Source organism: Sabethes cyaneus, chromosome 1 (assembly GCF_943734655.1).
Source record: "Sabethes cyaneus chromosome 1, idSabCyanKW18_F2, whole genome shotgun sequence".
NCBI classification, from domain to species: domain Eukaryota; kingdom Metazoa; phylum Arthropoda; class Insecta; order Diptera; family Culicidae; genus Sabethes; species Sabethes cyaneus.
In genome coordinates this window covers 130757368-130898171 of record NC_071353.1, presented here as the reverse complement: position 1 = coordinate 130898171, position 140804 = coordinate 130757368, and the positions used below count along the sequence as shown (strand labels likewise).

Here is a 140804-nt window from a genome sequence, read left to right as displayed (position 1 = left end):
ACTGTCGTTCTAAATAAAGTGCAATAACTTTTAGTATTCTTGGATAAAACAATTGCTATTAATTTTTTAACATTTCAATATTAAGAAATGCATTTCGATCAACGTATATAGTTCAAAGTAATTGGTAGATATGATCGATAAAGGTTCTGTCAGATTAACTAAACTTAGAATTAGAAAAAAAAATATGATTTTTAAATATTTTTAAGGGCCTTGATAATGGTGAGTGCTTCTTTCACCTAATAGACCAACCAAGAAATAGCTACCATGCGTTCTCTTTTATTCTGAATTTGATGGAGGTGCCTTGTTGTTAGTAGTAATAGAAGTTGAAACATGAGCAAACGTGTAAATTTGCAAGCTTATCCGCAACCACAAAGTTGCTGATGTTTGTTTGGTTTTTGTGCGAGAAAAAAAAGAGAATGAAGTATTTTAGCTTTTGTTTTCACGCAAGTTTTGACAGTTCAGCGTGGAGTTTCGTGCGAACTGCGAACAGGTAATCTCTTTTAGTTTCGTAGTCGCAAATAGTTCAACAATTGGCGACTCTCATCACTAGTTGAAGTTCAATTTCAGAACCAATGTCATGTCCGATTTCAAGTCCAATTGCAAGTTTAGTTTAATTTCAATTCAAATAAAATTTTCAAGTCAGTTTCAAGTCCAATTCGTAGTTAAAACTGAAGTAAAGCTTCAAGCTTATATCAATCGAAACCCAAATCCAATTTCAGATCCGATTTCAAGTCTAATTTACAGTTCAATTTCAAGATCAATTGAAGTCTAAATTCAATTTACTTCCAATTTACCATTTTGATCTAGATTTGAGCTTTGATTTGTAAGAAGGACACCGCCTGGTTTCTGATAATAAAAAACATAAGTTGGCGCTAGTGTTTTATGATGCGCTATGCGTGAGAGTATACTTGAAACCATCAATGTTTCCGTGTTGAAAACAACAGATTGTAACGATTCCAAGAGACGGGAATCGACTGAACTATCACTAATCTAGTAACCATCCCGACCGGTGTATCTTAAAATCCGGATCACTGAAAGCGGAGGCAAGGCAAGTGATAGGCAAAATCAAATTGAAATGTCCAAAATAGAGTACGCGTAACGCTAGTACAAAATGCATAAATCACCCTATAGGGTGAGACAAATTACATACGAATGACCGAAATATAAATGGCCGAGACTCAGCTGGACGAAATAACAAATGGTGTAGTAGATCTATTGGCCGAATCAAAATGGTCGAAGCACGAATGGTCGAATCAAAATGACCGAATCACATATGGCCGAAATACACATGGCCGAATGGCATAAAAAATGCGTGTTCCGGCAGTCGGAGGCCTGCTTCCGGTGCTTTGAGCGAGGGCACAAGTCCTGGAGCTGTAAGGGGCTAGACCGAAGCCACCTGTGTAGGAGATGTGGCGGTACGGGCCATATAGCGAGGGACTGTACTGTGCCGCCCAAGTGCCTGATATGTACAGGCCAACAGGACGCTAAGCACACAACCGGTTGGCCCAAAGTGCCCGGTAGGTGCGCCGTCGACTAAAACACGGGCGTAGTGCAGGTAACGCAACTAAACTTGAATCACTGCTACGCGGCCCAGCAGCTGTTGTACCAAGCAGTTACTGAGTCCTGCCGGAAACGGTAATTGGGTCTCGGATAGGTCCGAGACGGCGGCTATATGGACGACAAGCAGGTTCCCGGTTCAAGAGGTTGTGTCAACTGCTGACGGGGGATTTGCGGCTTTCAAAGTGGATGGAGTGTTCTACTGCAGCTATTATGCTCCGCCGAGTTGGCCTATCGAGCAGTTTACGCGGATGGTAGACCGAGTATCAGTTGTGCTGACTGGTCTAAGGCCGGTGGTTGTGGCGAGCGACTTCAACGCTTGGGCGGATGAGTGGGGAAGTCGTCGCACGAACCATAGGGGTCGGATTCTACTCGAGACTCTGGCCAAGCTCAGATACAATACAAACTTTTGTTTTAAAAAAAAAATCTTCAAAAAGTTGCAGAACATATCTCCTACCGGTTGCGAAATATAATGATGCGTTAAAAAGGAGCGCTTTAAAATCAATTATACTCAATAACTTTGCACACGATTTTTTTTACTGCTTTCAAGTGTTCTATAAAGTTATTTAGTACGCTAAAATACACTTTTTCACTGAAGACTGTTTGTCGCTAGGACGCTTCTTGAATGAGTTAAAAAATAAATGAAAAAAAATTGCAATATTCAATATTCAGTACCAATGCCATGGCGTCAAAGTTTTGTTTTTTTTTTGTAGTGTTTAAGTGTAGTTTGTAAGCGTAGTTCGTAAGATTAAATCCGTAATTCAATTTTGATTATTTATGTGGCTCTTCTAATTGTTGTCAGTTTTCTTTTGTTTTGCATATTTATCTTTGTATTTTTGTTTAACTTAGAGTAAGCGTACTAATCCCTTAAATCATTCAACCGGTAATTAGTCATCGAAAAATTGCGTAAAAATATTATTGTGAACGTTACCATTTAGTGAAGTGAGGAGACACTGTCTGAATGCGGACTTAGGAACCTAAAAGAGATCTTCGGCGTCCACCCCGGAACATCCAGACCAGGTGTTGGGGCTTTGCACGGAGGCTCTAAAGGCTCCGTAAGACATCCTAAGTCAGGGACAGCCTTACTCACTAAGTGGTAACATCCTCAAAAAACCCCTTTGTAACGGAAAGACCGCAACGATAAAAGACGGCAAAAAGTCCGCACTAATTACACAACCCCTAATAGTTCCCGATCATGCAGCAAAAAGTATACCAGTTGGTTGCGTTGACTGCACGAAAGTTCGATATCCGGAGGTGTCGACAGAGGGAGAAGGATTGGGAGAGAGGATACCGGAGGAAAAGAGGAGAATTGGTTGGGGATGATCGCAGGATGGAGAGATAAGCAGGAGACAGTTGATCGATAGTCGTTGTCGAGTACGGAGGGAAAAGTTAAGATTTTCCCACCGTACAGTTCGAAAAACCGCGTGTTTTGCGTCGCCAAGTAATTCCGGACAAAAAGTATAGTCCGAAGAGCCGAAAAATATATCTGGCTGAGTGGTTAGTGAAGCCGATACGTAGTTCCGGCTTCCGAAGAACCCTGTGATATCCCCTACGATCTGCAACTCCGCGGCTGTTAAGCGTTACGGTAACGAGCGAAGATGGGTGTATAGCTGCCGGGATTTTACCGATCAACGAAGAAGCGCGACGAGCCTATCACGTGGACGGCGCATATCGCTATAACGGCAGGATTTATCGCTGCACTACTACACGGTCATCATGGTCAAGTCTATCCCGGTAACCCAGCGTCTACGAAATCTATACCTATAAAGAAGGATTTCTGTCTGTCTGTCTGTCCGTATGTTCCTTATAGAATCGAAAACTACTGAACCAATCGGCATGAAAATATGCATGTAGAGGTTTTTTGAGGCCAGGAAAGGTTTTAGTGATGGTTAGAAACCCCTCCCCCCACTAAGAGGGGGGGCTCCCATACAAATGGAACACAAATTTCTGCATAACTCGACAACTAATCAAGCAAATAGAACAAAATTTGGCATGTGGGTGTTTTCGGTGACAAGAATTTATTCTATGGTAAATTGAGACCCTTCCCCTCTTTATAAGGGGAATTATAAATCCTCTCCTCTTTAAAAGGGGGGGCTTCCATACAAATTTCCTCATAACTCGAGAACTAATCAATCAAATGGAACCAAATTTGACACGTGGGTGTTTTTGGAGACAAAAATTTTTTCTATGATGAACTGGGACCCCTCCTCACTTTAGGAGGGGGGGCTCCTATATAAATGAAATACAAATTTCCTCATAACTCGAGAGCTAATCAAGCAAATGAAACCAAATTTGGCATGTGAAAGTTTTCTAAGGGCAAGAATTTTTTATATGGTGAATTAGGACCCCTCCCAACTTTAAGAGGGGGGCTCCTATACAAACGAAATACAAATTTCCTCATAACTCGAGAACTAATCAAGCAAATGGAACCAAATTTGGCACGTGGGTGTTTTTGGAGACAAAAATTTTTTCTATGATGAATTGGAACCCCTACCCACTTTAGGAGGGGGGGCTCCTATACAAATGAAATTCAAATTTCCTCATAACTCGAGAAATAATCAAGCAAATAGAACCAAATTTGGCATATAAAGGTTTCTGGAGGCAAAAATATTTTCTATGGTGAATTAGGACCCCTCCCAACTTTAAGAGGGGGTGCTTCTACACAAATGAAATACAAATTTCCTCATAATTCGAGAACTAATCAAGCAAATGGAACCATATTTGGCATGTGGGTGTTTTTGGAGGCAACCATTTTTTCTATGATGAATTAGGACCCCTTACCTTTTTAAGAGGGGGGCTCTCATACAAACGAAATACAAATTTCCTCATAACTTTAGAACTAATCAAGCAAATGGAACCAAATTTATCATGTGGGTGTTTTTGTAGGCAAGAATATTTTCTATGGTATATTTTCTATGGATTTCCCCACTTTAAGAGGGGGGGGGGCTCCTATACAAATGAAAAACTAATTTCCTCATAACTCGAGAACTAATCAAGCAAATGGAACCAAATCTGACATGTAAGTGGTTTTGGACGCAAGATTTTTTTCTATGGTGAATTGAGACCCCTCTCTTCTTTAGAAAGCGAGTTATGGCCCATCTTCCCTTTAAGAGAGTGGGCTTCCATAGAAATGAAATGCAAATTTCCTCTTATCTCGAGAACTAATCAATCAAATGGAACCAAATTTGGCATGTGGGAGTTTTAGATGGCAGAAATTTTTTCTATGGTGAATTACGACCCCTTCCCCTTTTAAGAGGGGAGCTCCCATACAAATGAAATTCAAATTTCCTTATAACTTGAGAACTAATCAAGCAAATGGAACCAAATTTGGCATGTGGAAGATTTTGGAGTCTTGAATTTATTTTACGATAGTTAGAGACCTCTCACCCCTGTGGTAGGGGGATATGGACTCTCATACAAATAAAACAGAAATTTTTGCGAAACTCAAAAACGAATCGAACTCGAGAAATTCGAGACTCTTCCATAAAACATTAGTCAATACAAGACCACAAAAACTATCTATACTAACACTAGATCATTCAGGACGAGACGGTCGCGAGTGTTGCCGGTGACCCGCCGTCGGAAGCGCCGCCCACTGGGGGGCTTGCAAAACTCGAGATTGTGACAAAGATCATCCGAGATTCATGATTTATGTACAACACAGGTTAATTTGTGGCAATACGAAGTTTGTCGGGTCAGCTAGTTCCCAATAAATTAGAACCAGTCAATTAGCACAGTCATCGAAGCCTGTTCTTCTCCTCACTCTCTTCGTTCTTCATCATCATCAATGGGCCCCAACTTGTGACATCGAGCGCTGCACCAATAGAACGGTAATAAAGTTTTCATGCATGGAATTTTCTATTCTTTTATATAAGTAAGAGCCACTAGTCCTTTTCATTTCTTTCTTTGACGCTTCTGGTGGTTCCGCTTCGTTTCGGGTAAGTTGTCGGGTTGTACGAGTCCTCCGAAGGTCGGTTGCCGACCCTGAGATAAAAATGAATTGAGCTAGCTGGGTTGAGTGTTCAAACCGGCACTTATAACAATTATTTCATTGCTTTCAAATGTTCTACAAAGTTATTCAGTATGCTAAAATACATATTTTCTCTGAAGACTGTTTTTCACGAAGATGCATATTTAATGAGTTATAAAATTTTTTATCGAAAAATAACACATGTTTCAATTGATTTTTCTGAAATTCCTTTGGAGTGCTCCTGATGTAAATATTTTTTTATAGATAAAATATAGTACTTTCAACTAATGGTTCCGTGTGGTCTGGTTTGTACGAAGCTGCCCGAAATTGGATTTTTTTTTGAATATTGCAATTTTTTTTCATTTGTTTTGTAACTTATTAAATATGCGTCCAGTATTCAGCGTTCCTTATTAACACATCATTATATTTCGCAACCGGTAAGAGATAGATAGTTAATGTATTCAGCAAGGTTGCTTATTTTAGTATGTTCTGCAACTTTTTGAAGAAAAAAAATTTTTTTTTAGGTATATTTAAAAAAAAAGTTTGTATCACCCGAATTAACGGTCACCCTAATAGTGCAGAAAGATGCGCTATATTTTATTATTAAACTTCTCTGAAGACATCACCCCTGAAAAATTACGCATTTTTTACCCAATTGTTAATGTCCGCGTTTTTTCAAAATTTGACCACTGTGCGACGGTTTAGAGGTCGGGGAGGAAGCGACGGTTACGAACGAGGAACTCATTGAGATCGTTATATCCCTAAAGGTGAGCATGGCACCGGGGCCAGACGGAATCCCGAATATGGCTATTAAATCGGCTATTCTAGAGGCTCCCGAATTATTCGGGGCAATAATGAGTAGATGCCTGGAAGCTAGCCACTTCCCGGACAGATGGAAGCGACAGAATCCGGTCCTATTGCCGAAGCCGAGAAAACCTCCGCCTCGTCATATGAGCCGATCTGTCTGCAGACGGTCTGTCAAAGAACCAATTCGGCTTCCGAAAAGGCAAATCTACGGTGGATGCCATCTTGTCTCTCACTAAGACAGTCGAGGTGGCAATCCAGCCTAAGAGGACAGGTATCCGCTATTGCGCAGTTGTCACGCTCGACGTGAGAAATGCGCTTAATAGCGCTAGCTGGGACTCCATAGCCAACTCGCTTCGGAACGTCCAAGTGCCGGTGTCGCTGTACAGGATTCTGGAAAATTATTTCCAGAATCGTGTGCTATGCAACAACACGGAGGAGAGTCAAAAGTGCGTTCCAATCACCTCAGAGGTTCGGCAAGGTTCCATATTGAGCCCGGTGTTGTGGAACGTCATGTATGACGACGTGTTGAAGCTAAAGCTCCCGGTAGCGGTCCCGGTGTCGGCTTTGCGGACGACATCACCTTGGAAGTATACGGTGAATCTATCAGAGAGGTTGAGTTGACGACCACCCACTCTATAAGTATTGTTGAAGATTAGATGCGCTCCAGGAGACTAGAGCTCGCGCATCATAAAACGGAGGTTATCGTGGTGAACAACCGCAAGTCGGTGCAGAAAGCAAATATCAGCGTCAACTCCTGGGAGTCATGGTCGACGACAAGCTCAAGTTCGAGAGCCACGTCGACTATGCTTGCAAGAACGTGGTTCAGTCCATACTCAGGTATGGCGGGACGGTGTGGTCATCGGCGTGCTTCAACCAACGTGAATCTAGAGGCAAACGGAGTACCACAAGATCGGCTTCGATGACCACATGGCAGCGGGATTGGTCTAATTCCACAAAAGGCCGGTGGACACATCGACTTATCCCGGAACTATCCGGGTGGGTCAACAGGCGCCACGGCGAAATCATCTTCCACCTGATACAGATTCTGTCAGGGCATGGTTGTTTTAGACAGTACCTGCACAAGTTTGGGCATGCGGAGTCCCCCGCGTGTCCCGAATGCGTGAATGTTAAGTAAACTGCAGAACATGCTTTCTTCATATGCCCTCGTTTCGCGGACGCGAGAAGCATCATGATGGCAGTAAGTGGACAGGACACTACTCCAGATAACTTAGTCCAAAGAATGTATTCCAGCTCGGACGTCTGAGAAGCTGTTAATGCGGCTGCTACCCAGATTGTACTTGAGCTACAAAACCGCTGGAGAGCCGATCAACGGCGAATAAACAGTCTAACTACCATAGTCCAGTAGTTATCTAAGAGAGTGCGTTAAGCACAATAGCCCCTCCCTGAAGTAATACCGATAAGATGGTGCCAGGGGAGATTGAGGCTAGAGACTCGAGTAAGGTTTTAGTGGGTCCGGATCCTCACGCCCCGTTAGGGGGGTCGCTATACCAAACGCCACTCCCTGAGTTGTCTTCTCAGGTGTCTGATAGTACCGTATCTTCTAAGGTGCTCAGCAGATTTCCCTACTCGGAGAAAACCCCTCACAGCCTGCGCTTGTCTTACTCGGAATTGTCTATTGAAAGTCATAAAACATTATTCTCGGAATTATGCCTAATGGTCCATTATGCCTAACGTCCGTATGCCTATCGTTCGTATGCTTAACGTCCGTATGGCTATCGTAAGCAAACGGTTAAATTTTAGTTTACTTAATTCTCAAAATACATTTGAATAAACCTATAGTGAAGCCAGCCACTCTACGCACGAGAAGTACCGAAATACAAGCATCGAATGTTGTAATTGTTTTCTGGCAGTACACCAAAACCCGTCGAGACAGTGTCCGGTCGTCCAGCCACAGTCGACAGGAGGACAGTAAAATGAGCCAATTATAGAATGTTAGAATTCTATTACCCAATCCGCGTCCGCTCTGCCGATCACAGTGAAACGGGTTTTCGCCACGGTTGTTGATTGTCAACAACGGAAGCGCCTGAATGGAAATATTTGCTTTGGCATTAAATAGAAGTACAGTGCTTGGTGGTCTGCCCTTTACAGATTTTTACACTTCCACAGAGATTTGATGGAATTAGTGGAAAGAAAATGTCTAAAATAAACGACAAACTAAAACTCGACAGTGATTGAAAACTGTAAAATGAAATGGTTTGACTGAGAATACTGAATTCAAGTCGATGGTGATCCCACTTTTCTGATCAATTTTTTAAACCTGCATATTTTTAATTCATAATGTGCTGTAATATTAAGGTTTCAACAACATCGAAAGATGAATTCTTGGAAACGGCCAACAAAATGGGTTAAATCTCACCATCACCTAATATTTAATAATTCATCCATCTACATACTCAACCAGATGCCAGAGAATATGTTTATCGTTCGATGAAAATTTGGCACACACATCCAAAACAAATATTGCTAACATGCTCACTGAAATTTTCTGGGTAAACTTAGAAAACCAAATAAACCAAATGACAATAAAAATAATTTACAGTCTTCGCAGGTCGCAGCTCGTACAACTTCTGGGCTTATACCTGAAATATGAAACTTTTTTAGATCAAACATTAAAAATTACTATAAATCATAATCATAACAGCAATAATTTCAAACAGCTCCTCCTTTTGGAAACGCAAATGACCAATTAATTCGAATGGTCATTTGCGGTGACATCCCGTGTAATTAACGACCGATGTGACTGACACACTGACTTAGTTGCACGGGGAATCTCTTTCGTTCGACATGCCCTTTCCAGTCATTCGAAAGGCAAAAGCGCTATTGAGTTTATAAATATACTTCTCCGTACCCAGCACAACCGACATGCTGTGAGTTTCGTGAGAACTGAGTTGAAATTTACTACCAACCAGCGGGTAATATACTCGCAACCTGTCTTATACATCGCAGATGGTTACTAATGACGAATCCCCCTAAAATGACGGGGGCGGTGGCGGCGGCTGTGGCAGCGTTGAAGCTTGTTTTCCGCAACAAAATGATCAAACCCATCAATCAACGCGGGACCGGGGCGAAGGCAGGGTTCGATAATTGCAGCACGAAGCTTTTCCCGCACGATTTTCACGCGACTTTCACTGTAGTGCGCCATCTGTGAGTAAATAGTTTTTCGGTGCGTTGCGAATGCCATCTCTCTAGGAAATGGCTGAACTTCACTGTTGAATATTTTTATTTATTAATTTGATATAACTAAACAATTTCTTGAAGTGTACAAACTCAGATTCTAAATGGTTTTAAACCAGAAAATCGATGCAAATTTCCACTGGAAATCTGAATTTGTAGAATTTAAGTGGATGCTGAGTAGTTTCAACCAAATTTAAGGTAAATCCAACCTATTTTCAGGTCAAAACATTTAGGTGTGTACAATGTGTTGTTGGCGGCAGTGTTGGCAAAATTAATCGCTGTTTACCTGCGTATGTTAACAACCGTGTGCGTGGGGTTGCAGAAGGTTCGGCGGTACTTACCTTCACATTTCAGTCCCTGCCGGAAGAAACCGTACAGCAGTGATCCACAGTGGTCACAAAAGGTAGGCGACATGAACGTATACACTCTAAAACGATGTGGTAAGTCTATTTTAAACCTTTCCCTTAAATACTGAAAATAGAAGAGCAGAGAAACTTTTGTGTTAGGTCGTTTATTACCAGAATGCGCTTAGGTATAGAGCATTTATAAATAATTTATATGTAACCAAGAATGCATTGTTCTAGCTTTCACCTGTAAATTACACGAGTACAAACGAGAATGAAAATAGTATACGAAATTCCGCACGATGACCTGAACCTACGTCTTAAGTTTGTGTGCAAGCAAATGATGTTTGCATTCACTTAGTCGTGGAATAAACTTTGAACATCTGTCAACTTGTGTAATTCTCTCCGGATGGAATTTTTCAACGTAAACGCAGAAAAGACAGCGAAATGTTTTGGACTATGTTAAAAGCCTACAGCCGAAGTTCATCTTCAAGCGCTATTAGATCACATCGATGAAGCATCGCTGACAGTTTCAGACGCAGGATCTTGCACTTATTTCAAAATGGGGTTTCGATGGATCATCCGGCCAATCAAGCTATAAGCAAGATTATGCAGATAGGCGAATGGACAATAGTGCGATTTTCATAGCTGCCTTTTGGCGGATTAAAAGTAAATCTCTTCTTGAATAGCTCGACAAAACATACGATCATCATCGTCAAGGTTCTCCCGATCAATAAAAAGAGAAAGTTTGGTTTGTTCTAGAGATAGTCGGGTAGCGGAAAATTTGTCCGAAACCCGCACCCGTACCCGTACCCGCCGGGTTGTATTGAAAAAAAAAAAATTTGCGGGTTCAGGTCGGGTACGGGTTCTTAATTTTTGTTTTTGAAATCGGGTACAGGTCGGGTCGGGTATCCCTATTGACCACATTTAACACTAAAGATGGTCGGGTACCCGGGCCCGTCCCGTACCCGTCGGGTTCGGGTATCAAAAATAATAAACTTGCGGGTTCGGGTCGGGTACGGGTTTTCAATTTTTTTCTTGATCGGGTACGGGTCGGGTTCGGGTATTCAAATTTTCATACCCGACCATCTCTAGTTTGTTCCCAGTCCTGTGACAATTTTTGGTTTGATTTGGCTTTTATTATATAGCCTTTAACCTGAAGGCATTCGGCTCTTCCTGTGACAATTGTGTTCACCTGCGATTTGAATCTAATCCAGGTTGATGTCCTGATGGTAAAATGTGTTAGTAAAAGTGTGCAGAAACTTTTTAAGAAATATAAAATTTCGAGCTTGAAATTTGGGAGACGCTTTGAATTGGCGGTCAACTAACTGCTATTGTACTGTTCTTCAAATTATTCTGTCGGAATGGTGTTTTCATATTTGCCTTCTTTTAGTCATTGGCGGAAATAGGGCTCATTTCTAGGCGGGGCTATAGCCCCCGGCATTTTTTCACCATTTGTTTGGTCGGCCAAGTCCATTTTTCTAGGGGGGGGAGCTAGGGGGAGATTTAGCCCCCACTAGAAAAATGGACCTGGCCGTAGTTCCGCCAATGCTTTTAATGCTGATTGATGAAAGTGAAGCAATGGTGAAAATTACTAACCATATTTTGTACGTAGAGTTACGCGTTACCGAAGGGTGTCACTGTATAATTTGGATTTTAATTAGCGTCACGGAAATATGAAAGAATTTGAATTACTTCGCCAGTTACGAATAGATTTTAATGATTTGGATACCGAACGATTCATAATAGATATAGCAATTATATGGTTTTGATTATAATTTTCTATTTCAATCACTAAATAGTGATGAATAAGGAAAAGTGTCAATTATTCGCTCAGATTATTCGACCGCAAATGTTTGTGGAGTCCGTAGTAGGCCCCACTTCCGCTGATAATACGCCTTTTAATCTCACGGTTGGTAATGTTGTCCTCTGCTGCCAGTGAGCCAAGGTATACGAACTCGTCGACTACCTCAAACTCATACCCGTAAATTACCACGATACTGCCCAAGCGAGCCCTGTCGCGTTCGGTCACGCCCGCCAGCATATACTTCGTTTTAGACGTATTTATCTGCAATCCAATCTTCTCTGCTTCGCATTTTAGTCTGGTGTACTGATCTTCCAACGCGTCAAATGTTCTGCCGACATCATCCACGTCGTCAGCAAAGCAGATAAATTGACTGGATTTATTGAAAATCGTGCCCCGCATTTCGATCGCCGCTCATCTTATAACACCTTCAAGCGCAATGTAAAATAGCAGGCAGGAAATACCATATTCTTGTCGAAGTCCCCTGCGAGATTCGAATGGGTCCGACAATCCACCCGAGATTTTAACACGGCACTGAATCTCATCCATCATAGCCGTGATTAGTCTAGTAAGCTTACCCGGAAAGCCGTTTTCGTCCAAAATTTTCCATAACTCTTGTTGGTTTACGCTATCATATGCGGCTTTGAAATCGATGAACAGGTGATGCGTGGGGACTCCGAATTCGTGGCACTTCTGGAGGATCTGCCGCTGGGTGAAGATTTGGTCCATTGTAGACCGACCCTCCATGAAACCTGTCTGGTAATTTCCCACAAATCTATTGGCTATTGGCGATAGTCGGTGGAAGATGACTCGAGCGCTTGTAGTTCAGGAAATAGTCTTAAATTCGTCCGGTCGAAACGGGTCAACATAGTTGGATGGACAGTTGAAGTATTATCGCTACAACTGCAGACGAACTTGCGCGCGATGAATCTTCCTCTGGGGACCAAGCCGATGTCGATAGCCAACACAAGTGTGACATCTCTACGAGTGAATTGCATTGGTCTATTGATTTGGGTAACGGAAATTCCGTTGGATCTGATCTGTTGGGATACCCCATGCTACCGACGTTCAACCGTATATGGGAGGCTGCATCTCCAAGAAATGGAAGGAAGGAATTGTGATCCCGCTGCCTAAACCAGGAAAAGGTTGGTAACCAACGGCCTATCACCATGCTGAGCTGTGCCGGAAAGACTATGGAAAAGATATTTAACAAAAGATTGATCAAAACTATCGGAACCTGCCGACTTTTGGACCCCTGTCAGTATGGCTTTCGGTGTGGCAGAGGTCTGGATGTTTACCTGGTCGACCTCGAAGGCAGTAGCTATGATGCCTGAACTAAGAAGAAACATTGTTAACTGGTTGCTCTGTACATAAGCCAAGTGTACAACAGAATGTCAAACAAGGCGATTATATGACAGCTTGAACGATGGGGCATCTCCGGCCTCCGAACGCATGTTACACTATGTGCATAGTTTTCTTAAGCAGAGATACTTCCGAGTACTAGTCGGAGCCGCGTTATCGTACCGAATGGAACAAACCAATAATGCCGTTCCACAAGGTTCTATATTGGCTGTAATGCTTTTGGTTATCGGTATGAACTCTTGCTTCAACAGGATTCCATATGGAGCGGAAACCTTTGTCTACGCCGACGACATGATTCTAAGCTGTTAGGGTGGTGCTCCAAAAGGCTGTGGAATGTGCCGAGTTAGGTTTTCTGATGCCTCGGAAATATCTAATTACCTGTACATTTGTCAACAAAAGAAGCACTAGAAACTCCGGAAAACTAGTCTGGACGGGAAGAGTATCCCAGAGGTGAAGAGCAAGAAAGTCTTAGGCGCAACTTTAGCTAGAAATTTCCGATTCGAAACCCACGCCAAGATCGTCAAGAAGAGGTGCAAAAACCGATTACAATTACTGCGAACTCTAGGACAGAGCATTTCAGGAGGAACGATGAAGACGTTGATGTACATTGCCAAGGCTACTATCGTACAGGGGTAATTTTCCATGGATGGGGCAGTGTCAGTAGAAGCGAGAATGGTGTCCGCAAAATAATAAAACCAGTCTACAATGACATTCTGCGAATAACTTTCGGAGCCTTCCGGTGCAGTCCGGTGTTAACACTATGTGCTGAATTTGGAGAGCTTTCTTTCCAGCTATTGGCGTGCCCGAAACTTGTCTCTAAAGCATTCAAGCTGGAGGAGAAGAAAGGACTGTCCAATTTCGATGGAACATGGCTCATAACCAAACGGACTGAGATCACTTTTTCAAATTTTGCTGACATGGAGTTACCACCGGTGGAACCCTTCCCAGTACTAATCGAGAGGAACTGGAACTCTGCAGTACCGACAGCAAATTGGTCGATTAAAGGTGAATTCAAAGCCGGCGAAGCACCAAGTAAAGGTATGGTGCTCTCCACGGCCTTAGAATGACGAAAATACAAGGAGTTTATCACGTGTTTACTGGATAAATATGGTCGAGCTAGCTTTGCCATAGTCGATGGAATGAATCAATGAATCAATGTCGACGATCTCCTAATGGTTGCTCTTGCTCTAAAGTCATTTGTGAGCCGAGGCAGAACTGTCATCTTCACGAATTCAGCAAGCTGCGTCTCAGCAGTTCAAGGCTTGAAGTTCAAGTTGAAGTTGAACTTCAAGCAAATAGGGTAAACGCACCATTAGTGGTGGTAGTACCAGTAGTGGTGGAAAATCGAATTATTCCATTATTTTTGCAGATTTTGGTACAAGTTAGATACTTATCAAATAATACTGTTACTGGTAGTTCGATACTTACTAAACTTGTACCAAAATATGCAAAAATAATGGAATAATTCAAGTTTCCACCACTACTGGTACTACCACCACTAATGGTGCGTCTACCCTATTACCAACCATCCTTGGATCAGAGCGGCTCAAATAGAAATGGAACGAAAGGATGTTGTATTAGGTTGGATACCAGGTCATGCCGAAATCCCAGAAAATACCTAGGAAAAACTTTACTTAAAACTAGACATGAAATTGGACTTCACACTACATTTATATTAAACTTTCGTTACTCGCGCCAACTTCGATTTATAAACATGCTAAAACCTAACAGAATTCACTCGAATACTAATACCAGTTGACCAAACTCGTGACTTTAGTCATGACCTTGAAATGCGGTCAGGCATATATTAATATTTTTTTGAAACGATGATTCTACAATTGATGAAGGGACGGTAAGGGAAAGTAATGAAGAAGGATTTTTTTTTTTCGGGAATGAAGGGGAAGGGTGGAAAGGAAGGGGGGGGGGGTAATAGGTAGCTATGGTTAACAAGTTGTCGTTGTGACTCCTGTCTTTTGTCCAATGCTGGAAGGTGCATGGGTCGAACCAAGCTGTAATCAGAGATTATAACCGGATTTGAACCCACAACACCTGCCAGGGCGTGTCGCTCACTGGTACCCGTGTACCTTTGAACCACAGAGGCGCTGGACACAAGAAGTCTGCACAACCCCCCTTATTAACCATAGCGCGACATGGGTTGATCTATTTTTAGACACACAAATTGTGCCTCTTCCTCCACCTACTGTAGAAACCACCGACCGAGAAGTTTTAATCTAACGTCATTTTACTTTCAGGACGACGAGTAGGTGGAGTAGGTGGAGGAAGAGGCACAATTTGTGTGTCTAAAAATAGATCAACCCATGTCGCGCTATGGTTAATAAGGGGGGTTGTGCAGACTTCTTTTGTCCAGCGCCTCTGTGGTTCAAAGGTACACGGGTACCAGTGAGCGACACGCCCTGGCAGGTGTTGTGGGTTCAAATCCGGTTATAACCTCTGATTACAGCTTGGTTCGACCCATGCACCTTCCAGCATTGGACAAAAGACAGGAGTCACAACGACAACTTGTTAACCATAGCTACCTATTACCCCCTCCCCCTTCCTTTCCACCCTTCCCCTTCATTCCCGAAAAAAAAATCCTTCATTACTTTCCCTTACCGTCCCTTCATCAATTGTAGAATCATCGTTTCAAAAAAATATTAATACCAGTTGGTTAAAAACTTATGAAACTTTTTCCACCGTTTGAAAGATCTTGGTCCGCGGATCAACTTTACTGAAAACAGTAATTTTCTTTATTGCTGGAGCCCCGAGATATACCGAGATAAAGTTAACGGTTCACAGGCATTGTACAAAATACAACAGTGCGAGTAATGGAGGGTTAAGACTAAAATTGGACTTTAAATCGCAATTCAAATTGAAGTTTAGTAAAACTTTAAATTGGCTTTTAAATGGGACATTAATTGGACTTAATATTGCATTTGCATGTAGGTAAAATAAGAATTTAGTTAGACTTGAATTTGTCCTTAAAATGGGACACTAAATTGGACATGGAATTGAACTTGAAATTGGCCTACACATCAGAGTTGAAATAGGAATTAAGTTAGACTTCAATTTGTTCTTAAAACGGGACATTAAATTGAACTTGAAATTGGACCTCAATTAGACTTGCCATTACACTTGAAGTTGGTCTTGAGATCGCAGGTGAAATTGGAATTTAATTATGTTTAAATTAAATTGGACTAAAATGGGACATTAAATAAGATATTAAATTGGGTGACCAGTGGCCCAAGATTGAGTTGAATGGAGATGACTGCTTGAAACAGCATGGCTGCTGACAACGACGTCGAAATTGGACCTGAAATTGAACTTCGAATCGGAGTTTAATTTGGAATTTTTTCATAAAATGGGACTTTAAATTGGAATTGAAATCGGAGTTCAAGGTGCAATTAGAATAAGACTTGAAAGTGGATTTTATAACAAATTTGTTGTTGGAAACGAAATTAGACTTGAAGTTTTACATCAAATTGGACTTTACATCAATTGGACACGCCAGTGTTAAGCACTAAGAATGTATCCAATAATTATTTGTCCTTGTGCCTAAATAAAAAAAAAATCACGATCGGGTCGCAAGAATAGGGCTAGTTTGAACGAGCTAATTTTACTCGAGATCTTTGAAGGAATGGTTCGCCGAAGGGGAAGTCAAAGCAGTCTGCACACAGAATAAAGAATTCAACTGGTTATGAAATCGAGCGTTTGGCTAAAATAACAACAATTTCGTTGTCTGCATTCATAAAATTTTACAGACAAGCTGGCATTCATTAGCCGTACTTACAATTGTACTTTCGGAATTAAAGCTAGATTCGGAACAGCTTCCCAGCAGCTTCTCGTGGCACTTTTTGTGTACCGCAGTTTGGCAGGCTAAAACAAATAAAAACAATGGATTAATAAAAGGAAAGACAGTTTAATCCTATAGCATAGATAGAATGTATACAAAAATATCCACCATATTAATAATGCAGTACAATGACAACGACTAAAAGTGATGATTTAAGATAAAACCGGCAATATTTATGTCTAGAGAGAGCTACGAAGCGATGTCACCGGCAGTCAGCAAAACAGTCAAACAAATGAATTGTCCGCATTTAAATCATCATTTAGTTGATTGTTGATTTTCGTTTCATTCGGTTTCAACATACATTTTCCACTTTTCTTTCCGCTCACTGTCGAGTTCGTATTTATACATTGCATACAGCACTGGCAGGCAATATGGCATTCGATGTCGTGGGTCAACACGAATATTTTTCTTACGAAAGATTTATCATATCGCGTTTCGTGCTGCTACGAATTTAGCGCAGCATGCACAGTGGACTGTTTGTGGTCTAATTGTTTCGATATGTGAAATTTCGATTAAACAGAAATTCGAATTATTTTCGCTTAATTCCAATTACTAATAGATAGACAGCATTATGAAGTACTCAATTGCTATTGTCCACAACCTACTATTATCGAATGTGTGCAGTTCATATTATGACCACTTACCCGACAGTATTTGTCTCACTGTGATTTGCTCCGGTGACAAAAACAATAAACACCTTAGCTAGGAATTATGAAACAATCATCCACGCTGATAGCTTCCTGTGCTATTAACGATGCCATAAACTGTCAAGCTCAAAAGAAAATGAAAGTTACCTAAGCAAATTTGATCGCAACATCACAAACAACGGAAACCGTTCAGTTGGTATCGTTTATCAAAAACCGATCCATGTCGGAATCCTATTGGACAACACTGTATGACACAAAAATAGATTCCCTCTTTTAGATTAATAATCCCGCTCATTGTTTACTGTCCTCCCAGTTTTTCTTTGTGTGCACTGCACTGACACGTCTTTCTCGATGGGATACAATACTCGTACCTACTCGTACACATGACATGACGCACCTATCAACAAGCGACAAGGCAAAATGTGAAAAACTATGACAAGTTATTTGACAATCGTGAACCGCACAGTGAGTCACACTCTCTCTCATCGTGATAGCCAGCCAGAGTTTGTCATAATTTCGAACAGCAGATAATGAAAACAATCCCATTCAAAGGATTGTGCCGGGAATAGCACGCGGACATCAATCAGATCAAACCGGCGACACAATGCGTGGCAATGTTTATCCACTTCTCGACTACCCATCTCACCTCCTCCCGGTAATGTTGATGGTTAATTTTTAAACGGTAAAAGGTGGTGGGTGCAAACACTGGTCAGCCGAGTGGGAGTGATTTGTTTTATTGTTTTGCTTCTTCGCTTCGGTTTCTTGCCGGCCGACTCGGCAGGCCGAAGGTAAACGTAAACGACTTTCCGTTAATTACTGCCGGGATGATTTGGGACCGTCGCCGAGTTATGTGGCATTGATTGGTGCTCAAGTATTGGGGATATTTTTGTTTCGAACGATGTAACGACTTAACGGTATGTGTTTTACAACCGCTAGATACTCACTTTTGCATTGATAACCCTGCTTGCCGAAGCCCCACAGGAACTCCTTGCAGAAGGCGCAAAACGTTGGCTGACGGAAAAATTTGGCCACGAATTTGTGACCGTTGATTTCGTGCGTCCTGCAAGAAAAGTAACGTATTCTACAGCGGGACTTGTATTAACTTTGTCAACAACATATAGCTTACCTTTGATGTTTAATCGCACCACGTCGTTTCGTAATATCCCGAGCTTTGGTTTTTTGTACTAGAGGTGGAGGTTGACAGCTTCCGTAGCGGATTCCGTCGGGGCTGTTTTGTTGTTTCTGCTGTTGTTGCTGCTGCAGCAAGTCTTGCTGGTGAAGCGACGAGGATGACGATGAACTTAGTAGCGGATGATGGGATGAGATGCTATTCGAGACCATGTGGGCAGATTGACCGGAAACGGGCGGCCCAATGGTCCCGGACGATACTATCGACGAGGAAGAGGAGGTTCGCACCAGACCCGACTCATGGTGATCGTTGTACACCGAGTAGTAGCTGGATCCCGTCGACGATGACGACGTGGACAGCGCCGACTGGAAGGAAAGCTGCTGCTGATCGCGCTGGAGGTATGGGCGTTGCGATTGGTTGCGGTTTCGAGTCTGAAATGGTTCGAAAATATGTCATCAAATGATATTTTACAGACAGCTGACGAAAATTAGCACACATATGATATTTTTTCTAATTTATGCAAGTGACCAATAGGTTTTAATAAATACTTATGTGATCTGATTGATATACAATGAAAACAGTAAAGGATCCAAAATACAGTCTTGGAAAACCTGGAATTGTAACCAGCTAAATTGTGACGTACTCATTTTTACAGCCGTTTTTTTATTGCAAAAATTTGAGTCTAGGGATCCGGTCCAGAATACGCAAACAAAAAGGTGTTTATTCTAATAAATGTGTAGTTAAAGGGTGCCCTCGATAAAATTGCAACACACTTAAATTGTAAGCTTTTAACTTTACTTTTTGCACTAACGTAAGAACTGACGACACTATTAACACACTTAAATTGCTCTAACTTTTGAACCGTTGGGTAAAAATAATTGAAACTTTGCATGGAGAAAACTCACTTTCCAGAAAACGTCATCTCAGAAATAGATGAAAAATTTTCTGGAGATAGATAATCATGGGGCCTACAAGTCTTCCATACGTTGCAAAGTGGTCATATTTCAGAGAAAAAAGTTTTCTTAACAAAAACGTATAGCTATTTATATCTTTTTTTCAGTGCGTATATGAAAAAGTTTTTGTTAGAAAAACTAATTCCGAATGACGGTTTCTCGTGTCATAAAATTCGTTCGAAGCACATCTGACTTTAAATTGAATAAAAAAGAAAACTTTCCAATTAACTTCTACTATTTATATTTATTTATTCGTGACAAATACGTATTTCGCCTACGACTTGCAGGCTTCATCAGTGTCTGTTTTCAAATATGGATGTGGAAACCAACAACCCTCTAAAGTTGGTGCAGAACATCGAAGGTGGTTCGGAGGTTAATCGAAAGTGTTTACAAGGAAACATCACAATCGGCCACAGGCTTAGAACTTAACCATATACACCATAGTGTAGTCCAGTCGATCCAGAACTTCACCCAAGTAGCACACTTTTGTCACTTCTAGTTGCTGCAACCTATTTACGACTGAAATCAGTCATTAACCGGTTACCACAACTAGTTTATAACACCTGTGCTAGTGGGGCCCTGCACTGCTCGTATAGGTGTAGCCTATGGAACCTCTTTGAGAAAACTTAACTTGAAATTTATATGGGAATGTGACTCAATAGAGGCGCATGGTACATTGAGTAACAGAACAAAAAGAAAAGATATTGTTTGAAAAAGTATGATTTTATTATACAACAGGTAACCAATAAGCATTAACATAAGCAGTAAATCAACTGGTTATTAGCCTATTTGGCGTTTCCACTGCACCTTGCTGTATATCAGCTTTTTGACTGCACAGCTGTTCTAAATTGGCACCCTACATTCTATTTAAATTTCTCTTTTCAGTAATCAGCTGCAAATAAGCACTGTCTGCACTATGAGAAGGTTAGCAGTAAAGTAGACGTATATTTAGCCAAAATAGTTTTTAAGTAGCCTGTAAACCTTAACTTTTTCGTGGAAAGTACCATTTCGCAGGGGTGATGCTCTCCTTACTCGCTGCCGCTCGTTCGGACCCAACTGAAGGAAAGTAATAGAGGTCAGTAGACCTAGGAAAACAAATAAACCTAGAGAATGGTGATCTCTGCGGGTGGGTAAATTTAAGACTCCAAAATCCCCCGTATGCCAAATTTGGTTTCATTTGCATAATTAGTTCTCAAGTTATGAGGAAATTTGTATTTCATTTGTATGAAAGCCCCCTCCCCCTTCTAAACAGGGAAGGGATCTTAATTCATCATAGAAATTGTCTCCGAGAATCCCCACATGCCGAATTTGGTCCCATTTGCTTGATTAGTTCTCGAGTTATGAGGAAATTTGTATTTCATTTGTATGGGACCCCCCCCCCCTTCTTAAAAGGGGGAGGGGTCATAATTCACCATAGAAAATATTTCTGCCCCCTAAAAGCCTCACATGCCAAATCTAATTTAATTTAATTTATTGTTGCACGCCTTCGATTAACATCGTACAGACTGAATATCTTAAATTAAGTTTAGTTTGATCTTATTCTATTCGATCTATTCTATTCTATCTTATTCTATTCTGTTCTCGTCGGTTCAAAGTCGAAGTAATCTCCAATTTCGTTGAATACGCGGAGACAACAATCCCACGGGTTATAGTGGCCATAACACGTGCGATGGTGAGGAATGACCAGCATTGACATACCCCGGAGATATCGCTGAGGTGCGTTAAAAGAAATCTGCTCCAGTAATGCAAAACAATCGGTGGTTCGTTTATGTCGAAGACAAACATTCTCTGCTGATAACTACGCCTAACTGACAGAGGTTTCAACTTGATCAACTGGCACCGGTCTAAATGGTTGGGAAGATTATCTGGATCGTTCCACAAAAGATTGCGCAATGCGAATCGCAAAAACTTTTTCTGCACTCGCTCTATCGAGAGAAGATATGTCAGCTGATACGGGCACAAAACGCCTTCGCGGTGATGCTTAATATATGTTCACTGAATCTCACTTTAGAGTCGATAGTCACACCCAGATCGCAGATCGACTCCACCCTATCGAGGATGTCAGGTCCTCCTAGCGAATGTCGGTGGTGCACTGGATTGTTACCGCGAGTGAAAGATATTGTTTTACTTTTTTTTTACTGTTGACTCGCATTCCGTTGTTACTGCACCAGATTAGCACAGCTTCCAAATCCATCTGCAGAACCTCGTAATCGTTGTTGGATGATACGACGCGAAAGATCTTCAGATCGTCAGCAAAGGATAATTTAGAAGAGGAAATCAGCAGGTACAAATCATTCACCAAGCAAACTACCTTGCGGCACACCGGAAGGAATTTGGAAGGTATCTGATTGTGTAGAATTCACCAACACATATGCTGAGTGTTCCGTCAGGTAAGAGGACAGCCATTCCACGAGCCACACCGGGAATCCAATATGCGCTAACTTTGCTATGATTATATTGGGCGGAACAGTATCAAATGCTTTCGCAAAGTCTAGGTACACTGCGTCGACCTGCTTTCTTGCCTCAACTTCGCGAGTCAACGTGGTCACGTAACACATTAAATTAGTAGTCGTTGAACGATGTTTCATGAATCCATGCTGGATGTCGTAAATGATTGGTGAAATTGCAGTAAACAACACACTGTGTATCATCTTATCTAACACTTTACTGAGGCAACTGAGTATAGAAACTCCCGGTAGTTGGTGACGCACTTTCGATTTTCAGATTTATGGATCGGGACGATGAAAGCTGACTTCTAGGCGGACAGAAATAATCTCTCTCGCCGTGAGCGATTGCGAATTAGTGAAATCGGTAACGCAAGACTATCAGCACGGTTTCTTATAAGCGTCAGAGGGATACAAGCTGGATACAAGGAGGGATGTCAGTGCCTGATCCTTAGCTTACGTCGACGGACTCGAAAGCAGTACGAACCTCTTGCGTGGAGAACTGTATGACGGGGAGATTGAAATCGTGCGATGGTATGTGTTTGAAGCAGTTGTTATTCTGCACCAGTGCGACTCTGCTATATATACTTTCAAAGAAATCCGCAAAGAGATTAGCTGCTTCACTGTTGGTGCGAGCTTCAGTTCCATAGAGATTCATATTGTTCGGAGTGCAGTTATTCGCTTTGAGTGTCCTAACGAAGTCCCAAAATCGTGCTGAATTCTGTTTAACGCTAGACTGGATTCTCGAGATATAGCTGTCGTAGGTTGATTTTACCTGTTCGCGTTAGGTAGCTTTAGCTCTTCGGAGCGATTCGCGATCGTCATTAGATTTTGTAAGGAAAAAGCGCTTGCGAGTTTTTCTCAGAGTATTGCGGAGATTGCGTAGCTCTGAAGTCCACCATGGCTTGTTGAAGGTGGATCGTGCTGCTCTTAATCTTCTTGGAACTAGGTCGCAGAATTTGGTTCCATTTGCTTAATTAGTTCTCAAGTTATGAGGAAATCCGTATTTCATTTGTGTGGGAGCCCCCCCTTCTAAACAGGAAAGGGGTCGTAATTCATAAAAAAGAAATCTTGCGTCCTAAAACACCCACATGTCAAATTTGGTTCCATTTGCTTGATTAGTTCTCGAAATAAGAGGAAATTTGTATTTCATTTGTTTGGAAGCCTCCACTCTTAAAGGGGAGAGGGGTCACAATTCCTTTTCTAAAGAGGGGAGGGGTCTCAATTCACCATAGAAAAAATTCTTGCCTCCAAAAACACCCACATGCCAAATTTGGTTCCAATTGCCTGATTAGTTCTCTAGTTATGCAGAAATTTGTGCTTCATTTGTATGGAAGCCATCCCCCTTAGGGAGGAGGGCTCTCTAATTATCATAAGAACCTTCCTCGGTCCCAAAAACCCCTACATGCAAATTTTCACTCCGATCGGTTAAGTAGTTTTCGATTCTATAAGGAACATACCGACAGACAGACAGACAAACAGAAATTCATTTTTATAGGTATAGATGAGTCTGGTTTGTAATGCAGCTTGTTTTTAAATTTTACCTGTTTGTTTCTGTTTCTGAAAGACTCGATTCGCATGGCCAATAGAGTTGATAAAGGAAAATCAATACGACCAAACATAAACGAAGTGATTAGGTAAGACCACAATTCAATAAAAAGATATAGTTTAGTACGACAATTGATAAATGATGTGATCTGGTAAGATCATTGTTGGACGAGTTATATTAGATGATAAATAAGATGCTTCTGTATGGTCATAAATTGTATGAGTCGATGTGACCATAGATAAATTAAATGATTCGGTACAATCATTGTTGCATGAAGTATACGGTTCGTTACGACCATAGCTGAATGAAATGGTTCGGTACGACCATTAGTAAATAAAGTAGTTTTGTACGATTATTGTCCTAAAGACGGCTTTATTCAGTATAATGGTTCTTGATTATATACATAAGTAGTTATACTGGTTTAAACAATAAACCAATTGAACTTTTAGTATATAAAACGATCCATTTTGAAATAAATTTTTAGAGTATAATGTGGTAAATGGAAATAAAAAAGAATTAGACGAATCTCGCAAGGGAAATTCAATAGCATCTCAGCAAAATTCCCAGGCAGTGGATCCTGTGGATCCTGAAAGACATAATAAAGCGTGTAAAGTAAAATATGCTTGACAGGCTACCCGATCAGGAGGCCATAACAAGATTATATCTGTTTTATAACACATTTTGGTATTTTTAACATGTCATGTTACAAATTGAAAATAAACTAATTAGAAAGCAAATTCTAGTTTGTAACAGATTCAGATACAAGTAGCACATTGAGTTATGAATGACGTATATAGATTCCACCACTAAGAATGACACATTTCGGTTTAATAACAAAATATGTTACTTGCAAATTACTTTTATAACCAAATATGTTACTTGCAAAACTTCTTTTAATTACCATCATCATTTTAAAAGTATATTAAATACGTCAGTTCACAGTTACTAATACTTGTTAATATATCTTTATTAGCTGTATTATTTTTGGAATATCTTGAAATGTTGACAATTAACCTTTAACACAATGTGTTACAATTAAGACAAAATCATTACATGGTTTGTTATGAATCAGGTATTAATTAGAGGCAGTTTAGTTATAATTTTTGATATTTTAACCACTTACGGAGGCTAATTTATACCAACGGTTGTTATAATATGATCAAATATATCAAATTAATAACAACTGTTGTTAGAAAATTTGATAACAAAATAACAAGATCTGTTACAATTTTGTTAGGTCCTCCTGATCGGATAGGTCTGATAGAAATGGCGGTTTTTCCGCATTACTGGAAAGACAAAAACAGCAGTTGCGTGAAATCAAAATTCTTCTCAGGTTAACCCCACAAGTTAAATCAGACCCGGAAACTTATGTTTCCTCTCAAAGGCAACGATATGGAGAGAATGCGCTAGGACATCCGACCGTTTTCGTTAGGTATACCTATCAGTAAGTTGTATTCTGAATGGTGTCGATTTAAAACGAATATCGAGATTGTCAAGGATTTGAACAACGAAAGTGCTGGCAATTGCGCCAAACTGTTGCACTCTGTTTTCGATGATCTAGCTCTTCAAACTTCCAGGAAGAGGATTGCCCAAAACCGTCTTCGTGGATTTCGTGGGCTTGGCGGATACCCGTCGCATATATGACCAGGTTTTCTTTCTAAATAAATATAATATAAATGGCAAATTTGTCAATAAAATTGATTTGAAATATCTTAGTTAGACATTTTTAATGTTTTCATATTAAGTTATTTTTTACCATATTTTACCCTGTGAGAAGAGGAGAGATGTGGGGGTTGAATACCCTTAACATAGAATATCGCTTATCCCAGCATCAGGATATGCATCATGAATCTCGGCAGTGATACGCTGTGCTACCGTCGTAACAATCAGTATGAACGGGTCGGTTCGTTATCGTGTCGGTAATCATCGGTATCGTCTAACTAGATTCCGATCGCGTTCAAAGTGCTGACTGCCGAATTTAAAACGGTTGAATAACCATGTCCTTTGGGTCAGGCAAATTAGAGTTTACAATTTAGACGTGTAAATATTGTTAAAAATAGATTAAAATAGGACACTTTCGGATGACAAACAGGTAAGGGGTGGGCACCACGCGATTCGTCGGAAAATTTTACACAGGATCACTTATATTTAATCAGCTAGCCGGCCGTTTCTAAATTGCTCCCGTTTTTATGGCTCATTCCTGCCCACAGTGCAAAGTGTTTGGGAAGACCATCGAAATGGTGATGCCGCAAAATCAAGAACGTTTCGAACGGAATTTCCTTGGAAGTGCTCCACTATTACTTAGACTAGTAAAGCAATTATGCGGCGGACGGAAGGAACGTGGAAATGCAAATTAAAAGATGAAAATACTAAAAGAGACGAATGACTTAGCATGTTTTAAGATCAGTTTTGAATGTACTTTCACTTTAATTATATCTCGGTCGCCAGTTTTTCCAACTTTTTATTGTATAGCAGTACGAAATATGGCTAATTTTTACCTAAATCATTCATTAACTCGCTCTGCATAGAAGATACGTGTTCACATTCTTCTGCAAAAGTATGTGTTCCGTGATCGTCGTAAGGGGGGCCGGTTACCAACGGGACTGTGATATTATTATGCAATATACGACGTACAAGTGTTGCGACATGCACACCACCGCCAGCGGCGGTGGCTGCGAACGGACTGAACTTAAGACTCACGTTTATTAACCTATTTATAGCTCCGTCGTTTCATAATAGCTTATTGTTACTACATCTAGCCAGAACAACAATGAGACAAAGCGCTATTGTTGTTCTGCTAGATGTGAAGGTCAACGCGGTCATATTGCGGCTTTGTGCCGCAACAGTATGTGATTTTAATAGATGCAAATGTTTGTAGAACATTATTTTTCTCTAAATCACATAGTTTTGAAGCTACAGTGAAAACTCCGATTTTTGGGGTCCGTCATGAAAGACGCCTAATATCTCAAAAACTGTGATAGTTAGAGGAATAATGTTTTCAGCAAAAAGCTTCATAATAAAATTATCTAAAACTTTCTAGAACATACTATAGCTCTATATCATCAAATTAGAAAGTTAAATTTTGCAGCGCCACCTGTGTTTGAGTTCCGAACTAATACTAATCACCAACCGTTGCGTCTATTAATATACAGAAATTCTTCCGAAGACACCATATTGAAAAAAATACTTTTTTCAACAGCATGCAACTTACCTCTGGAGTAGCTCGGGTACTTCGAGCGGTGCGTTGACTGTTGCTTTGTCCATTTCCAGCTCTACGACGACCATGAGCTCCAGTAAATATCATCTTCCAATGGCAGCTCCAAACAAAAGATTTTTCGCTACACTGGAAATCAACGCGAAGCGGATTTCCACCACAAACAAATGGCCGATGCAAATTTCCAAAATTTCACAAAATGCTGACGGGTTTCTTTGCAAACTGATAGACGTCTATCAGCTACCAAATACAACAATTACAAATACAAATTCGATTACAGCTACCAAAAATATCAAAATATCAAACAACAACTGTAGCTTCCACAGCTTCTTAATCTCTTATCACTTAGAAGTAACGCGGAAAAAATCACTTGTTAGACAGACAACACCGAAAGAAATTACACCACAAATTATTAACTATTAATACTTGTTCGTTCAATATCGTTGCAATGAGTCACTAGCTTAAACTGCACACGTTGCGTTTGCTCCATTCTGCGGCTCGGGTGTTCACCGCAGCAGCATCAGCAGCAGCGGTAATTTTCCGGATGAACCCAGCCACAGCCACAGTGTGTTTCGGCGTTGACGAGTCTGATTTGCTTGCCACGAGGACGTCACCGGAACTCATCGCAGCTGAGCTCACCTATCGTAAAGGAAGAAAAGATGGCCAATTTAGTATACGATCCACAATCAAATCAAAATGGTTCTATCGGTAGTAAGTGCTTTTCTCCTCTAATTGAATATAAGCAAAGTAAGTAGACCTATAGTCCTAAAATAATCACTGTTGAGAGGTTGGCATACTATTTGCGCATCTTTTTTTCTTATTGTTTTTCTCATATTTCCTGCTACGGGAAATCGAAGCGCAAGACAAAGAAAGACTGCGTAGTTTTCTAATTGATTAATCATGGCAACTTCGACAGCCGGGTGGTCACCACCGCATCCAAAATGCTCATCAGTATCTGTCAACGCATGCCGCCCGGAGCGAGCGGTCCGACAGGCGGAGAACGGTATCGGTTTGAGTTGATTGCCACCGTATTGTTTTCCCACAGGCAACTGTGGCAAGTTCCTGTAGAAGAACGGCGCGCGTGCAGACGGTGGAAAATAACGTACTAATGACCGCGCACTCAATCTATTCGCGATAATTGCGGTTGACTGTCGGATTAGTCAAAAGCACATCCCGGTTGACCTTATTCCGCGGAGACTGACACGGAAACAAAGGTCAGTCTTGTTAAAAACGTTTCATTACGGATATTTTTAGCGGTAAAATACTCCCTCAAGCGTCATTTTAGTTCCATTACTCAGCGACTATAGGGAAATAATCATGCGTTTACATCACTTCATAGTCTGATGTGAACGCATGGTATTCGACAGTAACGAGCAATTTTGTTTTCAAAACATACTATCACAGGCACATGTGATTCATTGACGGCCCTCGTGACAGTTGCAAATGATACTTAATTTATTCACCATATGGACAATTCCCGTCACTTATAATCCTAACTAATGATTTTCTAAATGCATTCGGCGATACGTCATCTCTCATTGAGAAAAAAATGCCAACAATTAAACCGCCAACGTATGGCCACCCGAGCTGAAATGAATAAATAAATATTGAAATAATAATAATAAAAAGCACACAAACCAGGCGAGCAACCGACGGGCCAGCCTGGCAGCCAGCGCGGGACGGGCACTAACCATTATGAAACATTCCCTGCGGTCTTCGCCATGCACTAGTAGTAATCTCCAACGGCTACGGTTTCATGGCGAAATAGTACTGCCACTGGCGGATTCTAGCCGCCGCGCCGTTGTTGCCGTAGGTAGGTGGGTAGGCTAACATAATTGGCAGAAACCGTGACACGTATTTGGCCCGGTGCCCGCCAGTTTCGACCGCTCATCGCTGGTGGTTGGTTTAATGAAGAATTTCATAGAATGGATAAGTTTGATGACTTAAGTGTGGCACAAGTCGCAGCTCCGATGGGCCGTTATTAGTCGCTTTTATCTGACTGTTTTGTTTTTCTTGGAGATGTCTCAATAGTCGCTCGGTGGAGTGTCCTTTATTTTGATGAGGTTGTGCAAAATATTTCATGGCGATTTTGTGACGAATAAATGCAGAGTATGTATTGAGAGCTCATAAATTGTGTTTTGCGTACAAAGCTAAAAAGTTTTCAATATTTTCTCAAATTGCTTACTTAATTTACTTCAGTGGCGACGGTCTGTTATCGATCCTACGCCGAACAAATTATGGTGCTTCTTCTGACGCGTGTTTCCCCCATCCAGCATCGCACGAATCAGCGTAACTAGTTTCGTCGGAAAACCCTGCATTATCTGCTTCAGCACATTTCGCTTGGCTGAATCGAACGCCGCCTTAGCGTCTACAAAGAGGTGATGAGTCTATAAGTTGTACTCTCGGAACTTGTCTAGTAACTGACGTAAGAAAAACATCTGCTCCATCGTGGAGCGACCCTCATGATAACCAGCTTGGTACTCGCCGAAGAAGGGCTCCGCTAACAATCTCAGTCTTCAGAACAAGATACAGGAGCAAGATTAGGAGCATCAATTTTCCGGTTAAAAGCTTTCCTATGAAAATGGCTCTGGCCTTGTCACGCCTTTAGGCAAGCTTTTCCATATTAAGCAAACGCAATCCTTTCCAGTTCTTGTATTAAAGCCTTAATTTCTGTTCGCTTGTGCCATAATTAGTGAGTAATAATCTCTGAAGTACATGCGAGAGTCCAGCAGTATCCCAAAATCCTTAAAAGTTGGTATTCTTGAGAGCATCTGCCCAGAGTCCCATACAATCGACTTCGTGGGAAAGAAATGACATAGCATTTAGGTATAGTCAGTGTCAGCTGAATATTGGAGTACCATTCAAACAGATTATCCAGATACCGGTGCAGTTCAATACAGTCTGCTATGAATCGTATTACAAGAAACAGTTTAAGATCGTCCGCATAAACCAGTCTGCATGTAAAACAGACGTATACTACAAAAGTTCAAATCAATGGACAAAGTAGTCAAATCCCCCAACAAAACAGACGTCATTGAAAAACAAAGAAAAAAACAGAGGCCCGAGATGGCTTCCTTGTGGACAATTGCTCTAGGTCGCAGACGACGCCCGTTTTTTGGTCAGACGATAAACGGCGGAGGTGGGCACCGCTAATCAGCTAACCGCTAACATTTTAGCTAGCGAGTAGCATGTTCGCTAAGTTTTAAATGTGCTAGCGCTTCTATTAGCTGCCGATAAATATAAGTACTACTAAATAAACTACCAGCCAGTAATTTGTGGAAATAATATTTGGAAATAGTACAACTAGCCATGAATGAACTATATTTGCTCGCGTCACAAACAGCAGCGAGCAATTTTATCAATTTGCAAGAAATCACACTCTTATTTTTGTTGTTATTTTTAAAAATTAGCGGCTAGTAGTTTATTTAGGGGCACTTTAACTTTTCGGAAGCTAATGAAAGCGCTAACACATTCAAAAGCTAACGAATGCACTGTTCCCTGGCTAAAAGGTTAGCGGTTTGCTGATTAGCGGTTAGCTGATTAGCGGTGCCCACCTCTGATAAACGGATAGATACGGCAATGAGAATTCCTCCGCCTCGCATTTTCGTGCAATTTGCACGTTGACGATCATTGCGGTAAACACTGTAACTTGGTCCAAATATTAATTGAAGCGAAAATATTTGGTCAATTGGCCACGTTTCAGTTAGAGCAAATACATCAAGCTCTGAATCCGAGACAACAACAATTTTCGTACGTAATCCCCTCACATTCTGGTAGTACATTCTGTGTTGATGTTCGACGTCCGATGTATCATACGAAGTGCGGTTATCAACGGTGGTAGAGTCAAGCATGTTACATCTCCCGCAGGATCGTAAGTGTAGATCATTATGAGGGCGCGCAGTATCTTGCATAGTTCCGGGATGACATGTACCCTCCTTGACTTTACCGGAAGGGAAAAACACGGCACTATCAATATGTACTATTTAGTGCTAACTGCTGAGAAACAATGGCACACGAAAGAACTTCGTTGATAGCGTCAAAGCTGTGTGGAACGGACGGCTTCAAATAAAATGCATTTTGAAGGTGCGCAGTACCTCGTCTAAGTTCGGGAGGACATATACCCTCCTTGGCTTTACCTGAGAGAAATGAAACGATGCCACTGTTTCTTGATTGACACTGGGTCGTGGTGACAGGCGGATGTGTCTCGCTGTCAAAGCCGGAAAAGTTGTGGAAATCATCTGACCAACGCCTGACGCCTTCATTGCTAGTGTTTAAGACTAGACTGCTGCGGTTGATAACTATAGTGATTAGTCAATCCTAAGTTTCGACTGCAAATGCCGAATCTCTGTAGAGGCATGTTCGAACGAACCTGAAGCTACCGAGAACCAGAGCAGAGGGTCTAAAGCCACTAAAAGGAGGATGGTTTTACCAGCTGTTATCCATGGCTATTACGTAAAGACCTGAGTGGATAAACCCCTAATCCAAGGTATGATGCAACCCGTGCCAACAAGGGATGAAAGGTGGAGGGGGTTCTATAAATACTCAGCCGCAACGGAGCCTGTGGAGTACCAGGGTGCCCTCCACAGTAATTTGCCCTTACTGCATTAAGCCGGTCACTGATGTAGTAGACCATTTCTTATCGAGCAGCCTCTCTCTGCCGGAAAACAAAGAAACGAAGGGGGCACCTGTCTCGCTACAGCTACCAGCCTATCACTTTCTCAATTAGTGATAGGTAAGCTTGAAGCGTATAGTAAAAGAAATAAACGGGACATTCCACAATAGTTCAAAATAATAGACGCAATGGTAAGAGTACCCAATAGAAGAGGAGGATGAGGAAACTATGTTGACTTTGGACATGAAATTAGAATTGAAATCGGACTTAAGAATGAGCTTAAATTATCTTATCTTATTCTTATTCTTATTCTTATTAATACCATCACAGCCTCAATTAAGGGTTCCTGGAAATAATTTTAATTATTTCTAATCATAGAAATATTTCAAATTATTTTCTTGTCTGTATTTACATTTGCATTATATCAGAAATATATTGCAAACGTTTAATCGGCCAGGCCAACTGTGAAGCATTGCCGCGAAGACGATTTTTCCAAATGAATCTTGTGTGAATAAGTAATTCATACATAGATGCATTTCAAAATCAACAGGGAAAGAAGAAACGGGGACGTCTCGTACCAGCCGTTTCTGATTAACTGTAACTTTGTTTCGTTGGGAGTATCTTTGCTAATAAAGGTTAATGATACTCCGGACCCTCGGGGATGAACTTATGGCATTTAGACCAAAAGCCCGGCTGCTATTGGCCAAGGTTATAGCGCCTTTTTTCGCTCTCTGAAAATAGGTTAGTCTTCCAAACTACAGAGCAACTACCACACAACTATAATTTAAGTTAATTCTATAGACTATATGGAACATTTACATAGTAACTTTTATAAAAAAAATTAATAATTAAAAAGAACGATCATACCATCATTTCTGTTGTCTTCTATATAATACTTATCTCTAAGACATGAACACTATATAACTGCTTCAACTTTGGTACCGGACGTTACCATTGCTTGAAGTGCAGCGGATTTTAGTTTTGAATACGCCCGAAAACGATGGTATACCAACTGTCCCAGATAAATTCTCAAATTGCTTCATTCAGGGGTGGCAGTGCTTATGGGTGATGACCGAAATTAGTTCTGACGTCGTTGATCACGGTCGTAATGCTCATAGCATTGGGTATTGGGTCTTAATCTTCGGGTTCAATCGTCGCTTTACGATTGTCACAGAAGTCATGGTATTAGATCAGGAATGGCACCTATCCTTATGACACACTTTCACAACGGGTCTGGCCGGGAAACATTTATTTATAACACGGACCGATAAAAATACATAAAAATATACGGAAGCGAACGTTTATCTGCGAAGGTACATTGATAAAGTTAAAGGTATTGTCCAGTTTTTCGGAATTCACTCAGCTGGTCCAGATAGATAATCCATAGAATAAAACTTTCTTATAACAACATATTTCTCTAGAAAAAAATATGAAAAAACGTGACAGCGAATTTTTTCTCGTCTTCCTTAAGAATGAGCTTAAATTAAGCTTAAAACTAAACTTGAAATTCAACCATTGACGTGACTAGCGATCATTTCTAGAAGGGTTTATAGCCCCCGTCATTTTTTCGACTGTTTTATTCCATCGGCATTTTGAAATGAGTGCTTCGTATAAAACTCTGATCCAGTCTTTCATCTGTAGACTAATCTCAAGTTTTTAGTCTTGACCTTGAAATGCGGTCATACATATATATTAATATTTTTTTTTTGAAACGATGGTTCTACAATTGATGAAGGGACGGTAGGGGAAAGAAATGAAAATTTTTTGGTGAAGGAGGGGAAGAGCGGAAAGGAAGGGGGGGGTATTGGTAGCTCAAGACTAAAAACTTGAGATTAGTCTATTACATAGGAACGGGGCCTTCCCTCGAAAACCCGCGCCGAGAAACGCGGCTATCACACGCTGACAGACGAACAACGTCACGTGCAGTACCGTCAAACGGGGTAACTTGCAACAGTTCTCAACTATGAGTGCAAGTAAAAACTTATCTATAGTACATTTGAGGACATTTAATTAATACAAAGCTATTAGGTTTAGGATAGAACAATTTCACATATTGAGAAAAAATATGCAATCAATATTGGCTGTTGTAGAATTTTTTAACTAATTTGTTACTAGTAACTCCTTAAACGGGGTAACTTGCAACAAGCAATATTTGTTGGAAATTTAATGAATTCAATGATTTATATGAGTTTCTTTTGACTTGAATATGCAAATGATAGTCCGACATGCAATTTTTCATGCTTTTGCTATGAATATTTGCATAAATGTCCTATGTCACGTTGGTGAAAATAATTTATAAGCCCCGTAACGGAAATTACGAATTAAACTTTTTATATTATTCATGCAGTTGATATTCCGTGTCTGGATCCAATAGAGGTGTCTTCTTTAAGGACCATTCACATATTACGTAACACACTTAGGGGAACGGGAGTTGTGTAACAACGCATTACACGTCGTAAATCCACTATGCAAAATCGCGGCACGAAATAGAGCGGGGGAGTTAAAAATCATCGATATCTTGGTTACGTAATATATGAATGTTCATTACGTTACGAGTGATCGTAATTAGACACTATCATATTGCTGGTCGATTTCTCTCAGTGAGCATAGTTTCTTTTTGGCCTCTTCTATGGCCACTGTCAGTTTTTCTAGAGAAAAACTGGCATATTTCCGACTTACCGAGAGCATTCTACACTCGTCAGGTGTGCTTTAGTATTGCTTGATGCAAAATTAAATGATAACTTGCCTCGTGAAGTTAACGGAACACAGCTTTTTATATCTACCAGCTGTTGCAAGTTACCCTGTTTAAGTACTTGTTTTACGAATAATGTGGTAACAAGCAGGATAAACAAAAGTAGTCATCATAAACCAATTATATTGTTTTCTTATCATTCATTGTACTATAAAAAACATATGTTGGGCTTCTTTTATTTGAAGTGCTTGTGGGCACCACAAACGTTTTACAGACGAAAAATTGAATTTGAACTTGACAACATCTTGTGATTTTTTAAAAATCATTAAAACAGCAGAAAATAAACATTACAGTATCTAAGGCATGTTTGAACTGTTAACAATAAGATTCAGTGACTGATAAAGATCAAAAATTGAAGTAACAGGTCAAAAAGTACAACAATTTGGATCGATGTAGCGTTGTTGCATATTACCCCGCTGTTGCAAGTTACCCCGTTTGACGGTACCTTGCAAGTCGTAAGGACCGGCATAGTGTCGTCGTCCTGAAAGTAAACAGTAGTTAGATTAAAACTGCTCGCTCGGTGGTAATCTGCAATTGATGTAGAAGCGGCACAATATGTGTCGATAACCCAACCAAACGCGTCGCTATTCTTGAGAAGTGGATTTTGCGGTCTCCTTTTGTCCAGCGCCTCTATGGTTCAAAGGTACAAGTACCATCGAACCACATGCCCTGGCGGGTGTTGTGGGTTCGAATCCGGTTATAATCTCAGATTACAGCTTGGTTCGACTCATGCACCTTCCAGCATTGGACAAAAGGTAGGAGTCAAAATGACTACTTGTCAAGCATAGCTACCAATACCCCCCTTCCTTTCCGCTCTTCCCCTCCTTCACCAAAAAAATTTCATTTCTTTCCCCTACCGTCCCTTCATCAATTGTAGAACCATCTTTCATCTGTGTTTACTAATTAATTTGGAGTTCCTCAGGGCAGTAATTTAGGACCATTGCTTTTCTTGCTGTTCTTCAACGATATTGCACTACTTTTGGGTACTGACTGTAGGTTAGTAAGTACGCCGATGACCTGAAGCTATTTGCCTCGATAGGAAATATAGGCGACTGCCGCCGCCTGCAGGGTTTGCTTGATTTGCTTACGAACTGGTGCAAACAAAATTGGTTGATTGTAAGCGTTGCCAAATGTTATTAGTTTTCACCGCATTAAAAATCCAATCCTCTTTGGTTACATCGTTAATGATATTGAGTTACGCAAAGTGGACCGAATTAACGACCTTGAAGTCTTGCGGGATACAAAAATGACGTTCAATGGACAAGACAGGACATGTTTTGGGCACTCTCCATAAGTCTTCTCGAGCTTCTCGCTTGAGCTTGATTGAGCTTTAGTTAAAGAATTTAATTATCAACATACATATACGAGCCTTCACTGGATAACTCGTTGCTTTTGCTTTTCAATACTACGAAACCGACTCCATGTTCTGCCTTTCTACCGCCACTGTAGTAGGCGGTGGTTGTGGTACTTGAAAGAACCCAGCTAGCATTTTCATATGTATAAAAAAAGTGAAAATCAGCATTACGTACAGATATACATGCTAAATAAATCGTATTTCATGCGCAAAATTGGCATATCCGTACTATTTTGGAGGCGATACACGTGATTACGAATAATTTTGTGCGTTACGACTATATAAGTATTTATATACGATAATATCCGATTTGAAATTAAGCGCGAGTCGCTCCGTACTACTCTACGATTTTGTGCTGAAAATCGTATGTATGTCAGTTATTACCATTATATACGACAGAAAATCATCTTGATCCCACTTTATCCAGTTTTAGTTACGACTTAGTTGTTAGGAGATATTCACGATAATTTTCGAACATTAATATACGAGTTGGTGCTAGTTGGGAAGTACCTGCAATTGCGTTTACTACACAGAACTCCCTTTCTTCGTATTTTGGCCACCGAATTTCCTGTATGGCAGCGATCTCCACTCCGAACTGATGTAGTTCTCGATCATGCAAGCCTCGTGCCGGCTCATGGATAGTTCGGACACTCCAGGTATCAAGTTTCCAATCGTTATCCATTATTCGTTTCCTTGTTCTTTGCCGTGTGCTCTACCGATTGATCCGTTCCGTATTTGCATTTTCATAGTTCGTGGTAAATGAGAGTTTCAGTATACTACCTTACCGGGGTCGCGTTCTCACCTGGGGAACAGGTGCTCAAGTTCGCACCTCCTAGCTTAGCTGCCGCAGTATGTACAGCATTTTAGCATTTCGTCATCGTTTGACTTAGATCTACGAAGTGGTAGAGGCTAGCCAAAGCTATATTCGACGCTTCTTCCAGCTAAGTCTCTGCATTTCTTACCCAGTAAAATCTAATGATTAAAGTTTTCCTGTTTTGCTCTCTACGTTATAAAATATAAGTATACTATAGAATCACAGTAGACATTTGTTAAATAAGTCATGGCGTCAATATATGGAGCAAGCGCTTCGCGAATTGATCCTGCACCCCCGCAATGAACATGCTGGACTATCCGGTTGTGAGTTGGCTCAACTGTTGAATTATTCCAAATACACGGTGTGTAATGAAACGTTTGGAGAACATTAACCTCAAAAGCAGTGACTCTTTTTAAACGGACCCTGAAGTTATTATGGAGAAATACGACGAAAAGGGTTAGATTTTTGCAGTCCTATGTCCGGAAAGCAAAGAAGAATTCTGGTTTAATTGTATACCTCGTATGATCAGCAGAATGTCCCGGAAGAACTAAAAATGAAATCGATATTTTCGAAAGAACCTCAACGCAAGCAATCTGCAAGTGCGGACTCAATTGTGTATACCCAATAGGTACATTGAATAGTAAAATACCTACTAAAATCCCTGATTTTACTTTAACCATATTTTTGTGTCCGAATTATTCTATGTTCATCCTTTATATAAGAAATGAACAAAAAATTAACTTTAAATATTAAACGTTTATACTATATATGTGATCAATAAGCACTTCCACAGCCTTGGTGAAGGGCGTGGCTTGAAAACAAAATTAAATTAATTACTGGTTTCGAATGAATAGTTTGCCACATTCAAGCCAACACCCTACACATTCATGGTTCTAAAAATACAAGCTTATTTAAAAGTCTAACGGTCAAAGGTTAAACATGAAATTTAATTATCCGTCCAAGAAAATTTCACGAAATAAATTACCCTCCCAAATGCTAGAAATAAACACCACAATAAAATTAAAAAAATAAACTTGAGACTTGAATGAGATTCCATCCGATTAAAAATGAAAATCACGCAGTCAGTAGGTATTGAAGCGGGTACGACTCTGGCCGAATCAATCGCGGCGAGCAAACTCCTTTGCCTCAACATTAGTTAAAACCTCTGCCCGTAGTAGCTCGAGCGTCACATTTTTCATTCCACCTCGCTCTGCTCGCTCCGTTACTGGAACGAAATATCAACCAACGATTAATTCTCCGCTAATCTGGCCGTGAATTTATGGACCGCTTCTCGATTTTTCATTTTTTCCCACTCTCCTGTGCAGTCATAAATCTCTTCCAGTTGGTTGCAGATTCTCGACGGTTGGCAGCCCCAGCAGCCGCAGGCTCAGGCAGGCAGGAGGAAGATATTTTTGCTTGCTACTCTAAAGAACCGCAGATGCGGTCTCGTCCGAAATAAACTACTTAAGATACCGTGAAGAAGGGAACAAAAACCGTACAGAAAAAAACATACCCCACTGAAAGGAATGTGGAATTTGGCTGAAAGCATTATTGTTAGCTCAAAGTCGATCAGGTGAATGGAGGCAGTTCATTCAAGCCGTCGAAATTGAAAACACTTACAAGATAGATAGCTGCAACAGAAATCCATCAAACGGACACTCGCTAGAACTAGACATAAACAGTTGGATGGTCGGTGATGGATGCTGGCAGACCATCAACGCCATCTCCAACCAGCATAGACCGGGGTTGGTAAGTACTGTCTCAAACGAAAACAAACCTCTCAGTTGGATTCTATAATCGCTGCGAACCAGTTGTTATGGTGAAACAGTTTGCTTTTCCCTGCAGCTAATCAATCGATCTGTCAGAATCAATAGCAAACTTCGTTCCGATACGTTGCCGTTGCTCAGTCAGACCGGCCAGTTGCTTATTTTATTAAAAAGCGTTCTCCATCTCAGCACTGCTGGCGATTCGACAGATTTCCAGCAAACGGTGCGGAACAGTGGGTGATCGGGAGAGGGGCGGGTTTCCGGTGCCGCTCTACACGATGCGTTTTAATTATAATGATGCTGCACTCTCTTCAGCCAGCCGCTGCGCTGTCAACTTGTCGGATAGATGGCAAAATCTTAAATTTAAAAACCATCTTCCACACGGTTGCTAGGTACTTAATTAATATTTTTGCCGCGTATGCGTACGAATGATTTCTGCGTCGGGCTTGGTGCGAAGGGTGAGAAGTTATTCAATTTTCTGGCAAACTAACTCATGTTAAGGGGCACTGGACGACGACAGAGGAAGCTCAAAGGGAAATGTTCCAATGTAATATATATCAAAGACTATTAGCATTTAAATTCCGATCGCGAAACGTTTCCTAATGGTTTTCGCCGGGTTAGAAGTGAGCGAATGAGTGAATGAATGAGCTGGAACTGTTCTTCCAATTGGTCCCGGTGCTGCGCTGCTGACGCAGCCGAACCACCCCCACCGAGCCAGCCTGCCAACCAGCTAGCTAAATGTTCAATAATAAACTTTCAAATTAACGTAAATCATGCCGAAAGCCGGCGTTAATGTAGATTTCCACAGGGAATGATCGTTTTTTTAATTCACCGATTAAAATGAAAAGGCAAAGCTATATTGGTTTAATGCTATGCATTGAAGAAATCGGTATAAATATTCGAAATTTTAGCTTGAATTCAAGTCAAAGCTATGGAGTTGTTTAATTGAAATTAATGAGTTGTTTAATTGAAATTTAAATTTAATAGTTTTTTTTTAATTTGAAGATGGCCATCACGTTACTGTCAACGGAAACAGGTAGCAGTCGATTATCCCCGATTTTTTGCACCCAATGCATTCCCTGGATATAGTCGGTATGTGGTTTCAACAAGACGGCACTACTTACCAGACGACATAACATTAAAAAATATAAAAATATTTATGTAGCGCGTTAGGCATGAAAAACGATAAAGAGAAATTGGACTATTTCATACCTGGCGGTCTTCCAGATAAATATATTTCCATGAAAATCAACTCTAGAGTTTCTTTTGAGTGTACTTTCATGATAAAGTAGTCAGTTGCTTGATCGCATCGTTTTTACGATGTTGCCCGTTAGAGGGTTAACCATTTATAGACTACTTCTTGTTTGGTGTTACGAAAACTTTCGTTTACATGGATAAATCAGTAATGATTGAGGTCTCAAAATATTATATTACGTGGGTTATTGCGGAGTACCAACCGAAATGTCCAAAAAGGCGGCCTAAAATTAAACCGTCCGAAAATCTTTCGGGTACACTGTTACCAGTATGTTATCTAAATAGTTTTTTCGGACTCAGAAAAATCGCTATTTTTCTGCAGAGCGTGTACACTGAGAAAACTTTCCGTATAGTTTCTATGTGTTTCACACATAGATTTTTTCCATGTGCCCAGTAAATGAACTTTATGTGCCAAACAGTTACCATTTATGTGTTTTTAAAATTTACCTCTAAAATTTGCACATACTATTCATATGCATATAATTTTCATGTGTACTTCTGGGCGGATTGTGTTTATATGTGGCACATAATAATCATAAGGATTTTCATATGGAAATTTTCCATTAGTTATGTGCGGATTATTTTAAGTGTAGAGCACTATATTTCTACACAGTGTTGGGCATCGCTTATTCGCTAATTCGCTAACCAATACCATTTATTCGACAATCGTGGAAATTTCGCTAATCACCAGTCGCAAACTGCAAATTAACATTCACTGGTTATTTTTGAATCGCGGAAAGTGTCTGTAATGGATCAAATGTAATCGCTGAATAATCCCCATTTTTGAAGGCTTTACTAAAACCTTTATTATGTGTGTGCGCCAAAAACTATCTGTTGTGAACAACATACGATACCGCCGCCCGCCACGGTATAATCTAGCGCGACTGAAGCAATCGGAGGTCGCCGAAAACTACGCGCTATCTCTCGAAACCGCGCTGCCGGAAGAGGGTGAGCTGGATGAAGCCCCTCTCGAGGACTGTTGAAACGCCGTGAAAACAGCCATTAACAGCGTAGCGGAGAACGTCCTAGGCAGTGTGGCACCGAATCGACGCAACGAATGGTTTGACGAGGAATGCCAGCAGATATTGGCTGAGAAGAACGCAGCGCGGGTACAAATGCTGCGTAGAGCCACCCGTCAGAATGTGGAGCGATACAAACAGAAGCGGAGGCAGCAAACCCGACTCTTCAAGGAGAAGAAGCGCCACCAAGAGGAGAAGGAGTGCGAAGAACTCGAACAGCTGTACCGCTTTCACGACACACGGAAATTCTATCAGAGACTCAACGGATCTCGCAAAGGCTTCGTGCCGCGGGCCGAAATGTGCAGAGATAAAGATGGAGGTATCTTGACTGACGACCATGCGGTGATCGAAAGGTGGAAGCAACACTACGATGAACAGCTGAATGGCGTGCAGGCGGAAGACCATGATAGCGGAGGAAGTGACCACATTGGTGCAGCAAGCGACGAAGATGTGCCACCCCCATCGATAAGGGAAGTTAAAGAAGCCATCCAGCGGCTGAAGAACAACAAAGCAGCGGGAAAGGATGGCATTGGAGCGGAACTTATTAAAATGGGCCCGGACAAGTTGGCCGGCTGTCTGCATCAACTGATTGTCAAGATTTGGGATACGGAATGATTACCGGAGGAGTGGAAAGGCGGGGTTATCTGCCCTATCTACAAGAAAGGTGATAAGCTGGATTGTGAGAACTACCGAGCCATCACTATCCTGAATGCCGCCTACAAAGTGCTGTCCCAAGTCCTCTTTCATCGACTATCGCCAATAACCAATAGATTTGTGGGAAGTTACCAGGCCGGCTTCATGGAGGGTCGGTCTACAACGGACCAAATCTTCACCCTGCGGCAGATCCTCCAGAAGTGCTGCGAATTCCGAGTCCCCACGCACCACCTGTTCATCGATTTCAAAGCCGCATATGATAGCGTAAACCGACAAGAGCTATGGAAGATTTTGGACGAAAACGGCTTTCCGGGTAAGCTTACTAGACTTATCATGGCTACGATGGATGGGATCCAGTGCTGTGCGAGAATCTAGGGTGGATTGTCGGACCCATTCGAATCTCGCAGGGGACTTCGACAAGGAGATGGTCTTTCCTGCCTGCTATTCAACATTGCGCTTGAAGGTGTTATAAGGCGAGCGGCGATCGAAATGCGGGGCACTAAAACGCGAATCAGAGAAGATTGGATAGAAGATAAATACGTCTAAAACGAAGTATATGCTGGAGGGCGGGACCGAGCGCGACAGGACTCGCTTGGGCAGTACCGTGGTAATCGACGGGGATGAGTTCGAGGTAGTCGACGAGTTCGTATACCTTGGCTCACTGGCAACAGAGGACAACAATACCAGCCGTGAGATTAAAAGACGTATTATCAGCGGAAGTCGGGCCTACTACGGACTCCACAAACAGTTGCGGTCGAACAATTTGAGCCCCCGTACAAAGTGCGCACTGTACAAAACGCTAATTAGACCGGTTGTCCTCTACGGGCACGAAACGTGGACACTGGTAGAAGAGGACCTACGAGCACTCGGAGTGGTTGGCGGAGTGCAAGAGAACGGTGTATGGAGGCAAAGAATGAACCACGAGCTCGCGCATCTCTACGGCGAACCAAGTATCCAGAAAGTGGTTAAAGCTGGATGGATACGTTGGGCAGGACATGTTGCTAGAATGCCGGACAACTATCCTGCAAAAATGGTTTTCGCATCAAACCCGGTAGGAACATGACGAAGAGGGGCACAGCGAGCGAGGTGGCAAGACCAGGTGGAGCGAGATCTAGCGAGTACTGGGTGCCCCCGGAATTGGAGATCAGTTGCCATGGACCGAAATAGATGGAGAAATTATACTGCGCAGGCCTTGTCATAAGACGTTAGGCCAATTAAGTAAGTAAGTAAGTATTATGTGTGATTACCGATACATCCCAGCTAGCATTTTCATATGTATAAAAAAGGTAAAAATCAGCATTGCGTACAGATACAGATATACATGCTAAATAAATCGTATTTCATGCGCAAAATTGGCATATCCGTACTATTTTGGAGGCGATATACGTGATTACGAATAATTTTGAGCATTACGACTATATAAGTATTTATATACGATAATATCCGATTAAGCGCGAGTCGTTCCGTACTACTCTACGATTTTGTGCTGAAAATCGTATGTATGTCAGTCATTATCATTAAATACGACAAAAAATCAACTTGATTCCACTTTATCCAGCTTTAGTTACGATTTCGAGTTTGTTAGGAGATATTTATGATAGTTTTCGTACATTGATATACGAGTTGGTGCTAGCTGGGATTCTTCTGCTTAACGGACGCATGGTAAGAGATAACGGCTTGGATGACCAATCTTGCTCGACCTCAATCCTTAACACCTTAAAACGTGTTAATGGTTTTGGTAGTGACAGCGATGATGATATCAACGTCACTATAGCGCCAATTACAGAATAATTTACACCAGTAAAACCAAAGCTTGCGAAATGTAGCTATAAAAATGATTACTTGATCTTATTCCGTAATGACCAAGAAACTGCGATATGGTTGAAGGATAGGAATCGGTCACTTACCCCCTGAGAGAACGCTGTACTGATTGCTGCGGATGAAAACCCATACCTCGTCTGGATATGTTCCACGCGTTCTTCCCGCTAACAAGGAAACATCGCTATCGGTCACAGGTTTAGAGCTTAACCATACACACTATAGTGTAGTCCTGTCGATCCAGAACTTCACCGCATTGCACGTATAGGTGTAGCCTATTTTTTGAGAAAATATCACTTAAAAATTTGCATGGCAGCGCGACTTAATGCAGGCGCATGGTACAATGTGAATATCCTGAACAATTGATTAACAGAACAAAAAGAAAATGATATTGTTTGAAAAAGGATTATTTTATTATGCAACAAGCGTTTCTAAAATCACTTTTTTGTTCACCTGGAAGTGTAATTAAACTTTTCTCCTCGTTACGCTACACGCTTCCATGTTATTTTATACCGCACTTCCCACTAAATGGGACTCCGTAGTTTGTAAGTGCGACTGCACAGAATGGTCAAAACAAATAGAGAGTAGAACATTGCTTGCGATAGAGAAAGAGAAGATTGAAATGAAATGGAAAATGTAAGCGGAGAAGGAAGAAGAAAATAATCTGATGCGGGAAACAGTTCTCACAAAGAGCGCGAGCAATTCAGGCGAATGTAAGCTGATCAATTGGCGTTTGAGAAGCAATTAGCGCGACTAGAGCGGAAGTAGATCGAATTAAAAAATGTGCCAGATAGATCCTCATCAAATGTCGCTCATCAACAGAGCTAATTCGAAAGACTAAAGCAACCCGAAGATGGTGAATCGATGGAAACTGCGAAGAATACGAGTTCGACGACTACAAACGAGACTGCGATCGGTCTAGAGAAGGTTCGTAGACTAGAATCACCAGAATCGGGTAGTGTAGGTATAGCAGAAGCGGTGATTCGGCAAGCAAACAAAATAAAACGCAAACACAAACAATGCAATTATGTGAATTCTGAAATCTTGAAGTAAATCTTAAAGTTTTAGGCGTAAGTACCGAGCAAGTGAATGTTATAGAGCCAAGCAAAATTCCTTACCGAAAACGATTCGAAATGTTTGCCCTTGATGTTTCAAATCATTACCATCTTTTCTTTTTTCTTTGCCGTGTTTACAGAACTCTAGTCGGCAGTCAGTCATCACTAGCAGCAGCCAGCGGCTCGACAAAATGTTTCTCCTTTCCGGCTTATTACCCGTATCGCAGTTAATCGCCGAGCGAGAAAAAAGGTAAACGTCTATTTTATGGGATTTGTGCTCATTCAACTTTGTTTTAATAACTGTACGAAACAAACACCCTGTCAGAAATTATTACCCCCCACGCTCGACAGACAGAGCATAACGAAACGTTGAAATACGATCGATTATCTATCGTTCTTGGCATCTGATTTAATTTATCTCGAATTCGAATTCCTCACAAAAGCGGCAAGATTTATTACCCCAAAGGCAGTAGGAGAAGAGCTGGAGGCAGAAGTGTAAAGTGGAGCTACCGCGGGCGTCATCTAAACTGCAGCTTCAACGTAAACAATCGAGTGAAATAGCCATGGAAAAATGGCAATAATTTATTGTGTTCTGCCGCGCAGTTCCGTGTTTGCGGAGGAGGGCGCTGTCGATGATCGGCCGTAAATATACGCACATCTGTAGATCTTTGTGACCTTTGTGGGCAACGTATTCAAACAACAAGTGGTCGTCGGTAAACGTGGGGCATCACTTCACAAATTCCACAGAAACTGTCAAGCATATGCCACTGAGACGGCAGTTTAGTTTTAGCACGATACCATGCGTCTCCACTGGTGGAGCCGCTAGAGGAGGCGCTCGCTAGATTATCATTTTATCCATCATTTCCATGGATTTATCACGTGCAGCTTAATTTATATAATGTCAAATCGAGCGATTCAACTTTCAGCAAGTTGTTTATGCGAAACCTGCCAAATTCAGGAAACAAAGTGGCTTACAAGATGCTGTATCAGTATTGACGACATTCTTCCACCACACCGTCCGTGTATGTATCTTCAATGTACGACGAGGACAAGTGACAACAACGTGTCGTTTTCGTTCTAATATCACTGCTGCTGCTGCAGTAGGACGTAAATATCACAACGCGAGGATCTCAGCGTTGTCAGCCGGCTTGATGCGAAGTAAACCCCGCGTTGCGCCTCATCCCACCGATCAACACAAAAAAGATATATAATTCCGCACGCCATTCATACAAACACACACACACTCTCCATCGCTATTTTTCAGTGCAATTTCAGATGTAGGAAGGTGACAATTGATGATGTCGTTTTTCGGTTGATTGTCAGGCGTAAACTGCTTCACACTTGTTTCTTCCGAGGACGTATAATCTTGTTTCAAATCTACCGCGGCGGTGGCTCGATGTAACGTATTCTGGTGAATTCCTGTCACTTTTTCTCTTTTTTTCCTTCGGTGAGTGGGTCTTTAATAAGAGTATGAAATGGGGAAGGCAACTAGGAAGAAGCGCCCAACATAGCTCTAGCCATCCCAAGCCCCTACCTAGCGCCTCCACGTGGCCATACCTGGAAATACTTCAATTTGTATAATTGAGTAGCCAAGCTAGGAGGTGCGGGGTCGTGCGGTTTTCAGTTCCTAACCTTACAAATGTAGTTTTAGGCAACCATTAAACCACACGACTTTATTTTCAAGTATTATATGATTTAAACTAATATTTTTGGCAAACTAATCTATTTTCAGAGAGCGAAATAAGGCGCTATATCCTTGGCCAATTGCAGCCTGGCTTCTGGTCTAAATACCATTAGTTCATCCCTGAGGGTCCGGAGTATCACTTAACCTTTATTAGCAAAGATACTCCCAACGATTGTAAATAAATCATTATCTATGTGTACAGGAAGCGTTTGGTACGGGAGGTCCACGCTTTCTTCCTTCCCCTTGATTTCAAGGAGTTAAATGGAATTAGATATTTTTTCTGGTTCCACTTGATTCCTTGGAATTCTCTCTGCGGTACATGCTGCGCAGTTGGCCTGGCCGTTGACAAGAAAAATGATTGATTCAAGTAATCGTCATTTTCCAGGATGCCTTCAAGAATTGGCTGCGTTAGTGTGAGATTAGATTAGATTAGATTCGGTGAGTGGGTCTTTAATAATAAATAGTACTCCGTATGCCACAATTTTTGTTCGAATCTCGCCTGGACAGTGGTGCTAGAGGCAGTTCGACAAACTTAGTGTGCCCCAGGGAAGCGTGTTAGGTCCCCTTTTATTTATAATGTACACTGAAGTCGCTTTTTACGCAGTTTTTTGTGCGGTTTTTTTACGCGACTATTTTTACGCGAATTTCGGAATTTACGCGTTTTTTTTACGCGAATTTCGGAATTCACACGGTTTTTTTACGCGAATTTCGGAATTTACGCGGTTTTGATTTACGCGGGACGTATCCTTCGCGTAAAAAGCGACTTGAGTGTATATAAATGTTTGCGGGCTTTGCGTATTTGCGGTATTAGTCTTTTTGCGCGCGTTCATTACAGCCAGAGATTTACACAAAACCGTTCTACATTTGCATAAAGTTTTGCGTTCTCTAGATGAATGGTTGAAGTATAGGCAAACAAAATTGAACACAACTAGAACTAAATCTATGGTAAATTCACGCAGTCAGTTAAATGAGAAAGTCTCAGTTATGATTGATAATGAGGCAATTAAACGCGTTTGGGACATTAAATATCTTGGCGTTGATTGACAAACTAATGCTTAATGCTCTCATTGACAATGTCATCAAGAAAATTGAAAAGAAACATGAAATTTTATGTCGATTGAAAAACGATTTAACTATTTTGGGGTAAAATATCGCTATACAAATCAATCATCTTTTCTCACCTAGACTTTTGTCCTTCCATTTTATTTTATTTCACGAAGAAGTATGTAGGTAACAGGTTTATTTTTACAAATTCTTCAACGATTCTTCAAATGTTTACGCTCTTCTCTCCGCAATCAAGTGCAGATTGGCCAAAGTGCCAACTCAGCGGATATGAATGAAGTACGTAGGTACGTATTCTCACACCGATCGACCGTCGCACATGGAACGGAAGCATCTACCGCATGACCCATATTCGAAACTATTTTTCCCGAATGTAGCTCTCGCGTCAACTGAGCCACTATGACATCAGAAAACGCCGATCTCCCGCGGGAAAACCATGTGCTCGTTTATATGGCTAATGACACGTTTGGCATTTGAAATTCACCTCGGCTAGAGTCAATTTATCTTCAAAAGCTGTACAGCAACGCCTCGACGCATGTGCCCTGTTTCTGACTTCTGCTGTTGCGATCATTAAAAAGCACAAATGAACTGCAACTATTTCAGTTGCTTCGGCTGTACATGCAATTTATTCCGCGCATTGGACTCCGGATGAAGCCGGTTGCAATTAGGCTTAGAGTATTTTCGTGTTACATCGTATTTCCCGTGTCGGGATTTTTCACTATCACCTTTAGACATACATACGTGTAACTGGCTGGTGGCTCAAAGCCGTAACCTTAAATCTGCTATTAAGTGCAGTAGTATGCTGAATTGATGGTTGATGAAAATTGAACATGAATTGAAGCTGATCGTAAAATTATTCTAAAATCCCACATGAAAAGCTCCCCTACCGAGTCATGCCAGATTTGCCCATCCGGTAAACTTTGATCTTTAAGCAACTAATGGACGACGCAATAAAATTTGTTGAAGTGCTCAATTCATTCCTTGCAACGTACAGTGCGAGGCATTACGGTGAAAATATCATTAATATGATCCACACAATAATTCATTAGAAAAGAAACGAATGTAATGATTGCGGTGCTGGAGCAGACTTTGTCAGTGACTCTACCGAAGGAACCATTTTGAGTTGCTATAGTTTTATTACCTAGCGAATTCAAGACCGTTACTTTGTCGGATAGCGATCAGCAGTCAGGGTTCCAAGTACCCGACGTCGACGTGCAGATTGCCTTGGCTAGGTATTGCATTCAAATTCGCATTCAAATATTTATTTGCTACTCACCGAATCGTTCCCAGACTTTGGTCGTAAAGGCCTGGCCCAGACGTTTCGGTGCTGCTGCCTGCTGGCCGTGCGGATGAAATTGATTTTACGTTTCTCTTCATTTTTTTTGTTTGATCTATAAATGTACGGACACGGTCTCAACGATACGGGGCAGCTGAAACATCGTCGGATCGATATCGATCAAATGCACATCTGCCAAGCCCATCGGCAATTCGGAACCGCAGCAGCGACCGACCGGCCGACCAACCGACAGACTCGAACCAGGTCAGGAAACAGTAATTTAGAACAAATGGTGCTTGAAAGTCAAATGATGCTTAAAAACTGCACGAAATGATGATGGGTACATGTGGGTCGATCAGTGGCCGGAGGCCGATGCAGTTGATGAAACTTGTCAACAAGTACAGGTTAACCCGGTTAGTAATGATGTAGTAGCAAACGATAGGAATGTTATATGAAACATACACCATTACAGCTTCCATTCAAGCCTAGAACCTCGATCTGAATCAACCTCGAATGAAAATCAAAAATGATAATTGGAAGAATTCAGAAATATATCACGATGACGGCAGGTTTTATTTTGATTTTCTGTGCCGTAATGAAGAAGGGCAGTAAATTTCATATATTGGAGATCTGGTTTTTGATCGCTATTTACATTAATCTGACTAGCAAAAGTTGAAAAATTACCCAACAATTATGTGTATAACTCCTGGGCTTTGTAAACGAAACAAAGCTTGAAAAAAAGAAAAAAAGATGCTTCACAAAATAACATTTTATTTTTTTTTTCTCTACTAGTATTTTGTGTACAAAGCTCAAAGATTATGAAAGTTTTTTTTTCTTCTACTCACAATACAAAAAAAAGTTTGTTTCAATACATTGATTAGCTATTGAGAAAAAAGTACGTCAAGTCGGATCATTACAAAATTAGAATCAAAGTAAGCATAAAAGTCTGTATAATCTGAAATAAAAAAGAGTGATTGATAAATGACAAAATTCAGAGAAAAGCCGGAAAAATTTCCGGTCTAGAAAAACTTCTTCCATTTTACCGTCGTTTCTAAGCAAAGCATAATTTGGTGTTGCCAATAATGTATACTTTTATTGCTAAATCATGTCAACATCGAAATCTCACTACATAACTAGCCATAGTTAAGAGAATTGAACCATTGACTGCTCGGATAGAACCAATGAAAATGCAACAATAGCAAAATAAATGCTCAAATGTGTAACAAAACTATCGTAAATAACTATTAACAAATTCAAAATCGTAACTAAAGCTGAATAAAGTCCGGCCAAGTTGATTTTCAGTCATATATAATGATAATAGCTGTCATACATACGATATTCAGCACAGAATCGTATAGAAGTACGGAGCGGGTCGGGCTTAATCGGATATTGTCGTATATAATTACTTATATCAATGAAATGCATATGTTTATTCCTCATCACGTATATCGTCTCCAAAATACCACAGATATGCCAATTTTGCGCATCAAATACGATTTATTAGCATGTATATATGTATGTAGATACATATGGAAGATAGTAATGTCCTAACACCTGATCTCCAAGAAGTCAAATGAAAAATCGGGCTGCCGAAGACCAATAAAGCCGCTGGGAAGGACCTCCCAGAGAGGAGATCTTGCAGAAATGTCGGGAGAACAACGTGCCCACGCATCACATCTTTATTGATTTCAAAGCAGCATGCGATTCAGTCGACCGAGGCAAGCTATGACAGATAATGCACGAACACGGTTTTTCGGACAAACTGACGCTACTGATCAGAGCTACATTGGATCGAGTGATGTGTTTCGTATGCTTCTCACGGACACTCTCGAGTCCCTTCGAGACGCGGCGAGCGTTGAGATAAGATAACGGTTTATCCTGCATGCTGTTCGCTCTTGAGGGGGTGATCCGACGAGCGGGCAACGAAACGAGAGGCGATTTTTACCAAGGGTAACCATCTTCTAGGCTTTGCAGATGACTTCGATATCATAGCCAGGAACTTTGCGACGGCGGAGGCAATCTATGCCAGACTGAAGACCAAACACATGAAAGGAAGAGGCTCAAAGGAAACAAACGCGCGTCTACCACGGACGGTAACCGTTGACGGCGACGAACTAGAAGTGGTAGAGGAGTTCGTGTATTTGAGATTGCTGGTGACCGCGGACAACAACACTAGTAAGGAGATCCAGCAGCGCATCCAAGTGGGAAATCAGGCCTACTTTGCCCTTCATAAAACGCTACGATCAGGAAGCATACACCGCCGCACGAAGCTAACAATGTACAAAACCCTTATTAGACTGGTAGTTCTTTATGGACTTGAAGCCGTGACGCTGCTCACGGAGGACATACGCGCCATTGCCGTGTTCGAGCGGAAAGTGCTGCGGGCGATATTTGGCGGAGTACAAACTGAAAGCGCAGAGTGGCGGAGGTGTATGAATCATGAGCTACAGGCACTGCTTGGGGAGACTCCCATCGTACATCTAGCGAAAGGTAGCAGGGTGGGCCGGACACGTCATAAGGATGCCGAACGACAGTGCGACGAAAATAGTCCTCTTCAACAACCCCACCGGCACCAGGAACAGGGCCGCTCAACGTGCACAATGGTTCGGTGATTTGCGACTTTTGAGACGACTAAGAAATTGGCGACGAGTGGCCCAAGACCGAGTTGAATGGAGACGAGTGCTTGAAACAGCACGAGCCACCCCGGCTCTATGCTGAAGAAGAAGAAGAAGATATGTACGTCAAGCTGATTTTTAACTTTTATATACATATAAGAATGCTAGCTGGGTAATCATTACATCATCACTTACATGCAGTCCGATTTTATTGATAGTATTTGCTATAGATCCACAGACTTAAAAGCAGTAAAGTTTTATAGTTCTACTGAGCAAGTAAAGATTGTGTGAAAATATAATCTCTCTCAACTGGGAATATGCAAAACGTTTTATTATTGCGCCAATAAACTACTTACAAATTCATTTGTAAGCTAGCAAACCTTCTTTTGAATTTCTCTCGCACTGTACGCACTGTAAGGACTCTGGAAGCCATCATACGGGCAAGAAAGCAAATTCGACGGAAACCACATCAATCTGGAGGTAAGATGGCCTGCGAGCTGGAAATTTCGAAGATGATCTTCGATTGATTCCATATAAAAAACAACGGGGGATGTTTCTCCAAGAATTTGAAGGTTCCATTGCTATTCATTGAACCTTGTCTTAAAATTAACACTAAATATTTCATCAATAAGATGAAGAATCATTTGCTTCCCATCGTCAAAAAACATACTGCGCCATACTGCTTCCTACAAGATTCTGTACCGTCTCACCAGGCGAAAGCTACACAGGCTTGGTGTGAAGAAAATTTTCCCGATTTTGTTTCTCCGAAAGAGTGGTCTGCTCTTCGCCTGATTTGAATCTTCTCGACTTTTATGCATGGGGTAACATGCTAGACATACTAGGGAGCACCAAAGGATTAACTGTGGATAATTTGAAATAACATTTTTTAGTAGTTTTCTACAACGATTGCAACTGGTAATTAAAGTAAAGGGAGAAAGATTTGGATTGGACTAATTTAGGACAAACGGCAAATATTATGGATATACTTTACACGAAATATACTCAAAATTAAAATTCATGCACGGTTACTGCTCACGCTGTACAATAGTAAACAACGTGAGTATATCTTCGATGTTAATTCCTTGGAATCCAACGTCACTTCTTCCGACGGACGGGGGTTGTTAGTTCATCCAGGTTTGGAGAAATAAATTAAATAGAAAAAAATTACGCAAGACCATACGCGAAAATTACGCAAGACCATAATCCAATGCGATCAATAGAGTAAAGAAATTTTTTTAATTCTTATATTGGAATATTCTCGTCCTTAGAAGGACGGTTTTGGTAATTGATGAAATTGTTAGGAATTTAGGCTTTTTTTGGCAACAGACTCCCTTGGGCAATAGTAATTCCATTCAGAAATTCGTTTAATTGTTTGTCGTTGCGGATGGGCAGCTGAAAATGACATGAGATGTCATTCTTGTTGTCATGAGTGGCAGCCTGCCAATTCCTGAGCTTCAGCGTCCAAATTTATCACAAAGTAGAAGAGCACAAGTGCACCAACGCAAAGCATTCAACGTAATTTTCCTTTCGCAGCAAATGGTAAGCATAACCTACCGAAAACTGCAGATCAGCACGACTTGTTGCAACGAGCCAACTGGGAAGCCGGATGGATTTATGGATTCAACAACGCGTATTTTTCTTTTGGTGTGGTTTTTTCTCCTTTTTCTCTGCTTTGAAAACTTTTACACTGGTTTCAGTGCCTTTCCGATGGTTTGCGTCCGATTTGCTCCACAGCAACTGATAGTACTGCAAAGAGGTAGACCTTGTTTTATTACAACACATTCCAGCTACAATTTTAGTCCGTCCCATTTTTCAAGTTTAGCCATTTCATTACTTACGTAGCCGAACTTTTTTCTACAGACCTACATTGAGAGTTGTCTGAACATGCCTGGGCGCGGAAACTTGAAGGAATGGCTAAGTTCCGTTCAAGTCGTGCTGATCACCAGTTCCCGGTGAACCGTCTCCACCGTTTGCTACGAAAGGGAAATTACATTGAATGTTTTGGTACAAGTGCGTCTATTTAGCATTTGTTATAGTTTCTTACTGCTAAAGTCTTGACACTGGAAGGTTATTTCGGAATAATTCCATATCGTTGCCAGCTGGCCTTCCGAAACAGTTAAACAAACTCCTGAATAGGGTCACAGCTCAAGGTGGTGTAATGCCGAACATGTAAGCCGTTTTGTTCTGTAGCCAAAGAAAACAGAGGAGATAGTTCCTAATAGTTTGATCAACTAACAAAAACCGTAATCACTAAGTCGTTATTCTGCTACGATACAAGCATTTCCGTAAAAGGAAAGTCTTCGTCTCATATGTAGTCGACTGCAGAAAAACTTGGATATTTTCTCCAAATACTTGAAAAAGTGGAATATCTCCCAATGCTTCCAAAACTCAATTAATTATTTTTCCTCATAAGCTTAGAGCTTCTTATGCTTGAGTATAATAATCACATTATCAAGATGTATTGAGTTGCTTTGAGTTGGTGTGACCAAGTTAAATATTTGGGATTATGATTTATGATAAAAAAAACTTACTTTTAAAGACCACATTGAAAGTATACAAGCAAAAGGTAATGAATATATGAGATGTTTATATCGTCTCATAAACAGATATTCTAGACTTTTTAGACAAATTTTTAGACCGGCAATCTTATATGCCGTTCCGATTTGGTCAAGTTGTTGTATTATAAGAAAGAAAATTCTTCAGAGGATTCAGAATAAAATTTGAACAATGAACAATGAATTGAAGCATCCTATTTGGTTTAGTACATTAGAATTACATAGACAACTGATATTGAAACCCTACAAGCTATGTCAAACAAAATTATTTCAAATTTCCGACAAAAATCGTTGCAATCCTCTATTGCGATGCTTAGGTCTCTTTATAGATCATAAGTTAGCTAGGTTTGATATTAAGATAGGTATTAGGTTAAGATTTTATATTTTTCCTTTTTTTCCTTACATGTAGGTTTTATTCCCTAATAATAAATAACCTTAATTGTAGTTACAAATCGTAAGAAATCATAATAATAGCAAGTAATGCAATTCTAATAGTGTTGAAAAGTTACCACTTATAATTGAACACACAATATGATATAAGATAGTTACTCATAAGTATTTTATGTAATCGAATATTTACCCAATAAAAAAAACAAAAAGCGTTTTAAGAACGAACACATTCTTATATGAAGATGTGAAGGATTTTCTTTGTTATACAGATAGAAATATTGGTACACTACTGGCACACTCCTGAAGAACGCAGGAACCTGAACCCGGTGCTTTGTGTTCGACTAGGCACGGTGCGCAGGCTCGCATGGTTTCCTACTTTGCTTTCTTTCTTTCTTATAAGTTCATATTCGTTGTACGTGACTGAGTTGTTAGCACACTTGGACTCCGTGCTCTAGTTCGGTCCCGGCTAGTAAGCTGGCACGTTTTCGCTCGCAAAATAAAACGAAAATTCCTTCTTGGTGGGATACGGTAAAAATTTATGATTTATGTGCGTATGTTCGGCTGACGATGTTGCCTAGGTGCCGTCCGAACACACATTGCTCCGTGTCAAACAGGAAAACTTAACATCAACGTGCGGTTTCATGTTCATTTCTGATGCGAGTTGAAAACATGCACCTAAACGGGGAGCTCTCTCTCTCTCTCTCTCACACACACACACACACACACACACACACACACACACACACACACACACACACACACACACACAAGACCACACGCACATGAATTAGTATCAGAAAACTGCACGAACTCATACATCACGCATAGCACACTAGATCACCGCGTGCGACGAACACAGTCAGATACATATGGAAAACGGTAAACGAAAGACTTCTCGGGTCTCTCTGGTACGTTTCTGAAAACGTGAAACCTTCTGATCTGAATGCTTTGTTATGGCTTCGCTAATTATCTAGCAACGACAACCCAGCAGGACTATGATTGTAGATCTTCTGATCGTCGGCTACCAAGTAAGTGAACACAAATCGAGAAGTGTTCGTTTTGTCACACAACTCGTTTACGACAACGTATCGTCGTTTCATCGCGTCGCTTTAACATCAGCAAGTAGCGTCAGCAATTAAAAATTTTCGGATCACAAGGCAAATTGCAGCTCAGACCCATGTCACCCTAGAAGTGTGGAGCGTGCTGAACCGGGTAAAAATCCTTTCCCCACTTCAGGTTCCAGAGCTGCTGCCTGCGAATAAACCTAAACGGCTTGAGTTTTGCAGAATTATGCAAGCAAAAGTGGATGCAAACCTTAAATTTATTAAAAACGTCGTTATTGTTGTGGTTGTTTTTCATTTGCGTCAGATTGTGTTCGTCGCAAGCGGTAATCTAGTGTGCTATGCGTGTTGCACGAATTCGTGCAACACCAATTCAACACCTAACACGATACGTTTAAAATTAAATTGCAACGAAACTAAAAGAGATAGGCGTTTCGTTTCACGTCAAAGAACGAATTGTAGAACGGTACTAAAGCTTCAAATTGGTAATAAGCAATCAGTTTTATCATACCTTTTCAGGAGAACTTTGATAAATACGCCTTGAGAAACACTTTTTTCAAAACTTTTTGCTTCTAAAAAGTTACTAAACTTCATGAAGTAGGAGGTTCAAGAAAAAATTTCAATACAAAATTTTCTCAGCTTTCGGACGAAAGTAACAGAACTGAGCTAGCTAGTATAGTTTTTGTACTAGAGCTATTTTAAGACAAATAGAACCGAAAACGAAAAGTGTTTTATTACTCGGTAACGATTTGACCATATGCGTAAAAGGGTTTTTTTCCGTCAAATATGGTCCTCTATCACCCCGTGAAATACTTGCACTAAGCTATATGTTTATATAGTAAAAAGACAAAAAGGGGTTGACAGATTTTACTCCCCAAAAAATGCCTAAAATATGAGACATAGTCAGGATCTGTTCTAGCGAATGTTGTATTTTAAATAAAGACTAATTGTAAAGCAAAGATTGTTACATTTTAAAATCTTTTTAAAACACGGTCTTCATTTTTGAGTGCCTTTGCTAATTGTTTAATAAGTACCAAACAAATCGTTTACAAAATTCCAATCCTTTCCCGTTTGTTATTCCCAAGTTACAAACGTTCAAATCTCTACATAAACATGCTTGTTACATGTTACATTCGAATATGCGGAATTTTAAATTGGTATCCTTCAAGAAAGGCGACCAACAACCCGTAAAAAAATTTATAAATAAATAGCGTGTGTAAAAATAATTTTGATATTTATCATAATTGAAGAGCTTTCGAACAAGCAACCAGTATACGCTGTATGAATAATTATAAAAAGTAAATTATACTTTTTAGAATTCCGATGAATTGCATATGTACCATTATTTTCATTTTATTTGACAACTTACACTTCAACGGATCAGTTTTAACGATCTTACGTGATGGTTTATTGTGTCATTTATGTGTTGTTTTTGGCTTACTTTTTCTCAAAACTGTGCATTGAGATATTATAACCGTATTTTATTTTCAATTATTAGGTACCAATCGTCATCAGTTCCGATTTTTGGCCCATCCAATTCTTGCGTTCGATGGAGCAGGTTTTATTTTTATTCATCTTTCATGCCTTACCAACAACAATAACAGCAATAGCAACAATATTACATCGCGAACACTTTCGAGTGCTTGCTTTAAATACTCATCTGGTGAACTGATAATTTTACCGACTTCCTGCACACGCTTCACAACCGGATACCGAACGCCTCCATCAAACCATTCTCGGGCCAGAAACATTTGAAATATTCACGTCCAATGATGAATGAACATTTTAGCATTGTTTGCCGTTGTTTTTTTCTTTTTTTCACTGTACGTCTATTTAAAAACTGTTTCTATTCTTAACTTATCAACTCATTGTTCTATTTATGTTGTAGCAAAATTTTATTCTGATTTCGCGTCGGCGAAAGTACACTCACTGCGAAAATTTGCCATCACAGCTGTCCGCTTGGACAGATGGAATCAATCATAAACCTTCGACGTGCAATTTCAATTTTCATTCCAAAATACAACTGTACGCGAAATATGCACTCACATGGGCCATTACCGAGTTTATGAGATGTTTTGATCCCTCAATTCGGATTCTGAATGACAAGCTAATCTACATGCTCAGGCTCACTGCGCTGGTGCTGCTCTTGCAGTCGAACGAAATGCATCTCACCGTAAGCCAAAAATATTATCCGAGCAGATCGCACTCTCCGACACCTTGGTTCTGGCTCGAATGAAATATTCGGCTGCTTATTGAAAAGTATTAAAATATGAAGCATTATATTTATTTCAAAACATCATTTTAGCAGATTTTAGCGTGCTCAATTCGCTCTTGCTCTCGAAGGAAAAAAACAGTTACTGTATTTAGTCTAGCTTTACGACCACATGGACACCCACTCGCAGCGCAGCTTGGAGAGAAAACGGAGCTAAAATATCATAAGATGTACAATTTTCCTTCCGAAACATCACTCAATTTTCTTCGGCTCATTTTTTCATTTCACTTTCGCAACTACACGAAAATACCTACACACTTTTTGGAAGCAGGCTTACAGATAGGCACCAGGAGATACGTGCTCCACGTCCGGAAGGTTATGAAAACATTTTCGTTCTTTTTTTTTCAACTTCCTTCACAATCCACTGAGCGGCTCCACCGTTCTTCGGTCCGACGAAAAAAAAACATCACATTGTTTACTTACACTTTTCTTCAGCAGCGGGTTGCCAAATTTTACGAAAAAAAAATTTCAGAAACGCGACCAACTAGCATTCGTTTTGGTTACAAATAAAAACCGATGATCGTATCGAGTGTAAGGACTTATAACTGTTTCTCACGCCATCTTCAAGCACGAGTAAATAGTCCCACCGGCTGACAGCAGAGCGGCGAAGCAACAAAAAAAAATACTGCCTAGCAAACTGACTGACAGACGGACTGACCGACTGAGCCGAGAATTGTTTCGTGAATGAAAGTGATCAACACCGTCATCCGTGCCATGCTGCTGCTGTCGTTGCCCAGACCTAGACATAGAAGATGGGAAACTCGTAGATCGAGAGATTTTGTTTCCTCTCGCAACCGGCTGTACGATCGACCGTCGGGGAGGAGGAAAATGAAACCTTACTTTACACACGCACACACTTCTGCCAGTTGAGAGTCCGGTGGAATGCTTTCCACTAGGGTAGGAAAATACGAATTTTATGCCTTCTACTTTTCAGTTGTTTAACAACAATATGGATACTGAGTTACCCTCGTACCGTGTTGCAATAAGACAACTGATTTTAGTGTTTCAATCTAGTCTTTGTCCATTGCTTATTCTTTGTCCTGAGTCTACCCAAAACCTTTACCGCCGATCCGAGGGGTGATCCTGTGTCTAGTACACGCGGTTCACTGTATGGATTGTAACCTTGTGCACTTGTCCGTCTCGGTTTATTTGTTGAGATAGCTGCCAACTACGAGTCATCGAGGATCGGGGGATCCCTGAATGACGCAGACGGATAGTCTAGTCACAATGCGTGCCGCTCCATCAAGCTCCAATCGAAGAATGGTTAGATACGTGCACCGACAAAAGTGTGCAATTCTATCTCCGTCCGTATCCTACGCATCATATTTTCGTGGATTTCAAGGCAGCAAACGATACAGCCGAGCGCGAACAGCTATGGCAGATAATGCACGAGAAAAGATATCTGGACAAACCGGCGCAGCTGTTCAAAGCTACCCTGGAGCGAGTCATGTGCTACGTGCGTGTTTCGGGGGTACTCTGGAGTCCCTTCGAATCATGCGATTCGGCACTTCTGAATACTATTCAACGTCGCTATTGAAGGTGTGACCCGGCGAGTGGGCATCGAAACGCGAGGAACGATTTTTAGCAAAACTAGCCTACTCCTAGCATTTCCATTGACCTCGACGTCATTACTAGAAGCCTTGGGACGGCGAAGCCAATCTGACTCCAGAAAAAATAACGTTCGCCTTCCATGGACAGTGACTATATATTTGGGATCAAGGAACATAAGCCGACGCACAAAACTGATGATGTACAAAACGCTTATCAGACCGTTAGTCCTGTACGGACTTGGGACAGTAACTTAGATTACGGAAAATATACTTGCATTTGCCATATTTAAACGAATGGTGTTGGAGTACAAACGGATAGCGGAGAGTGGCGTAGGCGTTTGAACCACGAGTTGCAGGTACTACTTGGGGAGATTCCCATCGTACACCTGGCGAAAGTGGAGAAAATGGGTGAGCCGTTTACATCGTAAGAATGCCAAACGACTGTGCAGTGAAATCCGCTCTCTTCAAGAACTCCACCGGCACTAGGAATAGCGGGGCCTAACGTGCTAGATGGCTCGATCACGTTGAAATCGATTTGCGTCGTGGCGACGAGTAGTCCAGGACCGAGTACAGTGAAAAGGAATTCTTGATATGACAAGAACCACTCCGACTCTATGCTGCTAGAAATAAGAAGTAAGTGTGCAACTAGACCTAACGGATCGTAAATGGTTATCATAATGCGGAACACTTTTCCTTTCGTGGGACGACGAGCACCTTCCAACAGATCTCCTCCCGATCTGTCCCAGGTGATCTTGTAGGTGAAATAATCTGTTTTTGTGTACCTTCTCTGTGGCAAGAATAGACGACAACTCGAAGGTCTTCTCCTCTTCAGAGTTGTTGCAGATCACCGAATCAAGTTCGAATTTCGAGCCCGCCTTGGTTGTGCACGTACCAGACTGACTTTGTTCACTCAATCGTATCCTGCTTTTTCTGTACTGCAGGATACGATTATATCGTTCTTGTATCGTTCACGAACTACTGTGTGCCCAGGTAGCTACCGGGCGCTGTTTGCAGAACCGTTCTGCGTGTTTATTGGCTGGTTGTTTTTTGCTGGACTAGCATGGGGAAAGAAACCCTCACTCGGTTTGTTTACATTTTGCAGATTAGCCCTTTGGAAAAGTTGGTGCCGAAATGTTTATTGCCCGACTGCTCGTCGTGCGATGAGCTACCGCCTAACTCCTTATGCAGTAATGGATGGTGTTTAAAGGTGCATCCGTTTACCTTGTAATCCTTCGACCGTTTCTGGCAAACAATGCAGCTGTTTTGGTTTGCTTTCTTAGCTTCCGTTGTCTAAGTCAGTCTCAGTCGTTGTCTCACTTAGTATTCTTGTCGGTTACTTCACTTTCTATTTGCTCCTCATCCTGTACACGTCGATCGCTCTACCTTGGAGTTGCCGTACGCTACGTCATCTTCATCACATAGCTCCTCAAAAGTCAATTAGTTATTTTCTTTTCAGCAAGCAGTATTTGCTCCGCTTCGAGTTTATGTAGTTTCAGTTTCAGGCGCTCCTTGGAAGTTTTCTTCGAGCCTTCCGAATTTACTCACGGCATCTTTTCTGCCCATGGATGCATAGTCGACGTAACGACCAGCACCATGATTGTTGAGAAAACGCATTTTTATCGTGAAAAACGTTTAAGCCATATAATCTTTGCTATAAACTTGTTCAATCGAATAATCTGTCAATTGAGTAGAGTTTATTAATCTAAACAGGACTGATGGGGTTTTATGATTCATTCCTCATTTATTGTGTTTAAAAAATGCGAACGCCAGTTTATGCGAATAAACAGACTATTTTTTTGAACGATTATTCCCATAACTTGGCTACAAAAACAAATAGGTTACTATGCTGATTGATTATGCGGGGAATTATGTCAACCATTAGCATTACGTGAAACCAATAGCAGAGTAGCTAAATTTGCTAAATTTCTCGAATATTTTCGATCAAACATATGTTGTTTTAGTATTGGGCATGTGAACGACATCGTTAAGAATGCGTAGGACCGAAAAAGTACATTTTGGTCATTTTGGTTTTTACGTCAACTATGCATCCATGGGCAGTTTTGGTATTTAGTGGATTGTTCTGTCGGTACACGAGTATTCGATGCTTTCTCGACCTTTGCTTTCGTTTTCAACTCTTTTTCAGGTTTCGTCTCCTTAGCCTTAGATTCTTCATTTTTTTCTCTCATTCAATGCAACACCCCGACTTGTCTTCAATACCTGAACCGACACCAACACAACTGTAATGATGCCATTCATCCCAGCTATCGCACTGTATTGTACGGATAATGTCAATTGACTTACACGTCCTACAAATACAGGGTGTGTGACGAATTTTTGCAATAAATGACATGTTTTAGAAAATTAACACCAGTTAATCATATACGCGAGGAATATTTTGTGGTTTATTTTCTTTCGTAACATATGGAAATTGTAAATTATTACATTTAAAAAACACCTTCTTTTTCAATGACTGTTGATAGATACTTTCGCCACTGCCATTTTACCATGTTTCGATCGATAGACGTCAACACCTAGATGATCTTAGGCTTAGCTTTGCGGGACCTAATCGTGGTGTGAGGCGTCCTATTGGTATCCCGCTCGACGACGCCCCACACAAGATAATCCGAAGGACTGATATCGGGACTGCTAGGGGGCATATTTGCTTCTCCCAAAACTCCAGAACATTTTCAACAAACCATTTCTATGTTTTGTTGGCATTATGAGCAGGTGCTCCGTCTTGTTGGAAGATGAAATGACGGCTAGCAGCAACCTCCGTCATCCACGGGACAACAACATCCTTCGGAACCTTCAGGTATATATCGGCTGTTACCTTTAGTTCTTGTTCGAAGAAATACGGAGGCATTACATCCCCCTCGCTGGAGACTACGCCCAGAACCATCCCATGGGTCGGAAATTTTATTGACATGACGATCATGACCTGGTGCAAGCCACCTGTCATTCTTTCGATTCGCCTTTTGATTTTGTCCTATTTAAAGTTTTTTTTCATCAGAGAAAAAGATGACAGAATCATTGTGATGAGGGCTCAGAAGTTTTTTAGCTTTCTCCAACCGCCGCGATTCGGTCGCAGCATTCATAAATTGACCTTTGCGTAGCGCATACGACTTATATCTAAGGTTTTTGGCCATTTATACTCGCCGGATTGAGAAGTCCGAACACCCGATTTCCCAAGCCATGGGGACCTCGCCGGATTCTTTGTAATCATTCTTTCCACTTTTTTGACCCTGTCCCGTTCAGCGGTAATGGAACGGCACTTGTATCACTGACGAATTGACGTGACACGGGCGTTTCATTTTTGACTCGCAAGATTTTGCAAGCAAACGACCACTTGCTTACGATCGCTTATGTCAAACAGCAGAGCGATGTACTAAGGTACGGGAGACACATTTATACATAATTCAGTTTGTTTCACCGGAAATCTGTATGAATAATGGAAATAACCCGGTAATTCTTTGTGTATTGCAAAAACAAATGATAAAGTAATTTTTATAAAGGGCTTTATGCATTCACTTATGCTCCTAGTGTGTTTTTATTTTTTCGAGACGACGACGGCTGACCGATTATTTTCTTGTTTCAACATCTTTCAGTTTACTCAACACTGTTTGTTTACAACTGACACCCAACAGTATGAGCTATGCAGTACTACCAGATTATTTAAATATTGTTTCATAGGCATGATAAATTGATATTTGAAGTTTATTGCAAAAATTCGTCACGCACCCTGTATACCCAACACTTTTGACTGCGAGGGAAGTTTGGTTCTTACGGGGAGACTTTGAAGAACCTTTGACATACGATCCTTTCTTTTCAGTAACGCTCGGATTGTTATGGGAATCTTTATTACTATCGTAATGATTGGGGAATTAACTTTTGCCGCACTTGGAAAAAAACTAGCTTTACTCTTACCTTGACAGGGTGAAACAAGTAAACAGATTTAGTGCTTCCGTTTCCTTTACTGTCTTTGTGCGTTACTTATTCTTTTTTTTTTTTTTTTGTATCCACATTAATCACAATCGTAAATCAGATAGTCGTACTGTTGTACACCATACCGTACTAGTAATTTTAAGTTACCGTTTACAACCTTTAACCACAGCTTTAACTCATTTTTAGTGTGTAATTCCTAAAACCGAAATAATTTTAAATAATACCTTTAAAAACAATATATAAAAAACTTGTATTTCGCGTGTCGCATTTCCTAAACTCCTCTTGGCTTGTTCACGTTTTTTGCACTTTTGACAACTATGTTTATTTCCACTAATCACTACATATATGAAACAGCCAGCTTTCGTTAGACCAGGTCTGCTACTGCTGGAGTGCGTTCGGTGTGTTCCTAACCGAGGGGTGTTCCATTGACAGGTACGAATATTCAAATATTTTTAGTATATGATTCTCTTATTATCCTAATTGAATGGGGAAATTAAAGAAGCGTCCAATATTTATTAAACTTCTTGATTAAAAAAACATTTAATTACTTTTTCTACTTTCACATAAAAAATTCAAGACAATTTAATACTTTTGACCACTTTTTAGAAAAAAATTAATACTGACAAAGATGGACGGTTTTGTACTTTCCCTCATCTGAATAAATGCACTTGATTTTTAGCAAAAATACTTCCTTTTGAAGATGGCTCTTTTTCAATCATCATCGTACATTGTGAAAAATCCTTATTCTCCCGGCCTAATACACTACATACATTGGCTACCAACACACTCTCACCATCAATTTTCCGCACCAGTTTAGCTTTCTCTACAAGTCAGCTGCATTCCACCAGCACAAAGCACGCTGGAATGGACAGCCACATCGCATCACAAGCTATCATATCCTATTTATAAAATCTCTTTCATCTAAATACCACTGCCTCGGCGGTAGCCAAGAAGAGAGCTGGCTCGCCCGTCGAAGCAGCCCACAGATCACGATCCCAGATTGTGGATTTCCATGAACTTGAGAACCATCTCACTCACTCACTCACTTTCTATTCTGCTGCTGGTAGAAATTTCCCGACGTAGGCAGGATGCCTCCAACGACCACCACACGTTCGCTTTTCTTTCGTTGGCTGACGACGATCATTTTGCACGTATCATTTCGTTTCGAAAATTATTCTTCGCACATTCCTTTCGCCCTGGTCGTTCGACTCGGACGGCCGGACAAGCTGTCTCGTGTGCTCCTTCGAACGCCTGGCCCCTGACCACGTTTCTATCTCACTCTGACACACGCGCGTGACTCTAACGGTTCGAGCAAAGCCAAGACGGACGTTTGGCGCTCTGCAGCAAGTCTGCACACTCGTAAAGGCGCAGCAAGCAACTGAACCGAGCGCTCCGTGGAAAAAGGGGGCCAAGCTTTTCCAACACACCAACGTCGCAAAACACATATGGTTTATTTGAAAATAACCGCGGAAAGGCTGGCAAATTTAGAGATTTATAGTTTTTCAAGTAAACAACGTTTATTTATGTTGATTGTGGCGAAGAGTTGTTTTCACTGTGAGCTCTCACCTTAGCCAGCATTGTACTCTGGCAACACTGCACCGCTTTGGACCGATGAAAATCTTAGTAATGTTGCTTCGCTTGTCTGTTGTACACGCAATCGCAAGCCAGTCCGATGCTCACTTGAATCCGGCCAGTAACGGGACGGAACTACGAAGCCGCACAGCACAGCATGCAACGACGGCGAAATGTGCCTAAGTATATTTTTTCCTGACCGGAATATGAGAGGAAAATTGGCAACACAATAAAAAACGGAACGATCATCGAATAGAAATGCTGGCTGGCTGGCTAGCTGTGCATTTCAACATCGGCTGATCGCGATCATGTCAAAGTTATAAAACTGTGCGTTATTGGAGGTGTATCGCGCTCCCGGTTTCATTGAAAATTTACGAACTGTTTATTCGACGCACCAGGCAATAAGCGGTTGGGGTTGGTAGAATTTCAAAATTCTTGGCCAGTGGATTGGATTTTTTGTTTCTTGCGCTGAATCGATACTATGTGACTACTCATGGCTTATTTGGTGTTCATTAGATTCTAAATCCTATCAACACCCATTGTTGCATGAACATTGTTAAGAACTTCCTTGAATAAGAATTATATTTTCTTTCTCATGTTGTTTTTAATATTGCTAGGAGACAAAATCTATTTATGGTTTGTCAAATCACATCATAAACGATTATTTATATTCATCACAACGTGATTTGACAAGCAAGACAAGAGGTTGTTCGGATTATCCAGCTGAATTTCCCACGCTACGTTATTTTATTACTAGACGGAAAAAGGTGTTTTGAATCACATGCGGACATGAGGTAAAATTTCTCTTTCACTCAAGTGTTTTTATATTTTTGAACGGTTTTCAAAATGTACATTTGCACATTCCACATGCACATTTTCATAGCTATTTCTTAACGAATTGTTTTTTACGCTTCATTAAAAAATCTGGTTCTAGTCTTTTATTATTTCTCAACATTTTTCGATGGAACAAAAATCTGAACAATTTTAAGGATTTAGATTTTTAACGTAGAACTACGGGTTTGTTTTCTATATTGGAGTGCACTCTAGAAGTACGAGAAAGAAACACGTAACGAAAAGTGGTCACGTTTTGTACTTTTAAAACTCAGTCATTTTCCAATGGATTTCAGATCAGAAATTTGTTTATGCACTGATTGATATGGAATAATAAATATTGGTCAAGACACTATTGAAATAAGCATAAATACCAGGCTCTGTCAAGAATGAATAACTCAGTCAATTTCATATGAGCACGCTTTTGCTTCCCAGGCCGACACCTACATGTTCACCTGCGATTTCGTTTACTTCGATTCCAGAGAAATGTGACACAATCTTCACATTCCATTATTTCAATTGAAGCTAGACTACATTGATGTTCTGAAAGTAAACAAATGCTGTAAAAGTGTAAAACTATCTCTTACCTTCAATCCATTTTATCCATTTGAGCATTGAACATGCACGAACTTGATGTCCTGGAAGTAAATCGTTACAGAAAAGATTCCAGCCCTACCATACCTGAACGGTATACCGATAAAGGGTGAATGATTTAAAGTGGAACTAACTAAATTCTAATCTAAAGCGGTCCAATTTTTTAAATAGAGAGTACCGTATATTTATCAAGCCTTTACATTATTTTTCATTTTTACTATTGTCTTAGATCATTTCTGAACGTAAATATGATAAATTAAATTTAAATTATAACTAGAACCGCTTTACGCAGTAAATTTCAAAGTCACTATGTTTTTCATACCTTTTGACGGTCACCAAAAAGTATTTTCAAACCGTTGATATCCGGAGCCGCAAGGCAAAGCTCCTAAACATTTACCAAATTATTAGGAGCTTTGCTTTCGGCTCCGGATATCAACGATTTGAAAATACTCTTTGGTGACCGCCAAAAGGTATGAAAAACAACGTGACTTTCAACTGAAGTGTTACAAATGTCAGTAAAACCAATAATATCTACAATACAAACTTCTCAAAATTCCTCGTTGTCGTCGTCAGCAGCATAGAGCCGGAGTGGCTCGTGCTGTTCCAAGCAGGTATCTCCATTCAACTCGATCTTGAACTACTCATCGCCAATTTCCCAGTCGTCTCATTTCATTCATTTAGCAGCCGAGAGCCGGGGTGGCTCTTGTCGTGTCAAGAATTCCTCTCCATTGTACTCGGTTCTAGGCTAATCGTCGACAATTCGTTGCGCGTCTCGACAAACGCAAGTCGGCTTCAATCTGGTGGGGCCATCTAGCACGTTGGGCCCCTCTATTCTTGGTGCCGGTGGGGTTCTTAAAGAGAACGGATTTCATTGCACAGTCGTCCGGTATCCTTGCGACGTGGCCAGCCCACCGTAGTGGCATTCCAAGCAGCGCCTGTAGCTCGTGACTACCCACTTTCGCCAGATGTACGATGGAAATCGCTCCAAGCAGTACCTGTAGTTCGAGATGTATACACCTCCGCCAAATGTCGCCCGCAGCACCTTCCACTCGAACACGGCAAGCTTCAAATCCATAATCTATTTATTTTTAGCCAAATCCTCGTAGACTCCGCTTTCAGTCTAGCGTAGAATACATCCGCCGTCGTAAAGTTTCTGGTTATGATATCGAAGCCATCTGCAAAGCCTAGGCGTTGGCTATCCTTGGTGAAAACCGTGCCTCTCGTTTCGATGCCCGCTCATCGGTTCACCCCCTCAAAAGCGATGTTAAACAGCATGCCTGTTAAGACCTTGTCTTAACCCTCGCCGCATCTCAAAGGGACTCGAGAGTGTCCCCGAGATGCGCACGAAACACATCACTCGATCCAATATAGCTCTGATCAGTCGCGTCAGTCTATTTGGAAAACCATATTCGAACATTATCTGCCGTGGCTGGTCTCGATCGATTGATTGTATGCTGCTTTAAAATCAATAAAGATGTGATGCGTGGGTATGTTGTACTTTCGACATTTCTGCAAGATCTGTCGGAGGGTGAAAATTTGATCCGCAGTGACGCGAGCCCCCATGAAGCCCGCCTGATAATTCTCTACGAAACCTTGTACTATCGGTGACAGCCGACGTGTCAGGATCTGGGAGAGTACCCTGAGAAGGCGCTTACCAGCGCTATGCCGTGATAGTTGCAACAGTCGAGCCGATCACCCCTTTTGTAGATGTGACCAGGGCCGGCGCTAGCCAATTTGTCGCTCCACGCAAATCCTCAAAATGGCGCTCCCAGAACAAATGAAAAACAGCCGGCGTTGCTGTGTGCAGACATTTTACTACCTACACACTCGCAAACGCACAGTCTCATAGCGTCTTTCTGCATAACCACTCACAAGGCAAACAACTCGTGAGCAGACAGCTGCTCGTGACGGCTAGCGGCACACTGGGATACAGATGTTTCATTACTTTTTGTTTTCTTCTTCATCTTACGCCCTCGATTTTACACGCGGGCAAGAGTGCGAGTCCTCGGGAGTGATCGGTTGCTCAGGCTGTAATGATGTGCGCGAGAGCGACGACTGTGGTTGTTAGCTAAATACGCACTCACAAAAGACGTTGCAGTGCATGAATAAACAAGAGCGGGAGTCCGAAAGGAATGCTCATGTCGGCCTATTCATTAGAACGAGGCTTCGCAACGCTGGTCACAGTCAACCGCCATTTCTTTCGAATAATTGTCGGTTTCTTGAGACCCATTATTAGAATGATAAACCTTCAAAAACGAAAAAGTTCGGTTCATACCTTGCTGCTTCATCGAAAATGAATCTGCTGATTGCGGATTCTGAAGAGATCAATGCCACTTTCCACCACGTTTATCTGAATGATTGTTGTGTTATGTTGCGAATAGATTTTCATCGGGAGGTGGTGGAGCGCAAACGGAAAGCGAAGAATGGCGTAGGCGTATGAACCATGCACTGCAAGCACTACAGTCAACTTTCGTTCGTTGGACTATCTGTAAGTGGGTTACGTTTTAATCGGGCGTTTAATGATTTTTAAAACGGGTTAATGATTCTCAAAGTACACTCGTCGAAAGTAGGGAGAGTACGATGGTCGGTCACGTCACTAGAATACCGCATGACCGTGCAGTGAATCTATTCTCTTCTAGACCTTCATCGGCCTTAAAGGCCCCATACACGTACGCATATGTTGGGTAGGAAACGATTCGTTTCAAACGAATAAAATGTTGGCGGGTCATTCAGGTCGAGCGACAAACCCAACATCTTCTTTTGCCTGCTTGGTTCGTGGCGCTCATACACAGGCGAGAATGTTGAACGAACATGAATTCACCAACATTTTCGGCCAACATGTTCGTACTTGTATGAGGGCCTTTAGGAATAGAGACCCAACTTACTAGGCTCGACCAGGTTGAAGCCGATTTGCTTATGTCGAGCTGGTCAACGAATTGGCGGCAAATAGCCCAGGACCCAATACAACGGAGAGTAACTCTAGATACACCACTTCCCATCCCGGTTTTATGCTGCTAAAAGCGAAGGAAGAAAGTTTTACATTAACCACTTATTTATATAATGCTACATTTTTTTTATGTAAGCGAAATGGCGCCCCCTCGAAGTGGCGCTCCAAGCAGCTGCTTGTTTACCTAAAAGGAAGCGCCGGCCCTGGATGTGACAAACCACTCCTTCCCTCCATTCCTCCGGTAACTTCTCCTCCTCCCAAATCTTGAAAATTACCCACTGAAGATGCATTGCCAGCGTTTCTAGGCTATTTCGCCTCCTTGTGCAATTTCGCCATTTAGGTGTTCATCGAAGAACTGAGTAGTAAAATACAACAAACAAAAGTAAGTACGTTGTTTGTTTCTATGTTGTTTCTTGAAAGCTAAAATTTCTTTATGTCTTTTTTCAAGAGATTGAGATTGAGTGTATAAGCTTGCAGTTCAGTCAGTGAACCTGAAAAGTTTTTAGGCCTGAGATTCCATAACTATTATTTTTTTCCCGGAAAAGGTCAGAAAATTTTTATATATAAACACACGTGGATGATCTACGTGCTAAAACAAAAATATGCAGCCGTTGAGTTCGATATGTAAATGTAAAAATATTCACGTTTTAAATGCGTTTTTCTACAGCACAGAGAAGTGAGGAAAAATGTCGTTACATGGATTTTGGAGATTCAGGTACGTACTTTTAGACACTTTTGAAAATATGAGCCAACGGAAGTGTAAAATATCATGGAAAAGTGTATATTTTGGAACAAAAACCTCTATAACTTCCTTCAAACAATAGATAGCAATTACCTAATAGCTTTAAAAAATGCTTCATTTTACGCCTTAAAAGTCTTAATTACTTAATTACGCCTTAATTTCTAAATTGGTTTTCAAATAAAAATGTTAGAGCAACAAAACTGATTTTTGAAGACACACCCTTACACAATCTCAAAAAATCGTTATACAGTAATGTTCCGATTTTGTCTACCCCCGATTTTATCAGCCTTTTGTCCCGATTTTGTCAGCCTATAAATTTTGTTTAACTTTTGTGCTTTTAAACATGATTTATAAAACTTTTCAGCCTGCTAGAAACTATTCTAATTCTCTGGGGAGAGTTTTTTGAATAAAATGATGCCTTCCTGCGAGTAATCCGGAGCCAAAATTAGGGTATTTTTAAAGTAAAAGTTCTATAGTTCCTAAACAAGCAAAGATAGAGGTATACTATGTTCAGCAATGCTGTGTATTTTTACTACTTGTACAACTTTGTGAAACAGAAAAAGTCATACAACAACTACAAAAATAGCTAAAATAGAAAAACTGATTTTAACGATTTTTCATTTATGAGAAATACAATTTTTCTATCTTTGCTGAAGAGATAGAAGGTTACTGTCTTCAGCAAAATTTCTAATTTTTCATATTTTTAATAATATGCTGTAAAACTTTGCAGAACACATCAATGTCTTGTATTGAAACTGGGGAAAAATAAATTTTTTATTACACTTTCAGGGGGATTAATAAAAATTTGAATTCCGCTGGACGATAGAACTTTTAATTTCAAGAAACTCTTCCAAAGGTTCCATAAACCTAAAACCAAGTTTTCCCGCTCAAAGCGAATACGTACCAAAAAAGGCCCCTGGACCAGTGTGCTGTGCCCGGGTCATTGCACTTTCGGTTGACCAATTCAGGGTTTAAATTCATTTTTTTAGTAAAAGGCTTCTATATAACAAGCTCTTAAGTCTTGAATCTTGAAAAAATTTCGAAAAAAAAATTTCCGATTTTGTCGGTTTCCCCATTTTGTCAGCCCATAATTCAACATGGGGCTGACAAAATCGCAACACTACTGTATAGCGATACGCAGATGAGATACAATTTTTGTTTCTTCAACCAAATTTGTGCAAAATTAATTGTCTACAATTTTGCATTAGGTAATATTGCTCTAAAACCTAAGAATAAAAAGCTCAAATTTTATAGCGAGCAAAAGTGAACCACCCTAATGACTAATTCTACCAAAAGACAGGTTGTTTTTCTTTAAAAAATCTTCTGAATAGGGGAATTGTGTATAATGTGCCCCCCCTAAGAATAAATGGATATATCTCTGTTATGCTTCCCCAAATTAACGTGACAACTACGAGTATATGTTGGTATTTAAGGTGACAACCAATTGCAATTGTTTATTTCATTTAGTATTGTGTAATAAACATACTAGGAATTATTTAATAAAAGCACCTAAATGTTATGTTTCTCGTCTGCGCGGGGTAAAATGCCCCACCTGCGGTTTAATATGCCCAATGCGGTAATTTGAGTATTTCTACCAGTGACAAACCAACTCTATTTTGTAGAAAGTAAAACTATTTCCTTTGTTTTGCAAAATATCGTATTTTTATTTAAAATAAACCTAGTTTCGGCCTTCTGGTGCACTTTTTCTTTTCTGCATGGGGCACATTATACTGCAGCTGTGGCATTTTGCACCGGGTAGTTGAATTACCTGGAATTTGGACGTTTGTAATAAATTATTCCCACCACGGTTACTCTACAATACTAAATGATTTGAATAATGGCAATTGACTTCAACTTAGATTTATTTACCTATGTTTATAGCCACATTTGCAAGGGAGGCAAATTGCACCACCGCAAGTGGGGCATATTGGCCTGCTTTTACTTATTTGAAAAAATATTAAATGCTAAGGCAAATCAAGCGTTTCAAACCGTTATTATTGGCAGGGATGTCTTTTTGAAGTTCCTTTCACGCAATGAAATCGCAACAACTGGTTATTAACAGATTTTGACAAGAAAATAGCTTATGGAAATGACGCCAAAAGTTACATCGGAAGCTGGTCAAAAACAAATTTATTTTTGTTTTGTTTTTACAGCAGGTGACAACTGTCATACTTGCATAGTAGGCTGTTTCCATCAAATACTATGGTTTCTGGGTGGTTTTGCATTTTAATTTTGCTTGTTCAAGGAAAAACGAAAGGGGGGCACATTGGCCAGGGAGGGCACGTTATACACAATTCCCCTACACGAAATTTGTAGAGCAAATTCGTTTTCGATCATAGTTGAGCGCCGTGGAAATGATAAAATGACTTCAAACTATGCCTTATTAATTCGTATCGTTATCCTTGTCAAGTGATACTGAATTCAATTACTTGAAATCCAATAATTTTACTGAATGACCTTGGCACCCATAATACGACCAATCCCAACGTCCAGCAGGTCCTCGACAATCAGATTAAGCAACTAGTGAAATGTTATTTATTGCTAATATTATTTTTTTTATATATTAGTTATTCGTATAATTTAACCAACAAAAATTATCTTGTTGAATGATTCATGTTAAGTTTATAGCATGCTACAATTGTACACTTTTGTGCAAGGTTGTGACACGATTCACCGAATTCAGACAGGCTTTCAACGGCTGAGAAAGTTTGAAGCATGCAGAAAGTTAAAATGAATGCGCTATTGGTTCGTGGGATCAAGGGTAGGTTCAAAAGAGACAGGAGTATCGTACAGCTTGCTGAATCTTGCATTGAACATAATTTTATTTCGCTACTTACGCTACTTTGTCAGTTCAATATTAACCGAAATACGATATCGACAGGTAGGTTTAAATGAATAGGAACTCTACTTTATGAACTGGGGTAGCATATATATTCAACTCTAATTGATTTTTTGTAAAGTTTCATATTGTTACCTGAATATCCTTTATTGAATAATCGCAGTCATGCCAAAGGTAAAGATGTTAGAGTTATTTTGGAATATTTTAATGTTTAAATAAACAATTTCAAAATTTATTTTCAATTGCAGTAACAGTTGTAGTTGATAACGTCGCCTAAATATGATTAATTATCTATTCAATTCAATTTAATGTGGGTTTAATATTAATCCGTTACATATTTCTTAATGCTTCAAAAAAATTAGGTTTGACTTAATGAATAAAATTAATTTCGATGACTAATGTAAATAATGGCCAGCTTAAAACGGTTTCCTCTCTGAATCACCTACAAAATGTAAATCTATGTTTTGACTCACAAAACACGGGCATTTTTCCATATAATCTGTTAGCAGTTCCGTGGTAGAAAAGATTCTCAGAATGTCGACCTGTTCGTGTTGCCGAAATGTTACTAGTGTACAATCGTGATAGTAACAACACACTCTCGAAAGTTAAAATGTTGTCCCCAAAACCTTCACCACAACGCAACGGAACACGAAAACTCGTGACAAACGCAAACAAATACAGAGTGAAACGAAAAGTTCGAAACAAGTAAACAAACTCCGACACGATGACACGATATTAATGAATGAAAACACATTCTCGCCGATTTAACGGCCGGCCGTTCGTAACTGGTTCGTAATTCGGTCCCTTCGACTGTGTAAATTTGCATCGACAAACAGCAGGCAGCAAGGTTTTCCAAAGTGTGACTCACTTGGTTAGATGGTCATTAGCTGCTGCTGTTGCTGCTCCGACTGTTTGGTGACTGTCTCTTTCTAGGAAATAGTTCAACCGCCACGGAATGTCGCGGAGGTGCAGTGCATTCATGCGGGATCCATCTTCGGTGAAATCAATATCGTTTAGCCATGTATCTCCGTGCGAAATGTTTGCTGTAATGGACAGCATTTCGTCTTCCATAATAGTATGACAGTTGCAATAGTGATTCACTTTTGCCTTGAAACTTTTTCTTGTCAATTCGTTAATCTAAATTTCTCTTTAAACAAATTAGTTTTATTCAATACTGATCATGTAGTTTTCCAGAGCTGTTTGTAAGTATCAGCCTTACTAACCACACCACAATGTTCGAACTTTGTCCCGAATACGGCCCATCTCTTTTGCGCCAACTGTTTTCACACATGCCCACTTATTTGGCAGCCAAATTTCATTTTCGCTCGAACCATTTATAAACAACGCAACCATATTTCGTGCGTTTCTTTTCTTCCAGATTTTCACGGTACGGTCCGGTACAAATTGTTTCTTGAAACTTTCAAACCAGTCCTCTTCCAAGCTTTCTGAAGATAGGATTGCGAAACACCTGCCACTTCGAGGTCCGTTTGAAAAGAGCCGCCATTTTCGAATTAGTTTAAGGATTTGCTGCCTTTGCTTTTCTGACACTTTCAGGTTTGGAGCTGTCCAAACTGGGGCACAGTAGGGCACAAGCCCCACGTTCTCTGTAAAATTTAATGTGTAACAAAATAATTTCTGTAACCCAGAAGTCCGCAAATTTTTAGTTCAATCGCCACTTTCTGTGCAATAAGTAAATTAATTGCGTAAAAACAGTTTCAGATTCCAGTCCAATTCCAATTTCAGTTATATAGTTTGAATTTCAAGTTTAGCTTCAAGTCTAATCTAACGGGACACAAAAAGAGAAAAAAGTGGAATAAAATGAGAGAGAACAATAGGAAACTGTGGAGACTGAATAAAAAAGTATGGAGAACGGAAAAAATAAGAGAACTTAACTTTTAGGAAAACGAAAAAAAAAACAAGAAAGAAAATGATGATAAACAGAAACAAAAACAGAGATACAACAAGACAAAAAGGATAACAAACGGGATAGAAAAGGAAGAAAAAGAAAGGAGCAATAAAATTGAGTAACAAGAATAGAAAAAGAGAAAAAAACGAGGCAAAAATAAAATAGAATGGCAACAAAGAAATGCAAACAGATGACAAAAAGGAAAAGCCAGGAGAAGAAACGGAACGGACTAAAAAATAGACGAAACAGGATAGAAAATGACAAAAAACGAAACGGGAAAAGAGGAGCGACGAGCCTGAAAACATGGGAAAACTGAAGACGAAAAACGGAACAGAGGAATTTTGGGACTCAGAAAAAGGGTGAAAAAGAAGAGAATAGGAACACAAAAAGGGGACCAGTGGTAAGAAAGGCGACGCAAGAAAAGGAATTCGGAATAGAAAACAAGAGCAATCAAAAGCGAAACGAAGTATAACGAGAGAGAAAAAAGAAAACCGATAGAAGAAATGAGCATAGCGGGAAAAGGAGGTCAAACGGGATATAAATGGAGAAATATGGAATTTAAAACGGGAAGACAAAAACAGGAAAAACGCACTACTAGCACAAATGTATTGTGGCAACCGTCATATGACTAATTTCAGTCATAAATACGTTGTTGCAACTAAAAGTGCCGAAAGCGTGCTACTTGGGCGGAAACGGAGAAAATATGATAATCTCCCGTTTAAAACAGGAACCAGAGAGGAAAGGGAAAAAAGAAACTAAAACCAGAAAATAAAATAACAACAAATGACATAAGGTAAAACAGAATCTATACCTATAAAGAAGGATTTCTGTCTGTCTGTCTGTCTGTCTGTCTGTCTGTCTGTCTGTCTGTCTGTCTGTCCGTATGTTCCTTATAGAATCGAAAACTACTGAACCAATCGGCATGAAAGTATGCATGTAGAGGTTTTTTGGGGCCAGGAAAGGTTTTAGTGATGGTTAGAAACCCCTCCCCCCTCTAAGAGGGGGGGCTCCCATACAAATGAAACACAAATTTCTGCATAACTCGACAACTAATCAAGCAAATAGAACAAAATTTGGCATGTGGGTGTTTTCGGTGACAAGAATTTATTCTATGGTAAATTGAGACCCCTCCCCTCTTTATAAGGGGAATTATAATTCCTCTCCTCTTTAAAAGGGGGGGGCTTCCACACAAATTTCCTCATAACTCGAGAACTAATCAAGCAAATGGAACCAAATTTGGCATGTGAAGGTTTTCGAGGGCAAGAATATTTTCTATAGTAAATTAGGACCCCTCCCCACTTTAAGAGGGGGGGCTCCTGTACCAAAGAAACACAATTTTCTTCATAACTCGAGAAGTAATTAAGCAAATGGAACCAAATTTGGCATGTGGGTGTTTTTGGAGACAAAAATTTTTTCTATGATGAATTGGGACCCCTCTCCGTTTTAGGAGGGGGGGATCCTATACACATGAAATACAAATTTCCTCATAACTGAAGAACTAATCAAGCAAAAGGAACAAAATTTGGCATGTGAAAGTTTTCGAGGGCAAGAATATTTTCTATGGTGAATAAGGACCCCTACCCACTTTAAGAGGGGGGGCTCCTATACAAACGAAATACAAATTTCCTCATAACTCGAGAACTAATCAAGCAAATGGAACAAAATTTGGCACGTGGGTGTTTTTGGAGACAAAATTTTTTTCTATGATGAATTGGGACCCCTCCCCACTTTAGGAAGGGGGGCTCCTATACAAATGAAATGCAAACTTCCTCATAACTCGAGAATTAATCAAGCAAATGGAACCAAATTTGGCATGTGAAAGTTTTCTAAGACATGAATATTTTCTATGGTGAATTAGAACCCCTCCCCACTTTAAGAGGGGGGGCTCCTATACAAACGAAATACAAATTTCCTCATAACTCGAGAACTAATCAAGCAAGTGGAACCAAATTTGACACGTGGGTGTTTTTGGAGACAAAAATTTTTTCTATGATGAATTGGGACCCCTACTCACTTTAGGAGGGGGGGCTCCTATACAATTGAAATTCAAATTTCCTCATAACTCGAGAACTAATCAAGCAAATAGAACCAAATTTGGCATGTGGAGGTTTCTCGAGGCAAAAATATTTTCTATGGTGAATTAGGACCCCTCCCAACTTTAAGAGGGGGTGCTTCTACACAAATGAAATACAAATTTCCTCATAATTCGAGAACTAATCAAGCAAATGGAACCATATTTGGCATGTGGGTGTTTTTGGAGGCAACCATTTTTTCTATGATGAATTAGGACCCCTTACCTTTTTAAGAGGGGGGCTCTCATACAAACGAAATACAAATTTCCTCATAACTCTAGAACTAATCAAGCAAATGGAACCAAATTTATCACCCACATGATAAATTTGGTTCCATTTGCTTGATTAGTTCTAGAGTGTTTGTAGGCAAGAATATTTTCTATGGATTTCCCTACTTTAAGAGGGGGGGGCTCCTATACAAATGAAAAACAAATTTCCTCATAACTCGAGAACTAATCAAGCAAATGGAACCAAATTTGACATGTAAGTGGTTTTAGACGCAAGATTTTTTTCTATAGTGAATTGAGACCCCTCTCTTCTTTAGAAAGCGAGTTATGACCCATCTCCCCTTTAAGAGGGTGGGCTTCCATACAAATGAAATGCAAATTTCCTCTTATCTCGAGAACTAATCAATCAAATGGAACCAAATTTGGCATGTGGGAGTTTTAGTTGGCAGAATTTTTTTCTATGGTGAATTACGACCCCTTCCCCTTTTAAGAGGGGAGCTCCCATACAAATGAAATTCAAATTTCCTTATAACTTGCCAAATTTGGTTCCATTTGCTTGATTAGTTCTCAAGTTATAAGGAAATTTGAATTTCATTTGTATGGGAGCTCCCCTGTGGTAGGGGGATATGGACTCTCATACAAATAAAACAGAAATTTTTGCGAAACTCAGAAACTAATCGAACTCGAGAAATTCGAGACTCTTCCATAAAACATTAGTCAATACAAGACCACAAAAACTAACTATGGTGAATGACCCTTTGGGTTAAAACCACTCAAAAAAAAAAAAAAAAAAAAAAAAAACTAACTATAGTAACACTAGATCATTCAGGACGAGACGGTCGCGAGTGTTGCCGGTGACCCGCCGTCGGAAGCGCCGCCCACTGGGGGCTTGCAAAACTCGAGATTGTGACAAAGATCATCCGAGATTCATGATTTATGTACAACACAGGTTAATTTTTGGCAATACGAAGTTTGTCGGGTCAGCTAGTTAAATATAAGAAAAAAATGGAACAGGAAACGAAGAAAAATTGAACAACGAAACCGGAAACACGGGACAGAAAAAAGAAAAACGAGAGAACAAGAGATAAACACTATGTGTAATTCTCGTTGAAACGGGTCCATTGCTGACACGAGGTCTTCAAATATTGAATCTTTTGTACTTGATTGGTTGAAAATGAATAAAAAATGACCAATATGTCAGACAAAACCCGGGACTGAAAAAAGAAAAAAGTCGAAACGGGATAGAAAATGATTACAGGAAAACCTGGAAACGAGAAGAAAAGACCAAAATCGGAATCGACCCAGCAAGAGGCCGAAAAACGGGACGGAAAACGGGAGGAAAATAATAGAAAAGAACAGAGAAAGAGAAAACCGCAGTTAGATAAAAGAAAAATGAGAGAGACAAAAAAGGAAAACAAGAAAGGGAATCCGGAACAGAAAACAAGAGAAACCAAAAGAAAACACAAGTTTAACGAGAGAGAAATAAGAACCCCTATACAGGAAACAAGTAAATATCGAATGATTGGGATTTTGGACGTTCAGTCATTAAATTATAATAGACGTTATATTTGCCTTTTACGCCAACGTTTCGATCGGGATTTGGATCTTCATCAGGGCTTCTACGAACGGGTACATTTATTAGCTGTTGTTGTCTGAGTTATAATTTGTTTGGTACTTACGATCAACACTTTGTAAGTATCAAACAAATTATAACTCAGACAACAACAGCTAATAAAAGTACCCTTTCGTAGAAGCCCTGATGAAGATCCAAATCCGGATCGAAACGTTGGCGTAAAAGGCAAATATAACGTCTACTATAATTTAATGACTGAACGGCCAAAATCCCAATCATTGGAAACAAGTAAAGCGGTTAAAAGAGGTCAAACGGAATGTGAACGGGTCAAAAAGAGAGAATAGGACAAAAAGAGAAAAGGGTAAAATCGAAAAGAAAAGGAAAAGGTGATAAAATGGGAAACTAGAGAGGAAAAGCAAAAAAGGTAGCCAAAATCAGAATAAAAAACGAAGTAAAAAAATAAAAAAAAGCAGAACAAACAAAAACCGAGAAGGAGATAAAAGCTAGAAAAGTACGAAAACTGGAAAAGAAAAAAGGAAAAAAAACAGAAGAGAAAAAACTGAAAATGGGAACCAGAATAACAAAAAGCAAGTGAAAAGCATGAGGGAAAACTGGATTGAAAATAGGAAAAAATAGAACAGGAAACGCTGAAAAACGGAATAATGAAACAAGAAACACGGGACTGAAAAAAGGAAAACGAGAGAACAAAAGGTAAACACATATGTAACGTTGAAATGGGTTCATTACTGGCACAAGGTCTTCAGATATTGAAGTATTTGTACTTGATTGATTCAAAATGGTTAAGAAAACTGGGACCCACAAAAGAAAAAAGTTAAAACGGGATTAAAAGAACGACACAAAAAAGAAGAAGAAACGGGCCAGAAAAGGGATAAAAACGAAAAAAAGAATAACAAGAAAAATTTATTAAAGAACAGGGTGAAAGGAAGAAGAAAAACACCGGGAAGTAAATAAGGAAAACTGGAATGGAAAGGGAAAAAGAAAGTCACACGTGGAATAGCCAGAAAGTCTTTCTGGAACCAAAAGGGGAGAAGAGAACTGACAGAAATCGAAAACGAAAAGAAATAGAAAGTGTTGGAAAAATACTAAAACTGAAAACGAAAAAAAGAGGGAAAAAAGAGAAAAGACTGAAAACGGGAATTAAAATAACAAAATCGACTGAAAAGCATGAGGAAAAACAGGATTGAAAATAACAAAATGGAACAAAAAACGAAGAAAAACAGAACAATGAAAGAAGAGATCGGGGACTGGAAAGGTGAAAAGGTGATTGAAAAAACAGGTACCGTCAAACGGGGTAACTTGCAACAGCGGGGTAACATGCAACAACACTATATCGATTCAATTTACTCTACTTTTTGATATGTTACTTTAATTTTTAATCTGTATCAGTCACTGAATTTTGTTGTTAACAGTTCAAAGAAGCCATAGATACTGTTATGTTGATTTTCTGCTGTTTTGGTGATTTTTAAAAAAATACACAAGATGGTGTCAAATTCATCGTCGATTTTTCATTAGTAAAACGTTTGTGTCGCCCACAGGTACTTCAAATAAAAGAAGCCTAACATACATTTTTTATAGCAAAATGAACAATAAGGAATAATCGATTTATGATGACTAGTTTTGTTTATCTTACTTGTTACCACATTATTCGTAAAACAAGTGCATAAACGGGGTAACTTACAACAGCTGGTAGATATAAAAAGCTGTGTTCCGTTAGCTTCAAGAGGCAAGTTATCATTTAATTTTGTATCAAACAATACTAACGCACACATGAAAAGTGTAAGATACTTTCGGTAAGTCGGAAATATGCCAGTTTTTCTCTGGATATACTGAAAATAGCCATAGAAGAGGCCAAAAAGAAAATATCCCCACTGAGACGACCAGCAATATGACTGTCTACTTACGATCACCCGTGACGTAACGAACATTCATATATTACGGGACCAAGATATCGATGATTTTTAACTCTCCCTCTCCACTTCATGACACGATTTTGCATAGTGGATTTACGACGTGTAATGCGTTATTACACAACTCCCGCTTCCCTAAGTACATTACGTAATATGTGAATGGTCCTTAAGGAAGGCATCTCTAAAGGATCCATACAAGGAATATCAACTGCATGAATAATATAAAAAGATTTTTCTAATTATATTAATAATATAAAAGTAATTTCCGTTACGGGGCTCATAATTTTTTTTCACCAACGTGACATAGGACATTTATGCGTATATTTATAGCAAAAGCATTAAAAATCGCAAGTCGGATTATGATTTGCATATTCAAGTCAAAAGAAACTCATACAAATCCTTAAATTCGTTCAACTTCCAAAAAATATTGCTTGTTGCAAGTTACCCCGTTCAAGGGGTTACCAATAACAAATTAGTTAAAAAATTCTACAACAGCCAATATTGATCGCATATTTTTTCTCAATATGTGAAATTATTCTATGCTTGACCTAATAACTTTGTATTAATTAAATGTCCTCAAATGTACTACAGATAAATTTTCACTTGCACTCATAGTTGAGAACTGTTGCAAGTTACCCCGTTTGACGGTAAAGCGCGTGAGAGAATAAGACGAAAAATGTCAATTTGTATTACTAGCAGAACTTTGTGTCTAATTTCGAGTCCATTTTCCGTTTGAAGTAAAACTTCAAGTTCAAATTAGTCTAAATTCAAGTCCATTAAATTAGACTCTAAAGTCTAGTTCAATTTAAAGCCCATCTACCGCTATTCGCATAACATATCGCCATAATCCATTTCTACGCCTTAATCGCCATTCTACGTTTACTCCGTTTTTCTAGGCCAAAACATTCTTATGAATGTGGTCGTGTGCCCCACCTTTTGTTTATGTCTGGGAACACTCTGGTGTTTGGAATAATTCATTACCAGCATACAGGATCGATTCTCGATGCGTTTATTACGTTGACAACATGATGTAAACTAAATGTTCTTTACCTGGCAACTAGCGCCTACTGTGATTCTAGACAACTTTAACGAAATTCAGTCACTCTAGTGGATCAACTGAAAAATGTCTTGTACATTGGACGGCATATTGATCTCATGCAATTATATGAAAATATTGTTTTCACTTCTATTTGAGAGCAGTTAATCAACATATTTGCTATAAAACGAAACACAAAACGGTACATCCCTACCAACTTAAAAATATCTGTTCCCAGTTAGCATAACTGTAGGCGTTTTCACCGAGTAAAAGAGTTAGAAGCTTCCAAATATTTCCGAATTACGCTGAGTCACAACAAGAGATCGGATTGTCTCCTGTTAAATAAAGTTGACTATTATTTTTTTTACTAAATTATTACCTGCACTTTTAAACAATCATAAAAAAACGAAAAAAAAACAGAACCATTTGTCTCAACACTTGCATCCGCGTTCAAGAGAGCACACGACGATCAACATCTCTCAGCCAAGCTCCGCCCTTAAATTTATCTGATTGGTTCAGTTTATCTTCTGCTCCGCCATACGGTAAGAACCGATCAAGACGAGAGCGCATGCTTACGTACGCTCTCCGTTTCTCGTTTCGTCTCGCTTTCGACAAACTCGTCAATCGTGTCGAAGAAAGTGTGGGTTTGGGAAAAGGCGAAATTTGAAACCCCTTCCAGAGTAGTACAGCACCCACTTTGCGCATGTTTTTCTCTTTCCTTCCCTATCGAACATCATCCACTTGACGTACCATGGAAAACCATATTTACGTCAACGGTGCTATTTAGGATGAAACAAATTACCGCAACGATATTGGCTTTCCTATTAGCCTGGATCTGACCAGACCCGACCAGACGGAATCGGTTTCCTCGAAACGCCTCAATTGGATCGGCGTTAATATTTTGCTGCGCCACAACGACAGTCGAACGATTCCCATTGTAGGTCAGATTGCGCTGTGTGCCGTGCCCTAGAAGGCAAACAACAAGGCGGTTCAATATTAGTTACCTACTGGCGGAGCGCTGTCTGGCACTGTCCTGAAATAATAAGTATCACATTGCACTTTTCCCGACCAAACGACCGACCGAGGCAGGGCAATGGGTTGAAGTGGCTGGAATAACACTTTGGCTGAAGTGGCCGGGATACGTAACTTAAACACGGGTATGACACGATCTAGGTTGAAATGGATACAATTTTCCTGCTTCAAATAAGAAGAAAAAACCTGTTCCATTTGATTCCTGTAAATAGCGAAATAAGCGGCTGAACCTTTAAAATGCCTTTGCTCCATTGAAACAAACTATTTTACTAATTATAATTTAATATACAAAGTTATATTCAATCGATCGAAGCCTAGTATTTTTGAATTTAATATCAGACACTTAGTATAAAAGCTTTGTACTGGAACGTTCGTATATTAATGTCACACGAAAGATTCTATCTCGTACTCACCTAGAGTAATATGATGATGAAAGGGAAGTTCAAACACTAATTGGCTCACAAATTCTTCTCGGTTCACTTTCGATAGAGATTCGTCACATTTCTAGTATGCAAACTAAACATAACGCAGCTGTCTTGCTTGAAAATATTTCTTCTTCCTTATCCAGAGGACCTAGCGCGTTTATCGCCCTGTTCTAGGTTAACGTTTCAGTCGGTAGAGTTTGCAAATGCCACATCGCACAAGTCAATTCGAAGAAGTCACCTGTTGAACTGCGACGCGTTCCTCAGCATACCTATCGTGAAAAGTGATACTGGCTCATAAATTACATCATTTTGGCATCGGTACTGGTCGTCTGCGCTATTTTCGGTTAAGATGACTGCTTGAACCTTTTGAAAGCTTGCCAACAATTTTTCGGCTTCGTCGAAGCTCTCATTTAGCCTTTTTTTGTGTGTACTCGTACTTTGCATTAATTATTTCATTAAACAAGAAATCAGCTCAAAAATGTGCCAAACTGCTTCTGTACTGTAGGAGGCTAGAATTTTTTTTAAACATTGAGATTGTTCTAGAATTTCAAAATTGTTTCGTGCTGATAGGATATAGGGTTTATTGCTAATTCTCCTCGTAGTAAGGAAAGCCACTTCAATTTTCATCATCTCTTCATAATTTCTTAAATTCGTCGTACAGTTTAAAATCCGTCCAACAATTTCGTCTTAGTGCTGCGGAGATTTTTTCATGTGGGTCATACGGGAGCGTTATTTGAAATATAATTGAAGTTCTTGAAACTGTTTGAGCCGCAATTGAGCATCTTTGCTGCAAAATTTACTCATTATATCAGACAGACGTAGCACTTCAATTTATTTTTAAACAACTTTTATATTCAAAGCTCAAACATTGCTACCAAATTAGGAAGATGGAATCCAACGAAGGAATCGAGGAAATATTCGAAAGGAAAGTATCTATCCCGATCAATAAACATTGGAGCACATAGGTGCCTCATTTGTAAAACCAGCAAATGTCGACTTAGAACCATCAATATCACAGACGGTACATTTACCTGACCCCACGATCCGGCGAATCAGTGCTTTGCCCGAACAATATGGTTTTATTCGTTTAGAACTTGAGATAATTTCGATAAACTCATCGAGCGTGGTGAAATATCCCCATTCCCCCCATTTTAGTCATTTCGCTCAATTCAATTTCGTTCAATTCGTTGGGTGTCTCGACACACGCAGGTCGGCTTCATTCCGGTCGAGCCATGTAGCACGTTGGGCCCCTCTACTCCTGATGCCAATGGAGCCTTCGAAGAGAACGGATTTTACTGCATCCATGGGACGTGGCTGGCCTAACGTAGTCTTCCAACTGTTGCCTGGTATACGATGGGAATCTCTACAAGTAGTGCCTGCAACTCTTGGTTCATACGCCTTCGCCACTCTCCGCTTTCAGATTGTACTCCGTCACATACACGGCAAGGACGCTTATATCCTCCGTGAGTAGCGATACGGCTTCAAGTCCATAAAGAACTACAGGTCTAATAAGAGTTTTGTATATTATCAGCTACTTGCGGCGGTTTATGATTCTTGATCGTAGCGTTTGGCGAAGGGCAAAGTTGGCTCGATTTCCCGCTTGAATGTGCTGCTCGATCTCCTTACTAGTATTGTTGTTGGCGATCACCAGCGACCCCAAATACACGAACTCATCCACCACTGCTGGTTCGTTGCAGTCAACGGTTATCCTTTGAGCCTGTTTTTTCATGTATTTGGTCGACGCCTTTAACTTTAACCCAATGCTCCTAGGCTCCGCTTTCAGTCTGGCGTAGTTTGTCTCCGCCGTCGCAAAGTTTCTGATTATGATATTAAAGTCATCTGCAAAGGCTTGTTGAAAATTATCGGATCTCAAGAGCGATGTTGAACAGCATGCCTGATAAACCGTCACCTCTCAACCCTCGCCGCATCTCAAAGGGGCGATGCGCACGTAATGCATCACTGGATCCAATGTAGCTCTGATCAGTCGCGTTAGTTTATGCGGAAAAGCGTGTTCATACATTATCTGCCATAGCTGGTCTCGATCGTCTGTATTGTATGTTGCTTTGAAATTAATAGAGTTGTGATGCGTGGTTGTACTCTCGACATTTGTGCAAGATCTATCGGATGGTAAAACTCTGGTCCGCAGTGACGCGAGTCACCATGAAGCCTATCTGGTAATTCCCTGCGAAACCCTGTGCTATCGGTGTTAACCGGCGTAACAGGATCTGGGAGAGTACCTTGTAGGCGGCGTTTAGAGAAACGACAAGGGAAATATTAGCTGACAAATCTTCGGCAAAGCAAGTCAGGTTTTTAAATTCTACACGTGTTTCTGTTTTCTTGAATAAAAAATCATGACAACGACAAGCTGGAAATTTCATGAAATCATTAGCATGACTCATGATTTCATGACTGTAACGACAAATATCATGAACTATAACAAATATTGTGACAGTAGCCAATTTAGTTTGTTAATGATTTAGTAATAAGTGACGCTGAAGATCTACAGTTTTTGTCATGGTTTTGCGCTGCTGATAAGCGAAAAAGCGAAAGTTTAGTGATTTTCAGTTTCACTTAAGTGAGTTGTGTATTAAAAGTGCTACCATAGTGATTAATAGTAAAATGGAAAAGTCCGCTTTGTTTGATAGCTGCCAACAATACATTTTTTCGGACCTGCATGGATTTTTTTCCAAAACGTTCAGTCTCTACCAATCTCGTTGATTTTGTCTCATTCTGCCTGTGTAACATGAATGAAGAATTGCAAATTGAGGCTACACGGACCTGAAAGCAGCGTTTGATCGGGTGGATCACGGTATCCTTCTTTCAAGAATTAAGATGCTGGGAACTTCAGCACCGTTCTGCAAGTCGCTACAATCGTACCTAACGCACCGTAGGCTGAGTGTGAAGTTCGGGTCCGAGTTTTCCGACTCGTTCTATAACATCTCTGGCGTACCACAGGGGAACAAGCTTGGATCACTGCTTAATTCTCTTTTCATAAATGAACTATCTGCTGCTATCAGCTATCAGCAAAATAGATTCCGATTGCATGGAACTGACACGCCTAGTGGATAAATTTGAAGATTGGTGCTCGAGTAACATGCTTACTGTCAGCATCTCCAAGTGCTTCACCATCTCTTTTCACCGTAAAAATAAACCTATAGTTTTTAGTTTCAATGTGGCGTGACTCGTAATATTAGTGTCGTCCTGGATAGTGCACTAACTTTCCGTATACACTATAACGACATTATCGCCAGAGACAATAAGCATGAATTTATTTTTAAAATCGCTAAGATTTCCATGACCCGTATCCCATACTGTTTTCGATCTTGTAAGGTCTATTTTGGAGTTCGGATCTGTGATCTGAAGTCCTTATCAACAAATTTGAATCGCCGGAATCTAAACAGCACAGAAAAAATGCTCTGCTTTGGTATGTTTTGTGCAGTCTTCCATGGCGTGATCCTATGACCTACCGCCGTATGAGGAACGTTGCCGCTTGCTTAATTTAAAGACTCTGGAAAGAAGACCTGCCAACGCTCAAGCTGTCAAGCGTCTCCTGCACGAGTTTGGTCAACTCTATTTTAAATCAGAAATGATTGCTACCTACAGAAAAGTTGTAGCTAAACTATTTTCGAGAAACTTTGTTGAAAACTGAAGATTTCTATCTCCTACATGAAAGAAGTTATAGTGCCAAACTCTAGGGGACACCCTTAAAAAAAGTTTTTTCGATCTAGCTCTTTAATTACGCTTCGTATGCTTTTCAAATGTTCTAAGAAATTATTAATCATATCAAATTGCACATTTTCGTCGAAGGCAGTAGAGCTCCATCTTTTTCCCTTTAGCAGCTATCACTGGTTTTTTAATTTTTACTTGTAATCTTTAAGAGGGTGTATCTCGTGGGAGAGCAGCTATGAGCAGCTAATCTCACTTACCTTTTGTGAATCAATTTATGCTGTATCCCACCATGTACAGCTTAGGGCGGAACATTGTGGAACATCTGAGGAAAGTTACCATGGAGGCAACCGTTTTTAAAGCTGAAAACTATGGAAACCATAGTTTTGTACCGCTTTCGCATGTTTTCTGAATTAAATCAGCAAATTTTGTAATGGTAATCTGGTGACCAGATACAAAACCTGCCAAAGCTTTAGTCAATTGTTTTTTTTTTCGCGAAAAACTAGTGTACGTCAAAATATATAACCTACGGCAAAATGTGTAACCCGCCAGCGCACACCACATTTTAATCCATGAGGCAGCAATCGTAGAAGCTACCGTTGTCCGATTAGTACATTGTCGAAAAAATTTCAAGATTATTAGAAATAAGGACATAAAAAGGTTTAGGGAATCTAGAACAAGAATGTGTGCACGGTATGAATGTTGGATTTAACATATGTAGTTTTTTTAATGTGCTTACCATTCTCAATAAAAAAAAGCCATAAATCAAGACATTTTTAACAGACTTACGGTATGCTCCGATCCGTTGATATCTTAATTACAGAAAGTCTGCAAAAAACTATGACGTTCAGTGAAACTGCTAAAAAAACCAGTTTTTTCAACCAATACCATAAATAAAGATAAAGAAGATGAGTAAGGTGAAAATAAAAATATAGAAAAAAGAAAAAAATACTAAACTTACAAAACTAAACTACAACACATTCATCGATTTATATAAAATGCTATTTAACTGCAATATATTGATTGTTTTGCTTTGCGGAAACGGAACAAAACTATGGTTTCCATAGTTTTCAGCTTTAAAAACGGTTGCCTTCATGGTAACTTTTCTCAGATATTCCACAGTGTTCCGCCCTAAGTTGTACATGATAGAATACAACATAAATTGATTCACAAAAAATAAGTGAGATTAGCTGCTCATAGCTGCTCTGTCCCGAGTTACACCCCCTTAAAGATTACATGTAAAAATTAAAAAACTAGTGACAGCTGCTAAAGGGAAAAAGATAGAGCTCTACTGTCTTCGACGAAAATGTGCAATTTATGTGATTAATAATTTCTTAGAACATTTGAAAGGCATACGAAGCGTTATTAAAGAGCTAGATCGTAAAAGCCGTTTTGAAGGGTGTCCCTAAGAGTATGGCTCTATAACTTCTTTCATGTAAGAGATAGAAATCTTCAGCATTCAACAAAGTTTCTCAAAAATAGTTTAGCTACAACTTTTCTGTATGTAACAATCATTTCTGACTTAAAATAGAGAAAATATTTTTTGTATCTGATTAGGGACACCCTAATGTCCGAATATTTTTTTACCACTAGAAAGTGCTTTATGAATGAGAAACTTTTCTAAAGTAACTATTATGCTATGTCTTAAGGTTTCGATGCTATTACTTATGACTCACTATTTTTGAAGCCGTCCCACTGTGCATCGGTGCCTTGTACACGTGTAGGCATAAAATAGACCCTTCAGTGGTTCATAGCCTTTTACTCAGCAACTCCTATTCCTACCTCCTCGTGGTACCAGCCGGAATACGAGCAACTTTGGTAGAGATCGGGTAACCTACCCCGGTGAAAGCAAAGATCGAATACCGACAGAAAAGGAGAGCTCTTTCGAGCATCGTTGGCCCTCCGACGAAACAGGGGGATGGTGTAGCAGGCTTTGCAAGCCGTCACCACGAAAAATACTAAAGCACGGAAAGAAGAACAAGGAAATTCTTACTGGAACAATCGGAATAGACCCAAGAGACGAAAAAGGACTATGAATTGGAAACTCGGGACGTGGAACTGCCGATCTCTCGATTTCCAAGGGAGTGCTCTCCTACATATTGAAGAGCTGCAAGTTCGACGTCGTAGCGCTGCAGAAGGTGTGGTGTGCAGAGCTCAACAGTACGTACGTTCAGAGATGGACATACCATCTACCAGAGCAGCGGCAACACCCACGAGCTGGATACAGCCCTCATCTCAGAAGTACCGATGACAAGGATGAATTCTACGGACAGTTGGAGAGTGAATACGACCACTGCCCAAAACATGATATCAAGATCGTCATCGGGGATTTCAATGCTCATGCTGGCCAGGAGGAGGAATACAAACCGGTGATTGGAAGGTTCAGCGCACACCAGCGGACCAATGAAATAAGTCTAAGACTTATCGACTTTGCCGCCTCCAAGAACATGGCCGTACGTAGTACCTTTTTCCAGCACAGAATCCATCACAAGTACACCTGGAGGTTACCAAATCAGACAGAATCACATGATCGACAGTCGGCATTTCTCAGACTTTATCAGATCCTATCGAAACGCTAACGTTGACTCGGACCACTACCTGGTGATGGTCAGGATGCGCCCAAGACTCTCCGCGCGGCTGAAACAGCCAGACGTCGCCGCAAACTACGAGCATTCACTCGAAGCTGCGCTGCCGCAAGAGGACGAATTGGACGAAGCCCCTCTCGAGGACTGTTGAAACACTATTAAAACCGCCATCAGCAGTGTAGCGGAGAACTCCATCGTGCATATGGCCCGGAATCAGCGGAACGATTGATTTGAAGATGAATATAGGAGGGTGATAGATGAGGAGAACGCTGCGCGGACGGTCAAAATGCGCAGTGCCACTCGTTAAAACGTGGAAAGACACAAACAGAAGAAGATGCAGCGAAATCAAATATTTCAGGAGAAAAAGCGCTACCTGGAAGAGCAGGAATATACAGAATTTGAGCGACTGCATCGTTCTCAGGAAACGTGAAAGTTCTACCAGAAACTGAACGGACCCCGCAAAGGCTTCGTGCAGCGAGCCGAAATGTGTCGGGATAAGACTGGCAGTATTCTAATGAACGATCGTGAGGTTGCCGATAGGTGGAAGCAGCACTTCGGCGAACACCTGAATGGCGCCCAGGCGGAGAACCATGGTGGCGGGGAAAGCGATTTCGACGGTGCAACAAACGGGGAAAAGGTGCCAGCCCCAACGATAGGCGAAGTTAAGGAGGGCATCATGCAGCTAAAGTCAGCTGGGAAAGATGGTATCGGAGCGAACCTTTTTGAAATGGGACCAGAAAAGCTGGCCGATTGTATGCACCGACTAATTGCTAGAGTTTGGGATACGGAACAGCTACCGAAGGAGTGGAAAGATGAGGTTATCTGCCCGATCTTTAAAAAGGGCGACAAGTTGGACTGTGAGAACTATCGAGCGATCACCGTTCTCTATGCCGCCTATAAGGTGCTGTCCCAAATCATTTTCCACTGACTATCACCAATTGCGAACAGATTTGTGAAAACTTATCAAGCCGGCTTCGTCGAAGGTCGGTCTACAACGAATCAAATATTTACACTGCAGCAAATCCTCCAAAAAGGCCGTGAATACAGAGTTCCCACGCATCATTTGTTCGTTGACTTCAAAGCCGCATATGATATCATCGAGAGGAAAGAGCTATAGAAAATCATGAACAAGAACAGCTTCCCCAGGAAGCTCATCAAACTGATTAAATCTATGATGAGTGGCACACTATGTTGTGTTCGGATTTCGGGTGGATTGTCAATCCACAATTTCATGCCTGCTGTTCAACATAGCGCTACAAAGTGTTATGAACCGAGCGGATATCAACATGTTGCAAGAATGCCGGACAACTATTCTGCAAAGATGGTGTTCCCCTCAAATCGGGTAGGAACAAGACGACTAGGAGCGCAGCGAGCAAGATGGTTAGACCAGGTGGAGCGAGATCTGGCGGAGAGTACTCGGTGTCCGAGGAATTGGAGGGCGGTAGCCCTCAACCGAGTTACATGGAGAAACTTTGTTCAACAGGCTTTGTCTTAGGACGGCAAGCCACCTAACTAAGTAAGTAAGGCGCAGTGAACATTTGTTCCTGAATGATTCATAAAACGCAATTATCGAGATAAATAATTCAGAGTGTCTCGTCCAGTAAGATGTTTGGGTAGGGTAGGGCTAAATGCTACAAAAGCGCTTACTGTCGGGTCGGGTCACTTGTGTAGTCATCGTTGGGCCACCATAATTTTAAGCGCAGAAGCTGGATTGCTGTTGATTTTTCATTGTAGTAGTACACTCCGGAAAAGGTGAAAAGGTAGTAATATTGATTTTACAAAATCACCTAAATTTCCCAAAAATAAAGTTTAAAATAAGATATGTATTTGTACTCATGTGGGCCGTCATTCACGGAAATACTTTTCATGTCTCTATATAGAATTTAAATATGTATTTCTCGGATTTTCAGCGGCAGCTCAACCTGTATAACATGGCCCGACTTTGACAACATGTTTTGTCTTTACGTAAATGCCTATAACTTTATTATTTTTCAAGCAATCAGTTCGAGATTTTCCAGAACTATACCTTATTCTTAGACCCAACGCTAGATGTATTTAGATTTCTGAACTTCTTTTTAAAACGGAAGTTATGGGCAAATGCCAAAAGGTGGCCCAACCAGGACGACATTATCAGTGGAATTTGTTTCCAGCTATGATAACTAATCTCTCCTTGAAAGATTACTATTTGACGACGATGATCAATTAATTCATAATTTGCCATGAGTTCCGTTTAAAAACCTTAGTTTCATAAGAAGCATGTATTTCACTTAACGTCATAGATTATCCTACACTTATCAATGTTTTTACCGCTCTTATCTTGCGATACCCCAAAAATCAACATAAACAAGAAAGGATTTACTACATAATCTCCCCAACTGCAACCAAGTTCCCCGACTGTCAAAGACATGACATAGTCCAGATACATATCATGCCAAAGATCCGACCGAATCAATAAAACCTCCATCATATTCTCACTAACTTCGCGCTCGCCCTAAGCTCTCGATCCATTTGCGTGGTAACTCAATCCGTCCTTGTTCAGCCAGTGTGTTATCCTCCCCACTCCATGCGAACCCCCATGCGCTGCGGCTTACAGCCAGTCCTGCCGTCCATTGAAGCCGCTTATTTCGAGTCGCTATGCTCTCCATCAATCGAAACGAAATAACGGCACGGCGGTTGGTTGACGAACCGAAGCGCGGCTCTATTTGAGCTGTATCGCCAACCGACTGTTGCACGTGCGGCTCAGAGGAGGACGGAGGACGCACCGCGGCCTGTGCGCAAGCGATAGCGACTTTATGGGCACATGTTTTGCTTAGGTATAATAGAGTTACTTTTCGACGGAAATATTGTTTTTGGGCCTTCATGAAGGATAGTGATGGTTTCCGAGTTCTTGAGTCCGAGATAACAATTGATGATTAAAACTTTGAAAATTTTAAAACCGTGCTCGAATCTTCGAATCCATCTAAAACGTACGAATATGACAAGAGCACTCGAATGTCTTAGCGCTGGCTGCGATCAAAAATTTACATACCATTCGCTCGCTACTCGCTCGCTCGCCCGTCCGTGTGCTCTCACACTAGCACGCGCTTTCCCCGTGTTCTCACTCATCCGCTCTGTCTCTGTCTCTTTCACCCATCAAGACCCAACTTGGGTTTTCCTTTTCCGAGCCCATCACGCAGCTTCAGATGGTTCAGTTTCGATCGAGACTTGATCCGTGTCGTGTGTGTTGCGTTTCGCGTTTCCCAGATAAGCTTACAACTGTGAGAAGTGAAGTCCCCCACCGGAACGCTGAGGGGCTTAACGATTGTGCTCGGCTCTACATTTGCGATCTCATGTTCCGTGGCGCACGGTAGTGACGTTGCAGATCCTCTAGCCTAGGGTGTGATTTGTGTGCGACAGTGAAAAACTACAATAGGGCCCAGTGTTCTAGCTGTGTGTCTCTCAGTCAGCTGTAGCTGTAGTGACTATGAGCAGTAGTAGCATGCATCAGGATTCACTGACCTTGGATGACATGAAGGCGGTATTGGGAAGAAAAGATCACCTCGTCAAGATGTCTAGCGGTGGAGGTGGTGGTAGTGTGGCTAATAATAACAACGTTGCGTTAATTAAAAACAATAACAATGGCGGCTGTAATGGCAACAACAACAATAATAATAACAACAACATCGTGAACAGTGCAAAACTGTCCAATGGAACAGGACCGTCGATCATTTGCAGTGGCAGCGGTGGTGGTTCGGCGATTCAGGTGGCTGTTTACACGACGGCGTCGATCGAAGACAACAAGCTCGGCGCCAATGATAAGGAGAAGCTCACGAAGGCCGTCATGAAGGTGTTCGAGGAATACAAGTGGACTCCGCCCACAAACGTTGTCAAGTAAGTTGCGCGAGAGAGGTAGCATGATCGTTCGCCGAAACAGCGGTAGGCTAATGAGTTTCGGACGGGGCTTATGATTCGCATGATTCTATTTGATAGCATAATTATTTTGATATACTATAAAGTTGATATTAGATGGAACAACTATCATGGGCTTGAAAAACATAAACAATTCGGTTGATACAATTTGCTGTTAACTTGTTACGGATGTTTGATCAAAAAGATTTTTCTTTGAAGATCAGAACGTATCAGATATTTCATCATATTATTGATTTATAGTTTTGGTTTTAATTAATTTCAATCTTACGATCGAGCGTTTTTGGTCCGGCGTGTCTTAAAGCTAAAATATTAAAAACATGATGATAGTCATAAGGCAGAACCACGAACTAATCAAGAATTATCGGCCACTAACTCTAAAAGCATTTGAAATAGTTTAATCTGAGTGTTCTAGTTTGATTCAAGTTTCTGCAATCCTCCTGGTAGGAAATGTTTTAACGTGGCTTTGAACTGTACTCTATGGTTCTGCAACGATTCTCGTCACTGAATATTTATCAGAGAAACAAAATTTGTTCTAGTGTGCGTGCCTAATTTTTCATCGATCAACATAAAAATCTCGGTATTTTTTGAAACGGTGGTTCTACAATTGACGATTTTTTTTTTGGAACGGGGCCTTCCCCTGAAAACCCGCGCTAAGAATCGCGGCTAACACGTTGACAGACGAACAATGTCACGTGTAGTACCTTGCAAGTCGTAAGGGCCTGCATAATGTCGTTGTCCTGCCAGTAAAAACAAGTTAGATTTAAACTTCTCGATCGGTGACCCTGGCGGGTGTCGTGGGTTCGAATCCGGTTATAATCTTAGATTATAGCTTGGTTCGACTCATGCACCTTCCAGCATTGAACAAAAGGTAGGAGTCGAAACGACTACTTGTTAAGCGTAGCTATCGATACCCCCCCCCCCCCCTCCTCACCTTTCCGCTCTTTCCCCTACCGTCCCTTCGTCAATTCAGAACCACCGTTTCAAAATATTAATATATATGTATGACCGCATTTCAAGGTCAAGACTAAAAACATGAGATTAGTTTATAACAATCTTGTCTTTGGACTACTCCTGTCCTAAAAGTGTGGGAGCTACCAAGTTCACAAAGGTGTACCAATCCTTATCACTAAGATGCTTAATATAGACATAGTATCATAAGAAGCCTAACTGAATCCGAAATTTGAAAACCATCCGAAAAAAAGTGAAAAAATTATTTAAAGTTACAAATAACACTGCACAGAGGGGATAATAATTTTATAGAAATCTCTAAATATCAAAACACCACTGAACTAGTTACAATGTTTTGATGCCAAAAGAAATATATTTTTTTAAGGATTCCAATGGTGCGGTGCTTGTTCACGGCACGCATCTGTTTCTAGCAGTTTTTGCCAGAAGAAGATAATTTTCCGTAATTTTCTCAATATGAAGTGGTATAAACGTTCTTATTTCCGGATTCTACTGGGATGAAACAGCACTTTTTTCACCACAAATAAGCTATTTTCATTAGGAATCAGATGACAAGGCATTTGATTACGGCAAATGGTTGCTTCTTGATATTTCGGTCAAATAAACAGAATTTTACCCTAAATTTATCGATGTAAAAGTTAATATCTCTCGATTCTAGGATAGAATAGAGTTTTTTTTATCAAACAAAGAAAAATATTTTTATATGCATTCCGATAGTTTGGTTTCTCTTCATAGCACCTGTTTGTTTCTTGTTTAATTTTGCTAACTATAGTTTTAGCTAAATAATGATTATGCTATCCTATTTTTGCTTTGTTAACTAAGAAAATTAGAGTAAAATTGCTAACTTTGCTGCGATCAAATGTCCTGACAATGGAATCCAAATGATGATAGCTTTTTTGTGACGAAAAAGAAATCATATTCATCCCAGCGGGTTCCAGAGTTATTGATCAACAAGAGATCCCGGCGCGCGTTGCAACGCCATTCTAAAAAAAGGGTACATGCATTATCCTGCAGATTTGACTGATCGTAATCTTGCAACCAAGAGCTTTCTTTTTGACAACCTAAGATCCTAAATCATGTCGCAAATTTCTAATCCAACGCATCAGCATTTGTGACTCGAGCAGCAAGTTCAACGTAACGATTTGGGTTCTATTACCAACCCTTAAAATGGTAATGTTGGCAAAATCGTAATAAAATATTAGTGCAGTTCGATTGAAATCAGTTAAAAACTGGTCAGAAACCATAAACTTAGTGTAATCTCAACATTATTTTCTTCATATTTTCATTTCAACAATGTATTTTCTCTTTAATTTTGTTTTTAAAATAAGTATTATATTATCTTACTTTTATTTAATTTGACCCATTATCTAGGCTTCACCGATTTATTCTTAACAATTTTGTTCCAAATTTATCTTATATTTTAGTATGGACGGCAGCACTCGTGAGTTCGATTACTTTTTGAATATTGCAAAAAATTCTGTTTAATTTGTATGAGAGCCCTCCCCCCTTCCAGAAGGGAGAGGAATCTCAATACGCCATAGAAAAAAATTTTGTCTCCAGTAACCCCCAAATTCATTTGCTTGATTAATAGTCGAGTTATAGGGAAATTTGTGTTTTATTTGTATAGGAGCCCCCCACTTAGAAGAAGGAGTTTTTTCTCAATCTACCATAGAAAAAAAAATTCTACCTCCAAAAACCTTCACATGCCAAATTTGGTTCTATTCGCTTGATTAGTTCCCGAGTTATAGAGAAATTTGTGTTTCATTTGTATGGGAGCCCCCCTTCTAGAGGTGGAGGGGTCTCAAACAACCAACGAAAAAAATCCTGTCTCTTGAAACCCCCACATGCCAAATTTGGTTCCATTTGCTTGATTAATAGTCAAGTTATGAGGAAATTTTTGTTTTATTTGTATGGAAGCCCCCCCCCTCTTAAAGGAAGGAGAGGTCTTAATTTACCATAGAAAATCTGCTCCGAAAACCTTCACATGCCAAATTTGGTTCCATTTGCTTGATTACTTCCCAAGTTATGAAGAAATTTGTGTTCCATTTGTATGGGAGCCCCCCTTCTAGAGGGGGAGGGGTCTTAAACCATGCTAACAACATTCCTCACATCAAACGTAAGCGAGTCTATACCGGACACATGAACAGCATTTCAATTTTTATATATATAGATACATCTTGTACTCCGGCAAAAGTAGGAAAAAATGCCCTTCATTTGCCCAAAATTGCTAGAAACAGATGCAAGCAGTGAACAAACAGCAAAGGAATCCCTATAAAAATATCTTCCTTTCGACATCAACAGATTAAATGTAGCTCAGCAATGTTTGGAGATATTGAGATAAAGGCCCTTTTTGCAAAATATCCCACACTCAAAATATTCTGCACATATTTAATGGCAATTTTCCATACGAAATTCCCTATGATTTTCATGTGTCACTTATGAACAACATCCGTCCAGAAGTAGGTACACATGAAAATTATACGCATATGAATAGAATGTGCAAATTTCACGTAAACATAAAAAATAACTGTTTGGCACGTAAACTTCATTTATCGGGCAAATTGCAAAAATTTATGTGTGAGATAGGGTAGATGCTCCAGTAGTTGTGATAGTACCAGTAGGGGTGGAAATGCGAAATATATCATAATTATGGCGGATTTCGAGATAATTTCAATTTTCTATTGTTAAATATATATTTGCTAACAGTTTTATCTAAGATACACAGTTAAAATTAAAGATGTTGGTGCAAAAATTACAAATTCCTTTTGAGCAGACCAATAAAGTGCAATTGCTTATTGTCAATTCCAAGAAAAATTGTCCAATCAATAAGTGCGCAATCGCTCATAAAAGTGCTATTTTAACTTAAATCGTTTCGGTCTCTTCGGCGCACTTATTGCTTGGAAGATAACGAAAAAGTGCGCCGAAGATATCGAAACGATTTAATGCAAAATAGCACTTTTATGAGCGATATCGCACTTTGGATGGTGCAATTTTCCTTGAAATTGACAATAAGAAATTCGTAACAATCCATAACATTTTAACAAGCCTACGCTGTTATCCACCTGCTGCTATGCTCACCACAAGCGTTACTAAGGGCGGTAAACAAAATTCCACTATTATAGGCAAATTTTCCACTATTATAGGAACATTACCCCTACTTTGGGAGCACAGACTAATGTCAGGAAAAGCAATATTTTAGATATATAAACCAGCAGAATGGTATAAGTTTGGTATGTATTTAAAGCCAACATTATGGTGCACCATATTATCATGTAGTTCAATTGGAAACTGATAAATTGAGCGTTCAAATTGTCTTTAAACACTATCCCCCGACATAATCCCTCCATTACTGGAGCATCTACCCTACATAGAAACTATACGAAAAGTTTTCTCAGTGCAATTGCACTGGTTTAGATTTTCATAAAATAAAACAGTTTTACAGAATTTATCAATCAAGTGATTCTTAATTACGTATAGCTAGCAAAGGTTTACTCGTTGCTTGGGCAAGTAACGAAAAAAGGTTTGAAAACTACGTCGCAGGGAAGCTTTTTGTTTCCCAAGCTTTTTGTTTCCCAAGCTCTTTGTTTCCCTAGCTAAGTCCGCGTCTACTTTTTGATAAACTCATTACACCCTACACTGAGAAAACTTTTCGTATAGTTTCTATGTGTCCCACATATAGATTTTTGCAATGTGCCCAGTAAATGATCTTCATGTGCCAAACAGTTATCATTTATGTGCACGCGAAAAATTTGCATATACTATTCATATGCGTATAATTTTTATGTGTATTTCTGGGAGAATTGTGTTTATATGCGGCACATGATAATCATATGGAATTTCATATGGAAATTTACTATTAGTTATGTACAGAATATTTTGAGTGTAGGACAGGATGTGACACAATATACCATCTGTTTACACCATCTGTTATGACGGACACCCCAATTCTGTATTTCGAACGAATCTTTATTTCGTTCGACTTGTTTCGAACGGGATGTTTTGCCCATTTGATTTTGCAGGCGGAAGTTTCGTTCGAAATACCAATCTGTTTAAAATAGCGGTGAGAGACTACCCATCCCAACAGGTCGAAGATTTTATACAACGATTAGACCTATACCAACTTGATGTTTTTACATGCGAGGTGTGCTCGAAAAAGTGGCAAAGCCTCATCGTCCAATGTTTAATATCGCGATTAAACCTAGACCAATTTGATGTCTTAACTTGGGAAGTACTCTAGAAAGAACGACAGAGTCTGCTCGTCTCAACAAAATTTCTACGAGCACGTTTAAACCTAGACGAATTTGGTGTATGTGTTAGAGGAAATGTCTGAAAAAACGACAAAAGTTCCTTTTTCCATCAGATCGTAAATTATTTACGGCGAGACGATGAAACCTAGATAAATTTGGTATCTGTGTTGGAAAAGAGCTGTAGTATTCGGTTGTAATATGATTCGTATGATATGAACTAGTAGAGCCCGAATCCTACGATCTGGAAAATATAGATGTCTGTTCAGAATTTAGAAAACCATATAAAAGTATTGTTGTGACACCCTAAGCTATCATTTGAAGGGTGAGCCCCCGGGTTTTCTGACATAGTGCTATTTTGGGACGCTCTAGTGAGTAGTAATAACTGTCAGTGTTTTTTGAACGTGTTTGGTTAGTTAAACATGGGTTAATCACAGATGTGTCTGCATATTTTTCGTTTAGAGTGTATTCAAATGTTGCAAGTTTGTTTTTAATTTTCAATCATTCAGGGGGCGTGGTAATCACGGACGCAAAATAAGGAACTTGTCATAGGTCTGTTGTTGAAAATTTTAGACCGTATATTTCAAATAAGGATACCGAAAGCCATCAAACGAGCAAGCGAGCGTATTCAACGGGAACCAGATCAGTCTGGACATAAGATGGCCAAGGAACTGGGAATTTCGTAGTCAACCATAAAGAATATTTTGATAGATGATCTTCTATTGATTCCATACAAAAAAACAACGGGTGCAGGGTTTAATTGAAAATCAGAAGGCTGAGCAGAAGGCTGCTCAAGCGGCACCATGCTACTTTCGGAAGAAAAAATGTTCCTGCTACACGATCGTCTCAACCAACAAAATGATCGGATATATGCTGTATATCTTTCTGATATTCCACGGGGCTAACTGGTTGTTCAAAGGTTCCAGAATGTTTGCAGCGTCCGAAATTTTTAAGGCTTCATTGCCCTTCATTGAACCTGGGGTTAAAATCAACACTAAAGATTACATCGATAATGGTTGAAGAATGCACCATGCTGCTCCCAACAAGATTCTGCACCGTCTCAACGGACGAGAGCTATACAAGTTTGCTGAGAAGACAATTTCCCCGATTTTATTTCTTCGTGACCTGCCTCTTCGCCTCATTTGAATCCTCTATACATGTGGTTAAATGCTAGGCAAACTAGACAGCACAAAAGGTTTGACTGTGGATACTTTCAAACAACGTTTGCAGAAGATTTAGGATGAAATGCTTCAAAAGATCGAGCGTGCCAGCTGTAAACCTTTTCAACAACGATTGCGATTAATAATTAAAGCAAAGGGAGAAAGATTTGAATTGGACTAATTTAAGACAAATTTTATGGATATTCTATACACGAAATACAGTCAAAATTAAAATTAATGAACCGTCTTATTTTTGTGACCATTTAGTTTACTTACAGTTATTACTACTCAGCCTGTAAACTCTAATAAATCCTGCTACTGAATTCCAAGAATTAGCGAAAACTAAAATAAAACGCAAACTAACAGCAAGTTCATAGATTGACCTGGCTTCGGTCGATTAGCACTCCTTTTTAATCGAACTGCTGTAAAATCGTTCATAAATTAACCGAGAGCTCATTTCGGTCAAACGGGCCAAGCAAGGCCGACTGAAATTGTCTAGCATTACGGTTTACGGGTCGATCTGTCGTACTGCCTGTTATCCTTCAGTATAGAATGAAGGGTTCCAAAATTTTATGAAATTATGACAAAAGAATGGCGAACAGCACTGAATTAGTCTTGCAGCCCACTCCCACGGTAGGGATACCATTACCTATCAAATCGAAAAACTTTTCGGGCACAAAACCTTTTTGAATTATATTGTTATTTATTAATTTCATTAATATAGTAGTTTGTCCAATTATTAACTACTCAAGTAACGCGCTTCTACCACATTTAGTTTAAATAACTTATTTATGACTTGTATTAGTAATTTCATCCACATACTCTATAAAAACTGTGCTGCTAGGGTAACTACCACATGGTTATCAAAAGTCGACAGTAACTTTCAAAATCTCAGTTCACCAAAAATATCGCCTTTCACAAAAAAAATGCACTTTTTTTTATTAAGGCTTCTATTTACATGCATTCCAATGCAGATGACCTTGTTCCCCAACTATGTCAAATATTGTGGAAATGAAAATATTGTGGGAACTGGCAGGACAAAACACAAAACAAATCAAACGCAACCTGAAACAGAGGCTCGAAAATTACGTTTACCTTCTGTTTAGCATCACTCGAGAAAATTCAGCATTTATGGCTCTTCGAAAAGCATCTTTCTCATTCCTCCGCTGCGCTGGTTCCACGCGTGTTCAAGCGGGCGACGATTTTTCCCAATTTAGTTTACGACCCATCCCGTTTGAGCGGGCGGGCGAGTTCCAGCCGATTGAACGTGGCATTAAATTCCCATCTGTTCGGACAGCAGCGTGTCAACGTTTCGGCTGGTTCGGGTCGCTGGGTCCCATTATTATGCGGTGTAAATTGACCGTTGTTGTACCGTTCATTTCGACGCTAATTTGTTTTAATTGAACAACACTTTTTTGGTGCTTTTGCAGACCAAGCGACCTATTTCGATGCCTTGACAGGCAACTGCTAGTGCTGCGTCTGCTATGAGTAATGTCGAAGTTTATACTTTGTACATTCATGGCGAAAAAATCACTCGCCATCCGTCAAAAAAATTAAACTGTAACGTGCTTCATCAATCTACTAATTATTAATTCTATTGAAGCGCTCTTCGCAATCTGTACGAAATTCATTTACCGTCGCCCAAAATGTGACCCTCACACTTAACCGCGCAGCTTTCGCGCGCTTAATCATCTAACCTCTCGGCCTTTTGTCGATGCCCGCTTGAATCCAAATTCTTCCCGGGGCATAAAACTCAAGTGTCAAACAACAAATATCTGGAGCAATAGGCTAACAACGAGCTCAAGTTGATCATCAACAACAAAAACAACAATAACAGCACCGGCCTGTCCGCGGGATGAACACCGACAATAACATGTGTAAACATTCGCTTACGAAGCTATGACCCCGCGGTACTCTTCGCGGTTGGATCGTCCACCATCCGCGTTATCGTCGTGTCCACGTAGCTAGCTGGGTATCCCTTTAAAATCGAGTGGCCGCCGTTGCCGCCATCGTCGCCCGCAGTGTAGTGCCGCTGCTGCTGCCGACGACGACGAAGACGAGGACGCCGCTTTCCGCCACCGCGAATCCGACTGCTTTACTGCTTTGGCGTACGAGTGCGCGATATACTTGACCAGAAGAACTCACGTCATCCAGCATCAAGAGACCGAATTGCCGCCAAAGCGCGATAGAGGATCAAGACCTCACGGCGGCGACGGCGGCGGCCGCGGTACGGGTTTTCGATCGCCGCGGCTCTACTATGTTTGACCGATCGAGCGACCGACGGCAATCTTGCTATGATCATCGTCATCGCGGTCCGCAGCTTTCGGGACAGTCAGTGGATGTGGATGACGATTATGCAGCGCGGAGCGAAAGAAATCAAAATATTTATTACAAATCATTCAAGTGCGTCGTGGTGCGAAGGGCTAAGCAGATGAAACGGCAACCGAAAAGTGCCGAATAGGCCTCTAGAAGCGGACACCCAGATGTAGATTAATCGTTGAACGGATGGATTTTGGAACGGTGGCAGAAATACTGTGGGCAATATGCTTTTTCCCGCGAGGCGGATTTTTTTGTAATTTTTGAGCTTGTACTGAAATTAATTTGGAAGGTAAAATTAGACTGCTTTTAGTAAAACTGAACAAATTGTGGTGAGGCGTAATGAACAATACCGGAAATGCCATTTGCCAAGATGGTGTTTCAGTAAATAAACAATTGCAAATAAAAAACACTGTACAAACATTTTCATTACATAGAGTTTCTTAACAAGTAGATGATTCTTGGATTTATGCTGTTTCATAATAAATACATTATTTGAAGAGTAATGATCACTTTTGTAAGTTTTTAATTTATGCTTTGATACAATGTTAATTGCTTTTCAAGCTACACTATTGATTTAAATTTTTTACTCTTTTATATAGAGTAATTCACGTTGAAGCGTGGCTGCTACTGACACGAGATTTGCAAATATCGGAGCTTTTGTACTTGATTGGTTGAAAAAGGTTAAAAATAAGAATTACACTTTTAATACCCCCAAACAGTGAATCCCTCGCTCGCCAAGGGGTTCAACAGTTTAAAAAAGTTGAATGTTTAGCAAACCTTGCGTTATATATCGTGTGATATTTCCTAAAGTTGCAATTAAACGACTCTCAAATAGCACGGTTTTGTAAAGAAGAAGAACAGGGCTTTCAAATTGAGTAAAAAAAATTTTTGGTGACCATCTTCGGTTTGGTCACCATATTGGATTTCATCAAAAAATCGCCATTTTCGCCATGAGTCGCCCAACCGATTTATATTTTAAGACCACCATTAGAAAGCTGAGAAAAAAAAGAAACATTCATAAAATTAGGTGTGTATTGGCATTAACTAAATGAAATGAAAGATTCACAATTTTCATTTATAGTGCTGAATGGCCCTATATGTTAATTCTAATTCTAATTCTAATAAAAAGCGGGTTCAGTCCCGGCGTAGTGGTAAGCATTTACGCTCTCACGCCGAGGACCCGGGTTCAAATCCCAACCCCGAAGAAGTCACGAATGACCCAAGCTGGTTAAAGTTACTATAATCAAAAAAAATTCTAATAAAAGAAATTTATATAATTATTGTTTCCAAAATCTGCTATGAAATAAACTACAATCGACACGGTTTTGTAAAGAGAAAGAATAGGGCTTTCAAATGAAGGAAAAAAAATTAGCGACCATCTTAAATTTGTCCGTTATGTTCGATTTTATCACAAAATCCCCATTTTCGCCATAATCCCCTTAAACCAATTTAATTTTAAAACCACCAACTGAAACTTAAGACCAAACTGAGAAAAAAATGTTACCGGAAACATTCATGATAAAATCTAACCTGACGGCCAAACCCAAAATGACCGCCAATTTTACTCACTTCATTCAAAAGCCTTTCTCTTTACAAAACCGTGTCGTTTATTGTTCGTGTCATAGCAAACTTAGAAAATGTCACAATAATAGGACACCATACATACCGTTGCTTTTACGACAATCACTAATCACATTTTATTTATGGTACAGTTACTCTGTTATACTTAATTTTCATGGCTTCTGCCTATTTTTGATAAAAAAAAAACAAACTTCATATACCTCTCCATAGCATCTTACTACCATTCACCCGGAAAACTGATTTGACACCGAGAGCAAGGAGCTGAATATGTTTGCGACATTTCAATTCGAAAAAAAATTAAATTTCGCAACATGAACGCAATAAATAAAAACAATGTTTACCAACTATTTATTGGTTCAGATTTATTCGTTATATTGCGATTAGCGATAAACACAAAAGGAACTGAGATGTATAAGAGAGTAATGATGCTGCGTTGAGTAAATTTATTGTCGCGCTAAAATGGGCTGTTTCCGTAATGTACAATATGCGTTACAAAGCAATGGTATCTGTTGTATTCAACAGAGAAACATTGATAGTTTCAAGTATACTCTCACGCATGGCGCATGATGAAACACTAGCGCCAACTGTATTGTATTAACATGTATTATCAGAAACTAGAGGCGGTGTCCTATTATATGAAAATTCTAAACCTTCCTACAGATAATTGTAGTTTCATTTAGTTAATGCCAATGCACACCTAACTTTGCGAATGTTTCTTGTAGCATTTTACCTAGCTTTCCAATGGCGGTCTTAAAATAAAAATCGCTTGGGGGGCTCATGTAAGAAACGGCGATTTTTTGATAAACCCCAATATGGCGACCAAGTCGAAGATGGCCGCCAAAAATTTTTTACTCTGGTTGAAAGCCCTGTTCTTCTTCTTTACAAATCCGTGCCATTTGTTAGTTGTTTCATTGTAAATTTAGGAAATAGAGCATAATATGGATCTCAAGAATTGCAAAAAAATTAAACTTATTTAAATTGTCGGGTCCCTTGGCGAACGAGGGATCCACTGTTTCGAGGTATTAAAAGTGTTATTTTTATTTTTTAACCATTTTCAGCCAATTAAGTACAAAAATTCCAATATTTGAAAATGAGAATCACTCATCTAATTTAATTTCTATTGACGTAGAACTACGTCTTACCGCAGGGTGTCAATCCAAAATTTGAATATAAGCTAGCGTCACGAAAGAATGAAAGATTCTGAACGCTAATTGCTCTTCCAAGTTAAAATGGATTTTGATGGTTCGCATACCATTCGATTCATAAAAGATGCACGGTTTTTTTGAAAAGATTGTTTTTCAATCGCTAAATAGCGAAAATTGACGAAGACTTTCAGGCTAAAATTTTCCCATGCATTTTCCATATTTTAGCCTTGCTTTCCAGGCACGGAAAAACACCAAGCTTATGGGTGGTGCCGCTGCTTCAAGACAAGCAAAATAAATAAACTTACGGTGGTTGTGTTGACATGGAAAGACTATTGAAACGACATAAAAAAGTAAACAGAGACAAATGCAGAAATAGTGCTACAATCCTCCCTAGTAACAAAGCTGGTTTTATTACACACTTATGACGATTCTGGTGACCAAAATTGGTCCTTAAAACCGCAATAAGAGAGCATTAAAACTCAAATTGTTACTTGGGCTATTGGCTCTTACAGCCTCTCCCAATCAAGATTCGAACATGCGACGTCTGGCTTATTAGACCAGCGTCATACACTCAAGTCTTTTTTTACACGGTTTGTTTTTTTCGATTACTCGAAAACGGTGCAGCTAAGGAACTATTTACAATCTACGTGAGGAATGTCGAGTTACTCCCAAATGTATTAAGAAATAAATGAATGGTCTCTAAGTTACCCTGTTCCTAATACTCAAAAAACTAAACCGTGTAAAAAAAGTACTTGAGTGTACTTCGGGGCCAACTGAGAGGCTGAGGCGTTTTGCTTGCTACTTAACGCTGCAAACGAGCGACATATGCAGTCATGGACTGGGTAATGTGAATCATTTTTCATGACTTGCCGGGTGCAGCCGCATGAATGTATAGAATTAAACGGCATCTGAATGACAGGTTTGCTTTTTCATAATTGTCTGCGGATAAATGTACGGTAAATGGAGATTTATTTAGATTTAGATGAAGCCAGATCAAGCAACGGCTCTTAACAAGGATTACTGATGTGCGATTAATGGTTTGTATGCATCGGGAAAATTTTTTAAGTTTCCCCATACATTTTCTTCGTGATTGCCGTGCTTCACAAGCAAGGACGACAATTAACTATACCGTCTGTTTACTATGCTTTCGATTACTTTCTTTTTAAGAAAAAAAAGTGACAATCTCCTTATTCCCACAGGACGAAGATTCTTTGCGACTAATAAACCTAGACCAATTTGATATCTCTTCTTGGAAAGCATGCCAGAAAAAGTGACAAAGTCCCCTCGTCCCAACAAGATTTCTTACTAGCGCGGTTAAATGGTACATAATTGATGTCTTTGTTAGGGAAGTGCGCTACAGCTGTAATGTTCAGTTGTAATATGATTCTATATGTAAGCTCACGCTTACCGCTCGAAAAAATTTACAGCCCTCCATAAAGGCGAGTATAAAACGAATTCAGCGCATTTAGTTTTGCCCCTAATAGTATGCTTTTATCTGTCAGCCCATGAACATGATTACTGAACTGCTGACAGAGTCAGCCTTTCTCAGCTTTTGGCCCTTCAAAACAATTCATTTTTGAATTCACATTTTATTTCATTCACTACTGTCGAAAATGAATGAATAGAAAGCACAGTACGAACATGAACGCAAGTGATTTCGTCATGACGTTGGTTTCAGATTGGCAATGCTGAGTTCATTTCATCTGTACTAAAAACAGAAAAAAATGAGCAGTATATTGCATCAATTCATGCGTGCTGTATAAATTGAATATGAGATGCCATTCAATGAGATTGTCATTTCATTGGAAGAGTAGTGAAAAAAGTATATAGAGTAGGGCGGAGCATAAGTGCGATGTTTGAAGTTGTCATCAATTTTCGTGAGATATAAAGAACAATATATTTTATAGTGATACAGTAACTCAATGTCTTCACATTCAACTATAAATCATCAGGGATAATATTGTGCATTTACTTGATCGCTGGATTCCGAGGGGAGTTCAGGTACTGTTTCAAACGTTCCAAAGGTAAAAAATGACTAAATTGGCAACACAGTTCGTAATGTTTTATCGCCATAACTGGCAACACAGGCTCATTGCGTTTCTGTCGCAACCTTAATCGTGACTTCGTGTTAATCATACAAAAGCATTAAACAAATTGTTTTCGAATACGAACGTTATTGCTTTGTTATTGCTTGTTTGGATAATGAAGGATAAACTACGCTTTATTCACTATGAAATTTCGGCAAACCGGCGTTGAAAATACAAATTCATTTCATGCTGAATTTCATTCCGTTTCTTCTGATAGAACGGTAATTCCTAGGTTTATTTACTTTGCTCGATTGGTTCCAATAATGAAACAGCGATGATGACACAATTTGACATTTTATCTGTCAAAAGCTAAAAACGACCCTTTTTACGACCGTTCAGAAACACGACTGTTTCAACCGTCGTGTCCAGTAAGGGAATGCGCGCACAATAGTGTTATGCAAAATAAATTCTTCATTCTTCTGATCAAGTGCCGATTCGCACTTTTACGCCACTAGCGGGGCAAAAGTGCGAAGCTCGAATCCATGAAATTAGCACAGCAGTAGCTAACAAAACAATATTATCTTCAATCTGCGGTATGTTTCGGTAAAGAATATTCTCAATTTGCACCTTTCATATTTTGCGCTGGTGTATTGCAGCCTCCCTCAGATCAAAACTTTTCCAAACGTTTGTTTTTTGTTTCATCAGCGGAAAAACATTGTTTTACTTCGGCCAACATCTGTAGAGCACACCGTTTTCTGCAGATCTTCCATTTCTAGTATCTGTAATATAGTGCATAAAGCCGTATAAAATATGCTATACATTTTTGCTTCGTTCATGAATCGCACTTTTGCCCCGACCGTGAATCGCACTTTTACCCCACTAGGCGCTTAACGGGGTTTGATTAAATTATGGAAAAGCGAAATATATTTTGTAAATTCTTTTCAGCGTATTTTCAAAACAGATATGTGAGTAAGGCAAAAGGCTGCTACAAAGTTTCAACAAGTAATATCCTTCTGTTGCTATCGTATTTGCCGTATAACGAAAAATTAAATCAAAACCGCCCTAAAATAATATTTGCACATAACTCAGCAACTATGCTTTGTAAGCCACCAAAGTTTACGTTAGATTCAAGCTGTCAAAGTAGTCACCCATCCATACTAATATAGTCAATTTACTCGGAATCTGCACCGATAAATTATTGAATCGCACTTTTACCCCTCCTTACTCTATTTTGTTGTGGCAAGGATGTGCTTCTGATAAAAAGGGATCGAATTGGTAATATCTCTTCAGTGTGGGAAAGGGTTGGAAATAAAAATAATCTTTGATTTTTGTAAGGTAAAAGAATAGCAGTTGTTTTGTTCTTGATTTAGTAAATTGTTTCCAATTTTACTTAGGATTACTTAGGTGTATTTGTTTTTGTTATTTACTTCCCATAATCAGATTATTAGTAAATAACCAAAAAAGCCTACAGAATCGAAAACTATAAATAAAATTTGATTTTTCAAAAAAATTTCGATGTCTGTGTTCCCGTTTCCAGTTTGACGATTAAATTAATTTGTAGTTTAGATTGTTCATAAATAGCTGTTAGTGAAATAGACTTAGGACATAAAATGAAAACTTGACAAGTATAACCAGACCTGTTTTTCCTTTTCTAAAATGTTAAAATGTTTTCTTTGGTATAGTAGTAACTTTATTCCGAGTTCAAATAAACACCATTCCAAACTAAACCCTTGCTGACATACAGACAGTATCTAACATACCAACATTTCTGCAGTTAAGCCGATGATAAACACGGTACTTATACCGTAGCAAAGCGTACGGACAGTCAAACAGAGTATCATCGCCAGATCCGAAGATCCGACCGGCCGGTGCCAGCGCCGCGCTTGCGCTTACGGCGGCACAGCGACAAGCAATTGGCATTCGCGCTCTGTAGGTACCTACAATGTATGTAAGCCCGCAGTATAAGATACCTGGAGGCTCGTCTTGTGTGGCTCACCGCTGAAACAATCCTCCATCCGTAATCAACCGCAACAAGTAGCACTACTAATTTTTTGAAGCAACTCATCCCCGCGCGAAGTGACAAGTTGGAGTGGTCCGGCCGTTGATGGAGGATTAAGAAGTTCCAGCAAAGCGCAGACCACCGTCGTCGACGGCGAGCAATTTTCGGCTATCGGCTTCATCTGATGCAAGATACAATTTCGGCTGATGTAGATTTCATCATTTTCAAATCAGTTTGTCAACCTGCATTCTTAAGTGTTCCGACGATTTTTAGTCTGACCGTGCAAAGGTTCACCGCGTATTAGAGCGCCAAACAACCCTGCTCAAACCAAATCACATTCAACCAACCCATTTAGCGCACAGGTGCTAAATGATTCAAATTTATGCATGTCTCTTTGATTTTAACACTTAAAGTAACGTACGGGGTACTCCTCGGCATTGGTCCTGTCGGCTGAAATTGACGAGTGACTCACCGTCGTTGGTGCTCGAAATTGATGTCGCCCGCGCTCTGCTTCGACGGATGACAGAAAAGCTCGAAATATCCAAAGGATCAGCAAACTGATGGTTTAGTGCGACTGCGAGGTTATTTTAAATTCAGTAGCTCATTACTGACCGACCGAAGGACCGGCGTTCCTTTGGCAGACGTACGCACTCGTGCTGTTTTGCCATCGACGGCCGCAGTCGACGGCGGCAAAAAGTGTTGGTAAATATTTGAAATTTCTTATGGACGTGTGAAAGCTGTAAAGTTGCGTATAGAGGCGCTCAGCTCAATAAACAGGTTTCTGGCAATCTCTTCGGTCGGCCAGGTTCCTTTACCTGCCGTGCAACAATTTAGTGTGGATTCGGTTGAAAATCGACCGGCTAAAAGGTGTAATACCACAAATTTAACACCGTGCCATATTTTCCCCGTTTCAGGGCGAGACAACTTGTTGCGGTTCGGTGGCCCGGTCGGGGCAATCAAACGGTTCCAGGCGATGACACTGCAAGTTGTGGATCTAAGGCTGTAAAGTGCCAGAAATTATAACGCGTGAAGGATGACGTAGTTTTCGGCGTGATATCACCATTAATATACTTTGATTATTGCAAAGATTCAAGGAATCTTTAAATTAAATGCACGGCGATAATTTTTCTGAACCAAATTTTAAAAGTTTCGCGAATATAAATACGAGGACATTAATAAGAATGTTTTTCGTAAGTTGGGAATAAATTACTATCGTTGTTTTTTCAGAAACATTGAATATTTTTGTCATGTTTCGTATATTTTTTTCCTTTGTTTTGGGCATTGGACCACTGCGACCAGTCTTTTGATCTAAATTATGGTGCTGTGTTTCATATCATAATTGACTATTTCTGAAACAAGTACCTTCTGGTTGATCACGAGTTTCAACACCGGACCAACGAGTCAATTATCGTAAATTATAGAATATCGACTGGGCTGTGAGGCTGTGAGAGTCAAAAAGATTGTAGCACTAAACCTGCAATTGTCGTATACTCTAACTGCTGCCTGCCAAGTCTGTCGAACAAAACCAGAAGCAGAAAGAAAGCATCATTTAGAACCAAGGCTTTGCTTTGCTTCTTACTGATGCACAGATCATTAAATGTTATGGAAACCTCCATTAAAAAATTTCACATGTTTTTTTTTTTGAGAAAAACCATAATCTTTTTTTCTCTTTAATCTTTTATAGGTCACTTCACTTTTTCTTTTCCGGGAAGAGTAAATGTTTGAGACAAATCAAAAATAAGATGACTGAAAATCTGGATCTTAGACTAAAAATATCGACTAAACGAGGGTGAGAGTCGAACTCAACCAGATACTGTGTTTTATGTACAAAATTTCAACCAAATCGAAGCACTTTGAAATTCCGATTTATCTTTTTTAATAGAATTGCTTCACACCATAACGAATTATTAAATAAAAAATAACTTTCATAACAATATTAGCAATATTCGCCGTGATTGTATAACATTTCGCCGAATACCATTTCGCGAAAAACCTTACACGGAACGTTCACGGAAAACCTTGTTGTGGAATGTACCATTTCACAGGGGTGATGCTCTCCTTACTCACTGTCGCTCGTTCAGAACCAACTGAAGGAAAGTAATAAAAGTCAGTAGACCAAATTCGTGTTTTTAGTCGTTGAACTGGAAATGCGGTCAGGCATTAATAGTAATATTATTTTTGAAACGTTGGTTCTACAATTGATGGAGGGACGGTAGGAGGAGTAATGAAAGTTTTTTTTGGGAATGGAGGGGAAAGAGTGGAAATAATAGGTAATAGGTAGCTACGCTTAACAAGTTGTCGTTGTGACTTCTACCTTTTGTCCAATGCTGGAAGGTGCATGGGTCGAACCAAGCTATAATCATAGATTATAATCGGATTCGAACCCACAACACCCACCAGGGCATGTGGCTCGTTGGTACCCGTGTACCTTTGAACCATAGAGGCGCTGGACCAGCCCATCGTTTCAAAAAAAATATTAAAGTCAGTAGACCTAGGAAAACAAATAAACCTAGACAATCAGTGGTGATTTTTGTGGAGCGGCTGTCCCTTGCAGTGACCAGCGCTTCCAGCGGCGGGTCGAACACAACACTCGTGGCCTGCGCCCGTCTCGCCATGTATCATCTAGAGTTACTATAAATTGTTTTTGTGGTCTTGTTATTGACTAATGTTTTATGGAAGTGTCTAAAATTTCTCGAGTTCGATTAGTTTTCGAGTTATGCAAAAATTTCTGTTTTATTTGTATGAGAGTCCTTACCTCAAGGGTGAGAGGTTTCAAACCATCATAAAATAAATTCCTGCCTCTAAAAATCCCTACATGCCAAATTTGGTTCCATTTGCTTGATTAGTTCTCAAGTTTTGATGCTATTTGTATTTCATTTATAAGGGAGACCCCTCTCTTAAAGGGGCAGGGGTCATAATTCACCATAGAAAAAATTTCTGCCTCCTAAAACCCTCAATGCCAAATTTGGTTCTATTTGCTTGAATAGTTCTCGAGATATGAGGAAATTTTTATTTCGTTTATAAGGGAGCCCCCCTCTTAAAGGAGGGAGGGGTCATAATACGCCATAGAAAAAATTCCTACCTCCAAAAACCCGCACATGCCAAATTTGGTTCCATTTGCTTGATTACTTCTCGAGTTGTGAGGAACTTTGTAATTCATTTGTATGGGAGCCCCCCTCTTAGTGGGGGGAGGGGTCGCTAACCATCATAACAACCCTGCCCCCTAAAACCCTTTCATGCAAATTTTCACGCCGATCGATTCAGTAATTTCAGATTCTTTAAGGAACACACAAACAGACAGACAGAAATTGTTCATGAAACACTCTATAGGAACGTAATAAAACTTAGATTTGTTACTTGGAAAATGCATCTGATATTCACCAGCTGTTGTGACGCTTGATTTTTATTTGTCTAACGTTGTACGACACAGTTTCATTAGCTTGCTCGGAAAGCCGTGTTCGAGCATTATTTGCAATAATTCATTTCTTTTCACTGAATCGTACGCTGCCTTAAAATCCATAAACAGACGGTGAATCCACAAGTTGTATTCCCGAAATTTGTCAAGGATTTGACGCAAGGTGAACATTTGATCCGTAGTCGATCTGGCTTCTTGAAAACCACACTGGTAATCGCCGACAAAGGATTCTGATAACGGCCTCAATTTGTTGAACAGAATACGGTAGAGTACCTTATAGGCGGAATTTAGAAGTGCTAGGCCCTGATAGTTACTCAATCGAGTCGGTGTCCCTTCTTGTATATCGGAGAAATGAGACCATCAAGCCAGTCTGAAGGCATTTCCTCTTTCATCCAGATTTTTTCGATCGTGGCATGGATTGCTTTGTGCAGCTGCTTACTATCCACTTTCAGAAGTTTGGCCCGAATACCGTCCTTCCCAGCAGCCTTTCTGTTTTAAGCTCTTTTATCACCTTTTTAACTTCAACTTCAACTTCAGGGGGGCTCTGTAGCCGCAAGGTTACCGAGTCTGCTTTGACAAGCGAATGGTCATGAGTTCGAATCTTAGTAGAATCAGGCCATTCGATGGCAAAGTGACTTTAGCATGGGTTTATTCCCAGGCCCCTCACCAGCACCACCCTTCCTTCGTGCTAAATTCTATGTTATCCCGTTATGGCCTATTTACAGTGCAAAAATGAGACCCTTATAGTTCAATGCACTGGTTAGCTGTTCCAGGGATGGCTATAATTGGGGACAGCGCTGTCATGTGGAACGAGGTGAGTAAAGTAGAGAAAAAGCATTGAAGGAAGGGTACTCAAATTACACACAAGCACGCATAAAATGCAATAAGCATATCGTTCACTCAATAGCGACTATAGCCAAAATAAATGCAGTGCGGGTTATACAACAAACACCCGGGCGATATCATAATAGATCTAACCATACTGGTCGCAGTGATGAGTCCATACAGGAAAAAAAAAACTTCAACTAGCGTGGGTGGCTCCACAGCTTGACCATCTTCCTCAATTCGTATTCTGTGTCTGATGCTTTCTCCATTGCCTGTACCATTTAGAAGCTCTTGAAAGTGCTCTTTCCACCTAGCAGCCAGCATAGCCTCGTCAGTCAAAAGATTTCCATCCTTGTCGTTGCACATCACTGGCACCGGGATGCTCTTATTCGCCGTACTGTTGACTATTTTATAAAAACTCCTCGCGTCGTTTCTGGCAAAATAACCTTCTGCCTCACTGAGCACCTGCTCCTGGTACTCACGCTTACGACGCCGCCGATGGGTTCTTTTCTCTGCTGCTCGTAGCTCTTTATATCGTTCCCTGTTTTGACGTTTAGCCGCAGTGAGCATGCGACTGGCCACGTTCTTCTCATCTGTTTCAGCTTTTTAATCTCTGAGAAACGTTCAACTAATTGGCACCTTGAAAAAGTGCATTTTTAAGCATAACTTCTGGACTGTTTGCTTGTTTTAAATAAACCTCTAAACTTTTGGGTAGTTTCAATTGACACTAAAAACATTGAAATTGGTTGAGTGGTTCCGGAGAAAAGTGCGTCATGTAATTTTCACAGTTTTGCTTATAACTTTAAAAAAAACCGGATTGCAAAACAATTCTATATTGATAAATTTGCTTCAAATCCGAAAAGGTCGATCACACGGCGTTCGGACACTGCGTGTGAATTGGTTCATACATAAGGTTTTTGATTTGTGTTTTTGACATACGCGAACTCGTTTGATTGTGATAGGACGCAGTGGTCGAAAAACTTATGATTGATACGGATAATACGCTCAATTAACCCCTACCCAAATCATCAGTAATCGTTGCTAAAAATGCAGTGTCATGTCGTCGCTATGTTCCGGACCAGATTGACTGCCCAACGCGGTTGTTGTTGATTCGACCGTATTCATGTCGAAAACCAACGATTTCTCAGCTTCTTATCTGTCACTTCCATCACCGCAAGGTGATTAACGTAAAAAAAGATTTCAATCACCGGTCCTATATGGAGCTGTTCTGCTTTATTCAAACCTATTTGAATTATTTGAATTATTTCTCGATTAGTTTCTCTTGATGTGACCGGTGCCTTCCTGCTATGGAATAGTAAATATTTATCTTTGGAATAATAAAATTCTGCCGGCACGACGGCCGACATGTAAAATCTGAATTTGTGGAATTCCAACATCCTGAACAAACATATATGCTTTACACGTTAATGCATGTTATAAACCGGAAAATTAGCTTGTAACTTGAACGACGAAGTTGCCAGAAAAGTAGAATTCCGTTTTTTGGTAACTTCCGCGCGCAGCAGCATGTGAACTTGTTTGACCAAGTGGCGGCAACACTACATGAAACTGTTGAGAATCATCCCACGATCGATGAATGGTCTGCAGGTAGTTGGTTGTGTGCATCATTAGCATGAGAAAAGATCGTCTTGTTTCATTCATAAAACACCATTATGTATTTCTGAGAGAATTGGCGGCGAACCCGTTTTTTCGTTTTCGGAAGATTGTCAAACAGAAAAATTGTGACCGCGAGGGCGCCAAACCGAAACCGCTACCGTTTCAACGGGGACTACTTGACATTCCGCTCAGGGTCTTTCCTGTGCCACGGTGGCTGTGGCGGCAGCCAGCGGCGTCATCACACACGGCTGGCTATTGATTCGATTCGTCGTTCGTTTAGTTTTGTTTACCTTCGAATGTGGCCGGCATATTGCACCGTGTTGCTCAGAAGAAGAGGAGGAAGCTGTCGCACTAGCAGCGTGCGGGTAAATATATCTGCTACCGAATGAGAAATGTAGACACTTGGTACAGAAGCCGCCAAATTGCGTAATTCAGATGCAAATTTGAACAAATAGGCCGACTGCGCGGCGTGTGCTGCGAAAGGAATCTTCGGAAACTCATTACTCTGTCTGCAACTAAAGCGAGCTGGGAAAAATAAATTAGTTTTATAACTCATAACCCAAGAACCATTTTAGAAACAATGTATGAATCTAATAGCAATAAACATTTGATTCAACTGCTAGGAAAAATTTAGAAAATTCCAATATTTTATTTAGAACTCCGCAAAAGATGTACGAACAGAACCCTGTGAGCTATTCTCAGCATCAAAGCGTTGACAGTAGCAAAATTAACACGCGCTAATGAATTTGTCAATATTGATATTGCACGTTGTTACGAACAGGACCGCATCAAGCGTCCAGCACCTGCTGTCAGGTTTGCACTGCTGCAACCGGTCTTTATTAGCACTGCTGCACTAAAATGATTCGCACCGGAAAGCATGTTATCCGTTCCGTCCACGCTTATGCTGCCCATGGACAAGAATCCCTTCAGGCGGCATTCGGCAAAAGTTGTCACATGCTTCAGTTTGCTTTGGCATGGTTCGCACAATGCCAATTAAAAAATCCCACCCAACTGGACCTCTAACTGGGGTGTCCCTGGCGGTGTCACCAATTAGGACCTCCCGGATCAGTCAACTTTTTTCTCAATATAGGTCTAAGTATTTAAACAAATTTTCGCTGCCCTAAAGATGATGTGCTATGCAGAAAAAGATTTATTTATTCTCTAGGAGTCTGCAATAAACACCCATGTTTTGAAATGTAAGATGAATTTTTACGTTTCGTAATCAAACAATTATTATTGCTGACAATGGCTTTGGCCCTATTTCTAAAGTAAAATATTGGCATCACGAGCACAAAAACGTAAACAAAGTTTCTACATTGAGTCGTCATAAAAATGAAATTAATTGCTCTCGTGATCGGTAAATCACTCCAGTTCTGACCACAAACATTTGAAATTTGATTCGCTGTTGATTTTTTGTATGTGCGTATGCACTAAAGACCATTTCCGTCGCAAAGGAATTCGATCGAGATTACAAGCACACACTAGGGCAGCCAGCTAGTCTTGTAATTCCACCGATTGGTGACGGGACATTCTAATTTACGACCGCTTAGAAAGCAAGGGGTCTTCTAAATGAGCCCAAATTATAGACGCACAAAAAAATCATACAGCGAAGCAAATCGCTCAACGATATATGTATACAACATACACATATAATATATCCAGCGAGATCCAGTTAGGATATGGCAGAGAAACACTTGAGAAGGCGAGCCACTTGTGGCGTGATCGGCGGACAAGTGCCGGGATGCGACAGGAGTGTGACAAAAAAGAAGGTTAGTTTGTAATGTACACCAGCAGGCCGCGCAGCCGCTCGCTTTGGGATAGGTCAACGATTCCTTCAATGCTGACTTGAAGTGGCAGCAGTTGCTGGCGGACCGATTATGATTTTAGAAGAAGTAATTTCTATAGTGATGACAACTTCTCGGGTCACCGCTATTTCAATAAGATTGAGTCTCATTAAACATTTCAATTGTTGGTGATGGAAATATATGAATTCTGGGACAGAAATACGGTGGAGTTGTTTCGAAGAAATTGTTATTGCTGTTTCCAAATTTCCAGCTTATCGATTAAATTAGAGTTAATTTGTACATAGATTAATTTGTTCATAATTGTTAGTCAAAGCGACTATGTGAAATACAGACTTCAGACATCAAATCAATGACGTGCCTAGGGTGGAACGCCTGTGATTTGCGGATGATTCCCTATGGTTCATCAAAACACAGTTCTCTGTTAGGTTAAGTTATATTTTAGTAATTAGCAATTTTAACGTAGACCTACATTTTTGTTTGCTATATTGGAGTTCATTTTAAAAGTACGAGAAATGAACATGTAACATGAAAATTGAAAAGTTGTCACATTTTGCACGTCAGTCATTTTTCAATGGATTTAGAGATTTGCATCACTTTTGAAATAGGTATAAATGTCAGGCACTGTCCTCTTGTAAGCACACCATTGTTCCCCAGGCCCGATACAATAATTTTATACACCTGCGATTTCGTTTTCATAGATTCTAGGGAAATGTGACAAAATCACAAAATCATTCCATCCCAATAGATCAGGAATTAGTTGTTTCGATAAAACCTAAAAGAATTTGTTGTCCTGCTAGTAAAGAATTTTGTAAAAGCTTACAATTATCCGATTTTATCATTTAAATATTAAACTTTTAGACGAACTTGATGTCCTCAAAGTATGCCACCGAAGAAAAAAGCGTAAGCATCCCTTCTCTTAAACCGATTATATCGATATACTGAGAGAATTTTTTCGGTCGGCAAGAGCGCTGCACTGAGTCATTGTCAAGATTTGGGAGGAGGAGCTACTACCGGAGGAGTGGACGGAAGGCATGGTGTGTCCGATCTACAAAAAGGATGACAAGATGAATTGTTGTAATTACCGCGCAATCACACTGTTGAACGCTGCCTACAAGGTACTCTCTCAACTTTTATGTCGTCGATTATCACCATTTGCAAAGGAGTTCATGGAGCAATATCAAGCGGGATTCATGCGTGACCGTGCCACCACGGATCAGATTTTCGCGCTTCGGCAAGTGTTGTGGAAATGTCGCGAATACAACGTGCCCACGCATCATTTATTCATCGACTTCAAATCGGCGTATGACACGATCGATCGAGATCAGCTATGGTAGATTATGCACTACTGCGGATTTCCGGATAAACTAACGCAATTGGTCAACGCGACGATGGATCGAGTAATGTGTGTTGTTCGAGTATCAGGGGCAGTCTCGAGTCCCGTTGAATCTCGAAGAGGGTTACGGCAAGGTGATGGGCTTTCATGTTTGCTGTTCAACATCGCTTTGGAGGGTGTGATAAGAAGAGCGGGGATAGACACGAGTGGCACGATATTCACGAAGTCCGTCCAGCTTCTTGGTTTCGCTGACGATGTTGACATCATTACACGTACTTTTGAGAGGATGGCGGAAACGTACATCGGACTGAAAGCTGAAGCCAAACGGATTGAACTTGTCATTAATGTATCAGAAACAAAATACATGAAAGGAAGAGGTTCTAGAGAAGTGAATGCTGACCTCTCTCTCCGGATTCATTTAAACGGTGATGAAATGGTAGAAGAGTTCGTGTATCTGGGCTCACTGGTTACCGCAGACAACTACATCAGCAGAGAAATACAAAGACGCATTATGGCAGGAAACTTCGGACTCCATAGGACGCTGCGATCGAACAAAATTCGCCACCGCACGAAGTTAACAATCTACAAGACGCTGATTAGACCGGTAGTCCTTTACGGCTATGAGGCATGGGCTACGCTCGCGGAGGACCAACCCTTGCTGATTTCGAACGGAAGGTGTTGCGTACCATCTACGGCTAAATGCAGATGAAAGACGGAACGTGGAGGAGGCGAACGAACCATGAATTGCATCAGCCGTTTAGGGAACCATCCATCACTCGCAGCAAAAATTGGTCGTCTGCGATGGGCTAGGCACGTCGTGAGGATGTCGGACGACAGCCCGGTTAAAAAAGTTCTCAATAATGATTCGACTGGAACGAGACGGCGGGGCGCGCAGCGAGCAAGATGGATCGATCAAGTGGAAGGCGACCTGCGGACCCTACGCAGACTACGTGGCTGGCGAATTGCGGTCATGGACCGAGTGGAATGGAGACAACTTCTTCGTAAAGCAGAGGAAACTACGGCCTGGGGCTGATTAAAGAACAAAAGAAGAGAGAATTTATTCGAAGCTAATGACTGGTAATAAAACGCGGAATATTCGAGCATGTGACGTGATGTTGACATCTTCAGAGTGGAGAACTGCACTCTGAACAACTGCTCAAAGCCTAGCAGCGAAATTCTTTTCATTTTTTCGGTTGTATTGCTGACAAGTATAAAATAACTGAGTGCTAAAAGTTACTGCCCAGTTAGCTTCGAAGTACGATGCTTTTCGTCGTATGTTAGATTCTCGGCTGGGCATCCTTGTTAAAGTCAGTAGGGTCGTTGCACTATCCCCGTAATTGTTCTGTACTCTCATAATCGACAGCGAAGTCTGTCATGTCGATAAAGGAGGGCCATGTCTTACAGATATTCATACCCAAGACTTATCGTTGCTTTGCCAAGAGAACTGGCAATGTACAGAGAACGATAATAAGTACCCAGGTAACCAATAAGCATTTCCAATGCAATTTAAAAGCAAGCCAATAAGCATTTAAGTTGCCTTAAATGCTACTTAAATGCTATTTTGGCAAAATATGCGGCTACTTTACTGCTAGCCCTCTTATAGTGCTGACAATGCTTATTTGCAGCTAGTTACCAACAAGAAGAATTTAAATAGAATTTTAGATGCCAATTTGCAACAGTTATGCAGTCAAAAAGCTGATAAACAACAACCTGCAGTATAAAACGCCAGGGATGCTAATAAACGACTGATTTACTGCTTATTTTAATGCTTAATGGTTACCTGGGTATTAATAATCCTTTAAGCGATATAATTTTAACTAGCATTCCACATGCTAGTTGAAAGACAATCATACTTCAAATTAATCCGTCATAATGAATGGTGCTCCTAACCACTTTCGCAGAAATAGACGAGAGTGAATCAGTATAAGTAATTGAATGGTAACCCACATTAATCGATTATTATTTTCTGTTTAACTAAAAGTTGTGCATTTAATGATATAAATTTAAGCCAACAAACGTATATCGTTTGTTAACCGATGTGTAGTTTCCAGCCAGTTAGGGTAGATGCTCAAGTAATAGTGGGATTATGTCGGGAGATAGTATTTTAAGAAAATTTGTTCCTCTAATAGTGGAAAATGTTTCTATACCTAATAGGGTAGATGATCCATTAGTTGCGCTACTAAGCACAATATAACTTAATTTTGCTTATTTATTGAGCTATATGCTTCAATTAATGCTTGTGGGATATAGATTTATCAAATACAAGGTATTTGTCACAAGGCAAGACAATTGCTTTCGTTGTACGAGAACCTTTATAAAGAAAAAATGAATTTTCCGATTCAATTGTATTGTACCAACAGTTGCGCTAATGTTTCCTTAATTAAGTTTGATGTTCCTTTAATTGTGTTATTCCATATACATTGCTAGGTTGCTAAGTGAAAAAACATCGTAGCAAAACTATAGATGAGCGCCTATAGTTGTGCGCGCCAACTGCGTGTTAGATTTTGGAAAATTGGCATTTTAGCAAATAATGCTTTAATTTTAAATGGTGTAGTCTAACTACCAATAATTCTAAACCCCTGTTTTATATAATGAATGTAATTGTTTTATCTAAAATGCTACGGTGACGAAAATATGCATTAATAATGAATGGTAGCGCAACTATTGGTACTACCACAACTATTGGATCAAGTACCCTAGTGAAATTTTGTTTACCGCCTTAAATAACGCATAGCAACAGGTGGAAAACAACGTAGGCTTGTTAAAACGCAATGTTTTTTACGAATTTCTTAACCAATTGCACCTTATTGGTCTGCTCAAAAAGAATTGGTAATTTCTACCCCAACATCCTAAATTTTATCTGTGTACTTTATATAAAACCATTAACAAATATATATTTCACAATAGAGAATAGAAATTCTCTCGAAATTGTGAGAAATTTGTGGCCATTATTTTTTCCAGAAATCTTTAACGGAAATTTCCCAATTATCTCCAACATTACTTATTTTAAGAAGTGATTACTCTTGAACCATTCATATTAGGTGTTCCTTTCCGGCGCACAGAGGAGTAACTAGGGCAAAAAGCTGGCCAAAATAAGAAAAACATTTTTTTCGGTCTTCTAATATAATATATATATTTTTGTATGCTTAAATAGATGCTGCACAAAGTACTCTTAGTCAAAACACATGAAAACATACCTGTAAGTTTTGGCAGGTGTACAAACATTGACAATATTTGAAACATTTTTTTGAAAAATCATCAAGCATCAGGAAACGGATTCCATCAGAAGTAAACAAAAAGATTAACAAAGGATATTTATCAAAACATAGGTTCATCATAAGTAATTCTAACTGGTTTGTAGGAAGAAAATTTAAAATTTTGAAAATATGACTTGTTTTAAATAGTTTTGTCAAACAACTATTTTTTTGCAATTTTGTGCTTTTTCAACGGTAAAAAAGTTATCTAATCTTGCAGAATCTGGTCATACATTCTATGAAGGAATGAATCTTTGTGGTATTCTGAACAAATCGGTACCTAAAGCTCATCCGGAAACGTCCGGACTGGCATTTGCGACCCTTTTGAAAATTGTATGTTTCACATTGTTTTGAAGGAAATATCGACCATTCGCATCTAGTTGCGTACTATCTTCTGTGCAAGATAATACCTTCAACCTTCAATACAATGGGCACACTAGCAATACTACATGTCTAGGGATTATGAGGTCTGTTCTCCAAATATGTCACTATTTGAATCTACATTCCCATTCAACAAAATTCGCTGACAAAAATAGTAGGAAAAATGTTAGTTGGGTGACGGTAAAGCATGTAATAGTATGTGTGGCGCGATTGTTATTTGATAAATTGCATAACAGAAGTTATATATCACAGAGAAGACATCTGCGTTGATTTAGTGTCGAAGAATCAGTCTACTCCAGTATCAACAATTTGGTATTAACCAATGTCATTTTTTTATATAAATCAGAGACAAACAAGATACTCATTGATTTACTCATGCATTTGTAGGTTTTGGAGAAGGCTAAATAGTGAATAGTGAATAGAAGAAAAGCATAATTTGCACTGTTAAGCGAATTGAAATGACTTGTAATGGCACCAGTTTGTTACAAAATTAACTATTTTTACGTTTCATTTCATATTCGAGCGAAATATTACTTAATACGTAAGAAAATAATTTTGGCCAGCTTTTTGCCCTAGTTACTCCTCTGTGCGGCGTTCCGAAAAGGACTTTGTACCTCGTACGTGATAGGGATTTTCAGAGAGTAATCAGATACATAATTGGCTACGTAACAAAAGGGGGAGCAAGCTAGGAGGGAACCAACGTGGACAAAAGGGGGAGCAAGCCGGGAAGGAGGAACGTTAGTATGAATGTATGTTCCGTCCTAACTCCGGAACGCCTGGAAAAGTGGGAAAGAAGGTACAAATGGGTAAAGGGGTGCGTTTCTCATGCATTTGAACCGATTGCAGTTGCACAAGTGACTGGACTTTCCCTAAGAAGGTCTAAAATTCTAAACTAAACTAGTATAATATGGGTATAATGTAAATCCGAGATAAGAGAACGAAGTCTCAAGCAGAAGTTGTTTCGGTGAGTGTGTCCGTGTGTGAATGTGTTTTGGTAGATATTTGAAAAGCCAAGTGTAACCGTTTTCAGGATCTTTGCGGAGGAGCATCTCTCGTGGATCTCCGAATTCTCCGCCATATCCGCCAGCCCAAACAACCAGCTAAAACGTTGGGATCAACTAAAGACCCGTTGAAAGAACGGTCCGACAAATCCTCAAAAAATATCGCGAGTGCAACATGCCCACGCATCGTATTTTCTTGGATTTCAGGGCAGCTTACGATACAGTCGTGCGCGAACAGCTATGGCAGATAATGCACGAGAACGATTTCCCGGACAAACTAACGCGGCTGATCAAAGCTACCTTGGAGCGAGTGATGTTCTACGTGTGTGTTACGGGGGCACTCTGGAGTGCTTTCAAATCACAGAGCTTTGTGGCAAGAGGATGGACTGTTATTCAGTATCTATTGAAGATGTAACGTTTCGATCGAGCATCGAAACGAGAGGAACGATCTTCGGCAAAAGTAGCCAACTATTAGCCTACGCAGAAAACCTCGACATCATTACTAGAAAACTTGAGACGCCAGGCTAAAAACGGAGGCTAGGAGTATTGGGTTACAAATCAATACATAGAAAACCAAATATATAGTAGGAAGGGACTCCAAAGTTAACAACGTTTGCATGGAAGTCGGGCCTACTTTTGTCTCCGCAGGACGCTTCGATCAAGGAGCAAACGCCGCCGCCGCGATTAGAGATTATTATATAATTATTATCTTTGGCCGGAATCAATACCAAATATATTTGCTAAACAAGTTTGAGGAACTGTAGAACAAGTGGAAGTGATTGAAACAGACTTGAGCTTGGCCTTGACTTGGAATTGGACTTCTTCTTCAACATAGATTTAGTTTTGGGCTTATTAGACCTAGACGTGGACTTAACCTTGGCTTGACATTGGATTAATGGTCGATCTCTTGAATCTTGAGCCCGTTCAAGCGTCGTCCGAAGCTTTCGTATCGCGATGCAGCGAAGGATGTTTCCATCAAGATTGTCCAAAAGACGATGAAGCGTGCCTGACTCCATGTTTTCAAGTTCCGGAAGGCACCGAGTCAACAAACACCACGGTGGTCGAAACCCGTGACAGAAAGCTGTACCAAGAATGGCTGACGAAACAGCCGTACATCACAAGAGGGGTCATCAACGAGTAAATCTACCGTAACGTGTACCTCCAAAAGTGCCTACGGCGCTTCCTGTGGTCCCACGGAGGCGAGACACTGTTTTGCCAGATTTATCATCCTGCCACTACGCGTGTATGGTGATATACTGGCACAAAGATAACAAGTGTGTTTGTACCAAAAGACGTCAACTCACCGAGCCCAAACCCTTATGAGTGGTGTCAAGGGCAAACTACCGGCATTTTGTAATGAAAACCAGCAGTGAAGTAGAAATATAACTGTAAAGTTATAGTTTATTCCCTAAAAGTTGGGGGCCGCAAGATTACCGAGTCGGCCTTGACAAGAGAGTGGTCGTGGGTCCGAATTTTAGTAGAATCAGGCCATTCGATGTTAAGTCACTCGCATGGGTTTATTCTCAGGCCCCTCCACATCCTTCCTACTGCATTTTGCATTTACTAACAATGAAAGCCTCTTGCCAGGGCAGATTATAAGAGTGGTACTTGCTTGAGATGCGAATGAAGCCTCTTGTTCAAGGGTAAATTATAGCTTGTTCCGCTTCCTGGTTCTAGGAACGAGATTGGTAATGCATAAGCAGTAAGGAACACATACATACACACATACACACCCTCACTCTATGCTGAACTCTGCTTTACCGACCATGAAACCTTTAGCCGCGACTGGTTATAAGAATGATACTTGCTCGAGCCTCTAGGTGCGAATGAAGCCTCTGGTCCAAGGACAAATTATAACTAGTCTCCGCACTTCCTGGCTCAAGAGCTAGATTGATTAAAAAGTAGTAAGAAGCGTAGAGGGAAAAAGGGGTGAAAACACACCGACACTTTAAGCACGGATAATAAGCAGTTCGCTCACTCTATAGCAATACTGCAATAACAACGAAGTGCGGAACAACACCTGGATAAGATCACAATATATCAAAATGATGGTCGTAGTGATAATATCCACACACAAAAAAAAATTCCTGAAAGTTTGAAGAATCCAACTGAAAAATTTTGGCGATTATTTTTAGCAAAAAGCTTAGAAATTAGCTAAAAGTGTAATGTTCGCGTTGACAGGATCACAATTTGTCAAGTGGTTATCGAGATGGTATCGGAGCAAGAGCAAATCTCCCAAAAAATCATGTGCATTGTCGTTGAAAATTCAACCGCGACCCACATCGGGAATCGGGAATCCATTATTCGTCGGTATCCCGGTTGGTAAAGTCATTCGAAGAGACTCAAGCAGCGGCGGAAAACCGAAAATATCTGACCTAGTAGAAAACAACAAGATGTTGAATATGTTCAAGCATCGGCCGAATCGTTCGACGAAAAAAGGAATGATTTCCATCTGATTTGTCCAATAAAGACAAAATGTGCTAGTCTGGAAGGCACCGAACCGGAATGACAAACAAAACACAGTGGCCAAAACCGTGTACATTTCGAAATTACGCATAACACGAACTCGTAGAGCACAACCACGTAAATTTCGAAATTCGCGTAAAAAATCACATACTACAATAATAAATTCTAGAAGAAAATCGATGTTAGGTTATACAGTCAAAGATTAATAAGATACGAAAGTTACAAACCCTTGTAGCTTTCGTTAAAATACAGTAGTAATAGTAATGTTAATAATTTCTGTATCTATTCAGGTTTTTAAAATTTAATTATTCATAAGAACCTGACTACGTCAATTTCAATACGTGTACATTATGTTGTCTAGACAACAGCAGTTGTTTGCCTGCCCCAAATGAGACCACTATTCTCTTGCCGGATAAAAATTAATAAAAATAAAAACAACGTAAAACCCATTAATTCCGCTCTATTTGCTTCGCTGTTCACGTCATTTGAAGTCACAAAACTCCGTTATAGCTGGGATTCCTCCGACTCCCATTGAGAGAGACACGGGCAAGGCAACAAGTGTGCCATAAGCATCGTTGCAAGTGAACACTCTGGGTAGAAGGTTCAAGCGTGACCGTCCGAGATACTTTTTGACATCAGGGAAGCGAGTAATCTCCCCGTCTCGGATGGCCTTTTCTACGAAATCAACCATTACTGTGCTTCCGAGTAATAAAAAAATCAAAACTGTACGCCTCACGGTGGATATCAGCAGCAGGCAAGGAAGATTGTGTACAATTCTGGCACCACTGCGGTGATGCAAGTAGTGCACAGGCACGTGCATTCCTTCGATAGTTGGCTGCTTCTCGGTTTTTAGCTGCTCTTGGGTAAGCTTGGATGCAGTTCGCTAAGAATTAAATGTTTATGATAGCAATCGAAGCATTTCAAGCGAGCAATGGCGAACTCAGCACTTAATTAGCGCACTTCTTTAGCTCTCTGCTTGGCCCTACAGTACGGAGAATACGCTAATGATGATTAAAATCTTCTAGCTTCTAAATTTGTTTGTTTGAAACCACTAATTAGTTTGGCTATAGGGCCTACACGAAACTATTTTTCACCGCGTTTTAAAACACTTACAGCTTCGACACCTACCCGTCGGAATATTTAATGATTTTAAAGTGCTACCCCGGGGGGAATGGCTTTATTAATAGAACTACGGAATTGTGGTCTGCTTGGCGAGATTTATCAAGGAAATTAGCAATCGGTCAGCTGTCAACGTGTCACATCATTCGTTGGTGGGCGCCTCAATTTAAAAATTATTGTTCTGATTGCAGATGTTGCACTTTCAAGTCGAATGTTTTCATTACAAAAAAATTGCTATCAAATGCCATTGCGCACCAGATGCTACATCTTATAGGTCATGGTACTGGGAATCGAGGGCCACTTTTCGACGTATAGATGAAATTAAACATGCATCGCGCCCATACCCATGACTGACAGAATAAGGTCTAGATGAAAAACATATGATCTGCTGCTTGGTTTTTCTGGTCCCATCACTGTCCTGTCGGAGAATACAATACACAAATGGCGACAAGACATTCAATATCGCTAGCGGAATGCGCCGGTCACGCGGGAGCGGATTCATTTGATATATAATATTTTACTGTTTTTTGCACCATCCCAGGCCCAGCAATATTTATTGCGCGTCGTACGCCAGATCTGAAGAGATCTTAATTACATCCACTCCCACCCGTGGGATTCCTCCCGTGCAGCCAGAGCAGGGCTGCTAATTAGAAATGGTATCTCCCTCCCACGAACCGGCAAAAACCCTCCAGAATATAAATCCCTTGGTTTTTCCTTGCGTACTGAAGTTTTTCTCTTTTCTTTCTGCAATCCTTTACGCTCATTTCAGATCACCGACAGATAAGAAGAAAAATCACATTAAACGACCGATGAATGCGTTTATGGTTTGGGCACAGGCTGCCCGCCGCGAGATGTCCAAGCAGGAACCGAAGCTGCAGAATTCCGAAATTAGCAAGGACCTCGGCAAGATGTGGAAGTGAGTATATATGTACACATATAGTTTCCTTCGATTCGCAGCTGGCACGGTTGAGATTGCAGGGTGCACTTTTGACACTTGAGTGCTTCCAGCTTTTTTTTCAACCGAACGAATGTTGTTAACAACTGAAAAAAAATCCGCATTTAGCGAAAGGGCTTCTCTTATATCATTGAAAATTTATAAGATTTAATCAAACCAAAAGCTTAGTTAGCTAATCATCCCAATAATCCACCCTAATTTCAAATTGAAACCCACCCCACGCAGTAAACTCAAGGTTCTGATCCTGAACTTGAGTCTAAAGCCGTGTGGCCCGACAGGAAGTGTATACACGAGAGGGGGGACACGTCTCGAATAAAAGGGCAGTGCAAACATTGTTGTTATATGTAGTTCGAAACCTCCGCAAACAGTCTAATCTCTTGGTTCAGACCGACGACGAGACGGTAACGCAACGGATCGGATGGTGATATGAAAACGCGGCTTAACGACATTGAAATTTAGCGACCACCAAATCTAGACAGTAGGTACAAGGTACCGGCCGGCCGTTGCCCATCACGCCAGGCATCGCGCAGTGGTCGCGAATGCAACCTTTGAGGATCAGACCGCTTCCTTACACAATGGGTGCAATTGTGTCTCCGTTCACGATAGCCGGGTGCATCCGCGAGGGAAGAGAGAAAAAAAACAGCGACTTCATGAGCGAGAAAGCACAGTAAGTGCAGCATGGGAAATTAGATAAGATGCTCTGTTTTATGTTGCCTTTCTTATGTGCACTAATGTCCAACATCCGGCGGCAGGGTCGAGCTGCATGTTGTGCCACTAGAATCGTAATGTAAATGTAACTGACTTTGCTGCAGCAGGCTTTTATTTGAACTTCAACAGGTTGCATAAATTATATTTTCATGGCAGGCTCGTCTCGAACGGGGAACTGAATGGCGACGGGATTTCATTCATGCGTTTTCATCCGAATGGCCGTACTTACAACTCATATAATAAATAAATATGTAAATAATGGATAACCGGAAAAGATAAAAATACAGATTTTTGCTTAAATGGGTTACGTTTTAAAGATACAGCACATTCAGCACGGTCTGATCTGCAATATTTGACTTTGAGACACATAAGTTTGTTAACAATACCTAAATTATCGTAAAGCGGTTAAAAAATATAACAACTAAAGTATCCTTCAAGTAAAATTCCGACATTGCACAGTCGTCTTCGGACTCGACCACACACAACGGCGGCGTGAAGAAACCATATGTCCGATGGAACCACGTAGGACACACGTAAGCAGTCTACTTACTACTTATCTAAATCTAAACAAAACATAATTTCCGCCCGTCCGTCGCATCTGCTTCGAATTAATATCGGCATAATGTGTAGTGTATGTACATTGGCTGGACATGTGAGTAAATAGAGCAAAACGAGCAAATCTTCGGCACACGCGTCCAGCACTTCGTCGAGCTACATTTTTATGTTTGCTTGGTGTCCCTGCAAGCTGGCTAGGCCCTCTACCGTACAAAGGGACACGCTGGATTACATTTGCACTTTTCCGTTTGAATAAGTTTTGATTTTACCTCAAAAAATTGGGTAACAGAAATTTTTATTCCTATTGGATACGATTTAAGACTTCACATTAACATAGAAGGTCCTTTTCTAATCAAGCTATTTTGGTCCGAAGGGATAGTGGATAACAGGCATAATGGACGACAGGCATAATAGACGTTAGGCATAATTTATAAAATTTCGCTTTCCTGCGAATACGCATATGAGTAAATCATCGCTGCGTTCCAATACAATAAGAACCGGTGCCACCAATTTAACATAAAGTCATTTAGCATAATGCTGCTGGGCATAACATCGTTTAACATAAAAAAAATAGTTTTGCGTAGCCCTCGCGTCTACTCACCGAGTTGATACAAAAAGGGCGAATAACAAATAGCCGAAATCGACTGTAACTAACGTAAACAAAACGTTCGGGAAACGTTTGTCGACAGCCAGGAAGCCTGGATCGAAGGAAAATCGAATGCCGGAATTCGCAGCGATGGAAAAAAGTGGCTAGGGCTTTCAAGCGAAACTCGGACCTCTTCGTTCGTGATTTCGCAAACAAGCTTGTGTCGTCTACAACCGTGCATCCAGCTTGAAAACGGGTCGGGCCGTTGACTTCTAAGAAGCCAGTAACTTCAAATCACGACGATAAACAAATCAAGACGGCCAAAACACGACCCTGGAAGCTGTAGCGGACGATGTTGACGAAGTTCGCTTACCTAGCGATGGACTACAAAACATGCGTCAGGCCAACTTCAAACTGCATTTTTAAACAAATTTAAATCTCGGGTAATATTTCAAATAGACCTATGTGACAATGAGAGATTCTCTTGGTGCCTTCTCTCTTCCGCTGTTACGTAATCCAGATCAAACAAATGGTCGCAGTGATAAATATATCCAACATGGAAAAAAGGTCTATTTGAGAAATTACTCGAGAACTCGTTCGGACGAAGGCAGGGCTGAATGTCGGGTGGCACTGGTTGCTACACGCGCAGCGCTTAAGAGTGGGATAAAAGTTAACAAACGAGCCTGCTTTGAAGAGTTATATGCTAGTGCCAATACGAACCCGTTGGGTGATGCCTACAGGGTCGTAATGGCAAAGACCAAGGGCGTGATGGCGCCCGCAGAGCGCTCACCAGAGATGCTGAAGCGGATCATCGAGGGCATCTTTCCTCGTCACGAGCCAAAGCTCTGGCCTCGGACCGCTGAATCGTCCCACGGCCGACGTGCCAGTATCTTAGACCATAGCGTAAGATGGTCGGCCTCCATGCCGAACATCCCAAGTAACGTGGGCGACGGCGGTTTAGAGGTCCGGGAGGAAGTGACGGTTACGAACGAGGAACTCATTGAGATCGCTAAATCCCTAAAGGCGAGCAAGGCACCGGGACCTCGAATCTGGCCATTAAAGCGGCTATTTCGGAGGCTCCCGAATTATTCCGAGCAGTGATGAGTAGATGGCTGGAAGATGGCCACTTCCTGGACAGATGGAAGCAACAGAACCTGATCCTATTGCCGAAACCGGGAAAACCCCTCGTCATACAGGCCGATCTGTCTGCTCGATACTGTCGGCAAGGTACTGGAGAGGGTTATCCTTAATAGACTCGTACAGTACACGGAAATTAAAAACGGTCTGTCAAGGAACCAATTCGTCTTCCGTAAAGGCAAATCTACGGTGGATGCCATCTTGTCTGTCACTAAAACTGCCGAGGTGGCAATCCAGCGTAAGAGGACGAGTATCTGCTATTGCGCAGTTGTCACGTACGACGTGAGAAATGCGTTTAATAGCGCTAGTTGGGACTCCATAGCCAACTTGCTTCGGAACGTCCAAGTGCCGGTGTCGCTGTACAGGATTCTGGAAAATTATTTCCAGAACCGTGTGCTATGCTACAACACAGAGGAGGGTCAGAAGTGCGTTCCAATCACTGCAGGGGTTCCACAAGGTTCCATACTGGGCCCGGTTTTGTGGAATGTCATGAATGACGAGGTGTTGAAGCTAAAGTTCCCGGTAGGGGTGGTAATTGTCGACTTTGCGGACGGCATTACCTTGGAAGTCTACGGAGAATCTATCGGAGAGGTCGAGTTGACGGCTGCCCAGTCTATCAGCATTGTTGAGGGTTGGATGTGCTCCAGGAAACTGGAGCTAGCGCATCACAAAACGGAGGTTATCGTGGTGAACAACCGCAAGTCGATACAGCAAGCAAATATCAGCGTCGGGGACTGCACTATTTCGTCAACGCGGTCCCTAAAACTCCTGGGAGTGATGGTCGATGATAAGCTCAAGTTCGGGAGCCACGTCGACTATGCCTGCAAGACGGCTTCCACAGCTATTTCGGCAATATCTCGTATGATGTCTAATAGCTCTGCGGTATATGGCAGCAAGCGAAGGCTATTAGCCAATGTGGTCCAGTCCATACTTAAGTATGGTGGGCCGGTGTGGTCATCGGCGTTAGGAACCAAAAGCTACCTAGCTAAGCTGGAAAGTACCTAACGTCTCATGTGCTTGAGAGTGGCGAGTGCGTATCGCACAGTTTCACATAACGCAATCTGCGTCTTAGCGGGTATGATGCCTATTGGCATCATCATCAGCGAGAACGTAGAGTGCTTCAACCAACGTGGAACTAGAGGCATACGGAGTACCACAAGATCGGCCTCGATGACCACATGGCAGCGGGCATGATCTGATTCCACAAAAAGCCGGTGGATACATCGACTTATCCGGAACTATCCGGGTGGGTCAACAGGCGCCACGGCGAAGTCAACTTCCACCTGACACAGATTCTGTCAGAGCATGGTTGTTTTAGACAGTATCTGCACAAGTTTGGGCGTGCGGAGTCCCACGCGTGTCCTGTATGCATGGATGTAGAGGAAACTGCAGAACATGCTTTCTTCAGGGCATATGGCAGTGAGCGAACAGGACACTACTCCGGATAATTTAGTCCAAAGGATGTGTTCTAGCTCGGACGTCTGGGAAGCGGTTAATGCGAACGCTACCCAAATTGTACTTGAGCTACAAAACCGCTGGAGAGTCGATCAACGGCCTACCATAGAATAAACAGCCTACCATAGTCCAGTAGTATCTAAGAGAGTGCGTTGAGCACAATAGCCCCTCCCTGAAGTAATACCAATAAGATGGTGCCAGGGGGGATTCAGGCTGGCGACTCGAGTTGGGTTTTAGTGGGTCTGGATCCTCACGCCCCATTAGGGGGGTCGGGATACCTAACCCCACTCCCTGAGTTGTCTTCTCAGGTATCTGATAGTACCGTATCTTCCAAGGTGCTGAGCAAATTTCCCTACTCTTAAAAAAAGACAGAACTACTGAGCTTTTCGATGACAATTTCTGGACATATCGGGAGCAACGTAAGCTACATCTAAGCTCACGACCATTTTGATGCGGTCAATGTCAGCTCACTGATGTTCTAGGTCATTGTCAATCTCAACCGTGTGTAACGCCTAATTGATTTTGATTATAATTTGTTAAACTACCTTAATGATTTTTATACCAGTTGTTTCCATTCAAATGATTATAAAAGGTAAAGAGAGCTAATTAAACAGACAGTTGAATTCGTATCATAGAATCGTTCGTTTCGTTTTCAAGGACGTAGTCCGATATCACATCTATCCTTTTAGGTTTACAATTCTGTAGACAGGATAGATACTTAGCGCGCGTAATGCTATTGTCGCGACGGTCAGTATAAAGTTCATGTTAGCGATCGTAGCGGTAGATTGGATATTTTTGGTGTTTGCCGGAAGGTGATGAGTGATCACGACGAAAAGTTGGAAGAGATTTCCAGAGAGGTAGCCGAACAAGTTGTTGGACATACGGAAACGGGCGAGCATAGTGCTGGTGCTTTGGGCCTGTTGAAAAACTTGTTCAGTGGGAGCAATTCTAACAACGAGACAATCCAATCTGATCGTGAACAATTTGAACGTATAAACGCTCGAGATCCGCGCTATAAGCAGAGTCCAGGTGATAACAGTGACATAATGGATAACGAAACAATGAGATTGCTGATTAAAACGTTACAAACAATTTCGGCGGGAAATGTGCGCCGGTTCGACGTACGTGATGTGAAGGACATAGTGCTACCGTTTGACCCTGATGTGCCAACGACGCCGACTGCCGAACAATGGATCGAATCCATCGAGAAGGCGGCAGCATTGTATAACGGCGATGATGCCTGGATGCTGCAATGTGGCATAGTGAATTTGCAGGGAGCAGCCAAAATTTGGTTTTCCGGTGCTACGGTGAAGAATTGAAGTGAATTTAAAGCTAAGCTGGTAATCGATTTTCCAACAGCGATAGATATCGTGAACATTCACCAAACTATGATGAATCGTAAGAAAATGGCGGGAGAAAGCTTGGAGACGTATTTCTATAGCCACGTGGCATTGGCTAGAAAGGGAAAACTTCCTGATCAGGCCACGATCAAATATATAGTGTCTGGCCTGGAAGGCCGTTATGGAACAATCGCTCAGGTCGATACTTTGCCTGAACTATTGAAACAGCTGAAGTGGCTGGCCGAAGTGAAGCAACTGAAAACGACGGATGACTCTCATGGATCTTCTTCTAAACCAGTGATAAAAGGAGATGCTGGATCGAGTATCAAGTGTTATCGTTGTAGTGGTATTGGGCATGCAGCAGCAATGTGCAGTGAGAGGAAAAGTACACGACCTTCCTCTAATATCGAATGCTTTCGTTGCAATGAGAGGGGTCATGTAGCGAAAAATTGTACCAAGATCCCGAATCAAAAGGCTTTTCTTAAAGTGATGCATGAAATTGGCCAAACGAGTAGCTATGTGAAAACACTGAAAATTGGTGTAAACAGTGTAGATGCTTTGTATGATTGCGGTTCGGCGGTAACCACTATAAAGGAAAGTTGCCGAGAAATTTTGACTAACCTGAAACCATGCGCAATGCAATTGGTTGGATTTGGCGGTAATAAAGTACAAGTGCGAGAGCGTAGCTCCGAAAAAATAGAAGTGGATGGATTGAAGTTGGAAGTTAGTCTTTTAGTAGTGCCGAATAAAGTGCAGATGAATACAGTGATAATTGGACGAGATGTTCTCGATCGCGATGATGTCCGATTCGTCAAAGAGAAGGGAAGCGTTCGTATCGAAAAAATCGATGAAGAGCAACCACAGATCGCCTTTAGTGGGATCGAACAATCTTCAGGACCGAGTGGCACTCATCCGAATATGTGTAACATTCGGGCATACGAGCCTATATCAGCTACTGAGATAAATGTGGATGGTGGTGATAATGAGCGCCAAAAGATTTTAAGTGTAGTTGAACGATATCGGCATTGCTTTGCAAAGAACTACAAAGAGATGGGCACAGCCAAAAATTGTGAGATGCTAATCGAATTGGTAGATGAGAAGCCCATATACACTAAACAGTACCCGATGGAATACTCCCGTGAAAAGGTGGTGGACGATACAGTGGAGAGCCTGCTGGCGGCAGGAATAATCCAGCAATCAAAGTCGCCGTACAACAGTCCTACGGTTTTAGTTAAGAAAAAGAGTGGAGATTGGCGCATGGTGGTGGATTACCGGGCTCTTAATGCAAAGACGGTAAAGGACAAATGGCCTATGCCGATCATCGAGGATTGCTTGAACAGATTAGTGGGAGGACGACTTTTTATAGCGGTGGATTTGTTCCGCGGTTACCACCAGATTCCAGTATCGTTGGAAAGCCGGAAGTTTACAGCTTTTTCTACACCGATGGGCCATTACGAATACTTGAAAATGCCCTTCGGGTTGTCCAATGGCAGTGCGGTATTTCAGCGAATGATTGATGCTGTGATTGCACCACTTCGTCGTATGGGATTCGTGGCATACCTGGACGATGTTACCTTTGGTGGATGTAACGAAAGTGAAGTGATGAAGAAATTTGAAGTACTGTTAAATGCGTTATCGGAGAATGGATTAACAGTGAATTTGAAAAAAAACACAATTCTTGAAGAAGCAAGTGGAGTTTTTGGGGTTTGAAATCAGTGAGGGGGAAATAAAACCAGGATTGGCAAAAATTTGTGCTATCAAAGATTTTCCCGTTCCTGCAAATGTGCGAAATATTAGAGAGTTTTTGGGACTGGCTAATTATTTTAGACGCTTTGTGAGAGAATTTAGTTTGATCGCCGAACCTTTGACTCGGTTAACTAAAAAAGACGCTGAGTTCCTGTGGGATAATGCGCAACAATCGGCCTTTGAGAGACTCAAAGTGATATTAGTAAATCGACCAGTGATAGTGATGTATGATCCAGCAAAAGAGATTGAGCTACACACAGATGCGTGTTCTCACGGCTTGTCGGGTATTCTGTTGCAGAAAATGGATGACGGTTTACATCCAATCAGTTATTTCAGTAGAAAAACGTCACCGACCGAATGTAAGAAGTACAGCTATGAGCTGGAAGCTTTGGCTATAGTGCAGTCATTAGAACGTTTTCGGAAATATGTACTGGGCCGCCATGTGAAAATTGTTACCGACTGCGAAGCTGTGAAGAAGACGGTCGCGAAAAAGCAAATGTTACCCGTGGTAGGAAAGTGGCTACTAAAACTACTCGAGTATGACTACGAGCTCGACCATCGAAAAGGAACCAAAATGAAGCACGCCGATTGCTTGAGTCGCAACCCAGTTGAAGAGCCAGTGTGTGAAGAAACCGAGCCTGCGATGGCCAGTGTGATGCAAATTGATATCAGAGAAGATGAGTGGTTAAAATTATTGCAGCGAGAAGACGAAAATTTGTACGAGTTAATGCGGATTCTGTCTGCACCTCCGGTTGATAATCGTGGTAGGCAGATACATAAGGAGTATGCTTTGCGCGATGAAGGTGTGATGCGACGGTGCAGTGATGGGTTGAAGTGGGTGGTGCCTACTCGTGCACGGTGGCGAATCACACGTAGCTACCACGACGATTTAGGCCACAAAGGTGCTGATAAAGTGTTTGAAGCTGTAAGAAGAAATTTTTGGTTTCGCCGGATGAAAAACTATTTGAAGCGGTATATAAATTCGTGCGTGTATTGTGCCTACGTGAAGAGCAAGAGCGGTAGGAAAGAAGGATTGCTTCATCCAATACAAAAGATTCCTGTGCCGTTCGACACGATCCATCTGGACCATCTAGGCCCATTTATTCGTTCTACTCTCCTAAACGAGTACATTATAGTGTTGGTAGATGGGTTCACTAAATACGTTGTATTGAGGGCTGTTCGAAATACGAAGACGCAACCAGTGATTCAAATGTTGAGTGACGTTTTCGCTACGTTCGGTAAGCCTAACCGAATAATTACCGACGTTCCTGGAGTCCGTTTTACTCAAAAACGAACGTCGACAATATTCGCGGCGGAGAGGATGAAACCCTGGGCAGTTAGTACATCTGTAGAGACTAGTGATGATGAGGAAGATTATTTAGGTGATTCTGGTGATGACTGATTATCGCCGGGACGGGATATAATACTGTGGTGTCCGTTGTAACGCCTAATTGATTTTGATTATAATTTGTTAAACTACCTTAATGATTTTTATACCAGTTGTTTCCATTCAAATGATTATAAAAGGTAAAGAGAGCTAATTAAACAGACAGTTGAATTCGTATCATAGAATCGTTCGTTTCGTTTTCAAGGACGTAGTCCGATATCATATCTATCCTTTTGGGTTTACACGTGCGAGAAAAAAAACTTCCCGTAAACTGTCCTTAATTTCGTCATTGAGTAAGATTTATGCTTCTGCCCATTTCGCACACATTATCTGCAATAAAACATTAATCAATTTTCGTTTGCATACCTCAAACATTCTGGTAGTAAATGCTGACACGCGTTTTGGGGGAACTTCGATAATTGTACTCGAACCTGATGTAACGGAAGCAAAAAATGGTTCGGGTCAACTTTTTACGTCAGTATTTCGCTAATATTCATTGCATCATTTTTATTTTCAGTTTTTTCATTAGTTCTATAGTGTTCTAAGTTCTAACTGCCATATCAAACCCACAAGAAGTTATTTTTGACTCTTCTTTTATCCAGTGTCACAATTCCTGCGAATGAACCAACCACACTCGGCGCAGTATTTTTGCTGTCGGAGAAAACCTACTCGAGATGGCTGTTTCATCCGCAAATTCGTAAGCTTCGTTATTGTTTACAACAATAGCTTATCCAGAAGGTCCTGTTAGTTTACGCTTCTGTGTGAACCGTTGTTAAATTCAACCACATGTTACACTCTCTATCAATTATTGGACATATAAAAAGTTACACCTTTCTTAACCTACGGATTCTACTAAGACTAAGACACATCGAAGACATCGCAGAAACATTAGCTATTAAATTCTGTTCCATTTAGAATTTGGCAGCACAAAATTTCCAAGTTCTCCAGGAGGAAATAAAGTACGAAATTCATAAAAATATATTTTTGTAGGTTAAGCTATAAGGAAAAAAATACGAGATAAACTATTCTCCATCTTTAGTGATAAACTTTCAAAATTCTTGCTGAATACTTCTCATTTTCTGCACATTAACATTGTCAACCGCAAATGCCGCTGCGACCAGTATAGTTGATCTGTTGTGATATCGCCCGGGTGTTTTCTGTATGACCTGCAACTGCATTTCTTTTTGCTATAATCGCTATTGAATGAGCGAAATGCTTATTAAATTTTATGCGTGCTTGTGTCTTGTGTGTATTGGGGTTTACCCTTCCTTCAAAGCTTGATCTAGTTTACCCACTTATTCCTCGCTGCCAGTACTATCCCATATTATAGCCATCCCTAGCGAGGACTCATTCGTACCTCTGACCAGTACACTCAACTATAGGAGGGACATTTGCACTGTCAAGAGGCGTCAGAGGGTAAATATAGAATTTAACATGAAGGAAGGGTAAATGGAGGGCCTGAGAATAAGCCCATGCTAAAGTCAGCTGACATCGAACGGCTTGATTCTACTAAGATTCGAACCCACGACCACTCGCTTGTCAAAGCAGACTCGATAACCTAGCGGCTACGGAGCCCCCTTCGATGTTGTTACTTATGTCTCACTTTTTATTGAATCCGTTCGGCTGTGCGCCGTGACGTTACAATGCGAGCTTCAATCAGTTATAACTTAGGTTCTACTTAAGTTATCTTCATTCTTTAGGCACCGTTTTAAAGGTATTTTTGAGTATAAGGAGAATACGGATTATTAGATTGTTCGAATTTATTGTGTTTTACGTAAGCGAAAAAGTACACCTTTTTCGTGACATTACAACGCAAAAAATTGTCCTAGTTCATCCACAAAATAACTGCAAAATTTCATCCAAACTATTTTTGGAATGGATTCAGCATATATTCCTTCGTAAATTGGTCAAAAACAAGTGATATTATGAAATGTTTTAGCGCACTGTAGCAGCATTTTTAAAAATCAAACGAGAAATCATTTAATTCTTCTAAATTTCATTTATTTAAGCAACTTTTATAAAATATGTGGTTGGTATACCGGCCCGCGGAATGTGTCTATTACATATAATAGGGTATGTTGCTACATCGTCATAATTGCCTATTCCCGTCCTATCCAACACAAATTATTAAAAATATCAGCATTTTTATGACACACAATGCAAAACTAGTTATTCCCTAATATTTTAGTTAGTTGCCTATCATACGCGATCAATCAAAGTGAGCTGAGATCTATTTAAATGCTTTTTATCATTAAAGAAGTCCTACCAGCCAGATTTCCTACGTTTTTTCGTGCGACGAAGAAGACAATGTCGACTAATCGTTTTAATTTTCGTCATTCATAAATGAAAATAGCTCACGCAAGGCATTGTCGTTATTCTACAGCCAGAAAAACTTGCCTGACCTGCAGAAATTTTGTTGAATAACATTTGTCATGCCGTTCTACACAAATACATGCGCGTTAGCTTCGTAAACATTGTTGTGATTTTTAAAGTCAGTTTAATAAAGTCAGTTGCGTAATTTCAATAATATGCTTTAATAGTCGCTTTTCAGTGATTTCAAAGTTCACGGAACGGAAGGTAAGTGTGTTTGAGCTAAATCCGCACAACTACTATCGGAGTATTCATTAAATCCATCCAGCAAATGATGAAAATTAGAATGGCTTTACTTATTACGACGGGAATTAGAAAAAGACCCTATATATTACATATTTGAAATGCCTCAGGCAGCCTAAACATTTCCAATGTCGGGATCTATTTAGATGATTGTTTATTTTAAAACTAAATGATTTTCGTAAGCAACACATTTCTATCAATTCATATCATCAACTTAATTCGCTCATTAATAAACTTCTTCAAGATCAGTATCAGTATCGTCCATCGGATTTATTCGGGTAATAGGGCAAATTTAAACGCTCTAATTACCGCAGTACCATAACTCACCCACCCTGCTTTTGCGAATACAGTTACCGTTGAATGCCGTGAGTTTAAATTATCAACTTAAACTTTAGTTACTTAAACTAAACCTTCTATGAATTAGACAGAATTTTGCTTTGTTTAGGATTTCAATCAAACTTTAATATCCGAGGATAACACTAGTTTGTAAGCAGAGTTCAGAGAAAGTCCACTCTACGGTGTCAGTTTTATTTGTTGTGCAATTAACATCACGTCCAATTTGCAAATATGTAATGCTCGATTGCTGCAGATTTTGTTGCAAAGATTCCTTGACTCATCCGCTTCGGCCCCAGCTGCAAGCTTTGATAATATAACTTTGCGCAGCAGCAGCGAAGCGCAAATGATCCATAACCGGAAGGTTCTGCCAGCTAGCCGTCGTCTGTCGCGTCGTCCGCCGAAGAGAAGACATATTAATCGTCATAAGAAGGCAGTTGGCCGGAATTGGCTGTCCATCTTGGTGAAAAAATAACTGATAAGAATATTCGTGCGCGGTGACTTGCTGTAGTCATGGTTTTGATGAAATGCCAGCTGTGCCAGTTCTACCTGTTTCTATTCTCCGAATATCTAAAATCAGTAACAGTTTTTGTTAAGAAAGGAAAATTCAGTTTAAATTGATATACTGGAATTAAACCGCCGGAGTTTAGTAAAACTTCTCGAATTAATGCGAATGCAACCGTTCCAAAACCGGTAAAGTTAAAAACCAGTTCGTCAACATTGGGGAAAATAACCCTATCATAAATATATTATGAAAATAGCTAATCAAATATTGTTATCTCCTCCATCCGATGAAACTGTTTGAATTATATATCGCACAAAAGAAACCCCCCATCGTAAGCTCACCTCAATGTTTACACACGTGTTCGCTCAAGCGCAGGAAATTCCATCACACTAGTAGGACGGTTTCATTTCTGGAAGGGCATCATAATCAGCATTTACCCCTTTCAAATCGAACATGAATTATGTTCGCCCAAAAAAAAGAAAATTACTCGTGAGAAAATTTCTAAACGTTCCAGCACTTACCTACCCCTTCTTTAATGGCGTCTTAACGCGGAGCCTAGCAACCCGCGAAAAGCTGCGTAAACTTGTTGACATATTTAGTTCACCATCCCCTTTCCATCTCTTATACATCCGAAAACCGTCATTAATTACTCCCATTTTTTTACATATTGACAGATCCGCTGTTTTCTTTTGTCTCATTTTCAGGAATCTAGCCCCCGAAGACAAGCAGCCTTTCATCGAGCAATCGGATAAGCTGCGACTGACGCACAAAAGCCAATATCCGGACTACAAGTACCAACCGCGGCGAAAAAAGTCCAAAAAGTTCGGCAAACACGGCAAACACTGCTGCGATGATGATTGCGAAGAAGCCAACAGTCCGCCGCCGCCACCGCCAAAGCCACGTACCACAAAGAAAAACACCGGTACCGCTGCCAACAAATCGAAAGGTTTGAATCTTGGGAAAGCACCTCCCGCAGTAGCCGCTCTCAGCGCCAACTGTGAATTCATAAACCAGCAGACGATGACAAAAGTTGGGCAATCGACGGACATACTGACCCCCTCTTCCTCCAGCTCATCGGTAGATCACTATTCAGGGTTCTCACTTGGCCGAGAAAATTCAACGAAACATGTCGGAAATAGTGAACTAGTCAACCGGTACTATGGGGTGCTCTCGTGTGAAATGGAATCACCGTGCAGTCCACAAAGTCCAAGCGCAGCTTCAATCCACTCTTCCACCGAGGGTCAACCGCTGACCCCACCGACAACTCCTTACACCGGACTCGCAAATGTGAAGTCGTTTTCACCACATTCCCGAATGTCAAGCAATGATTCTCCCGTCGGTTATTATAATCGCAACGAATACCTCAACTCATCCTCCGTCGATTACCGAAACGAGCAATGGAGCTCGCTACATGTCAACAGTGGTTACACAACCACGGGCTCGACTTCCGTCTTCACGTCTCAATCTACAGCAAAAGACTTCTATCGCTCCTTTCCGAATCAAGTACACCAACTGCACGATTCCTCCTATCATCATTCAAACTCCGTTTCCTTGCAACCGACGTTATCCAGCTCTACGATTCCAAACCTTCCCCCCGACTACGCATCCATCACAGTAATCCCTAATCAAAGCTATCTAATCTCCCCGTTAGATCAGGATCAAGTCGATATTGAACAGTACCTGGATAGTCAAGCCATAGGCAAGAAATCCCTTAGCCAATACTGCAAACCGGAAACTTCACCATCGCTAGCCTTGAGTGAATCCCTTCTCCATCACCACCATAATTCACAGCATCATCACCACCACTCCCACCACCACCACCATCAGCAGCAGCAGCAGATCTCCCCATCTTCCATCAGCGGTGGTCAACCGATGGATGTGATTAGCTCGGACCCGTCTGCCGGCGGGTCACCGATCATTGCATCCGTAATTCAAGAGCCTTCCACGGCAACGACGGCCGCCGACCTGTACTACGGCGGAAGCTCTCATCCGGCGGAAATCGCATCCGTTGTCGCTGCTGGCAGCATGCATTCATCGTCCTCCCCGCAGCATAGCCAGCACGGCATGCAACAACATTCGCACCACACCGCCAGCGCTTCGCATCTGCACTATTCACATCATCTGCATCACCACACCGGTCCAATGGCGTCCAATCTGCCATCTTACTACAACAGCTGGAGTACCGGAGGTTACGGAGCGAATTCGTAAAAGAAGGCTAATTTCGAAGAAAGAAAACACCTTACTCAAGTCGATAAAAATATATTCACCATAACAGCAAATTAAGGTGCACCAATATCCGTGCATTTAATGTATATACGGAATGCTATTTGCTCATCATGGATTGCTCCAGTACAAAAAATAGAATTAAAATGTGCACTTTTGAGTTGAGCAAAACTTAAGGAATTTTCAGAGCTGCTGTTTGATTTTCAACGATAATCACCCACTACGGTGCTCCAATCTAGGTTGATAGACTAATGGAGCATAGTTTTTTTACTTTACATACGTTGGTAATTTTTCTACTAGAATGCAATAATTAGTTTCTCCAAGACTTGAACTTTTCCTTATCGTTTATGCCACCATTTTATCGTTGAATTACTTACTACTGGCACTGTTTAA

At 40.5% G+C, this 140804-nt stretch overlaps 1 protein-coding gene across 1 annotated transcript; it reads left to right on the top strand.

The window, feature by feature from the left end:
* The first annotated feature begins 91768 nt into the window (after positions 1-91768).
* On the top strand, positions 91769-140514 carry LOC128746234 (transcription factor Sox-8). The gene is made up of 3 exons (XM_053843282.1): positions 91769-92175; positions 125638-125784; positions 138893-140514. Exons 1-3 carry the CDS (start codon positions 91769-91771, stop codon positions 140394-140396), a joined length of 2058 nt encoding a protein of 685 aa, XP_053699257.1. The 3' UTR covers positions 140397-140514.
* Positions 140515-140804: the final 290 nt, after the last annotated feature.

Bases quoted from the DNA above. Each gene is read 5' to 3' on its own strand.
- LOC128746234 (XM_053843282.1), top strand. From the start codon at position 91,769: ATGAGCAGTAGTAGCATGCATCAGGATTCACTGACCTTGGATGACATG. The intron at 92,176-125,637 runs GTAAGTTGCGCG...CGCTCATTTCAG, and splicing joins CCGCCCACAAACGTTGTCAA to ATCACCGACAGATAAGAAGA. The intron at 125,785-138,892 runs GTGAGTATATAT...TCTCATTTTCAG, and splicing joins GACCTCGGCAAGATGTGGAA to GAATCTAGCCCCCGAAGACA.